Here is a 139,444-nt window from a genome sequence, read left to right on the forward strand (position 1 = left end):
TGCCAAAATGGGGGTGATGTGCTCGCGCTTCCTAGTGCCAGTTAAAAGACGCGCTGCTGCATTTTGTACTAACTGCAGACGTCTAAGTGATGATTGTGGGAGGCCCAAGTAGAGGGAATTTCAATAATCCAGCCGTGATGTAATAAAGGCATGGATAACTATCTCAAGATCGTTAAAAGATAGGAATGACTTCAGGCGGGAAATCATTCTGAGCTGGTAAAAACTATTTTTAACAACAGAACTAATCTGTTTGTCAAGGCAGAGTTCTGAGTCAAGAATGACACCCAAATTTCTAGCATAGGGTTTGATAAATGGAGTGAAGTTACTTAAATGTTGTACGACAGTGCATCTTGCCTTGGGAGGACCAAACACAATCACCTCTGTCTTGTCACTGTTTAACTGGAGAAAGTTATCAACCATCCAAGTTTTAATGTCTTGGAGACAGGCCAGAAGAGATTGTATGGAATCCCTAGATTTTAGAGGCAAGTACAACTGTGAATCATCTGCATAGAGATGAAAAGAGATGTTATGCTTCCTTATGATGTCACCCAGTGGGAGCATATACAGGCTAAAAAGCATAGGACCCAAGATGAATCCTTGAGGGACCCCATATAAAACAGAAGCAGAGGATGAGTTGAGCCTAGCAGTGCTCCCCTCACCTCGGAGGGTTATATTTGAGCAAGCTGCTCCCAATCGAGTGTCTGAGGTTTCCTCTCATCAGGTCATTTGCTAGTGGAGCTCCATTGAGCAGCAGCATCAAGTTGTTGGGTCTCTCTCTGACTCCCTGTCAGGCTGCTCTCCTTGTTGGTTGAGCTTAGCAGTACTCCCCTCACATAGAGGGTCACCTAGGAGCACGCTGCTCTCAGATTGAGCATCTGAGTCCCCCTCCTATTTTTGGAGTTGGGCCTCTGCTCCTTTGAACTGTCGATTAGCAGTCATGACATATTGCTGGGCCATCTTTTGCATCCCTGGCAGGTTGCTTGTTGAGTAACCTTGATGTGCTCCCCTCACCATAGAGAGTCTTTTGCAAGCAAACGGCTCCCTTCTGAGCATGAGAGTCCCTCTCATTTGAGAGTCGAATCCTTTGCTTTGTGAGTGTCGCTGGGTAGTACATCAGGATTCTGCCTTCCTTTTAGGCTGCTCTCTTGGTGAGGTGAGCTCAAAATTGCTTCCCTCACCCTTGAGGGTTATCTACGAGCATGCTGCTTCCCAGGCAGGCACTGGTGTCCCCTTTCAGTCTGAGAGCTGGGTGCTACACCTCTTCTAGTTATGCATTAGCAGATGCTCTGGAGTCTGTTCTGTGACTGCTATCGTCAAGTTGGGGATATTGCCCTCACATGGAGGTTTTTTTTTTTTATGAGATACGCCTTTTCAATCCACATGTTCTGAGCTTTTTTTTTAAGACACCTAGCTGTATCCTCTCAAATAAGGGTTGGGCGATATGGCAAAAAATTTCAAATCTCGATTTTTCCAGAATGTTCGACCAATTCTCAATTATTTTATTTTTATTGGTAAAGAATATTATATTCCAAGTGCAGCACACACAAAGCTGTCAACATTATCCAAATGTTAAAGATCTTTGCAGAAAAGATGCATAAACTACATAATGTACAAACTTGTCTTTTACATATTGTGTTCAGAAATAAGAGAAAACATTTCAAAAGTAAAAAAATTCAAATTCAAAATGGTATAACACCAGTAGACTATTGTTAACTATAAATGTTCTTTAAAAAGAACAGCAGCTTTCATCCTGTCACCATGATGCAAACATGAAATATCAGACGTACAGTAATGATATGGGAAATCGTGGCCTAATGGTTAGAGAGTCGGTCTCCCAATTGAAAGGTTGTGAGTTCGAGTCCCGGGCCGGCAGGAATTGTGGGTGGGGGGAGTGCATGTGCAGTTCTCTCTCCACCTTCAATACCACGACTTAGGTGCCCTTGAGCAAGGCATCGAACCCCCAACTGCTCGTTTTTTATACGATTAAGCATAGTTTTTTCTGTGTAAACATGGATTTGTTTTTACTGTTGCGCTTGCGTCTCATACGAGGTCTCATTCATGAAACGGCATTCAAAAAATACTGAGCTCAAGTTAAAAGAAGTTCCCCATCTTCTTGCATGTTTTACTATTCCACTGCTCGCATCATATTCATGTCAACACAAACCCGCATTCTGTGTGACTGGCGCATAGAGCCAATTTATGGTCCTTCACTCGCGTCACACGTTAGCAGTTAATCTCATGCGTCGACATGTGATTGGATCGTTCTTTTCTCTTTACTGTTATCACCAGCTTATTGTCAAAGTATCTAATTCTAACATTTGGTAATAGTTCTCTATTCAAAATTGCAATTACTCAATTTAAAAAAAAAAAAAAAAAAATCATGGCAAAATGAATTCTAATTAATCAATAAAATCGGTAAAAATCGCCCAGCCCTACTTCAAAGGAATCTCTTTCTTCTGATTCCAAGCCTTTGATCTCTGCCCTAAGGCTTGGCTTCCCAGCCCAGCGCGTATCAGGGAAGTTGTTTCGGATATGCAGCTCAGGTCCTTGGCTGGAGGGGATAATGTCAGTGACAGCCATCAAGGCGTCCTTGGGGAAACTCCCATGGCTATGGAAGAGTTTCTGGCATGCGCTCCCCTGAGCATGGCAGCATGAGTATACCATTCCCCATAGCGACCTCTAGACAACACAATTTGAAGTTCCTTCGTAAAGCAACATATCAGATTATGTATGCAACCATGGTTCCCTGAGAATGGAACGAGACACTGCCACCATTAGTTCCCTTACCATGCTTTGTACGCAAGCTTCAGACGTGTTCTCCCAGAGGCCTTTTATTCTGTGATCACGCTGGGTAATGACATCATAGGCTGTTGCTGACCAATGTTATTGTTCCCATAGCAACCTCTAGAGGACACAGTGTCTCATTCCCTTCTCAGGGTACCATGGTTACATACACAACCAGAGACGTTTTTGTTTCAGCAGAATTCATGAAATCATATCAAAGCACCTGTATAATGTATATAAGGTACAAAGTGTGACTCACTCAGTCCCTTCTTATATAAGTAACTCACTCATCACATAAAGCAAAATCTATTCAGGTGTCTGCACTATATTTAGTAAGTGATTGTATAACTTCCAGAGCTGAAGGTACATGTTTCTATTATACACACACGCTTCATATTCGGGTCAGGCTAGATAGGTTCCTACTATAATGAATCACAGCTCATTTGACATTAATCTCAACCTATGACATGTATGAAAAATTACAGGCCATTTTCATGTAATTAGATGCAACATGGCACTCAGAGAGGAAAACACTGACAGAACACGATTGGGACAGGTTATTAGAGACAGCAAATAATGGATTACAGAGACAGAGACAGATCCAGCGGTAAATGACAAGTAAAGCAGGATGGAAAACATCTGTAAAGAAACATTTAGTCGGGGGAATAAACTCACAACAATAGGGAATTGTATAATTGAAGCACATCATAAATATTCATCAGCTAATATCCGAAATTAACATGCAAAGCCTATTGATGGACTCTCAGCCAATCAATAACTTTTAAAAATCTTGGTTCCCAGGGTGGGTTATGAAAAACCTAAATATATGGGACTTTTAAAGATGTGATTAATGTAAATAAGTCATATAACTTAATTAAATCTTAAAAAGGCACTGGCATTTTGATAAAGTACATACATTTTTCTAGTTTTGTCAATCTCCTAAAATATTATCACATCAAAATTGTGAGTAAAACCATTTTTAAATATCCGTATTCTTAAGAATATTGTAAATGCACTGGATAATGGATTACAGACATAGACCTTTCCAACATTAAGTGACAAGTAGGATGGAAAACTCACAGCAATGGGGGATGGTATAATTGAAGCACATCATCAATATTCATCAGGTAATATGTGAAATTCACAAGCAAAGCCTACTAAAGGAGTCTCAGGAAATCATTCGATCTCTCAAAAGGTCCCCAGGCGGATAGACGTGAACAACATGAGGCAGAAAACAGAAGGGTCCATTCATTTGCATGTCCGTTATTATGAAGGATAGGCAGGAAAATCACAGCCACGCAAGTAAACAGTGAGAGCAAAATGAGGTATCATTTCAAAAGATGCCAATGAGAAAATGCATGGAAAAGGAAGCTTAAAAAACATAGAAGGTGGATTGAAGCACCAATAAACAAATCAACAACAACAAAAAAAAACTATTTCCTGTGTGAGATATGGATATATCTAAATAATTTATGGCTGACAAAAGTACATTTATTACAGCCAGATGCTGCTGCAGAGAACAGCCCTGATCGAGTGAAGAAGCGTCACCGACCTGCTGTCTGCGCCGGGTTGATTCCGATGCCATCTACACAAATATTAATCACAAACAACATCAGCATTACAATGTGAGTACATATGCAAAACAATCATTATTAAAGACAATCAATGAATAAGACAGATGGCCAAGAGCAGAGAAAGCCTTGACGTGCTAAAACGCTGAACAATCACAATTCAAGCAATCTCATTTACAATATCTGTCCTGTGTTGAGTGGGGAGTTATATCTTCATTCTGTTTATGATTTGTTTGATAATACCTCATGACGCAGCATAGCCCCACAGTCTCCCTCTCTAACTATATATTTGCACAACAGCTCATTTTGAGTGAAGGATTCAGCAGATGTTTTGTCTGATTCACGAAAAACGACCAGTTTGTAATTTGAGCTATAGTGTTTTTTTTTTAGTGCAGGTGACAAAAAAACTCAACCCAATGAAGATGCGAAGGTGAGAATCTGCTAGAGCATTAAATTAATTTAAAATAACAACAAAAAAAAGAAAAATGTTCCCATGGTTTTTGAAATACTGATTATTTTAGTTTAATTCGTCAAAAAAGTGAGAACCTCTGGTTTAAGGATTTGACAAAATATGACAATTATGATGATTAGAATAATATCAACAACTTACCGTTTGTAATGATGGCACTGGTGGCTGCTGGCACTTTAAACTTCAAATGCATAAAAAAAAAAAAAAAAAAAACGTTTTATGGTCCAATCCATCAACAACTTATGCTGACAGCTAAATATGTCCTGTAAACATCCTCTCTGTCAGCCAAGGATAAGAAAATATCAACTTGAGTCTGTGTTTGCGTCAGGTGATTTAAAGAGTCTGTCCTACAGAACAGAAGCCTTCAAACGTGTGAGGAAAGAGCTCTCTGGGCTGAGCTTAGTAGAAACTGTCACTGTCACAAAGAGCCACTGAAAGGAATAAAACAGGCAAATTCATTCTTAAGGGGCTTTAAAAAACTTGCAGGGTGACCTGAAGGCATTTCTACACCCTTGAAAAGCATAAAACTTGATGGGGAGCAAGCAGCCAGGTTAGTGCCAGAATTAGTGATCAGAAAATCAAATGTATAACTGTTTATATTGCACAAGAATGCATATTTAATTAATCCACTACAGATTTTTGTGGGAGTTTATTCAGTTTCTAATTCTCCTTTGCCTACCTTTTGTCAGTAGGAAAAGAGAAAACAAAACAATGAAAGATCACATAACCACAACCTGAAGTGGGAATACAAAAATGATTATTGAGAGGGTGAAAAAAAGCTAAAAAATAAGCCTGATGCATTACATCTTCTTATTATGAGGTTGTCAGATTTGGCATTTCATTATGTCAAAAAAGCAGCAGTCACCCAAGCTAATCTGCAGCATCATCCTGTCGTGGGTCTGCATGCCTTGAATACAGCTGTGAAACAGACCAGACAACCCACCACAAATCAAGAGGGTTAGGTCAAATTTGATCCTAATTTCATAAGATACATGGCTAATCACGAACATATCGATATCAGCCATTATTTGTGTTTTTTTATTAATTCATCAGCTTTATATTAGACTTGACTTTTTTTCCAGTTTGCCTATACTCTTCAACAATGCAAGGTTTCAAAAATCAAGTGGCCAACGCTGATACAGCAAAACAGAATAAAATCAAATATATTGTATATATCTAGATATAATTGAATGGCTATTATTGAATATTAAAATACTGATAATGGATTGTTATCTAACAAAAGCAAAAATAATAATGTTTTTTACGATAATTTAAAATCATATAAAATAACATTGGTTAATCAACCTTCATATAATTCTGCATTGATCCTGTTCTGATTTTTACAAGAGAGGCTATGGACACAGAGATAAGCCTGAGTGTGTTTCAGATGAGAATAAATCATTAGCTACTCAAAAAAGACACTCTGTTGTTGCTACAGGATGCAACTGAGCTAAAGTTCACATCATGATCAATGCTATGATGATGATCCATGCCAATTTAATAAATGATTCTTACAGAGAGTTAGTAATGCTCCAACCACTGTAGCAAATTACTGTCATCATATATATATTTTTTAAACTATCGTCAGTCAGTCAGAAGCACAATGGCAAAAGCATTTCCCTACATTTCAGCAACTCTCTCAAAAATACATTTTCAAATGAGGTTGCAATACAAAAAAAGATCAACACACCTCTTCCGCTGCAAACTTCAAAACTGCTGTGAATGGTGTGCTCTCAGGTACACTTAATCTGAAATACAATTATGCCAATGAATCTTGGTGCAACAGTAAACACACATACACACACAAATATTGAGAACTACCCCGTGTAGAAAACCTAAGTGAATGTGTGTTGTCCAGAAACAAAGAACAAAAAAATCGTATTGCCTAATTCTGTTTTAAACCAGAGCACATAAGAAATATTATGCGTTTTCAAATTATTCTCTGATCATCTTAACCAGCCACTCAATGAGATCAAACATGTTAGCTAAAACTTGGCATGTTAAAAATCATCCACAATGGCTGGCAGCCATCAGCACTGCAGGTGTTGGAGAGGAGCAGATAAATCAGCCTGTTTAAATGGCCCTTGACAGGCCACTCTCACCCAAACAACATGTGAATCTGCCCATCCATCAGACACAGTATGACATCCATAGATTACCACTGGCCACAGCACTACTATAGTGATTACAATCAATATAGCAGACACATAAAAGAACACTAACATTTAGAACAATGACATCCAAAACATGTCTTGCTTCTTTCAGACTAGGGAAAGAAAATAAAAAATACAGTTTTAATAGTTTATTTTAACAGTTGATCTATTTGCATCTGTAGATCTCTCTAAAACTGTTTCCTTAAAATAATGCACAGCGGGTAAAATTAGTATTGAACACATCACCATTTTTCTCTGCTTAACCTATTTTATCTAGGTATAAAGTACTGTCATACATTTCTCTGTAGACAGTGGTGCTTAAACGAAATATCAACACAAGAGTGGACGTTTAATGTCTCAGTCAGTCCATTATTTTATCAATTACTTAAAAAATATATATACAAATACTAAATAATAAATGTATAAATAACGATGAGAAAAATATTTAGCTATTCAAACTAAAGAGCTGGGGAACATACTAAAACACGCTTCTGTCATAATGAATATCAGAGCTAATGCATCCGTTGAAACATGAATATTAATGTTTAGCATGTGTCATGTGTTGAATGATGTGTCACTCACACTTTATATGGTAACCGAGGGTCCGACGTCAGCGTGATTTTAAACGTTACTTTCGACCTAAAGCAGAAAGAGACACATATTCACGAAGTTTATTTAGATATACTTTACTTTATATCGCTAAATAAAGTGTTGTTTTATGATAAATGGTTTACTTACATTTTTCTGATTTGTATTACAGGACTGCACACTGTTTACACGGAACCGGAAGAAGCAAGGACCCGCTGTTACACGTCATCTGTTCGATGGACCTCTCTTTTCCATCTTTTGTTATTTTTCCCTTTTAATCTTATAATGTTAGACTTAATCGATTTGATCATATTTATGTATTTTAGAGAATTAAAAAAGTATGATGAGCGAAAAAAAAAAACAGAAAGTGTTGCAGCATGTACATTTCAGTCAGGCAAATTTCAAGCTTACTTGAATTGGGTTACCGTAAAGTGTGCTCTTAATGCATCCAAACTTTTAAGAGCATGTGGATTGAAGGGAAACAGTGATGCATTTTAATATACAGCTGCACAAAAAATATTTTGACAAATAAGTAATACTTAAAATGTGTCAATTCCTATTTCCATTGCTGTAAAAACTATTAAAAGTATATGCTATCTGCAGACAAATTATTCAGAACAGTTTCTCTATCATATGATTGCCTTCAGGCTAGTCTAAATGTAATAATGGATGGGAAATCAGTTCCTCTTATCTTTTAAAATGTACCAAAAAAAAAAACATTATATATATATATATATATATATATATATATATATATATATATATATATATATATATATATATATATATATATATATATATATATATAATATATATATATATATATATATATATATATTATTATTATTATTATTATTATTATTATTATTATTATTTATGTTTTGAGTTTTAAGTATGCTTTTGTTAGATTATTTATTTATACTAAATTATTCCCACAATTAGGAAACAAACAAAACAACAACAAAAATTTTCTTCTTCAGTGAATGGTTCAGATTTTGAGTCGGAGACAAACCTCCAACGTGGTCGTGGCCTAATGGTTAGAGAGTCGGACTCCCAATCGAAAGGTTGTGAGTTCGAGTCCCGGGCCGGCAGGAATTGTGGGTGGGGGGAGTGCATGTGCAGTTCTCTCTCCACCTTCAATACCACGACTTAGGTGCCCTTGAGCAAGGCATCGAACCCCCAACTGCTCCCCGGGCGCCGCAGCATAAATGGCTGCCCACTGCTCCGGGTGTGTGTTCACAGTGTGTGTGTGTACACTGCTCTGTGTGTGTGCACTTCGGATGGGTTAAATGCAGAGCACAAATTCTGAGTATGGGTCACCATACTTGGCTGAATGTCACGTCACTTTTCTTTTCTTTAGGAAGCCTTTAGAAAATATAGTCAATCACCATTTTCTGCTCATTTTAAAGGGCAGGATAGGCAGGATATTTTGGCCATGTGGTGTGATTAAACTTGATTTAAAAAAAAATGTATATAATTGATCAAACATGTCATCTTATCAGTGTTGTTTGATCCTGTAATTTGTGCTTTAGAAAAAAAATATGGAATTTAGAATGCTTTTTAAAAACATATTTAAATGTAATTAAATTAGGTCCATGAACCCTGTTTTAAAATAATTAACATTTGTATTTTGTCTTTCAGAAACATTTAACATCATTTATAAATAACAGAAGCACAAAGCAATAACTGAAACCATTTAAATTCATTTTGTTCACACCAGTAGTCAGTCACAGATTCTTCTTTTTTTCCTACCCTTTCCTGTATATGTTCTGAAAGGTAATTTACAGTCACCCTGGGAGGCTTAGTATTATATTTTACTCTTTTAATTAATTTCTTTTTTTGATCTGGAAAAAAAAACAGCATTATTTCTTTATGCAGAAATTCAGAGGACTCAGTAAGGACATTATTATTATTATTATTATTATTAATATTATTATTTATGTTTTGTGTATGTGTGTGTGTGTGTGTGTGTGTGTGTGTGTGTGTGTGTTTTATATCTCCAATTCAGTCAACTTAACCAATGAGCCACAGGTTCAAAATAAGCTAAAATACCCAGGATCAGTGTAGCAACACAGATGGAAATAGCCCTGCGTGTAATACTCGTATAATTTTTCATATGCAAAAAGCCCACTTGGGCCCAATTAGGAATCAGGGGAGAACTGCTGTTGGAACAATTGATTAATCAAATTTTAAATACACATTTGCCATAATCTGTTTGGCCCAGAGGTCTGTTTCCTGGCTGGTCTCAGAATGCAGCTTATAGCGCCGGCGGCTGCTGTTTTTAAGGAGGGCTGGAAGCTAACTTCAGTCTCATGAGTCATCCTCATAAAGCCAACCCTGCTTGCTGGCACCATAGGGCACACTGCCAGCATCTTCCCTAAAGGGACATGTGGGTGTTGAAGAAAAACAGGCTTCTCAGCGTGCCTCGAAACCCAAATACACCAGACGCTGACAGTTTTGCAGGAGTCCATTACACTTTTGTCACAGGCTCATTGAAACCACTTAGATAAAGTGGAAAAGTTGTTCCTCTGAATAGAAATCAGATAATAGCTGCTCTGCATCTTTATTGACACTGAATAAAGTTGTTTTGTATCAAATGTGAGCTACTGTACTGAGACCTCTAAGAATCTGCAAATATTTTATCTCCAACTCGTGCCCAGAGGCAGGAGCCATGCCATCTTCAAAACACAAACATTCAATTATGTATACTAAGTCTTGAGAAATTAATATTACAGACATCAAAAGACCTTTCAACAAAAGACTGTTCCTTTCTTTGACAAACATCTCCTGAAGGAATTTCCTGACTTTGTTGTCTAAATCCTAATCATGTCCCCTGCTGAAGCTCGTAGTGAGTCATATGTGGTGACAAGCAGCTGTGCGGTTCCCGTGGTGATGAGGATGAGATACAAAATTCATCGCTCATACTGTCAGATGAACTTTTTTATACAGATAATATAATAAATATTTCAGCTGAGACAACTAAAGGTCGAAAATAAATGTGGTGAACACTTTAACCAATGTGAAATTACATCAGGATTGTTTGCAGGATGTTCTGGGATGTGTTTCCTATATTTCAACTAGACTGGTAATAACAGAACTTGCGATCACAGTTGCTTTTGGAAATGCACCAGAGATCTGTTCAACTAGATGCAAACAGCTACTTGTTTATTGGATTTTAACTTACATTTTTGAAGAAACCTGTAAAGTTAGTTTCTGTTAGTAATGTATAATATTATAATGTTTAATAAAAATGTATAATATTTATTAATGTATCTCTTGATGTGTTTTAATTCAACAAATTATTTTTGTAGGTAATGTCATATTTTTTGATTGGTTAATTACAAAATATGATGCAACAATATAATTCAGCAAAAAGCATTTGTACTGACTTGTATCAGTCATTGTGGATTAAAATAATAATATAAAATGGCATTAAATGTCTTTAATCATGTCTTTCATGTGTAAACCTCTTTTTTTTATCTTCCTCTACTTTTTCATTTAGGACAGACTTAATTTAATGTGTGCAATGATAAAACCTTATTCCGACCTAGCAGCATTAATTAATTTATAAAAAAATTGAGTATTTTGGAGAAGTGAAACAAAGCCAGTTTCTAAAGTGTCCTTGTTTGCTGTCCATGGTGCTGAAAACCGAACTGTACCATCTAAAGCAAAAGACCTGAAGAAATCGTGTCAATATTGTAAGAGCAATGCAACCTTACAGGACAAACATAGAAAAGCCACTGTACCTAAAGCAGGTACTGTTCAGGTTTGTAGTATCCCCCCCCCCCCCCCCAAATCATTCAATCGATTTCAATAAGTGAACAAACGTGAGACATCCAAGCAGAGAAATTTGCAATATGCGATTTAAAATGAGTCATATTTTTGGAGGAAAATTAATAAAACCTTTCATACCTACAGATTTGCTCCTTCTGTACCATGATTTCATAGCAACTGTGTTTGCATTCACTGCAAGATTTTTATAGGCAACCATAGGACTTTATCATAGCCCTTTCCTCTTGCATTGTCTTGAGTGTGACACCTCACCTGTGCTATAAATAACACGCAGACTCAGTTTGTCGTTCCTCAGGGCTCGAGAGCAGAATCTGGATGGCTATTTCAGGCAGAATCGGGTTGTTTTCAGGAAGAAGGAGGATTTGGACAGCTTAGAACATCTGCTGGCTCTTGATAAGAGCAAAGGAGTGTGGCATCTTCAGTGCAGTGGAACAGATGAGCGTTAAGGAGGCTACGGACTGCCCTCAGGGATATGAGCTCCTAAATATCTCTACTTGCTCTTGTGCACAAAGTTTCTTGTCTGTTCTTGATATAACCACACAATACAGTGCATGTTTCTATTGTTGGAATTCAGTAGTTCAGTTGTAAAGCTTAAATAACTATATTAAAACTGAATAATACTGGAAAATAGTAACCAGGTCAAAACCAACATTTGTCTTTGTCACATCTAAATCATTTTTTGTTTCTTACTGTGCAATTCTTAGTTCATTCTGGCACTACTTTCTACTATATAAATGTATTTTGACAGTATTTGAAAGGTGAACTTGTTATTTCTAAAGGTTAATGATTCAGTTAAGCCTCCAGGAGAGACAAATGACACCAAAACAGAATATTTCAAAATACTTGACTCTTTAATTTTTTTCAGCGACTGTGACTGTTATCAGTCATAAACTGATTCAACCGTTTTGTTCAAAAACGATTCGTTCAGGAATGAAACAAGTGAGTGTCTAAATGAATGAATCATTGAATCATTTACTGTCAATTCAATCACAATGATTCATTAAAGAGCAAAACACCACTACTGTGAGTTTTACAGACTGTAATAATGCATTTCCACTGTAACAATGTAAATCTTTTAAATGTTAATGTATATTTACAACAATATACTTTGTTTTTCTTACCTTTTCAGTTAATTGCATAAACCTTACATTAAACTACATAAAATCCTGCTAAAAACATATATTCCATTATTTAATTTGTATTTAATTGTATCTTGAAAAAAATTCAAATAAATTTGTCATGTACTGTATAAAAGACGTCCCAATGTTTCCGGTAAAACCATGAGCAATACCAGTGCCAGTCATTTGGACAAATGGGTCTTTTTTTTTGTGATTCTCTCAATTTGCAATGTTTAGAAATGCTAACAACTGGAACATTCCCTTTGAAAAGTACAGGAGAGCGTGTCATTTAACACGTCTGAATGTACCTGTCAGGAATCAGTTGGAGGGCTAAAAAATTAAATGCAGAAAAGGTCAACTAGGTGCTTCAATTGTGTTTATTCTAAAATAAAGAACATGGGCAATCATTTCATAAGATTGAATGCCCTGCTATTACTAATGTTCTATTGTATTTGTTCTGCCACATGTTTTAAGTGCTATTGAAGTACACTCTCTGCTTTAGACCTTCATCAGACATAATTAACTATAATTGTTGAAAATAAGCCTATATAAAACAGTCAGGTTGAAATGACTTTATTGAAAGTTTAGTGTCTAAGGTATTCATATGTTGTGCTTTCACTCTAATTAAACTGCCACTTGGCTGAACACCTACACTCACTTCACTGAAGTTTCCTGCAAGTGAGTTCCCATTATGTTGCGAGGAATATCACATTTTGGTACCAGACTGAAAGGTTGAATGACAAAGGGTACCCAAAGCTAATCCAATTTACTTGGTCACTGTGACATTTTGCTGTGCTGCATATTTGGTCAAGGGTCATACACTGAGCTCTAGATAAAAGCTTTCTTCAGACATTTATTGTTTTTTTATTTTTTTTTTAAATAAGGGTAAGATGTGTCAGATACCATTTAATCTAGCAAACTGTGCACATTTTTTGTCATGTGACAATATATTCAGAAAGTACATTTAACTAACTGCTAACTGTAACAAAACTGAGAATATGATAAAATCTAAATAAATACAATCTAATTCAAAGTGTCAAATAAAGGGTTCAAATGCAAAAGCCTAGTCACCTGAAATGTTATTCTATTAGAAATTAGCATTTTTCTCAGGCTCCTATGTTTATGTTCAGTTATTTCACTTTAATGGCAATGAAAATAACCTACCCATTGCCATTAAAGTGAACTTACTGAACCTACACACAGGAGCCTGAGAAAATGCTAATTCTAGAAGAAAATTTTGAATGGCACTTAGAGGCTTTTGCATCTGAACTCTTCAAATAATGACTTAAATTGAACTTCAGATTTTTATTTTTTTAATATAAAAAGATCTAAATGGACAACCTAAGTACAGTGGCACATCTTACCCCAGTCTCATCTATTTCTCAGCATAATCCCTGAAGTGAGGCTGACCCTGAGTAACTGTGTGTTGAAGGTGAACTTCTGATTGTGTCAACAGCTCTGAACAGATAAAAGTGCCCCATCATGGCTCTCAGTTTTAACTTTAATTAATTTTGCTCTTGTGCATGGTTAATTTTAGATTAAACTATCATGTTTATCTAGTTTTCTTTCCAAGAATAGCTACAGCAGAAATACAAATGAAAGTGACAAAGAATAATTTCCAGAGGAATATTTCACATTTGCATGTTGGTGGAAGTCACTCTTCAAATCCTGAAGTAGTGCACAAAAAGAAGAAAGGTGTCTGGGTGAACAGTTAGTCACCATTTTATCAGATTTACTTTGTTCAGGTCCACCAATTCTATTAGATCTTACAATTCTGGACACAATTCAACCTTATCTGGACAAACAGAGGTTGTGCCAATATGGAAGATTTAATTGATTACATGTATTTTCAATTGGATTACACAATCATTCGTGTCCACTTGATTGGGCTTCAGTGACCCGAAACAACAGGAAATAAATAAGCCAAATGGTTCAGCAGTGACAACATGCAATCAAAGCCAATTATTTGTCTACAGCTGATTTCTTAACATGAAGTGAACTGTGCTAATCTAGGAGGGAGACACAGTTGCTCATCAGGGCTTCCAGCCAGATCTCCAGAGATTTTCTACAGCCTGTTTGTCTTTGAGAAAAATCCATGCACACATTCTGTTGACAGATCATGACATATTCTGTGTTCACAGATTAAAAGGACAGATTCATTATTGTGATGTTTTATCAGCTGTTTGGACTTTCATTCTGACGGCACCCATTCACTGCAGAGGATCCATTGATGAGCAAGTGATGTAAAGCTAAATTTCTCAATACTCATTACATCTTGGATGGCATTAAGGTGTGTGTACATTTTCAGCAAATTTTCATTTTTGGGTGAACTGTTCCTTTAATGTTGAGCAATGGCTCAGAGCTAATTTGCATCATAACTGATTGCATCATGTTATATCTACCATCTTCACATCTACATGATTCTGACAGGTCCCTGCAATCTGTAATCTCCATGTTAAATACAATCAGACATCTAATATACACAAGGCAATAGCAGCAAACAACTTTTCTATACAGGTGGAAAATGTAAATCCCTGTTTATTTGCTGTTTTCTTTGCTGTGTTTCCTCTAGAAATTATTTTAGAAACTGGTTTAGGAAAGCATATTCTAAGATATTCTGCTTCTGGAGCAAAGAATTTCACATTTTTGCATGTTCGATCAATATGCAAATCAGTAATCATAAGCAGCCAAGGATGGCAAATAAATGTCTGTACACCTGAAAGCTGACATGCTGTGAATCATTATGATTAAAATGCGATCATAAGCTCAAATCAAAACCACAGATGCCCCATTTTAATAATTATAAGAAATGACAGTCAATATCTAAACATCATTATCATTAATAGAAATATTTTCATCATGTATTGTGGGTTTGAGAAGAGATATAATTGGATTTGTAGTATGGGCATATTTAGGTGGGTTTTATTTTTAAATAAATGATGGTGGAATTTGTATATAATTGTAATTCAGCTAACAACAGCATGACATTTTGAGCTGATTAATCAAAGTCCAGAGAGCTACCCTTAGGAATAGCTCACCCAAAAATGAAAATTTGCTGAAAATTTACTCATCTCAGTCCATCCAAGATATAGATGAGTTTGTTTCTTGATTGGAGAAATATGGGATTACATCAACTTACCAATGGATGCTCTGCAGTGAATGGGTGCCGTCAGAATGAGAGTCCAAACATCTGAAGAAAAAAAAAACATTACAAAAACACACAAACAATCCGTATGACTCCATTCATCAATTAACAAATGAATTATTAAGATGTTTTTAAATTCAAACCGCAGCTTCCAACTAAAATATGAGTCGTCTAAATAATATTGCTTTCTCCAGTGAAAAAAATGTGTCTCGCCTGAATAAGGAGTAAAATATGCATAGATCAAATTTTATTATTTATATAATAGTTAAGGTGAACTTTTCCTTTAAGGAATATCATGGCAATGTTACAGTTTATGTTCATATGTGTATTTTAATTTTCAAAATTACATTTCTAGCTTTTTATAGCTCTTGTAAATGGAGACTCATGCTGGCATTTATTTATTTATTTTTTATTATAGTTTTTTTTTTCAGTTCTCCTTTTATATCTCCATATTTAGCTTTCATGATCAGGCTCTGTTGACAAGGAGTCAGAGGCCTGAACCGCAATCACAGATCTGCTAATTAGCGCCTTGAGCTTCATTTAGAGCGTGGGCAGCAGAGACTCGCTCTGAAATAACATTGAGAAGGTACAGCTACATTTAAATGATCAATACTCTCATAGTTATTATGGCGCCATAATTTACTGTCCAGCTGTTTTTGTACTCATTATAAAGTCCAGTGTTCAACTTTTAGGATTTGTTCCAGTGAGTTACATTACATTTTGAAATATGAAATAACATGGACATATACCACAACATGTGCATATAAAGAAATTAGTTAATGATTTAAACCGTTTCTATTGAAATATTTAAATAACAATTTGTATTTTGTATAATATAATATACTACTTAAATTATAAAGTTGTACGTCATAAAATATTAAATAGATTATTACTGAAAATAATATTTTATATATATATATATATATATATATATATATATATATATATATATATATTCAGTAGATATATTACATTCAAATAATACATAATACATGTATACAGTACATTCACTGACTGTCAAATCTTGGGGTCAGAAAAGGTTTTGTCTGATTTTATAATTGTATACTGGATTCCTGTATATACAAATACACCCACTGCCATCCTCACATTTTCAGGCATTACCCAGAAACTCTTTAATATAACATACACAGCTGGAAACATGCACCAAATTTTGGATCATGTAATATTGTTACCATCTTCCTCAAACATCCACTTTTCGCTCCTCGTTTATTTGTTATCACTGTCAAATGTGTGAGACACTGGCGCCTGCCCCATTAAAAAATGTCATACAGGCAAAGACATATAGACACACACTGTGAACTCAACCTTCATGAAGAACTAAGCTGTCCTTTCTTTCCTTTTTTTTTACTATTGTTGCCATAACACAAGTAGAACGAAATACATTTCTCATGCCTTGCAGTTATAACAGTAGCTGAACGGTTTATGTCAAGAGTAGAAAGCCTCATTACAGCTGCACATCTCCCCTTTTCCCTTGAAACTGTGCTTCAGGTTGATGCAGACACAGTGCATGGGCGTACTCAGGACATATATCAGACTTTATACATGACTTTGTATGTTTATAGCAGTATATATGAGGGCAAAGGGAGATGAGTGGATGTCTTTACTGGATTTGCTTCAGATTTTATAATGGAAACTAGTGCCAACCCAGCATAACTAAAAAACTATTCATATTTTCTATAAATATAATGGAAATATATATATCTAAATGCTTGTAAATGGTTTCATGTTTTTAAGATACATCTTGCATTCTTTATATGGTGGCATGACATTTGACTTGAAGGTAAGTGACTTTTAGTTTGAGCAAACTGTTCCTTTCATATAATTTATACAAAGCATTATCATTTTTAGGGGATACACATTTTAAGAGCCACACTTGTATTTTTGAAACACAACTATGTTATAGTAAATATATATTCCAAGTAAAGCCAGGCACACACTGCATGATTTAGGACCCAATTTTCAATTGCCGAAATCATAGACAAATACCTGAAAACTCAGAGGCAGATTGGTGCTCGTTCAATGTGAATGAAAATCACGTGGTATGTGCTATCAAAGACATGATCTAAGAGGAGATTTGTGACAATTGCCAATGAGATATTTAACATCATAAATATCTGGAACTGTCTGTGACTCCTGAGAGTCCTGCAGTTTGAAATATATTTTGACTGGAAATGACGTTGCCGATGACCTACAGCCAATGAGAAACTAGGACAGGGCAAGGGGCGGTTCAGGGGGAGGGGTCAGATGAACAGTGTTCTGACGACTTTGAAAATCATGCAGTGTGCCCGATTTAAGGTGTTTAAATCGCATGACCTATTGGATTAACTGGGTTATGGAAAGCGAGCGTTTAGCATGGTTTTATGATCCATACATAATCAGAATCTGACCAAACTCATCAGAATATTCTTTTCCATTTCTGCAACCCTGTCGGTTGAGAATCACTGGATGAGATACTAAAGAAAGGAAAAGTGTCCATCTATGCAGGAAACCAACCCAACAACACCAGTCCTCATGGAGGGGAGATACTGAGAAAGATACGAGGACAGATGCAATATCGTGGTGGAAGTGGGGGGTTCATTTTTCAAACTGCAGTGATGTGCACAAAACCTTGTCTTTTTCCTCACTTCTCGAGCTTAACGTCGGCTAGAAACAGCACCTGTTCCAAATCATTGATCTCTCCCCTGGCAACACCTGTGGGCTCCATTGAGGTCTACAGAGGTTGAGGACAGTGATAATGCATTGCTTTCTTTATTATATAGGATCTGTTCCTACTAGGAATTTCCTGAATCCAAAGTGAACATTTTGTAACACAGAATACCTAAATGTGATAAATGATTTATTTAAAAAACCCACTGGATGATCTCAAATGAAGCCTATCTGTCTGTGTCTGACATAGAGAGAGGATGTCACATACAGAAGCAAAAAGACGGAGACGGAGAGAGAGAAAAAGGTAGCGAGACAGAGAGGTGCTAAAATTAGACCAGCCCCATGTTGAGAGGCAGTTGAATTTCCACTTCACAGAAGGAAAAGTGAAACATCTGGATATTTTTGTACCATTGCAGAGGTAAATAATTTCAGAGCAGTTATTGATTGACAATGTGGCACACCTGTAAACAGGAAATCGATTTTTGGCAGTGGATTCTGAATCCACTTTGAGCTGTTATGGCATTGCTGTTGGTCTGAAAGTGCTCAATTGCTACACATTGCGACATTTCACTGCTTTTCTCCCTTAAGGTGATTTTTTTTCTATGTTAAATAATACTTTTTTTTTTTTAAACTACCGTATATATCTAAGCTATTTGTAATTGATTTTCCTCAAAACGTTGTGTTGCATGACTGCATTTCAATATTACTTTAACTTTTTGCTAAATTAATTTGAATCACAGGAACTTGTGAATGCCCACCTATTCCAAACTATGCAATCCGGTTCCGAGTTCGAGTTGGTTGCACTCATTTTTGCTTTTACTTGAAATCCGTGTGAAACAGAATTTGCATTTCTTGCATGCAATTGTTTAACATTTTACATAAGTATTTCAGTTTTTTATGCATTTACCAATAAATGAGACCCATTTCCAGTGACTGTTGCATATTTGATTATTCTGTTGCCAGCAGCAACACTTGGCACCTGCTGCTGTGTACATTACTGCTAATCAAAAAATCAATTATCCACATGATTCATTTGTGTCTAATCTCGAGGACTCCATTCGAGCTTACATCTCGAATGCTGCTTTTCCAAAGTGATAACAGTTCTCCTTTATGCCCATCGACACACAATGTATGTAGCAACAACAATAAAAGGCTAAAACCAAACCAGAAGAGTGGAGTGTGGGAAATGAATGTATAGGCTACAACTGATTACCAAACCGCAGGCTTTCAAAGGTACGTTATTCAACAGTAAGAGGGTCGTTTATGCGGTTGTTATGCGTGGCACAGCTGCAAACCAGTCATATAAAATTACAGTGCGAGGCTCACGACACAATCCTGCTCTGTGATCTTAATCATTAGTTCTGTAATTTGTATATTTTTCAAGTAATCATGTAGGCGTATAGGACATGAGTGTCAGTGCGTGATAATGAATGTTAGTTCAAAGAAAGTATGTCTGTGGATAGTTTTAACAGGGTTTAGACACTTTTCACACAGGCCTATAAATATCTGAGAAATGTCAGTGTGTTGGACAGTAATTTGAAGCGCAGTTCATGGCCACTTGGGGAATATAATCAAGCCTGCATTTCACTTTGATCCTCTGTTCCATATATGTGTCCCCAATAGCAAAGCTTCTTCTGAGGCTTTCTGAGATCATAAATAGTATATCATTAGAAGAGAAATACAATGGGTCAGAGAGAATCACATCAGATGCTGCAATATGGTCATTGCTTTAATGTTCAGATCAGTTTTTTTATATCAGATATCTCAAATACACTTTTTAATTGTACAGTACATGCTTGCAGAATAATATATATAAAACAGAATCAGCTAAGTGTGCTAAATGCTCCTTTCACCGTTAAAAGGACAGAAAACTCCATTACTGCTCATTTTCATCTTTTCTCTGATGTTTATTGATTATGGTAAACCACACGTAGTTGTACAGCACATAGATGATATTACTCAGGTGACTTTCCAAACATATCAGTGCTTGATTGTTCGTGAGGAAAATGGGTTTGTCTTTGTGGTTTGGGATGGTCTCATGTCTAAACTGATTTGTTTGCTTTTGCATCCAACCACATTAGAGCAAAAACTGTGTCCCTCTATCTCCCGGCCACAATCAAGATGGCAAACAGGAAACCAGTGGCAATAAAAAAAAACAGCTAAAGTGGTCCTAATGTGTTCAGAGAGAAGAACAGGAAGCCATTTCAATGCCATTTGATGTTTCTACTCAAAAAAGGCCAAACCGCAGAGAGAGAAAGAGAGAGAGAGAGAGAGAGAGAGAGAGAGAGAGAGAGAGAGAGCATTAAAATGTAATGTCTTTTAAAGTTACCATTTCTTTTTAAATTTTATTGTACTTTTTAATTTATTTGGCACCATTGATTTATCCAATAGACTTCAGTTTACATTTATTTGTACAGCTTTTTTCATGATACCTATAATTTCAAAGCGCTTTTACAGAAATTTTTACAGTTAAGTGTAACTGTGTCAAAGTAATTGTAGTTCTAAGATTACACAAATCTTCCTGTAAGTTAACCTCAAGTGTACAAGCAGAAATAATGAACACATGAATGCGATGTTTACCTGAACACATTACAGCATGTGATCATCATGACCGCAATAAGGACAGTTTAGCAGTTACGATATATCATTTAATTGATTTGTGTCTGTGCTTGCATATTCTAGACTGTGCAGACAGTTTTTAGTGGTGTTTTTTTTTTTTTTTTATTAAAGGTTGGAGGTTAAATTATTATGCCAGTAGAGGGCAGCGCTCGACTGACTGAGTCGTTGAATAATTCATTCGACTGATTCCTTTAAAACACTGATTAATTCTGGAAAGAAACAAGTGACTGCTTTTATGACCGAGACCCTGAATCATTCACAAAGATTTGTAAAAAAACTGATTTATTCAGGAATGTAACACATGATTCATAAAGATAGTATTGTGTATAAAACCACTGTATAAATGCAGCTGTATACTTGCGCTTGCTTTATTTTATATTGCACGATTTCTCATTGTACTCATCCAAGCTGCAAATGTACAGATTCCATCATGACAATTAAGGTCATTTAAATTAAAATAGAGACATGAAGATGGATTGCTTTATTTGTGGACAGAATTTCTTGTCTCATCTTTTTTATATATTTCTTATTGTACTGTTGATACTTCAGAATAAAGTTTTAAGACATTGTTCACATTATTTGAAACCAATATAATAAAACATTACATTTGTGTCGAAATGAAATGGACCCCTGCTGTTAACAGTACATATCATAAGTGCAGTGATCATTTCTTCAAAATATGTATTCTAAATCTTTTTAAATCAAGCAAGTAGCTCTTAGTCTATAAATGGCACTCATTTTTTTTATTAAACAGCTCAGAGTGGCAGGGTTGATTAAATCTCAGTGATGTCTTATCTTAATTGCTATACTTCTCGAATACATCATTCTTCATTCTGTTTTCAGTCCTTGCTAGTCAATTATGCAGTTGAACCGCATTTTAAGACACTATGAGTCTCTTATGAAGCAAAGCACAATTATACTTTTTTTTTTTTAAAGAAATGTTGTTTGGCTAATCCCAGTAGTACAATACCACAAATATGGAAAACCTTTCCAGAACCTTTACAGATATTTTAGCTGGAGAACAGACTCCAGCACAAAATAAACACAGTTCAGTATATGACCAGCTGAAAACACCTGCTATTCAGATGATCCCTTTAGCTGAAATCTTGCTCTGTGGCATTCATGTCACACTGTCTGGTTGAGCAGCCTTTGAGGAGATCTCTGAGCTGTGTAGAGACTCAACTCGTGTTTTCAGATTATGTAATGTCTTGAGCACCAGTCTTAGTGTGATTCAACAGACTAAATGAACCGTATACATGTTTTAATAAGTTATTACGACCTTTTAAAGACCTTGTAGATAATTACTTTCTTAGTAAGCATCATTAGCACTACACTGGATTCTTCAAAGCATTAAATTGTATTAAAAACAAACTAAATACATTTTATTCAGACCATTAGCACATTTATATTTCCTGAATACCTTATGAGTCTTATGGTTGCTCATTTAAACTGATTAACAGGAGTTTCTTGAAATTTAATTTCATGAAATTGTCTCTTTGTTGTACTGCTTCTTTATTTTACACACAGCTAAAGCAAAGCATTTCCTAAGCCTTGCCTGGCCTACAGTCTCCAGTCCAATAGCCTGGGAGGTTCTCCTTCAGTTGGTTTGAGTGGTTTTTCAGCCTGAGCGGGCAGATGGGGCGGCAGCAGAGGTTACAGTCATTACCTCACTCTCAGAAAAACACTCTCCAGCCCTCAGGGCTCTATTAGGGTTTCCTTTCCGCTCTTACCAGCACAACACGCACTTCATTGTTAGTCTGTTTGACAGGAGTGAAGTGTTGGCTTTCATTTGAGCCACAAGCGTTACTCGATTATGAATCTATTCACCCTAAAGATGTCAGAGAGGGTCAGAGAGGGTCTGCCTTCCTATTTGGCTTGTTACCAGATAATTGCACAATAAATCTCTACTCAGAGCCATTCTTTATTCTGAGAAATATGGTTTAATGGGTTCACTTTCAATATGAATCAGTTTATGACCGATGTGAAACATTTGCTATTGATTTCATCGATATGAAATATGACCCGTTTTTTTTATACACTGTTATTTACTCAGCCTTGTGTTATTCCAAATTTACAGGGTTTTTGTTCTGTGAAACCCAAAACTAGAAATCATGTGGTCTTGCTATATACATTTATAGCGAATGAATGAATGAATGAACAAGGAAAAAAAGTATCTTGCATTCCAAGTACTTTGAAGCTGACAAATTGTTTCTATTGTCAAAATGAAAAATAAATAAATGTTAAATATTTCTTGCCAGTGGTGGATACATGCAATTGAGATCAACTGTAGCCTTTTGTTATAGATAAAGTCAACAAAACAATAGTAAACAACAACAACAACAAAAAACTAAAAGGCAAAGTAAACAAAACTAAATTCAAAATACAGCAGTGATCATAACTCACCTAAACAAACACTTAAATTGCCTAAGATTTTATGCTTTTTATTAGTAGTTGTGTTTGATTCACTAAAAAGAACTCACTCATTATGTTTGAGTCACTAAAAATAAGTGACTCATTAGAGTCAGGAATCGTTCTGATTCGTGTGCTGGTAGTTGTGTGTAAAAACTCTGTCAGACCCTTTTAGTAGGCTAAAACACATGAGCAGTAGAACGAAGGTGCAAAACCAAATTAAACATACTGCTATTTTAAAAAATAAAACACATGAATAAAAAATTTGTTCCGATTTGCAACCCCAATCAATAAAGATACATTACACAGACCTATCAAATTACATCATCAATGTACTATAGTCCTGTCAGACCCTGTTTCATGTTGTGTTTGTGTTTTTCTCCCTGTGACCAGGTGTCTCCTATGTTTAATTTCCATTGATCCTAGATCAACGTCGAGCATTTATAGTGATTCAAATTCGAAGTTTCTTTGTCTACTGCTAAACGTCTGTTCTCCCTGCTACGTGTGTGTGTGTCTTGCTCCTTTGTTCCCTGATTTGGATAAATAAAGATGATTCCATAATGCTCTACTACAACATCTCCTCGATACCTCGTTCCCCCAAAGTAGGAGTAACCGAATTGTGACAAGTCTGATGCCACATCACAAATTGTGATGTCAACACAATGTAGATTTTAAAAACGAAAATAGTGCATATGAGAATATGAGAATACAATGAGAATACAATGTCAATCATCGCAGATTTTAGAACAGTAAAGTGAATTGGGGATTACCTTAAATCTCCATTGCTTTTTATATCTTCTGTGGACATTAATTTCTACATTAACCATGAACAGATCACTTTCAGATGCACACCTCAACGAGTGGGGTCGGTTTGCAACTGGCATTCCACAGTTGTTCACAGTTTTAAGTAGAGGTGAACCCATCCCTTACGAAAGGAAAATATATTTACCAATATATTTCTTAAAATATATTGTGATATATTGTAATATATTATTTTCCCTTTTTGTTTTCTAATATTTTATATGTTTGAATACATTTAATAATATATTGAGGATACATATATTATATAATATATTGCAAAATGTACAAATGATTGCCGCTTTCAATATATTGAAATATATTGGAAAAAATAAATATATATAAGAATATATGGCTAATATATTACATGATATTTTCCAATATACTGCAATATATTTTTGTTTCATAATGGATATAACTGTGCCGCATTGCAATGCACTTCAGAAGAGGGAGAGTTCGTTCTTAAAGTGGCCACATTTCACGCTTTACCTTGGTTCAGCGATATTGAAGAGTTTATTATGAAAGTCATGTTAAATGATAGTCAATTTAGAAAATTAATCATAAATTACTTCAAAATATAAAGATACTACTAATAATAAATAATTTCCAATCATGTAGCTAATAGTAGGACACTCTTAAACTGGAATTTACTATTTGTGTATTCAGTTGGGCTTACAGCAATTATAGTACTTTCATGGAGTGTAGCAGCAGTATAGAATTCAGACTGCGTTATTTAACTAATTATTAATTGCAGTATGCAGAGCAAATTAAGTCAAATTACTACTGTTGTTTATAGCAGCGGCAGCAGGAAGTATATGGTTGCATTAAATTACAGTGATAACATGGGATCAGTAACTCTAAAAAACTGAAATAGTCTTTAATTACTTTGTTTATTTAACAGAGTACACAGGGCGTTTGTGAATTAGGCCTTATTTGTTTGTGTTTCATTGTATAATAAAGATGCTTATAGTAATTCTAAGTACTTTGGTGCTGCTGTAGCAGCTATGCATAGCTATTCATATTGCAATTTTTAGTGAATTTAATAGCAGCAGAATGGCATTGCAAATCCCGATGCAATTTTAGAAACAATATTAGCATCAGTCTGCATAGCAACCAATTATTTTTGTTGCTAATACAGCAGAGGTGGCAGAAAGTACTTTAGTTGCATGAAATTTCAATGATAATGCATGGATGGGTTACAGTAATTCTAGTACTTTCATGGAGTGTAGCAGCAGCATCCATAGAATTGCAAATAGGGTTATTAGTGAATTATTAATTGCAGTATGCATATCAAATAAAATTATGCATTTAGTTGCGGCAGCAGTAGTAGACCATAGTTTACATTTACATTTTGCAGACTCTTAATCAAAGCGACTTACAATTACTGAAGTTTCAGTGTCTAAAAATCGATGGTATGGGACCTCTTCAAGCGAATAGGCATCATTAGCATTTTGTTTATTTAAAAGGGGCTTATAGCGATTCTAAGTACCTTTGTGCAGCTGTAGCAGCAGTCTGCATAGTTATTTAGATTGTAGTGAATTTAATAGCAGCAGCATGCATAGAAAATTCATATGCAATGTTAGAAATAATTTTAGCAGCAGGAAGTCAAATTATTGTTGCTAATATAGCAGCGGCAGCGGGAAGTACTTTAGTTACTTGAAATTTCAGTGATAGTGCATGGGGTAAGTAACTCTTTAAAGTGAAATAGGCATTTTATTTATTTGCTCATTTTACAGGGCTAGTAGATTTTGTGAACTCTTCAATGCGAAAAAGGCATCATCTAATTGCGTTTGACACTTATAGCAATTCTAAGTACTTTTGTGCAGCTGTAGCAGCAGTATTCATAGCTATTCTGATCGCTTAGTGAGTAGTTTAGTAGCAGCAGCACAAATAGCAAAATTCAGATGCAGTGTTAGAAATATTAGCAGCAGTCTCGCAATCCAATTTTCATTGTTGCTAATTTAGCAGTGGCAGAACAAAGTAAATTTAGTAGCATGAAATTTCAGTAATAAGATAACACTTGGATGGTAGTGTACGTTTTAGGTGAAATAGGCATTTTATTACTTTACTATTCAGTTCAACATGGTTTATAGAATGCTTCAAAGCGAAATAAACATTCATTGGTTGTGTTTGGTTATTTAATAAAGGGACAGTAGCAATTCTAAGTACATTTGTGCAGCAGTATGCATAGCTATTCATATTATTATTGTTGCTAATATAGCTGTGGCAGCAGAAAATACTTTAGTTGCATGAAAGTTTGGAGATAAATCATGGAGGGTAAATTCATTCTTTAAAGTGCAATAGGCATTTATTACTTTGCTTATTTAACAGGGCTTACAGGTTTCGTGCAGCAGCAGTAGATTAAGCTTTGCAAATTCTGATCAAATATCACAACTGCAGCAGCTCTCACAGTAAATTCCTACTTCAACATTGTGAATATCATTATGCGTGCAGATGAGGAGTTAATGCGCCTGCTTTCTTGATGGTGGAACAGTGAACCATGTCTACACCGGATGCTAAACCACCACGGAGTCAAAAAGGATGATGTAGTTTACCGTCTGGGATTTGTCATGTCATGTCTCGCCATATTCAGTGTAGACAGCATTGCTGATAATAATGAGTTCTATTTTTTTTGTTGTGCCTCGCCACTCATGTCAGGTAAACAGCGGGTAACTTTCTTTTTTAGGAAACTTTCTTATTAACCTCTTTATTTATTTGATATTTATTATATTGTTTTGTAGTTTGCGTTTTCACATCACAGAAGTGCTACAATAAATAGCACGTTCGTCAATAGATGATGGTGCATCTTTTATTTATTGTGTTTCAAATTATATATATATATATATATATATATATATATATATATATATATATCAACACCACGCCACCGACAGTAGTTGATCCGTTACAACTGCGGTGGTAAAAATCTGCCACCGACACAGCCCTAGATGCAAAATGAGCTAATCAGCTTGTGCCAAGTAGTTAAATGCTGTGAATATCATTAATTTGCATTAACATCCCATCAGCCTGCATCATCTAGAGTTTCATGACAGAACTTGGCATTTTCTATAATAACTACATGTACTGTACATGTGGAACAGGACTGTACAATAAAGTGCTACAGACTATTATTGTGGCGTTTTATTTGTTAGTGAGCTGTTGTTTATGGAAAAACCTGTCTAACAATTTTACTTTTGTGTTTGTGTTTGTCTGAATAAAGACAGAAATAACAGTAAGTTTATGAGGGTGAAAAATAATGACTGAATCCTCATTTAGGGAACCCTTGAATCCCTTGATGCCAAATCAGCAGCGATTGATAACCAGAGTGCATTCTGTTTTAAATGTTCACACTGTTAATGGTGTTCTCAGCTCTTGTAGATTGTGTTCTGTAATAACTTTTTTTCTGACACTTTGAGTGCACAGTCAAGAACTAAGACACAACCTTGATCTCTAAAAAGCTGTTCCAATTTCATCCTGTTTAGACTGAAATAACACAAGGGGAAATAAGGCTGATACATTATATTGCGATAACCTTATGCCTTAAAACTTTTCTCGGCATGAAATGAGGTTTGATTTTTCATTGCTATTCAAAATCCATCTGCTCATGGTGAGAAAATGGAACAAATCCAACTTTTTTGTTGACTTAACTTGACTTGTCAATCATGTGAATTGAACCCCAGAAACAGATGAACTATCTGAAAACCCACAAGATTCCCCTTCCTTATCTGTCACAAGCAAATCGACCCTTTATTTGTTAAAACATATGTGAGTAAATCCATTCTTTTCTGGTTTTGCCCTCATTTTTTTAAATGCATCACAAAATTGCTATTTCCTCATAAGCGGAGTGGTTATTTTATATTATGAATTTTAAAATACTGTTTGGCTTTTGTGTGTTTGGAGTGAAAATTCTGCAGATGCATTTGTGGCATCAGAATTGTATTAAAGTAGCTGGTCACTCCCCTGTCTGTGCTTGGAGGGAATTTTATTAGCTGCTCACTCGTGTCTCATATTGAGCTCTAGACAGTGGGAAATATGTTTCATCTCCTGTCTCCACCCACTCGCCTTACGAGAATCCAAACATTGGAAATAAAACCACCTCCAGAATACAGCCACTTCATATCATCCCGGCTCATGACAAAGGCTTATTTTGCCATCTCACCAGAATTTCCCATCCATTTAATGGGGAAGCGTATCAAAGGATTTATTAATATGATTTTTTTTCCTTTTGGTTTTAGTGCTTGCAAATTGTAGTTTTTAAAAACCAATTTGGTAGTAAATTATGCCATACACAGACATTGTTGGCATTGTTTGTATGATCTTTGACCTGTGATGTACTGGAAGTCTCTTCCTGATGAAAACATCTTGAACTAACAAACATGGATACTTATTTCAGGAACTGTTTTAACTTTTTTTAAAGACATATTAAATCACATCTTTGAAATCAAATGTCTTTGTTTTATTTATTTATTTATTTATTTATTTTTCTATGTAAAGTACCTATTTCCTTTTGACATTTCCAGTTATCCATTCTGCATGTCATTAAGCCACCCTCCTGACTTTGTCTGTGATGGATCAATCTTTAATTAATAAAACCCCCTCACATACGCTAGCTGAGATGGGGCATGCACACTTGTAAAGTGAGTGAGTGACACTAATAGCATTCATGTTTTTATCCTGATTCCTGAGGCATCTGATAAACTTTATCTGAAATTAGAGCTCAATTCAGCTGCTGTTTGCTATTATATAAAAGGGCATTTGACTCAGTTACCCGGTTCTCTAGTTAACACTCAGAGGCCCACTGCAGCAGTTGTTTTAAACAATGCTTTTTTATTATTTATTTTATTTTTTGTCTTCAAAAACACGGGTTAAGGGCAGTTCACAAAATACCAATTTTGGTAGGAACAGTTTGAATCTTTAGTCTTCAATTTGAATCATATCATTTAAAAAAGTCTCTGGTGCTCTGCTTTATTTGATCAAAATTCAGTACAGCATAAATATTGTAAAATATTATAACTAATTTAAAAGAACTGTTTTCTATTTTAATATATTTTAACATGACATTTATTAATATATTATTAATTTATTTCATATAAAAAAACTGCATTAATGTTACTTAAAATAAATGTAATTTATTGTTGCTGAATAAAAGTATTAATTCCTGCAACTCCAAACTTTTCCATGGCAGTGTGTGTGTGTCATATCTCCCAAAAAATAATTAAATATGAAGAATTCTCTAATTCAAACAAAAGTAAAACATAATAACATAAACCATAAACATCAAGGATTAGTTCACCCAAAAATTCATTACTCACCATCATTTAAAAAAAAAAGAAAAAAAAAGAAAAAAGGAATTAAAAAATGGTATAGATATGGAAACATTTTATCTCTACTCAAACACATTTGTTGAACTAAACTGAACTGAGTAAAATTGCATGTGGTTGAAAATAATTGTGTTAGGTTAACTTGATTTTAGTAAACTAAACAAGCACCACATGCTCTTTTGTTAAATATTCATTCAAACTGAAAACATTTAGTTGAACCAAAGCATAACCGTTTCAAATCAGTTTACCACAATGCAACTGTTTGAACAAGAACCCAAATTGAATGGGGTTCAATTAAAATTATTTTTTTTAATAAAGTGAACAGTATCTTAAAATCATTTTTAGAATGTGTCGTTCCATTTTCAGAACACAAATGATTATATAAATTTGAGAGCTTTCTGACCCTGCATAGACAGCATCATAACTACTACATTCAATGCCCAGACAAATAGTAAGCACATCCATGTGAGATCAGTGGTTTAACAAAAGCAACTTTTTTTTTTTTTTGGAGTCATGAGGGTGAGTAATTAATGAAATAATTTTTATTTATTGAATGAACTATCCCTTTACTTTAATTTATGTAATAAATCTTTTGTATAATATTGTTGGAGGGATGCTCTGAAGTGAACTTGAAGATTCAGCCTTCTACTCTCTCTGTAAATGTCATAACAACTGTGCTGCAAGCTTTTAACATGCTATTTTGGGTATTTTACCAGGGGGTCAGTGTGGTGTAGGAATATCCCAGGTATATGAAACTTTGTACTAAGACATGCTGTGACATGAACATGCTGATATTCCAGGTATAAAGGTCAAAGCAACTACTAAGGTCAGGTATTTTACAAGGGGGTCAGTGATGTATCTCACAATTACAAAACTATAGAAAGTCTAAGAGAGCATGTTTTGACAAAATCCAACCCTTACAGCTTATTTGGAAGACTTTGCAAGAAATTAATGCGTTCATGCTCAGCATTACGCATGCGTTGGTGAGTCTCGTGAAAACCAGCATTTATTTTCAGGAGCAAAGGAAGCAAAGTTTCCTTACTTTACCAAAGGAATATCAGTCTCTTCTTGCCTTATATCAAAATCATTCAACATTCTTCTTTACAAATCCTCGTTTCGTACTTCTAATTAGTGACCATTGTTTTGTTTTGATCTGTCCACTGCATTTCTGCATATGTCCATTCTGAGCGGTGCATGCACAAAGCCGACCTCACACGTCATCCGCCCGGAACTGCTTCCATTTACAACAGTGAGCACAAGCTACGTAGATTAAAGTGATTATTACATTTTGAATATGGATATTTTTCTTACAAAAACACATTGATTTTCTATAGGAAGCCTTTGTTCACCCCCTGGAGCTGTGTGGATTACTTTTATTATTAAGAATGGGGGCTTTTTATTTAACTTCTTTTGTACTGATGCATGCAACACCCGCTGAGTGGCATCAAACAGCTTGAAAGATCTAAGACCATTTTTAAAATAACTCCAAGTGGATTTGTCTGAAAGAATAAAGTCATATACACCTAGGATGACTTGAGGGTGACTAATTTATGGGCTAATTTTAATTTTATGGTTTCACTTTATTCTAACCCTGTAAGGAATTACTAAAGTTTTGCGCTCCAGAAAATCTGCTTGTGTCTGGCAGTGTATGTTCTGCATTCTATGTCAAATGCTGACAAGAGAAAACAAGCATGGCTTGCAGAGCCTAAGTTAAAATACTGTGTGTAAAATAGGGCTGCACGATAAATCACATACAATATTTAATGCGCTATTGTGCCCTAATGTAAAATTATAAAATAACTTTGCCCCCTTCAGGGCTGTGTGTAGGAAATGTCTACTCAGTGTGTTTTCAAGCCAGATAACCACAGGTCACTTCATGTCATCTACCCACTCATTAAGCAATGGGTTCCTCCAAGATGACAGTCATTGCGACAGAGTAAAGTGATGAAACTATGATGCCATATGCTTTTTAAAACCATTTTCATAGGTTTACAGTTATATCATCAGTTTGGAATATAGTTAATTTGCCTAGACTGGAAATGTAAAGCATCGTTCCAGTCAGGTGAGACACAAGACTTCTGCGTTCAGGTGAAAGGTAGATAGCAGAGGTGAAATTGCGTTATCTTGAAAATGTATTGTTTAATGAAATTCAACCGATAATAACATCATTATTTATTTATAGTAAAAAAAAAATGTCAGAAGAGGAGGAAATAAATAGGCTATTTACAGGTCTCTAACGATTAATTTGTGCAAACACCACAACCAACAACAAAACAACATGTGTACCACTCTTGGGTTCAATAATGTTTACCTCAAAGTGTGTATTTCAAAGTCAAGTAGACTATACTGTATGTTTCAGTTCAGCGCTTGTGTTTGTTGTTGCTAGGGTTTTGAAAACACATTACCACACACACACACACAAACACAAAGGTTTCAAAGTATTTCGACTTTTTACATGGACGTAAAGCATCATTTGCAATCTCGGATTTGGATAAGTGTATAATTTGCTAATTATTTTCATTACCACAGCTCTGAACCCACAGATCTAATCCTTCTCAGTAAGGCTTCCTAAAGCCATCAAAGACTATCAAGCAGCTCCTGAGGTGATTTAGTTTTATCCCGCTCCAGTGTTGCCAACAACCTTCCAAAGAATCTGTCCAGCATTCAGCGGGAATCTTTCTGCTTTCAATTGCCCCCTCAGATGCTTCATTAGTCCACTCACATTCCTATTACAAACAAACACAACAAGCCAATCTGTGACTGACAGAGTTTCAAAATGCTTCTCTGAGTTTTATCATTTCATTCGACTTCCTGTGGCAGCGAGGTCAGAAGGGGAGTACATTTTGAATGATAACCATTGCTGATGGAAACGCTGAACTCTAATCAGTTTCTAGATGTATTTCTATGGCATTTGGTCAGTCTGAAACATCAAATGTGTCCAAAATGTGGGGTCACTGATGGGAAGCAACTGAGATGCCACCCAATCCACAAGCTAATGGCGTATTTATTCACAGGACTACGGTGTGACGGTCACTCATCACACCATCTCCAGAGACCCGTAGCCTAGGTAACAGGAGGTGTTTTTTCCCTCCCATCCACCTTTTCTCATATATTTTCCTCATTTATTCGGTTCTGGACGCTTTGGATTTGAGTCCCCATTGTTCAAGTGACAGTTCGCCGTCAAGCCCTCTCACATTTCTTCATTTAAAATAAGCAAACTGGTGTCCTGAGCGATGACAGCTTAGATCTCCAAGAGAGTTTTTCCACTGTTGTGGCTTCTGTGTGAAAGATCAAGTTCGGCAGTGTGAAGTCAACACGGAGAAAAGCCTGGCTTACCATCCATTCAAACTGAAAGAGCCAGACAAATTCAAGCTACCACAGAGAGAACATATTCTGCTGCCATACAGAGACATGCTGCATTTATTAACCATATGCTGATGATAAAAGCCTGGAAATCGCAGGAAACTTTATGAAATAAGCTTGTTGAGATGTTGCTAATATGAAAAATAACTCTGTCAATCTATCTATCAATCTATCTATCTATCTATCTATCTATCTATCTATCTATCTATCTATCTATCTATCTATCTATAATACTCTTATTCAAATGTAGTGGTATGTTGAAGTCAATTTAATAAAAAGTTATTAATAAAGATAAATCTTACACATTTATATTTATCTATATATATACTTTGTGTGCACCTTTAAAAAAAGCCACTGAAATGATTTTGAGACAAGAAGCATTGCATAAAAGAAAATGGTGAGTAACAATGTGCATGTGCTAGAACAATATTGTCTATTTTTCTAATTGCACTATATTAAAAGGAGGTTTGCTGTCTTGCCGTCTGTACAGATACTATAGGGTCCATGAATGTTGATCACTGGAATAAGCAGTGTCATGGCCTTGGCTTCCAATCCAAATCCAATCCATTTTTATTAGCAGGTCTCTTTGTGGAAACACTAATATGGTTTTAAACAGCTGCCGTGAATATAGAGGCCTGATAAAGCTTTTCTTTTCATTTTACTACAAGGAGGCTATACACAAATTCTCCTACCTGCACTAACAAAGAACAGGAGACATTTAATTTATTGTGTCTGGCCCAGTAAATCGATACTGACATTCTGCAAGATTATCCCATTTTATTATAATTCACTGTGTCATTATCTGCTCACAGGCTTTAATAGTCTAAATGGAGAACCGAAGGTCAGAATACACACTGAAAATCTTGGTATTTGTTTAGAAAGATTGGAATCAAAAAGGTGATATTGGATTTGTTTTCCATTCTCATTTTGATTACCCTGTTCTTTTTCTTTATGTAGGTTGTGAGTATTTATATTGAGATGAATTGAGAATTGAGTGTGAATACCAAGGTATGTATGTGATTGCCTGGAGGAAGCACTATGCCCAGCTTTTGTAGGGGCTCATTTAGAAACATGAACACCTAAAAGCTAATTTAGCTGTTTGTTTGTTTCCACATCATCCGACCTCTCACTGCTATATTTATTTCCCATGCAAGGAATCTACAGGGTGTAGCACAGTATAGACATTATATGATATGTTATTCTAAACAATTATAGCCACGGGAAAGGTTGCAATAGGATAGTAACAGCAACACTTGAAGGAAAAACGTACTATTTCTGAACTGAAAAAACAAGTTTTTTTCTTTTTAAATGGATTAATTTGCTTTAAATGGCATCTGGGATAAAAGCTAATACAAATTTGAATTTGTTTAACTTTGGTGAACTTTTTTAAAATAGTTTTTTAAAAAGTTTATTGTGCAACACTCTAACAAGCATATAATATTTAATGAAATACAATATGTTTAATTAATTTATTAATAAATGTATTAATAATAATAATAATAATTATTATTATTATTATTATTATTATATAATTATTTATTTATTCTTCATTTATTAATTTTTTATTTTATCAATGCATTTAATGTATTGAAGCACATTTCCACCAAGGGATTAAAAAAAAGCTTACTGACTTTTTTTTTATTCTTTTTTTTATAGACATAAACTTGCAGTTATGAGGGGAAATAAAAGTCAGAATTGCGAAATATAAACTTAATTCGAGAATTTATTTTCCTCGCAATGCCTAGTTTACATCTTGCAATTCAAATAATTTTCTCCCCACCATAAAAAAAAAGAAAAGTAATTGCGACTTTTGATTTCACAATTAATATTGCAATTTTGATCAAATATCTCACAATTTTATATTTATTTTAATCTCGATTCAGAATTTGTGAATCGATTGTAAGACAAAAAGTTGGAATTACATTTTTTTCATCCTGTGGCGGGAACATTCTGGGATTGGTTTCACCATAAAGGATGCTTGTAAACGTCTTCTACATCATTGAGAAACAGATGACGGATATTATGCAAACAACTGTGAAAGAGAAAGATTTTTAAAAAATTAATAAAAAAAAGGAAAAGGAAAAAGGATAAACAGAAGCAGATTATCAGTTTAGGCAGAAGACCTACACATTCTCAGAGGAGTTTGAATATGACAGGTGGTGAACATTTTGCAATAGCTGCTGATGAATTATGCGAAATTTGCTTTATGGCTCCACATCTTTCATTTGTCTGTCCTTCAGATCTCTGAGATGACATGAAATTCTCAGAGAGAAATGTCTTTGACTGCTGCAGCAGTTTGATTTGTCTTGCTCTGTGATGTTTGAACCTCTTAATCTGACAAATTGCAGGAAGGATTTGAAATTTTAAAGTTGGCTTCTTCGCACCTAAAACTTCAAACCCAGATCAATGACTCAGTTTCACAGGTTTGAACAGGAGAGACCAACATCATCTCAGTGTCTGGACTCACTTCATTTGTACTGCTTTGACAGTGAAGTGTACATGTGAATAAATGGCACAGGTGCTCACTGGTTTACAGACAAGACTGTCCAAAACATTCATATGTTCTAACAGTCATTTGATTACAAACATTGCAGTCAGAAGGAGCCAGTTTTTTCTAGGTATAGGCTATTATATGTCTGTTTTTTGTTAAATTATATTTTTCAAAACTGCTTTTCAATCCATAATGTGCAAACCTTATAAATTAGCATTTAAAATCTTAGTGCACCTTTAAAGACTGTCCGTGATACTAGACGTCGAGTGTTGACCCTATAAACATGTACTAGCACTCTCTCAGGAGAGAAAGAGAGAGAGAGAGAGAGAGAGAGAGAGAGTATGCAGACAGGACATCTGGTAGCCTTTGCGATCCAAGTCTCTTCAATTATCAAAAGAACTCGTAACGAAAGATGCGAACGCGTCACACCGACGTGCGATGAAACCTACTTGGAAAAGCGAGTAGACTATGCAAGATGATAAACCATCAAAGATCTCGCACGTGCACTTTCCGGAGACAGACAACAAATATGTTGCTTTGGGAAACTCTGCAGATTAGCTCCATCTTGAATACGAAATGAGAGGATCGCCGAGTCTCGCTGCGCGTACACATGGATACGATTTTCCCGCGTTCTATTTCTGTCGTTGCGCATTTTCGCGCTTTTTCCTCTGTGGAGGCGGTTGGAGTGTAACGGGTTTTCTTCTCGTTGGGCACCTGTTGTACGTTAGTTAGACGGAATCAGTCACGAGTCGGTGCAACATCCAAAACCAACAGGTGAGGTGATATTCTGTTATTTCATAAAAGGGCAGTTCATCGAAAAAAAAGCAAATTCTTTGCTCACCCACAGGTTGTTCTAAATCTGTGTGACTTTCTAATGTTAAACACAAATGGAGGTCTTCGGCAGATTGACAGCCTCAGTCAGCATTTACTTTTTTTCCCACCATACACTGGATACTGAAGCTATAACGATACTTGTTGTTTCGTGTAACACAGTGAAAAAAGTAAATCACAGATTTAGAATAAAACAGGGGTGAGTAGGCTATTAACATAATTAGCATTTTGGTTGTAAAGTGACAACGAGTTCCGTTTTATAAACGCGCTTTTCCAGAGAATTACTGTGGTATTTGAAAATCAATAATACATTAAATCTCAAGTAAGTCTCTCTAAAGACTGCTTTAAACTAGCATATAACACCACATAAAATGTAACCTGCTTTTCATACACGTTGCCTACCTTTACATAATGTGCATCATGTTTGGGTGCGCGTGGATTGTGACATTTTGCTAACTCTAAACGAGTCAAAAACATCTATGGTCAGAAATGCTGCTGAGGTAGGCAGCTCACTATATTTCGAGACACAGCCTGCGGCAGTCAGGAGTGGAGACTGAAGAGCGCACTGCGCAGTGATCTGTCTGTGTTCATCCACCACTTCTGTGCACATTATGAAAATGCCCTCGTAAATTATAGTAAAACCACTTCAATGGGTAAAAGGTTCATAAATAGACCAAATAATGCCAGAATTCAAATCTACGGGGTGCGAATGTGTCTAAAACGGCGTTAAAATTCGAAATAAACACTTATTTGGTTGAAGTAGCCTGCATCACATTTCTTTTCCTGAAGCCTATCAAGGTTATCCTATGAAAATGTGAACTGAACCATTTTATTGAACTCAGTTTTTTTGAGGGTTTGCCTAATTAAAAAAAAAAATATCAAACATTTTAGCAAATAGTGTAAAAGGAATTATGAGTGAGTGTAGTAATTTAATATAAATTGATTATCTAAACACACACAGACAAAAAAATAATAAAAAAAATAAAATAAAAACACATTCTAAGAAATAACTTCAACAAAGGTCCCAGTTTACTAGAAGCAAAAATCATCATATGGTGGACTTACTAAATGCAACATACACAACATAAGACAAAAGAGCTTAAATCTATATACATTTTTGTATTAATTATTAGGCCTGTAACATGTTCTCATATGTTCAAAAGCTTTGACTATAGCGACATTTCTACAGTATAAGCAATATTTTGAATCAAAAGTTGTTTAAGGAATTTATGTAATTTGGTAAAAAAAAAAAAAAAAAAAAAGTAAAAATTGCAAACCATTAAGCTTATCCTTTACAATTTTGTTTAATCTGACACAATGAGTGTAACAGTATAAAAGCCTGGAAGTTCCTCATTAGTCTAGAAGTTTGTATGAGGACACTGAGAAGACTGAGGACCATAATGTTTTAGCATTTGTCAGTGCCAGTCACAAGTGTAAGTGTTTGTTTAACTTGATATATATTTGGACCTGTAAAACACAATGAGGTTTTAGAATAGTAACTGCTAAGTCTGTTGGAGAACAAAATGTTTTAACAGGATGTTCCTGTAACGCACACACCAGAAAGCACTTTCCATAAAACATCAGCATCATCTACAAGCTGAATCAATTGTGGATGGTTAGATACTGATTTTCAGTCCCTGATGCTATGAATCTATTATGACAAATATCTATCCCATATCTAGCGGACACGTATGCAGATTTCAGTGACTACAGAAAATGTAACCATTTTTCTTGCAGTGATGACATATTTTTGTTGGCCAACCAGGAAGTTAGCATCACCCTGTTTCCCTCAACTAAAACCTAACAGGATTTTTCCATTGGCTTTTGGATTATTGCAAAACATAAGCTTTGTGACCAACAAAAGTTTATGATTCTTTTATATTTTGATGGGTATGGTAGTCTTTATAAATGAACTCAACTTTTATGAAAATTAAAGCCCAAATACAACTGACAAAAGTAAAAAACAAAAAAACAAACATAGGATATAAACAAACTATACCATGGTGATGAAGAAACTCTCTGCACATCTCTGTACAAATTGGATTGACTGTAATAATTTTATAACTTTAATGTACTTGAAGTTTGCACCAAGCAATAGGAAAATACAAGTATTGGATTGGGACTCACTATTAACAGATATTCGATATTCAGTGACTCAGATCTGGGGCACAAAAAAATCCTGATTGGGACATGTTAACCACAGACCTTATTTAGGGTGTTTAAAGTACCCCTATAGTACAGTGGCCTGGGAGTACACAACACAATGCAATTTAAAAAAGCAAACATAAGCTCACAACACAATTTAAAAAGCAAACATAAGCTCACAAGGGAATTAAAAAAGCAGACATAAGCTCATGACACAATGACATTAAGCCACAACACAATGGAAATGCTCCTGACCACTAGAGGACAGTGTTGACAGTTAAACAGCGATATTTACTTGAGATGCCACTAGAAATTCTCAAAGTGATTAATATGTGTTACTTAATATGTGCAATCGATTTTTTAATTTTTACTGAATGATTTGATATCCTGGTAATCTTAATGTATCAATTCATGATTCGAGCAGAAAATAAATCAATATTATTTCTTAGGGCTGTCTTCGACTAAAGATTTTTCTCGGCGACCATAGTCATTTATGTTAAGCAGTTCGTCGACTAATCGTACATTTATATGATTAAACCAAAAATCATAGTAATGAGCGTTTATAAATAAGGTTTGCCACACAGCACACCGGCATAAGTACAGTAATGATTAGGAATGCATCATGAAAAAAAAATCAAGGAGCCTTAACATTTGAATAATTCGTTGATAAACCAGTGTTTGCTGTATTTTCGGCTGCAGTGATGAATTGACGATCTCTTCAGAGAATGCGCCTATATTAATGTTTCATACAGATCACATCACCTGAGAATAGTTGTTTTCCATCTGAATTGGTTCATTTTAATGAAGACATTTTGCTTTCTATAGATAGGCCTATTTCTCTTATGTCTGAGTTTCTTTTATTATTTGACGCGCTCAAGTTCAAAGACCGTGATGGGACAGCAGCAGCGACTAAAAAAAAGCGACTAAAAAAATAATGTGGTCAATTAAGCCTTTTCTCTTCAACTAATGATTAGTCGACTATAATATTGTGTTGTGAGCTTATGTTTGCTTTTTTAATTGCGTTGGTTTGTGCACTACTGGGCCACCATACTATTGTGCCATTTTTAAGGTATATTGTTTTGGGACTCTCCTACAATAGGTCAAACAATGTTTTCTCGTCTTTCGAAAAGAGTAGAGGTGTGACCTCAGCATCCTGGCTAAATTCGCCCAATGGCCTCCGACCATCATGGCCTCCTAACAATCCCCATATCTGCTGATTGGCTTCATCACTCCGTCTCCTCTCTACCAGTAAGCTGGTGTGTGGTGGGCGTTCTGGCGCAATATGGCTGCCGTCGCATCATCCAGGTGGATGCTGCACACTGGTGGTGGATGAGGAGATACCCCCTGTCTATGTAAGCGCTTTGAGTGCCTAGAAAAGCGCTATATAAATTTAATGAATTATTATTATTATTATTATTATTATTAAATAATTTGTTCAAAGCAGTTCTAAGATTAAGTCTCTCTAAACCCCTCCTTTCTGTGATCGTACTGTGCTCTGATTGGTAAGATGGCCCAGTCTGTTTTGATTGGTCTACCCCATACAGTGCATGTCAGAAATATGCACATTGCCATAGTACCATATTGGTGGAACCGTTAGTGATAAATTGTTAACTCATTTCTGGGTTTTGGTCTACAAATATACAATATCCCCATAGTGGTCTTAGTGATTTACATCAATCCAAATGACTACAAGAGGGCATTTTCAGAGTTTATTTGTGTGGTGAGGGAAAGCAAAATTGATCCATTTTATTTAATCATTTCATTGATAAAGTTAATGATGACTTTTGAATGTACCACGTTGCTTTGCCCTTAGACAAGTAACAAAAATCCAGTCCATGGTATACATTTATGACTCCACCAACATCAAGTGAACTCTTGACTCCATTAAGATCTTGTCCCATTAGAAGGATCTGAGGTTTTCATTGTGGCCTTCAACATAACGCCCAAATCTAATAACCTCCTCATAACCTCGAAGTTCTACAGAAAACCAAGCAAATAAGGGTTAAGTGACATGCTAATGGGATGTTGGGTGTGGAGATGATGGTTTGCAATGCTTCGAGCCATTTCCTCTGTAATGCATGATTCTTACCCTCATTTACCAGCATCCTTTCATTGTCTGTACTTGGTCTCTCTATTTCCATCTCTCTTCTTGCCCAGTTGTCTCACACGAAGGCATAGCAGCAATGTCACAGCTCTACTTTCGCAGAACGGATAACTTCTCATACAGGGACAGGATCCCTCTGCGGATAGTTCGAGCCGAGTCTGAACTGTCACCGCTGGAAAAGGCCTACCTGTTTGCTGTGGAGAAAGGTGACTACGCCAGCGTCAAACAAGCTCTGATAGAAGCCGAGATCTACTTCAAAATCAACATCAACTGCATCGACCCTTTGGGACGGACAGCTCTGTTGATTGCCATTGAGAATGAGAACCTGGAAATTATTGAGTTGCTGCTCAGCTTTAACGTGTACGTGGGGGATGCGCTTTTACATGCCATACGAAAGGAAGTGGTGGGGGCTGTGGAGCTGCTTTTGAATCATAAAAAGCCCAGTGGGGGCATGCAGGTAAGATGGCAATCACAGACAAATTTACTTCCGAATTTCCTGTATACCTAAAACAATTCAATGTCTCACCTACTGTACCATCTCTTGGGTCCTCTTTTCAATTCAACTTACACATGCAGGAATTCCCAGTTGCCTTGGTAATCCCTTCTTTTGTGAAGCGACTGTAAATGTGCAGATTACATCCAAACTGTTTCAGAGCATTTCAAATAGTTTTTCTGACCGTGTCGCAGAGGTACCTGGAACCCGAGAAAGCACTAATCCTATTGAAAGTGATTTGTTCCCTGTAGACCTGGATGTTTAATTAAAAGTTTTGGAAGTAGTGCTCTTCTTAATAGTTAGTGCTTTCTTGCTTTTTCGTGAAGATGACTTGTATTATCCTTTTCACTGTCTTGCAGCTGAAGATTAAGTAATTTTCCACTTTGTTTGAAGGGCTGTGACCCAGATAAAGTTGTAATGACTTCAGTGGCACACCGTGTAGCAAACTGATTGTCATGCCACCATGTCTCACAGAAAAAGAAGGTGAATTTATAATAATACCTGGTTGAGCAAATTAAATACTTTTTTTTTTTTTTTTTGTGGGATAGCACAAAATAATTGAATCATGCTTTGAGCAGCTTAAAGGGTTTGTACAGACAGACAGCAAAAGTGTTATTTATTGTTGTATACCACAGAAAATGCAGTAACTATGTAACTATGTAGCAATGAAACATTAAATTGATCAAAAGTTACAACATTTCTATGAACTTGGAACTTTCTAATCAGCAAAGAATCTTGAAAAGAAAAAATTCACAGTTTCCACAAAAATAAAATACAAATATTAATAATAAATTATATATATATATATATATATATATATATATATATATATATATATATATATATATATATATATATATATATATTAATTTATTAAGAAGCACTGCTGTTTTTAACGTTCATAATAGACCAAATCAGCATATTAGAATAATTTCTGAAAGATAATGTTACACCGAAGGCAGAAGTAATGATGTTGAAAAATCAGCTTCCACATTACAGGAATACATTAAATTTCAAATTGTTATATATATTTTTATATATTTTTAGTCACTTTCTTGTCCACAAGTGCATTAAATAAATGCAGTCTTGGTGAGCATGAGAGACATCTTACCAACTCCTAAATTTTGAACAGTAGTGTATATACAGTAATTTAGCAACACTTTTAACTGCTTGTAGACAACTGAATGTGAGAATATGGGGGTGTTTAATATGGGGGCAATAGGAACGGATCACTCATTGCCAATCAGCTGTTTGATGAATTGGTTCACTCACGTAGAACTGACTGAACTGACTTGCCTTGAATGGACTTTAATGTACTGTAGAGATGGACTCCATGAAACATCCTGGGGTTAAAGGTCACAATGATAGCTTGTGGCTTTTTTAACAACAAATCAATTTCTTCCTCCGTATCCTTGTCTTGTCTTCCAATGAAAACATCATTAAAATAAGGTACTACTGGGAAAGGTATTGTTTTTTTTTTTTTGTTGAGAAATCAACCATTAATGAGGTTCATGCTTGAAATATTTTCCGACAGGATTAAACCATTATGTTTTTTTATTATTATTATTATTTTAATAACTACATTGAATTAAAATTTCTCTAAGAACAAGACTTGAAAATCATAATTCAGCTTTTTCAAGCAGATGTGTCTTGTTTTAAGCACATTTATACTAGAAAACAAGACAAAAATACAAAAAGAGAAATTGATTGTGAACTTTATCAACCCTGATTTCTCTCTTTTCTAGGTGCCTCCTATCCTGTTGGATAAACAGTTCTCCGATTTTACCCCTGACATAACACCCATCATCTTGGCCGCTCACACCAACAACTATGAGATCATCAAGATGCTGGTTCAGAAGGGTGTGTCCATGCCCCAGCCCCACCAGGTGCGCTGCAACTGCATGGAATGCGTGTCCAGCTCAGACGTGGACAGCCTGCGACATTCCCGATCCCGTCTCAACATCTACCGGGCCCTGGCCAGTCCCTCGCTCATCGCCCTCTCCAGCGAAGACCCCTTCCTGACTGCATTCCAGCTCAGCTGGGAGCTCCAGGAGCTCAGCGAAGTGGAGAATGAATTCAAGTCCGAGTATGAAGAGCTTTCCCAGCAGTGCAAGCAGTTCGCCAAAGATCTGCTTGACCAAACGCGCAGCTCCAGAGAGCTGGAACTGATTCTGAACTATAGGGATGATATGAATCTCCTGGAGGATGAAGGGAATAATGATCTCGCCAGGTTGAAACTGGCTATCAAGTACCACCAGAAAGAGGTGAGTTGTGTGCTCTTCAGACATCCACATTGGACAATAAGAGCTTGGAAAAGCAATCTACAACTACTTCAAGATCATTAGCAGTAGCACAAAATAATCACTCCAGATAGAAACAGCACTTGAGCTTATTACAAAGGTTCATTCAGGGACTGTACTTGGATGATTGTTGATTTGGCAATTTGATGTATTTTACATATTGTGGATAATATATTTCAGGTGGTGTTGTTTTTCTGTTTGGCAAATTTTGGGTTTTAAAACTGAGTTGAATATTTTCACCACCAGAAGGTAGGTTGTTGTTTATTCTCTCTAGAGGAATGGTTCCCAAGCATGTCCATGGATGCCCATTTCAGGTCTTGAGTCTCTACTACTGGGCTGAAGAGTTGATCAGATGTGTCAAACAAAGAAGACATGCCAAATGTGCAGTGTTGAGGACATCCAGGAACATAATTGGGATCCACTGCTCTAGAGGGATGCTGCAGTGGCTGCAACATATGAATCTATGTTGCCCCCTTCTGTTCACATTAAACATTACAAGCTCTTTCTGTTTGAAAGGTAGAAGGACATTTCTTCTTTTGCAAGAGAGGCTTCTATGTGATATACATAAACTTAGAGGTTTTTACTTTGCTATGCATATGTACGTATGGAACTGTATTGCCTTGCACTTGCTTAAACATAACTGAAAATGTAGAAAGAATGGATGCTTACAAGCTGTGGAAGCTGAAACCTTTTATTTACCTGAAGCATCTGTATGTAAATTAACAGAAGCCCACCGGGATCTTATTATTCCATAGCTGAGTCATTGAAATTCCTCTGGAAGATCTTCCACATCACAGCATGATGATAGCAAATTAGGCTGAACAGCCAAAGCATTCGATCTCATTATTTGTCTTTCATAAATTAGAGAAAAAAATAGAGAAAATAAACCTAACAGGAAATTCAAATGGTGGTCAAGATATTTTCATTTCATAGTTTTTTGTTGTTGTTATTTTTTTAAAGTAAATAATTTTATATAGAAACAATATATTGTAATAAAAAATTATATATATATATTGGGCTGGTACCTTTTAAATACCTTAAAAGTGCATATTAGTATGCAAATATGTACCACCCCAGTGACAGCTTTTGGCTAATTTTCCCTGAGAGTGCAGAAATAAATATATACCTTTTGTGAAAAATTGATTTCACTACTGCAAAGATAAAGATGGGGATTTAAACCAGATATGATTAGAACCAGATAGCAGCCTGAGAGAAAAGAACAATGTGTCACTGTTAGCCCTTCTGTGTCTTATGTGTTTGCTCTTTTTCAAAACAACACTTGTTTCTCATTAGGACATGGCTCCGTTATTTGTGTTCTCCTGCAGAGAGCATTTCTTATGCAACTGCAGAAAGTGATGACAGGCTCCATGCATGATAGAAAGCAGAAAATGGTTTTGCTTTTCTGTACCTTCCAGTGAGAAAATGCAAGCAGATTAATTAAAGTTCAGCAAAATCTCAATAACTCAATGTATACATTACATGTACTGTTTGTCTTTACTCCTGTAGGAGACTCAGTGTCAATTTAATCTCTTTTTATTATTCTGTGCTTAGTTTGTAGCACAGCCAAACTGTCAGCAGCTGCTCGCATCTCGCTGGTATGATGAGTTCTCAGGCTGGAGACGCCGCCATTGGGCCAGCAAGTTCATCACCTGCATGTTCATCGGATTCCTCTCCCCTTTCTTTTCGCTGCTCTACCTGATTGCTCCCAAGAGCCAATATGGCCTCTTCATCCGTAAACCCTTCATTAAGTTTATATGCCACACTGCTTCCTATCTGACTTTCCTCTTTCTCCTGCTGTTGGCCTCCCAACACGTGGACCGCAAGGACAGTCAGTTCACCAAGCAAGGTCCAGAGCCCACCACTGTGGAATGGATGATCCTACCCTGGGTTTTAGGTAATTTTTGTTTATGGCTTAAAAAATTTGATTTGAACAGTTTTTGATTTGAATTTTAAAGAATTTTAAACTTGAATTTGAAATTTGACCTTGCTTTACAGGATTTGTATGGGCTGAGATCAAACAAATGTGGGACGGTGGCTTTCAGGATTACATTCACGACTGGTGGAACCTCATGGACTTTGTAATGAATTCCCTGTATCTGGCCACCATCTCATTGAAGTTCGTCACTTACTTTAAGGTAACAAATCAAAAATAAAGTACTCTTTGACACTTTTTGTATAAAACTGAATTTGACTTAATTTTACCTTTTTATTTTGCATGAACATATGCTTTACGAACTGAAACATTTCCCTGAGATTTTATGTGTGGATTATTATTTGTCAAAAGTATATTCCAGGCATTGGAACAATCCAGCTGGAACATTTATTGAAAAAACTCATATACAGTAATATACAATTCTGTTCAAAATGGGATCGGTAAGATGTTTTTAAAAATCTCTTATCCTCACCAAGACTTCATTTATTTAATAAAAAATAGATTTTGATATTGTCACCAATTACTGGGGCCAAGCACCTATTGTATCCGTTAGTTTCTTCTTTTTCTTTTTCTTCTTCATCTTCAGCATTTAATCTATGGCAGCCCATAGAACCGTATGGTAAAATTTTTAGAAATTTGGCACACTGATAGAAGACAGTCTCAACATTAGCCACTGCAAATTTAGAGTCTCTAATTCAAACCATAATGTCTAAAGTTACACATATGTTTATGCTAATAACTTCTGAACTATAAGGTGCAAACACAAAATCCCAAAGCAAAAACAACTAAACTACATGCAGTATTTTTTGGCACAGTACCTAGTGGTCAGAATATATGAAAAATAGATTTTTTTTGCATTAGCTTCTGAACAGTTTGTCCAAAAAAAAAAAAAAAAAACCTAATACTAGTCTCTTCAGATTTCCACATTTATTACATTCCAAATTACCAAGAGTTTTTTGACAGACCAAATGGTTCTCAAATAATCTATCATCGAAATTGTTGGCATAATTTAGATGTGAATATTGTAATATAGTAACATGAAATCCCTAAATACACTATATCAAAGAAGAAAAAAAAAAAAAATTAATGAAAAGAAATATAGTACATTCATTTTATAAAAATAAAATTATACGATTACCGTCTACAGTCTGTTTTCACCACAAATAATTGCAATTGTACCTACTAAAGGAACAATACCAAACGATTAATAAATGTATTATAAAACAATTAAGTTAAATTTACTAAAAAATGGAATTCAGCAAAAATGTTTGCATGGCATGTGGACACCACTTCAGTTACTCCACTGCACACATCTGATCACTTCCTCATTACTGCTAACCTAGCACTTACTCCTGAAGTGGCACACACTCCAACGCAGGTCACCTTTCGACGGAACCTACGCTCACTCTCTCCATCTCACCTATCTGCTGTGGTTTCATCCTCTCTTCCACCATTCTCTCAGTTTTCTGCTCTGGACATTAACAGTGCTACGGACACTCTTTGCTCCACTTTAACATCTTGCTTGGACAACTTTTGCCCACTGTTGTCTAGACCAGCACGCACTGCCCCATCTGCCCCCTGGCTGTCCGAGGTTCTCCGAGAACATCGCTCTAAACTCAGGGCTGCAGAGAGGAAATGGCAGAAATCAAAAAACTCTATGGACCTCAGTGTGTATCAATCTCTCCTCTCTTCCTTCTCTGCAAATGCCTTCACAGCTAAAACATCCTACTACCACAACAAAATTAACAGCTGCTGTGATGCTCGGACACTCTTCAAGACTTTCTCTTCTCTTCTTAATCCGCCGCCTCCACCTCCTCCATCGACTCTTACAGCGGACGACTTTGCAGCTTTCTTCACAAATAAGACAAGATCCATCAGTGACCAATTCTCCACACCGCAGACTGAGGAAAACTTCACAATGACCGATGCACACTCTTTATCCTCCTTCTCCCCACTCTCAGAGATGGACGTCTCCAAAATTCTCATGTCCAATCATCCTACTACTTGTCCACTTGATCCTATCCCCACTCACCTCCTTCAAGCGATCTCTTCTTCAGTCATACCTTCACTTACTCACATTATCAACTCTTCTCTTCAATCTGGAACATTTCCCTTAGCATTCAAGCAGGCTCGAGTAAGCCCACTGCTCAAGAAACCATCTCTAAATCCAGCGCTTCTTGAAAACTACAGACCGGTATCCCTGCTTCCATTCATTGCAAAGACACTTGAGCGGGCTGTGTTCAACCAGCTTTCTATGTTCCTTGGACAGAACAACCTCCTGGACAGCAACCAATCTGGCTTCAAAAGTGGCCACTCAACTGAGACTGCTCTGCTCTCGGTTACTGAAGCCCTGCGACTAGCAAGAGCAGCTTCAAAATCCTCGGTACTCATCTTACTGGACCTGTCTGCTGCTTTTGACACTGTTAATCACCAGATTCTCCTGTCCACCCTCAGAAAGATGGGAATCTCTGGAACTGCTCTCCTGTGGGTTAAGTCCTACCTCTCTGACAGATCATTCAGTGTGTCTTGGAGGGGTGATGTTTCAAAGTCACACCACCTTGCTACTGGGGTTCCTCAAGGCTCAGTACTTGGACCACTTCTCTTCTCCATCTACATGACATCTTTAGGATCTGTCATTCAGAAGCATGGCTTTTCTTATCACTGCTATGCTGATGACACCCAACTCTACTTCTCATTCCAGCCTGATGACCCGACGGTAGCTGCTCGCATTTCAGCCTGTCTGAGTGACATTTCTAGCTGGATGAATGACCATCACCTTCAGCTTAACCTTACAAAGACTGAACTACTGGTGATTCCAGCTAACCAATTGATTCATCACAACTTCTCTATACAGCTAGGCTCGTCAACCATAACTCCTTCGAGGACAGCCAGAAACCTAGGAGTTGTGATGGATCATCAATTAAGCTTCACTGACCACATTGCTACAACGACCCGGTCCTGCAGGTTTGCCTTATACAACATTAGGAAGATTAGACCCTTCCTGTCAGAGCAAGCAACCCAACTTCTTGTCCAAGCTCTTGTTCTCTCTAGACTGGACTATTGTAATGCTCTCTTGGCGGGCCTTCCTGCATGTACTGTCAAGCCCCTGCAAATGATCCAGAATGCAGCAGCGAGGGTTGTCTTCAATGAGCCAAAAAAAGCTCATGTTACTCCTCTCCTCATCAGGTTACACTGGCTACCAGTAGCTGCTCGCATCAAATTCAAGGTACTGATGCTTGCCTACAAGACGACCACTGGCACGGCACCAACTTACCTAAACTCACTGGTTAAATCCTATGTGCCCTCAAGAAGTTTGCGTTCTGCAAGTGAACAACGCCTTGTGGTGCCATCCCAAAGAAATTCAAAATCACTCTCACTGACCTTTTCCTGGACTGTGCCCAGCTGGTGGAATGACCTCCCAATCTCAATTCGTACAGCTGAGTCTTTACTCATTTTCAAGAAACATCTAAAAACTCATCTTTTTCGCCTGCACCTAACCTACTAACACCAGTACTTTTCCTTTTCTTGTCTCTTTTTTCATTTAATAAAAAAAAAAAAAAAAAAAAAAAAAAAAAAAATTATATATACCTGGCTATGCGTTCTATACTAGACTAACTGAGACTTGTCATGGCACTTGTATTCTGTTGTTGTTCTCTTGTTGACCTGACTGCTTCTATTGTTCTCATTTGTAAGTCGCTTTGGATAAAAGCGTCTGCTAAATGATTAAATGTAAATGTAAATGTAAATGTGGAATCTCATTGGTTCATAATTGTGGCATACCTGTATATTACAGCAGACAAATTTTTCACTGGGTGTGTATTGCATTCAAAACATTTGGACTTTCACTGTGGACAAACAAATTATCACTGGAAAATGTTTTGGGTCATGCCTGGTTAGAACAAGATAGTGAGCTCACGGCGACCCGAGTTCAATCTCGTCTCGAGGTCCTATGCCGGTCCCGCTCCCCTCTCTCTACCCAATAATTTCCTTTCATCTCTCCACTATCCTGTCTTAATGATAAAGGAGTAAAAAGCTAAAAAATATATCAAACTTAAAGAAATAATGATACTTTAATTCTCAACATTTTTCTTCTTCAGTGGTCTGAAGACTACAAGCAGTGGAAGGCATGGCAGATGTGGCACCCCGCCTTGGTGGGCGAGGCTTTGTTCGCCATTGCTAACATATTTAGCTCCCTGCGACTGATTTCACTCTTCACAGCCAACTCGCACCTGGGCCCCCTTCAGATCTCCCTTGGCCGAATGCTGCTGGACATCCTCAAATTCCTCTTCATTTACTGCCTGGTGCTACTCGCATTTGCAAATGGACTCAATCAACTGTATTTCTATTATGAAACTGATGGCAAAGTGACTAATAACAATGTCACATGCAAGGGTATCCGCTGCTCAGAGCAGAACAATGCATTCACCACGTAAGCAAACTCATAAATATAGATTTGATCTTAACTTTGCTTGTTTTGCAGTAAAATAGTGTTATTATGTTTTTGGATTGTTTTTTCCAGAATGTTTGAGACATTGCAGTCTTTGTTCTGGTCTATATTTGGTCTTGTTGCCCTGTATGTGACCAATGTTGACGCCGACCACAAATTCACTGAATTTGTTGGAGCCACAATGTTTGGGACCTACAACATCATCTCTCTGGTGGTGCTTCTTAATATGCTCATTGCCATGATGAATAATTCCTACCAACATATTGCTGTAAGTGCTGTGAATTATGTCTTTTTTTTTTTATCTTTTGGTCACAATAAAAATAATTGTACATTTATTTATTTAAATATTTTATCACTTTTTGCCTCGTTTGGTGTGACAAATGAATTACAAATAATAACTGGCATATTCAGCTGTTCTCTTTGATTGTTCCACAGGACCATGCTGATATTGAGTGGAAGTTTGCCAGAACGAAACTTTGGATGAGCTACTTTGAGGAGGGCGGGACTCTGCCTCCTCCCTTCAACATCATTCCAAGTCCAAAATCAGGATGGTACTTCATCAGATGGATCAAGACCCACTGCTTCAATATTAAACACAGAAAAAGAACAGAGACGTTTGGATCACTCGGGGTAATAAGCCATTTGCTGCTAAAAACAAAAGATGATTTTTATCAGAATGTTTACGCTGCTCTTTTCCAGACAGATGGTGATTTATATTATCAATATACAGAAAGAACCAAACGTCACCCCGAAAGAGTACATGTCTTACAAAGTCATACGATTGCTCTGTATGACGAGTAATCTTCAAAATGTTCAAATGAAGCTAAATGATTCAGTGAACAAAATGATTGGAGCTGCTGAGGTTTTCACTACTGTACCTTGTAATATAGCAAAGTAGGTGTCATGAAAAATCAATACAATCGATCTGTTCTCTTTTTTTTCTCAGATGCGTGCTGCTGAAAACGTCCGCACAAACCGCCAGTACCAGGTAATGGTGTCTCTTTCAAAGCAACCGATCATTAAATGTCTACAAAGTGCACTTTGCATCAAATCGACAGATGAAAGGTTCCAGCTCACCACAATCTCTGATTAAATACAGAATAAATCAACTCAAGTCCTTCTGATTTTCGACATTAATCTACTGTTCAAATACACGTTGACTCTCCTGAAAGACTCTATGGGCTTCTTGTTTGGTCTAATCTTTTCCCGGCTCATAATCAAATGAATTATTTTTTTTAGGAGGTGCTTAGAAATCTGGTTAAGCGGTATGTGGCAGCAATGATTAGGGATGCCAAAAAAGAAGCCGGATTAACTGAGGAGAACTTTAAGGTAAAGTGTACTTGTTTTATATATATTAATTGTGATTAATCACATTCAAAGTGAAAAAAATGTAATATGTGTATGTACTGTGTATACTTATGTATACATAAAGACACACATACAGTATATATTTTTAACACATTTACATGTATATATTTATATAGAATTTATATTATATATTTAATGTGTAAACATAACATATTTTTCCTAAATATATAAATGTACAGTATATGTGTGTATTTATATCTACTATATTATGTACACAAAAACTTTTATTTTGGATGCGATTCATTATATTTGTCCTTTCTTGAATTGTTTTATATCAACTGTGCATTATAGTTTACTGAGCAATGTGTGGTTATTATTACTATAGGAACTTAAACAGGATATCTCAAGCTTCCGTTACGAGGTGATGGGAATGGTGAAGGGCACTAAGAGTGGTGTATCAAACTCAAAAGGGCACACAAGAGCTTCAAACCTAGTGTATCCTGATAAGCCTCTAAAGTGCAATTCTACTTCAGATGGAAGACAACTAAAAGGCAAAATGAGACTGCAGAACATCGCCACCTCTGTGATCCAGGAGGGTGGACCCAAAGCCAACCCCTGGAAGCCTGGCAGCTTAAGTGGCTTAGCAGATGGTCTCATCTCAAAAGATACTGTTAAGAATCAAATACACTGCAAAGGGCCAAGCAACCCAGGAGAGATTTACTCCGTGTCAGAAGAAGCTGGAGAATCTGAAAGTGAAGAACAGGATGACGTCGAACAGGGAGAAAACGAGAACCAAAACAATGAAACAGAGAAGGACGGAAGGAATGAGGCTTTGCAAGAGGATGATGAAATGTCATATATGCGTTATATGTGTAATGAAGAGATGGAGGAAAACTAATATGAAGGAAGCAGATTACAATGGCATTCACTCTCTGAAAAAGCAACAATCAGATTCCGAATGCTGCGAAACAAAGAGAAAGATGCTGTTCTCCTGAACTCTCTCTTTATCCCAGAAGCAGCTGTGGCGAAGGTCCAGTGCAGGGCGCTGCGTCTGGATGATCTGAACATCAAGTGTTGTTCTGGAGTCTCAGGGATGAATGCCACTTTTAGGAGAATATGGGGTCCAACATTGTCATTCACAGTGATTTACACTCTCAACTGTGTAAATGCTCCTGTAGTTTATCACTGCTCTGCTCCCCTTTCTGCTGAATCATATATGAAGGAGCAATAGCTGACCCCTCGCTATTCTAGACTTTTCATTCTGCCTTACTCTGTTAGATTTAGCATTTTATGCTGTCTGTGGTTCCAATGTTAAGAGATGTCATTACCGTCATGCAACCTAATATCTTTAATGAAGGTTACTATGCAAATATTTACAACTTTTTACCTTTTTAGTCACGTTTTGCATTGAGCAAGAGACTGTTGTATAAAAGATAGAACTGGATGAAGGGTGTCTTTTTATAAACATGGATTAAAACCCAAAGTAAACACTACATATCATAAAGTCAGTATGGTACAATGTACTGTGTAATCATGTCTGTTTCCTCCTCCTCTCATTTGTATTCATCGTAAAGAACAAGGAGAACATAGTATTATAGAGTTTGCACAGTACATAGTCCTTTATGCTTCTAAATGTCTTATTCCGTCTATCCTTGTTGTCTCCATAACAGATTACTCCTCTTATTACAGATCATGAATTAATGCACAAATATAAATAAAGAAATGCTATACTATGATGCAGTGTTATTGTGAGTGACTTTTTTTTTTCTTTCATAACCTGAGGGAAAAAAGAAACCCTTACACTCCATTCAAACGGCACAGTGAGAGAGAGCTTAAAGCAATAAATATTATATTAGATTTAATGTAAATTCTTACGTGATTCATTTTATTTTGACCGATGGCATGCCATATTTTAACCAGCATCAGTTTATCTACTATACTAATGTAAATGGAGGATCTGTAATGGTTTTACTGTAAATAGGCTCAGACTCCTGCAGTGCTGCAGGGTTTGATGGGGTGGGAACGTTAAACTGTGGGCACATTTCACCATCTAATTTGATTCACATTCTCCGTCCTTCACCAGGATACAAAGGCTTATCTATAATTTATTTGAATTAGTACCCTAGAGAGTCCAGTGTGCAGCCCAAGGGCACATGAATGAAGCTTAAAAGAGCAGCGAGTCATTTGCACTGCAGTAAGGGGCAATGCGCTGACACGCTATGCTTTGTGAATGCTAAAATTGAGAACTACTGAGCTGACCTCACAGGGATCACTGCAGAGGGATAGAAAAATACTGAAAATGTGATCATTGTGTATTCCAGACAGGCTGCCAGGCTGTATCGTTCAGGAACAAAAACAACCTTCTTTATGAGTGAGTCACTGAATCATTCACTTGACCAATTTGTTAAAAAACAGAATTATTGCTAAACCGTTGCTAAACGTCTGATGTAAATGAGCCCCAAATTCAAAACACTTCAGGAGTGTCAAAGTGGACATTGGATTGGTTGAATTCTACAGGATTTCCAGGAGACGTGTGTGTCAAGTTCTTTAATAACATTCTGCCTGGAAAAAAGATGCCATGCTGCCAAACCCCCTCACTAAAGAAGAAAGTATTCATGTTTACAACTGTAATGATGGGTGCTTATCAGGATCAACTAAACTCTGGAGTTCAAAAGTATGTGAAATATTTAAAGTTCATGGCATAGAATCTTTCAAATACGTCCAAGAGTTTAACACACAGGTCTGTTATTGTGGCGACATTTCCACGCCCGAAACGTGACGCTGAATGAAACAAACTGTGATTTGTTGTTTGACATGTCAGTTAAACAGCCTCATGGGCGGGCCTTGGCCACTGAAAGTTGCCATGAATTCCAGACCATCAGCCGTCAGTCTGAAGGTCTGGCTACGCGAGACTAATATTTAAGTAACTATGTGTTTTTGACTAAAAAATCCCATTTCATAAACTTCTCTTTTGATTTTACCAACCTACAATAAAAATGTATCCACAATTTTATACCATGTAGGAGTTGCTACATTAGGTTTGCGTTATGGCCATTGCTATTTGCCGTTCTTGCCATTGGCCTTAAATGGAGCCTCGTGGAGATGGGTACTGTGTTCTGCTAGTGAACACAAAGTTGGTGAATATAAATATTGAAAAACTATATTTAAATGTTTTTAGCAAGCGAACACAAAGGTTCTCAGGGGAATGCAAGACTTTTGTGAGCAAATACAACATTTTGTGTGGGAATTTTTTTTTGCTCTTATCACAATATTTTTCATCACCATGCCCACTTGGAACACAAAACCTCAATTAATTCATGTCTCAGCATTTTGTTACCCAAATTTGGCAATGATGAATCTCATTTATAAAATTTCAGTGCTACAATTCCCTGGAATCAATGAGTCCATTCTTTTTGTTTTCTGTGGATGTTGCACATTGTAAATAGCTATTCTTGTACTAGTATTTTAGACTAATGAACGTGACTACTAGATCAGTATCTTCTAGAACACAATCTAAATGACTCTGTGTAGACCTTTGTTCAGCTAGTCACTTCTCGTCAAACTCAAGAATCTTTTTTACCAGTGCATTTCTCAGAAATGTTGTACAATCTAAAGTTCCTGTAAAATAAATCTGCTTAGTGACCCTAGTGGACTTTTTATAGGACTCTGTTAATGTTAAATACCATCACGTCGTACAGTCACACCTGTTCTGCTGCCGTCTCTTAAACAGAATCAGGAAACTAGTGTGGTGTTTAGCTGTCTTCATCTACATGTTTTCAAATGGCAGAAGCTAGACTTTATGTGAGTAGGGAACAGTTCAGCTGTTCGATCTGTCTGGAAATACTGAATGATCCAGTGACCATCCCCTGTGGACACAGTTACTGTATGGACTGTATCAGACGCCACTGGGATGAAAATGCTCTCGGGAGACAGTACAACTGTCCCCAGTGCAGACAGACCTTCACTCCAAGACCTGTTTTAGGGAAAAATGTGGTGGTTGCTGAAATGGTGGAGAAACTGAAGAGAACAGAACTCCAGCCTGCTCCCCGGCCTGCTCAAGTTTCTCAAACTGAAGCTGGACCTGGAAACGTGGAGTGTGATGTCTGTACTGACAGAAAATATAAAGCCATCAAATCCTGTCTGGTGTGTCTGAACTCTCTCTGTCAAAGCCACTTTCAACAACATGAGAAAGTCTTCAAAGGTGAGAGACACTGTATGATCGATGCTACTGCGCAACTAGAGGACATGATCTGTCCAATACACAATGAGCTTTTGGAGATTTTCTGTCATACTGACCAGATGAGTATTTGTAAGCGGTGTACGATGGATATCCACAAAAATCATGATGTGACATCAGGAGCAGGGAGAATGAATCAGGTATGAATTAGAAACAATAATACAACCGAGCAAATGCTTGGCCTTCACATACATTCTATGTACTTGCTTTCATTTTTGAATTGCTTGCCAACTCATTTCAACAAAGTTAATCATCCACTGAAGAACATAATAACCAAATTAAATCCTTCTGACCAAGCACTAATGCGTAAAGCATAATTATGCCTTGCAAAGAGTATATTACAATTGTTTTGCCTTGTGTAATAGTATGCAGTTTTAAATTAACACAAATCCAAAATATGCAGTTAAAGGGTTAGTTCACCCAAAAATGAAAATTATGTCATTAATTACTCACCCTTGTGTCGTTCCGGCCCTATAATATATTTGTTAATCTTCGAAACACAAATTAAGATATTTTTTAAGAAATCTGAGAGCTTTCCGACCCTGCATAGACAGCAATAACCACCATGTTAAAACATCATTAAAATAGTTCATGTGACATCAGTGGTTTAACTGTAATTTTATGTAGCTAAGAGAATATTTGTGTGTGTGTGTGCAAAGAAAACAAAAATAACTACTTTATTCAGCAATTTCTTCTCTTCTATGTCAGTCTCTGATGCGCGTTCATGAGAGTATCATAACACATATATGAGATGCTGCTGATGCAGGAGCCGGCTTTCTGACACAGAATGTACAATATATTTCTTAGTTCATAGTCTGTATAGTCTGGTTCAAATAAATTAGATTTGAATCTAAAACAGGTTTGAAAGAAAGGATGTAAGGGACTGATAAACTCTTTTCATTTTGGTCTGTCAATTTAAACAAACTAACAAACATACATGCCTTTTTTTTGTGCATACATCATACCCAGTTAAAAAAAAAATAATAATAATTATGCACAGTGCAATAAGAAACATAATGTGTTACATTGAAGTTGGAAACTTGGGAACATTTTATGGAAAATAAGAATTCTATATTAAACCCTGAACAAATATCAAATCTACCAAAATGTTAGAAAAGGATACAGTGATTGGAATACAATGCAACACGGTCACTGTAATAACTCAGGTATACAAGAGAGTTTTGAAAAATAGTGTGGATTTAAATTTAGATCTTCTTCTTTTTTTCAGAGTTCTTCATCTTATTTGGTTCCTCCTGAACCTTTCAGCTTTGATGTTGTTTCTCGTTCTGATCAGGGGAGAAAATCTTTCGCCAAAAGACTAAAGAAAAAAATGGACAATTTCCTTAATTCGGAGGTAATGGTTGTATCTGGTTGGGGTAGGTTGCATTCATTCAAGCTGAAACATCTAAATAAATACTACTTTATATTAAATACAAAGAATTACATTATATATGATATTTCTTTCAATAGTAATGTGCTGCAAATTTCCTACTGATGGACCCAAAAACAGGAATCAGATCCTACAATGTACGTACACATATGACATGACTTTCCACTAACTTTTATGGTTTTAATAGTACATTTAAAGGCATGATAAAGAAGTTGTGATAGTGTTTTCTTCCTATTGTTATGTATATGCAAAAAAAATGTAATTGTCCATTTTTAAATATTGTGTTTAATATTGTATTTTATCTCCCTTAGATTCACACGAGCTCTCAATGGATTCAAACACAATCAATGAAACCCTTCTACTGTCTGGAGGGAACAGAGTGGCTACAAACACTGGCAAAGTCCAGCTATATCCCGAACATCCAGACAGATTTGACTGTTGGCCTCAGGTCCTGTGTGAAGAGAGTGTATGTGGACGAGCCTACTGGGAGTTTGAGTGGACTGGAAGAGCTGGTGTGGGAGTATCTTTGGCCTATAAGAGCATTTGCAGGAAGGGAAATGGTGACGAGAGTAAATTTGGATGTAATGATCATTCTATAAATCTGTACTGTTCTCATTCCAAATACACATTCTGGGAGAGTAACAAAAAGACTAAACTATATGTAAACATTTCTAAATTAAAGACTTCTAGATTGGCAGTGTATGTGGATTACAGTGCTGGAATTGTGTGCTTCTTCAGCATCTCTGACAAAATGAAGCTCATCTACATAGTCCAGACCACATTCACTCAGCCCATCTATCCTGGGTTTAGGGTTTATTGTGGATCATCAGTGCAACTGTGTGATCCAGCAATGAACTGTACATGATTTTGAGAGAGACGTGAGATTCAAATTGACGATGGTATTATTTTTCAGTCATTAAATCTGTTAACAAAAGAAAAAGAAAAATGAATATCAAACAAAGAGAAAAAATTTGATTACATTTACATATACTGCTATTAAAAAGTTTGGGATCAGTAAAAATTGTAATGCTTTTTTTAAATATGTTTATTTTGCTCATCAAAGCAAAAGTGTTTATTTAATCAAAAATACAGAAAAATACCTTAATATTGGATATCTTTGCAATTTAAAATAGCTGTTTTCCATGTGAATATATGTTAAAATGTGATTTATTCCAGAGATACATAGATTAATTTTCATCAGCCAATACTCCAGTCTTGTCACATGATCCTTCAGAAAATAATGATTTATTTTTTATATGTTTTGGAACCTGTGATACTTTCTTCAGGATTCTTGGATGAATAAAAAGTTAAAAAGAACAGCATTTATTTAAAATAGAAATATTTTGTAATAATATACACTACCGTTCAAACATTTGACAGTCATTTTACTCTTCCATTTTTTGCAAGAAATCAGTGCTTTTTTCAGCAAGAACATATTTACTGATAAAAAATGATAGTAAAGACATATGATTAGAAAATATTTCTATTTTGAATAAACACTGTTTTTAAAATTTTTATTCATCAAAGAATCTTGCAAAAAATATCTCAGTATCACAGGTTCCAAAATAAATAAATAAATAAAAATAAAAATAATACTTTTTTTTAAAGCACCTCAACTGTTTGATAATAACATTCCGACATTGATAATAAATTCGCATATTAGAATGATTTCTGAAGGATCATGTGACATGGAAGACTAAATTAATGGCTGATGAAAATCCAGCTTTGCCGCACAATATAATATAATATGTGTGTGTGTGAACTGAAAAGTGTAAAGAGTTAGAAGACACTTTTTTAAAAAAAATTCTAGAATTGCAACTGTATCACTGTGTTAGCAGCATGATGAACACTATTTGTTTGATGCACATGGTATGTTCCAAATCAGATTTGAGGTTTCATTTCAGGGAAGGCAGAAGTGCCTTAGAATTAGAATAATTGTGTAAATAATATGTAGAGTAAAAATACTCATTACAGGCAATCTGTACACAGACTGGACTGGGGCAAAATGTAAGTAACCTAGTGAACTCAAATGTATCTCAAATGTTACATTAAAGAATAATAAAAATTCTGGTCAATACATTGTTCAGTTTGTGAGTCTTACTGTCTTTCTATAACTTAAATTTATCCCAAGTCCCTTCTATCTGACCTCAATACTCACAGCTAAGTTACTTTTTACTCTTTAGTTTTAGAAATTATTATTTTTATATTGAAAGTGGAAACAAGTAAGTCTTTATGAATCATACACTGAACTGATTCACAGAGATCATCAATCGTGATGCATTTAATCCAGCTTTGGCCTCATTTGGAACTAACTGGCAAATAGAAACAAGCGATATAAATTTTTACAATTGTAAGTTACAACATCAAACTTCCTGTTTGTATAATAAATACAAAATTTAGCTCATGACAGCGGTAGTTTTAAGTCTTATTAGGCTACGTTCACACTGCAGGCTGAAACGACCCAATTGCGACCTGTATCTGATCTTTTCATGACAGTCTGAACGACACAGATCCGATCTTTTCAAATGTGACCCAGGCCACTTGGGTATGTAATTTTTAGCACTTCCGTTTCTGACGCGCAGACTCAAACGAAGCTTGACGACGTCAGCAACCTGTCTGACAGATGTATATCTTCTAGTAGCTGTGCGTGCAAACTGCCATCGTTAATCTTGCAGAGACGGCGAGCTTGAGCAGGGAGTTCTTTGGCGTGAGTGAGCAGGAGTACGTATTCTGATTAATTATTTTGTATGGTATTTAAAATGTAACACCAGTACGCCATATTAAGTTAATTGCCTGCGAGTTTCTCATTCTGTCTGTACAGTAATGCGGCAGAGAGTTGAGTGGTTATGACGCAATCGTTAGCCTATTTTTTACAAAAACTGTTTCTACGGGGCCATAATGTAACATAGAAGGTCACATCAGTATCCAGGCGGCAAGGAAGTCGACCGGAAGTTGAAGTCGGCCGGGTGCCGCCATCTTGTAGCAGAACTTCACTTGCGTTAGCTTGATACACGACAATGTATAAAGGGCTCCATTACCTTCTATGTAGCATTATGGCCCTGTAGAAACAGTTTTTGTAAAAATAGGCTAACGATTGCATCATAACTGAGCGGAAACCTCGCGCTCTCTCTCGTGAAGCCAATAAGGAAGTGACAAAAACTGCTATTCATCGACTGGCCGCTTGAGGCTGGCTGCAAAAGGGAGTCAGTCCCATAGACTCCCCATGTTAAAATGCCCAACTTTACAGCAGAAAAAAACATGTTTACAGCCTGGTTAATAAAATGATTTTGGTCTATATTGCTAATTTTGCCCTTCATGACAACTGTGTGGGGGTGAATTTTTTTTTTAACTCATCCGTTTAAATTATATTAAGACTTAAAGTTCTGCATAATTAAGGGCGTGGCCTCTTGACTGACAGGTGGATTGCTGCTGCTGACAATGCCGTCGCGCTAGGTGGGCGTGGCTTCAACAATCAGCTCCCGCCTTTTTGCCCATTTTCGATTATCCGGCGTACTGGCATTACATTTTAAAATACTATACAAAATAACTAATCAGAATACTTACTCCTGCTCACTCACGCCAAAGAACTCCCCGCTCAAGCTCGCCGTCTCTGCAAGATTAACGATGGCAGTTTGCACGCACAGCTACTAGAACATTTACATCTGTCAGACAGGTTGCTGACGTCGTCAAGCTTCGTTTGAGTCTGCGCGTCAGAAACGGAAGTGCTAAAAAACGCTAGAAATGGGCTTCAATTGTCTCAGTTGAGTTCCAATGGGGTCGCTGTGTCCATTTCTTTTACTGTCTATGTTGTTGACATCCATGTTTAACGTTAGCTATTTACGCAAACAACGAGTGACGTCGTTCACCGTTGAGTATTCTTCTGCGCATGCGGGTCACTTCTGGGTAATTTCACGTTCACACAGGAGATCACAAAATTAAGCATTAAGCCCTGTAGTGTGAACGTAGCCTTACATTCTGATACAATACCATTGGCAAATTAAAGCTACAAGAGGCCGTTTCTATGCTACTAGCATCAGCGGATCTACAAAAATAGAAACCTTTGCAAAAACACCCCAAACAAGCTCGTACATGTAAAAGTATGCTACTTTCAACAAAAGGTCCAAAATAATACTTTCAACTTAATGCTTGGCTTACCTGTCAGAACAACCCATCATTTGCAACCCAACTTTCTATCAAATTCCTCCATCTTGTTAAACACTGTTTGGCATTGTTGTACCTCACTGTCTTGTCTCTGTGTATTTTAGTGAGTCTTCAAATTTTGCATGCGATTTTTTTTAAAGAAAAATTAATCCACACCATGTAAACACCATCCGGAACAGCCTGCTGCAGTAGCCACGCCCCCAACTCTCTCGCTATTGGCTGCGCGAAGAATGCAAATACACATGTTGACAGACAGGTGGAACATCCTATCATTGCATTCGATCCTAAAAGACTTCCACAGAGGAAATATATTTATATTTATATATTTAGACCACTTGAAGAGTATTAAGGGACTATCTTTATGATGATTCTCGTTATAAAAAAAAAAACAACTATTATAAAAGCTCTCCTTACTACTACAGGACGCTGCTCTGCAGCAAAAGGGGATTTAATTGTTGTCATTTGTGTACTGCTAGGACTCCACCACTAGAGGTAGATGCACACACAGGGTTAAAGCAGACATAAATTAATGATTATAGTTCTTAAACCAGCGTTTTCTGACACGAATTCAAATCCCTTCCCACTATTATTCCCATCATCTGTTCACTTTTTCCCCGACTTACCTTTCCATGCCAGACAGCATGAGATAAATGCAGATGAGATTCTTGGAAGCTTTTAAAATAGTCCCATCTGGCTTTGACTTGTCCAAAGGACTGCCTGAGGCCTGAACAACTAGCTCCAGCTTAAAACCGTCAGAATCCAGATATGGACAGCAGCCCAATGATAAGAAATTGGCAAGAGATTGAACAGTTAGTTATCCATCATCTGATTCCCACAGTAGCTTTCTACAGATAATGAACATCCTGTTTCTGAGGACAAACTAACAGAGCACCTGAGAAATGATGGTGTAATTTAATGATTAAGCTTTGTTCTGTCACTTATAAAGATTTATACTGAGCTGTAGTGATAAAAAAAAGTGTAATGTTTGCAGAATGTGTGCATATATGCATCGTAAACATTCGGCATACAATCTGGATATTTTATATGTAATGCACCTAAACATTTCCAGATGTCTTAGCATTGTAAGGGCCTTCAATTCTCTCCTCTCTTCTGTCTCTGTAAATGTAGAGGGTCCTTCTTAGGCGTGCAGGGTTCTCACGGAGGGGGCGGATCCATAGGAAGCAGGTTGATTCTCTCTCTGTATTAATCTCCATCAGTGTGTCATTGTGTGTGTTTGAGACAGAAAGAGAAGGGGAGGGCTCCTATAAAGGCCGGTTCCCTGTTGCTTGCTCCCATTCCTTCTGTTATTTCAGTGGGTTTGATCTGCAGGGGATACACCAGAATGATACTCCTGTTTACGGTCACCTTCACCATCCTGGCGCTGTCCTCCCTGGACCAGGTGGAGTCTTCAGCCTATGACAAGATAGTCGCACACAGTCGCATCAGGGCTAAAAAAGAAGGGTAAGGGTTGATTGTTTTGAGGGTTTACCTTACCAGCTGGGAAAAGGTGGTCAGATTTGTTAATACTGTTAATGACAAATGTAAAATGAAAAATTATTTTTTGGGGCGGAGGGGTGGGGTTGGTGCTATTTATAACTTTAACATTCACTCTAATTATGTAGATATGTGATTATTTTAATGGACAATTGTGTGAAATTGCCAGATTTGATTAAATTGTATATAAAAAAAAAATATACAAATAATACAAAAAAATACAAAACTGGCATTTTCACATAGAAGTCTCACACTGCCACTGTATTTCATATTAAGTCTTATATTTATTGTATACACAGTATAAATCTATGTTCAAGTAATATCTACATAAAAGTATTTTATTGAATAAAAAGCATAATGTGCATGTACTTGAAGCTGAAGCTGAAAAATTAAATTTCTTATTATTTCTTTTATATATATATATATATATATATATATATATATATATATATATATATATATATTATAACATTAGAAATATGTGTCATCAGTATAATTTAACAATGCTAAATATTTGAATCTTTTTAATCTTTAAAATAAATCTTTACATTTCTAAAACATAAATGGACTAAAAAGCCACTTTGACTTTGTTTAAAGCAATTTGTCAGGACTTCTATATAATCACCTGCCTAACTGAACACCCTGTGGCCTGTAAGTCTGTCATGTATGCAATTATCAACCATCCCCAGAGGGTTTTTTTCTAACGCATATGCTCCCTCCACTCTCTTTTCCAGGCCCAATGTGTGTGCTTTACAGCAGGTCATGGGGACCAAGAAAAAATACTTCAGCACATGCAGGAACTGGTATAACAAATCCATCTGTGGTAAAAAGGCGTAAGTTATCCATCGCTTTTCCTTCTGACCCTGTCTGCCTTTACGAGGTTTCTGCCCACTGACTTATTAGAGGTCAGGGGTCACCGGGACACAGCACCTGTAGTTCTCAAGGTGACGGTGGGTCGTACTGGTGATGGATTACATTGGTTAGGCTTGTTCAGTGCTGTAGGGTGTGTTCAGGGAAAGTGAATGAAGCAGAAGTATTTGAAGCTGTTTTGTAGTCTTCATACAGAAGACTGTTCTTTGTTTTGTATTAAGACAGTTGGATTTTTGCCAAGACAAGCTGGTCCAGAGCATAAATACTCCCTAGAGCAATATGATTTATGATACAAAAACATATTACACTTTGGAGCTCTTCTCCTAGCTCGCAGCAGGCTGAAACAACAGTTGTCAGCCGAGTGTATCTGTACTGTACTTGTTTATGGCAGATAAACCGCAGCTCATGTGCGCTGACTATGACATGTTTATTGTCGCTCCACTGGCTTCTCTCTCTGTTTTCTTCACATATGCCACACTAATTTACTGCATGTTCACTGAGAGGATGATGTAAGCGTGTTTCTGGCCTCTGTGAGACTGTGATGGAGGCCTCAGGGACTGGTGACTAGTAATTGGCAGGCAACACTTTTCAGGCTCAACTCAGCCTTTCCACTGGCAGAGATCTGTTGAGTGTAAAAGAAAAGAGAAAAACCTTTGGCCTCAGGAAATGGCTGTGTTGGGCTGTGCAGGTTTTTTTTTTTCTTTTTGTCATTCTTTTTTTTTTATCTTAGGTATCTCCATGTGTTCGGTTTCCAGGACATTCGATAGATGTAATAGTTTTTATACTGTACAAATTATATTTTCCCTTTAACCTAACACTACCGCCAAAACATCTCCTCACACAAAACTTTCTGTATTTTTAGACCATTTTAGAACATTTTGGACCAAAAATGTCCGCATGGCGTCAAAATTTACTGTTATTACTGTCCTTGTAAACTACATTTGGTCCCCATAATGAAGGGAACACCAGGTACACACACACACACACACACACACACACCCACACACATCATTGTATGCAAATTGTATCATTATTGGTGCTCAATAATTAATAATGGATATTATAATCTATGTTGAAATAAGTTTTTTGCTGCTTAGTATTTTTGTGTAAACAATGATATATTTTTTTAAATTTGAAATAGAACAATTTGTAATATTATAAATATCTGTCACTTTTAATTAATTTAATGCTTCCTAGCGGAAAAAAATAATCCTTTTTTTTTTTATTAAATTTTTTTTATTAAATGTTTTTCTTATCCCAAACTTTTGAATGGTAGTGTGTCATGGTTTATACATATTAAGCATCAAAAAGGTGAAAAAAAACAGATATAAATTTATAATACCTTTTGCATATATATACAAAATAATGTTTTATATTTTATCTAATGTAATGCATTCATATATTTTAGATGTGTTTTAATTGTCCAATTGTACTATTGTACAATTAACTGTTCTTTTTGTGGCCAGCGTACAATTGTACAATTGTATGGATGTTATAATCATGCAGCAGCAGGTCCAGAAACCTAAAGGCCCGAGTCTTCTTCACTCCTGTAGTCTTCAGACATACATTGATTTTGGAAGAGAGAAATTAAACAAAATATTCTCAGCTTCTTTTTTTAAGCTGTAAATTTTCATAACTGATATCCTCAGCCTTCTCATGAGAGACGTATAGAGAATTACTGAATAAAGAATTACAATGAGTCTCCTGCAAACTTAATCAATCTCCTGTGTTGTGATACAGCTCAACTGTCATCCTTTTTCTCCTGGATTTCTTCCAGCGTATACGACTGCAGCCCCTCTGGTCACTGTAGGAAACATATGAAAGAAATTTAAGATGTGTCTCCTGGGAGGTCAATAATAAAAGCACTAAACACTGGCGTCTCCCCCCCCGTTCCCCCTGACTAAACTCTGGGCAGCAGTAGGTCCGGAGCTGCCCAGCTTGCTGTCTCTCCTCTGGGGAAGTTTGAGTGAGGCCTTTCTCATGGGTCCCGCTGGCTTCCTTTTTCCTTCCTTCACCGACACTGGGATCATTGTTCAGTGTCAGGGGATGAACTCCTCCACAGCTGCAATGTCTTTGCCTCCAGATGCTATCGTGATGATAAAAAAGAGAAACAGAGCAATTGAATCTGTGTGGTGTCAGGTATGGGCTTCCAACCGTATCGCTGTCTGACAAACAGCAGGCCTACAAGGCAAGATAATTCTCAAACCCACAGACCTCTCGCTAAAACCAGTGAGGAACAACATTAGTCATGGGAGAATTTTATGCACGGCATCTGCAGACAGCTGTTAGAAAGCTTCTTTGCTCATTTTTATACATTAGAACAGCTTTTAGGCTACTACCCAACATTCAAATAATTGTGTTTACTCGTAAAAAAAATCTTAAACTAGATTTCAATGTAAATAAAATAAAAAAAATAGTTTACACAAATTAAAATATTTATCATGGAAAGGTGATTTGGTTTTCTTTACCAGCTTTTCCCCACATAATAGATTTTTGGAAGTAATACTTTATTTCAACATCTAGGCATCATTCAGATCAAATGAAGTGCAAATTGAGAAATTTTGAAAGTATCTGGCTTCTATTTTTAATCTAATTTTAATTTTAATTTTAATTGACTTGAGATCTCTCCTGGGCTCATATTTGCCAAAAGTTAAGATATTTCAGTTTAAACTTTGCTTAAAAAATAACTTACACTTAAAATCCATTACCTACAGTATAGGATTTAATGAGCAACATCTAAAACAAAGTTGATACTTGCATAAATGTAACTGAGACCACCTGAGCCGCATTTTGAGCAATACAATTTTCCTCTGAGAGCACATATCAACTTCTATGCTCATGATGTGTTCAATAAACCGCTGGAACAATTCAAATTTTTCCCCACCGCATGCCAGATACACTATAGAGATATCAGTTGAAATTACTGCTAAAAAATAAACATCAATCATACTGTCAAAACAGCCCAGAGGCATGTGCCCTCACACGTTTCAGAGAGTACACGTTCTGTGTCAGGGATGGCTCAGATTTGGATTGTTGCCCTCTTATTATGTCAAATTTTCAAGGATTTGGAGATGAGGTGATACTTTGGAACCTGAGGTTTACATTTACTGTCAACATTCCAAGAATAAATTATCTTACTCTAATTTATTAGAATTTTTTTTTTTTTTTTTTGGTCATTGAAAGAGATGGTCTTTTGGAGTCTTTTCTAATTCATTAAATTGTGTTTTCTAAGTATTAATATAATGGTGGTGGATTATGTAAATGCTTTTTTGGTAGACGCTGATTCCAGACGTTCGTGAGGCAATTCAGTTTTTAAAAAAACTGCAGAAATGTTAGATTAAAAGCACTAAATCAATAACAAATCCGGATAAAAGTCCAGATGGTTGACCAAACATGTGTTATATGAAAAAGACACATCTGAATACATTTAAAAACGAACAAGACATGCTTAAATAATTTATCACATGAGTGATAATATGTACAAAATGCAAATTCCTTCCATTTTATATCACTTGAACAAATTTGGTAGGAATATTTTACAAGCTATAGCCACCATCTCAGCAACATCCTTTGAATATGATGTACATCAGTTTGATATTTTGACTCTTTCTATGCAGAACGGTCTTATATGAGTGCTGTCCGGGTTATATGAAGTTAGAAGGGATGCGAGGGTGCCCTGCAGGTCAGTATTCATTCATTTCACCAATAGAAATGTATTTTCTTAAGAGGTTTCTAGTCTGAGTGGTTGTTAGAATATTGCTATATGGTTATTGCAGCATTCTGCATGGTATATATAAGTTAACTATAGATATAGGTGTGATCATGTCTGTAGCGCACATCCCAAAAGTAAATTTTCTGTTAAATTGTTAAGTACCAACAATTATCACACATTTGACTTCAGTTTATAAGGTCATGCTTAGATTAAATGTCAGGTTATTCATTGGCTATGAGTTTAGTGTAGCTTTGTTCTCTAAACAAAATCCAGACCCAGCTGGCTGTATAATGCATGAGGTAAATGAGCCACAGCCAGTCTTGAATGAGGATTCGAGGTTCGCATCATGTGAAAGGATACTCTTTACAGTACTCTGTCCTGTGCATGAGACTCTTTTGTTTATTTCCTTTAAATTTCGCTCCACCTCGCAGTGGCTCCTATTGACACTGTGTTTGGCACCCTGGATCTGGTGCAAGCCAAGCTCACCCAGCAATACTCCGATCAATCCAAACTGATGGAAGAACTCACTGGAGCCGGATCTTACACAATGTTTGCACCAAGTGACGATGCCTGGATAGAGTTAGATCCTGTGAGTCAAATTCCCTGCCACATTTGATTTCATTCGCGCCGCAGTATTTGCATGCCATGTTTTAATCTGTGATCAAATGTGCATGTTATTAAGAAGTGAAGCATTGACTGGAACTTATTCAAATGAAATAAATCGAGGAATATGCCGTCATGCTGTCTTTTTTTTTTTTTTTTTTTTTTTTTTGAAGTGCTGACAGCATTGTTTCTCTGTTTCCAGGCATTGAGAGATGCCATGGTCAGCAGTGGAAACACTGAGCTTTACAATGCACTCCACTATCACATGGTCAACAAACGTCTTCTCACTAAGGACCTGAAGAATGATATGACCCTGGAGTCCATGCATAACAAACAAGGCCTCTATATCAATCACTACTCAAATGGAGTATGTTTCTCTTTCCTTCAAATTCATTGTGTGCATGAAACCATGCTATTTAAGTATTATTTATATGTTGTTGTAGCATTTATAAATGTTTTGATTTAGCTCGTTTTAAAACATATTTTCCATTTTATTTCATTTTAAGTCTTTTTTTTCATTTTTATTTACTTAGTAAATCAGAAAACCTGACTTTCTTTCACCTGTCGATCACAAAATATATGTTGAAGAACCTTTTAACTGTTTTGTGTGCACAGAGATCAATAGATTTTAAAACAACATTTGAAAAACTTTAGATATTTTCCTAAACATTTTCTATATTCATTTCTGTATGAACAATCCACAACTTCAGTTTTAAAGGCACTAAACTCTTTTTCAACAATTTTGCAGGTTGTCACTGTGAACTGTGCCAGGATCATTCACGGCAACCAGGTGGCGACTAATGGAGTTGTGCACGTCATTGATCGGGTCATCAGCGTCGTAAGCCAAACGATCAAGGAAGTGATCGAATCCAACGATGATCTGGCTTCACTGAACGTATGTGTTATCATACCCGTGGTTTTGTAAACAAATATGATGAAAACTCTTTGGAAGCTTTCTGATCATTACTCAGCATGGGCATATGATTTCAGAGAGTGATCTTGGAAAACATTTTGTTTTTGATGTCTTTTATAGACAGTTGCTTTGAGATCAGGTCTCCAGGATCAACTGGGAGAGCCCGGACATTACACACTTTTTGCTCCAACCAACGAGGCCTTTGACAAAGTTGGCGGAGAAGTCCTTGAGAGACTTATGAGTGACACAACTGTACTTCAAGGTAAACATAGAGCACAACCACAGTAATATATTTTATACAGCATAAAGCAAAGGGTTCGTGTTGAGGTGGATGGAGTCTTGATGCACTACAAAGATAGTAACACTACTGTTATTGTGGTTTCATCATAATAAACTTCCGTGCAAAATTTTGAGTCTCTAAGATAGTTTTAGAGTTATGATTCAGCTTTGCTGTCACAGGAATACAGTATAAATATTAAATATATATTTTTTAAATTTAAAAGGGAAAGAAGTTATTATATAGTAATAAGAATATTTCTAATATTATTAAACTAATTAATAATATTTCACAATTGTACTGTATTTTCGATCAGATAAATGCAGCCTTGGTGTGGTTAGCATAAAAGACTTTATTCAGAAACATTCAACAACCAGCCACAAACTTCTGAACGGCAGTGTATGTGCAGACAAAACCTGCACTTGATGAATAATCACCTTCAAAGATTTGAAAGACTAGCAGCCTCGTGTTTTGAGTAAACTGCACAAATGCAGTCCAATCCAAGCAGTGGCACATTCTCAGACGGCGGGCAAACAGCGGATCTGGCCAGAGCCGTACAAAGATCCAAAACCAAGTTTGGTCAAGACCTCTAACGCTTCCTGACGGGAAATGCTTAGATGCTGAATAATACTTCATCTGATTCTGGGGAAAAAAAGATGGTCAGACAATGGTAAGTGTTGTACCAGACCAAATCTGTTTTCCCCATGTAAAATAAAGAGGGTCTCATTACAGATCTAATCTGTGTGACCTTTTAGATGACTGAGATCATCATTATAGAAAACGCATTAAAAGAAAATAATGTTAAGACCTGTATTCAAAAGCAAAGAATAGCTTTTAAGTAAACATTCAGTTCTTCTGAGGGCAATTATCTCAAGACCTCGCTTATGTAAATGCTGTGTGAAAAAAGCAAATCATTAGAGCAGATCAGGCATCGTAGGCCATTCTGGTTTAAAGGCCTACGGCACACCGACTGATTTTCTAGTGTATTTTTTCTACTTAAATTAGATTTTGGTAGCATGCCTCATTTTAGGCTAGAAGGGAAAGACCACACAGATGTATAAAGTCAGCATTACATCACTTCTGGCTCTTAATGGATCTGTGGCCCTGTCCAAATGGCTCACTGGATGTGGACCTGTGGTCTTGTGGACTTTGCTCGCATGTGTACATGATGTCCACAGGACCCTAGCAATGGTTTATCAACCTTTTTGACTCCAAGGCCTGACTTGTCCAAGACAACAATCAAAAGCCCTCCATTAAGGCCAGGGTACTTCTGGCATTTCTGCTGTAGTGAAAAAACTTGTTTCCGAACTTTATTTCTTTGTTTGCAGAGACTAGGAGTGGCAATGTCTTAATAATGAAATAAATTCCAGAAGTTTTAAGTTTCAAGAAGGGTTCATTGCACTTCACATTTGAGATTACAGGATAAGTTTTTGTTTTAGAATTATTCTTTTTTTTTTTTTTTTACTCACAAACATTACTTCCAATAAAATATTTTAGAGCTTGACAAAATAATATATTGTCAGTTTAGAAATAGTCTCTTAAGATTTTATTAAATGTATTAATTTCCATCACTTTTCCATGTGTTGAAATCATGCTTTTAAAATTCTCGCATAAATCCAAGATTTATCATGTAAATATAAATACACACATATGCATGTACATGAATAAATTATATGAATATAAATATATACATGTTAATATTTTCAAAATATGTACTGTGTCTGTAACATTATATGTGCATATTAAATGTACACATTTCACACATATATATGTATATATATATATATGTATACATATATACATATACATATATATACGTATATATATACATATACATATTGTCACGGGAGGAGCACAAGACAGACACAGTGGGCGTGGCGTCAGGCCTCGGAGAGGCTTTTATTAACAGAAATCATAAAACAAAGGGAATAAAAGTGGCCAAAAGGGGGAAAGTGTCCAAAATAACAGGGAATCTGGTGTCCTCGTTGTGCTGCGGGATTTGTGTAGGTCGGGCAGTGTTCATCAAGGAAGGGTCCAGGCAAGGGGCGGAGTCCGGCGGCCGCACGCGCTCCCCTCCTTGGTCCGGGGCGCGAGGGGCGGCGGCTTCTCCTAGCGGCCGCGTCTCTCTCGTTGGCCGCGGCGCTGGTAGGGGATGGACGGCCCGGCATCCTGGCCCGTCGGCCGTGTATACGGGTGCGGTTCCCATCCGGATCGCGGGTCCGGCAGCTCACGTCTTGGTGGCGCGGGAGTCCCTCAACGCACCCTTCCTGGACCCACGAGGACACCAGTGTGCATGCACGGGGAAGAGACCGGTCTCCTGAGGAGAGGCGCGTTGGGCTTTTAAACAGCGGCGGTAATGAGGCTCCACTTCCTTCAGGTGTGCCCCATCACACGCCGCCAGCCCTGACTCGTCCAGCGCCCCTCCTCTCACACACCCACTCCAGTCGGGAGCCTGGTGAAGGGCGGCGATTTAGGACGGGGTGCCGGTGACAATCAGGGAGGAGGCAGCTGACTCGTCACATTCCCCCTCCCAAGCGACATCCCCGTCCCCAGGGCGCCACCCACACGGGAGTGCTACCATCCTCAACCAGGCTCCAAACGGTCGGAGTGGGCGGGGCTTCCTCTCCGGGCGGTCCTCCCTCTCGCAGCGCACCAGAACAGGGACAGAGAAACCGGGTTTTAGTGACAGCCTCAACCAACCACAGGGTAAAATGACAATGGAAAAGTCACTTACCCCTTGTGTGGCCGGGAGGCTGTCCCCAGTTTTCCTCCGTCCCAGTCTGGGTTCTCACGAACGTTTGCAAGCGAGAGGGGGTGACGTCACCAGACGTTTCCCAACTGCGCTGTCTAGGCTCCGCCTGCCCGCATTCTCCACCAGTGTCACGGGAGGAGCACAAGACAGACACAGTGGGCGTGGCGTCAGGCCTCGGAGAGGCTTTTATTAACAGAAATCATAAAACAAAGGGAATAAAAGTGGCCAAAAGGGGGAAAGTGTCCAAAATAACAGGGAATCTGGTGTCCTCGTTGTGCTGCGGGATTTGTGTAGGTCGGGCAGTGTTCATCAAGGAAGGGTCCAGGCAAGGGGCGGAGTCCGGCGGCCGCACGCGCTCCCCTCCTTGGTCCGGGGCGCGAGGGGCGGCGGCTTCTCCTAGCGGCCGCGTCTCTCTCGTTGGCCGCGGCGCTGGTAGGGGATGGACGGCCCGGCATCCTGGCCCGTCGGCCGTGTATACGGGTGCGGTTCCCATCCGGATCGCGGGTCCGGCAGCTCACGTCTTGGTGGCGCGGGAGTCCCTCAACGCACCCTTCCTGGACCCACGAGGACACCAGTGTGCATGCACGGGGAAGAGACCGGTCTCCTGAGGAGAGGCGCGTTGGGCTTTTAAACAGCGGCGGTAATGAGGCTCCACTTCCTTCAGGTGTGCCCCATCACACGCCGCCAGCCCTGACTCGTCCAGCGCCCCTCCTCTCACACACCCACTCCAGTCGGGAGCCTGGTGAAGGGCGGCGATTTAGGACGGGGTGCCGGTGACAATCAGGGAGGAGGCAGCTGACTCGTCACAATATATACATATACATATACATATACATATACATATACATATACATATATATATATATATATATATATATATATATATATATATATATATTAAAACTTTTATTTTGGATGCTATTAATCACAATTAATTGTTGCCTATAGTACTAATAATGATAAATGCGCTTGAATTTAAGAGTTTTTTTGTCTATACAGATGTTTAATAAATTGTTTAGGAATATTTTGGAAACTGCATTTAGGATCATTATATGCACATCTATATTAATAAGGGGAGATATACAATCTCAATTTCAGGGACAGTTCACCCAAAAATGACAATTCTTTCATTAATTACTCACCCTCATATCGTTTCAAACCCGTAAGATCTTTGTTCATCTTCGGAACACAAATTAAGATATTTTTGATAAATCTGAGACCTTTCAGATCCTCCATAGACGGCAATGCAGCTGACCTGTTGAAGGCCCAGAAAGGTAATAAGGACTCCGTTTAAATAGTCCATGTGACATCAGTGGTTCAACCATAATGTTATAAAGCTACAAGAATATTTTTTGTGCGCAAATAAAACAAATATAATGACTTTATTCAATCATTTCGGCCCTTCCATGTCAGTCTTCAACACACGTTCATGAGAGTACCATGATGCATGCCACAGCTGACTGTTACCCAATAGCCCATGTGGTAAAGTTTAGAAGTGTCGATGAATAGGACCTGTCTTAAAAAGCTTGTTTTGATTTGGATTTAAGTTTGGCAAAGCAATTAAAGTTGTCAGACTGCGAATACATGTACAGCTTAAACAGATGCAGGAAACTGTCGAAATAAGCTCAGCTGTTGGGAAAGTGATTTAAGAGTCTCAGCTCTCCACCACATTGCCTCCGCACAGGAAGAACTGGGCGGGTGTCCCATTGGACAACATGAGCTTCTGTGTTTTTAATTCTCTTTAGTGGTCTATATCTTGACGCTTACTGGACTGTGCCGATAAAGACATCTCAACAGTTCAGGTCAGCACATTGTCACTTAAACTTTCTCCTTCTCTCTATATCTGTTTCTTTTTCAAGCCCTTCTAAAGTACCACCTCCTGAACTCGGTGCAGTGCTCTGAGGCCATTATGGTGGGTTCTGTCTATGGGACTCTTGAGGGCAGCAATATTGAGATCGGATGTGATGGCGAGAGCCTTACAGTCAATGGTATCAAGATGGTGCTGAAGAAAGACATTGTCACCAGCAATGGGGTCATTCATCTGATCAGCCAGGTGCTCATGCCTGACTCGGGTGAGACTCTGTACCTGACCGCTGACTTTATTTTTACATCCTTATGCCGTACATTTGTATATACTGTAATATACACATTTGTTGTCACTGATATAACAAGTTTTCTGAAGTTGTGATAGGTGTGTGTCTTGTCTTGCAGCCAAGCAGGTGACGGAGCTTATAGGCAAATCTCAGAGCGTCTTCAGTGACCTGGTGTCTCAGCTCGGCCTGTCTGCCGCCATGCAGCCTGAAACTGAGTACACTATTCTTGCCCCACTGAATGGAGCCTTCTCTGGTGAGTTGATCTCATGGCTCTATGAGAAAAATACAGGATCTTTCTGCAGAGATAACTGTGAGCGCTCACCAGGGGTCTGTCATTTCTAAACACGTGAACACAATTATAATGTAATACAATATAGACATTTATAGAGAGAGAGAGAGAGAGAGAGAGAGAGAGAGAGCACTCACTCACACACACACACACACACACACACATTTGTTTTTGTGAAAAGTGGGAACATCACATAGGTGTAATGGTTTTTATTCTGTACAAACTATTTTTCTTTGGCCCTAAACCAACCCTACACCTAACCCTAACCCTCACAGGAAACTTTGTGCATTTTTACTTTCTCAAAAAAACTCATTCTGTATGATTTATAAGCGTTTTGAAAAATGGAGACATGGGTTATGTCCTCATAAGTCACCCTTTCCTTGTAATACCTGTGTCATACCATGTCATTATACAGAGTTGTGTCCTGATATGTCACAAAAACACGCCCACACACACAGAGATAGATAAATTGGTAAGATAGATAAGGCTGCAAAAGATGAAAAAATATATGATTTGTATCTTCAGCTTATAGTTAATATGCGTACATTTCTAAATGCCCCAAAGTCCGGTTAAAATGTCCCAATAACTTAAAGTGTCTTCACCTGTCATGCAGACGGGGTAATGTCCATGGATCAGCGTTTCCTGAAGACGATTCTAGAAAACCACATTGTGAAACTCAAGATCTCTCTGAGTGACCTCTACAGCGGCCAGCTTCTGGAAACCCTGGGAGGAAAACTCCTCCGAGTCTTCATTTATCGCACGGTGAGAGGGAAAGATTGAGGACCTGCAAACAATTATTGTGTAAACACCATGAGTGAAAACAAGCACTTGTTAAGTGTGCAGGCGGTTAAACTTTATGCTATTTTTCTGCAGTTCATTCTCTTTTTTTATGTGTGTGTTTTAGGCTGTGTGTATTGAGAACGCATGTATGGTCCGAGGCAGCAGAGAGGGCAGTAACGGAGTCCTTCATCTCATGCGATCACTGATCCAGCCTCCCGAGACAACCATCTATGAGCTGCTCTTAAAAGACGGACGCTTCAAGTGAGATTATCATCATGACTCCTTATGGTTACTATTATCAAGTGTTTTATTACCTAAACTGTAAAAAAAGTATTTGTAACAAGATAAGTTAATTATTTAAATACAATGAAAAAATAATTATAATTTAACAGGACACTTTCTGCATGTAATTAAAAAAAATATTAGTTTATAAAAAGTTTTTCTAAAAGCATTTTAAAATACTATATTGTAAAATCTAATTACGGTATATCAAAATATAAAAATATTTTTTCTTTATTACAAGCATACATAATTCATAGACTGGCTGAATTATTGCAGAATCTTCCTGTCTCTGATGGAGAGTGCTGGACTGACAGATCTACTGAAGCAGGAGGGATCGTACACACTCTTTGCTCCTGAAGATGCTGCCTTTGGCACCCTGACAGAGGAAGACATCACTCTTCTGAAAAGTAAACCTTTCATTCTCTGTTTTTTTTTTTTTTTTTTAAGATGATGTCCAACTTTTGCTAGGTCTGTTTCCTCACAGTGACGTTATGACTATTCTGTCATCCAGGCGACATCAACACCCTCAGGGTGATCCTGCTCTACCACTTTAGCAATGGCGTCTTTATTAATGGAGGCTTGGAGGGTGGAGTGACTAATCTTCTCAAGACCATTCAGGGCAACAACCTTCAAGTGCTGTCTGTAAGTACACTGGGGTTGTTATTTTAAAATAGGATTTTTTTTATCTGTCGAAATTTCCTCAAATGTGGGCTTTATCAATAAAGGTTGACATATAAAGTCCTTTCCAAACTCCGTAATATAACTATACTCTGACAGAATGACTTTTAAATTTGAGCCAGCACTAATATTTTGGTAGGACAAGAGAGGAAGGACCTGACCTGCTGTTATCGTCAGACAATGCAATTAGACGCAACACAAATTTCCTGTGTCTGTCCTCAAAAATTTCCATGAAAAAAATCCAGACAATTTTCACAAATCCTGCAGGAAATGTACCAGTAGGTCAACATTGCGCATGAAGCAGAGTTGATTATAAAAAACCTACATCATCTCATCCTAATTAATGCTAAGAACATATCTCTTTTTGTGTTTGTGTAAGACTGAAAGTCTAGGACATAGGACATTTTTATGGGAGCATTGCTACAGCGGTAACATCATAACTTCCTGACAGTTTACTGCATCAATCAAAGACAGCAGAAACATCATTTAATGATCAACACCATCTTATTCTCAGGTTAACAACTCCATCCGTGTAAATTCAGTGGAGGTTCCAGATTTTGATCTTATGGCATCCAACGGAGTGGTTCATGTAGTGAAGACCATATTATATCCTCAAGGTGAATTATTTATGGCTATGAGCATGCACTATATGTGAATATAAGTTTAAAATGTCATATTTTGACGGGACGTTTACCAACAAAATCAATTGCATGATGGTCTAAGTCTTCAATATACATGGTTTCCCCCCTTTTATATAACTGTACAATTGCTGAGCCATAAGACAAAGTCCCTTGAGCTTAATAAAGAATTTGACTGCATTTGACAGATCTGCCAGTTGGCCGTGAAGACATATTGATTCTGCTGAGGAGACTCATCAAATACATGCAGCTGAAGGTACAGCAGAACACACATCATATCTGAACACTGACTCTCATTATATTACAGACCCATCACAGTTCAGTACATCACTGAACAAACACACATACCAGTTTGTTCAATTTTTTATTTGCTTTGGTTTGTGTGTAGTTTGTATCTGGATACACCTATCGTGAGATTCCACTTACATTCATCAGTAAGTTCAGTTTCATCCCTCATTACTCTTCTAATGTTCCACATAACATAATAACATTATCAACGGCTTACGGATTACGCTGGACATGCTTTTTATTAATGAATATTGTGTTTCACCTTGCAGAGAGGACTATAACCACACATGTCATTGAGAAAGGTAGAACATTATTTCATGACTTCAGTTTTTATTTGATTTTAGACCTCTAAATGCTAACTCTTTTCCTCACCCATTTACCACTTTTACACATCTATAAGCATTTATTCCTCAAGCACGTCCTTCTCTGCTAGCCGCTTATTCCCAGCAGCACTTTTTGGTAGCCTGTTTGTAAAATTGTGTATTTACGTGATCATTATCCAATGCTAAATGCCTGAACTTTGCCTCAGCTGCATTTCAAGAAAACCGATTCTTCACAGAGCCCCAGAGGAGAGCGAGAACGTTATTCTGTTGGCTGGAACCAGCACTGGCATCTCCTCTGGCTTTCATCTAATTAAACTCCTACAATTATGTAGAGCTAATATGTGTAATTGTCAGAGCCCAACATTGGTTCATCCAATACTTTAAATTTATAGTATGGAATATCAATATACTGACAAAAGCTAAATTGATTGTAATGCAACTTTACAATCGTAGTTCTTGATAAATCAGATCTAGAATTGCCAGAAGCTTTGTGAGGGTATGATGTAAAAGACCCAATCCCATAGTGGGACTCTTATTTATTGGTAAATGATAGACAAACTTTTTCCATGAAAGATCTTTTTAATGACAAAGTTCGTTCTAAATGAAAGACAGATGGGACAAATGAATCAGGCAAATCATCTGGAGTCTTTGTACAGCTAAATTTAATAAGTCGATGTTACAGTCTAACATTTGCATGTGTCATTCGTTTTCTGATCTGTGCGTCACAATGGTTCCAATCTGTCTTTAAAACCACTCGAGAGTAGAATCAATATCATGTCAAAGTAAATGGGTCAACAGTTGATTAAATGCTGATTGTGTCAAACGTGTATATTATACTATATGTACGAACATTCAAAAGTTTGGGGATATTTTTTTAAAAGAAATTAATACTTATTATTCAGCAGGAATACAAATTAAATTGATTAAAAAACAGCAATGACATTAATAATGTTAGAAAAGGATAGTATTTCAGATAAATGCTACTCTTTTGAGCTTTCTTTCGAAATCAGAGAAAATCACAGTTTCCACAAAAATATGAAGCAGCACAACTGTTTTAATTATTAGCATTTTCAGCACCTATGAACTAAATAAAAATCTTTGAATTGTGATTGCTTACTTCCTCGATCCCTAATTTGGGTTCTTTTCTGTAATGTAGTTTTATTTTGTACTGTTGGTTCTTATGTACATCTGTTCACACTTTGAATTCCAGTGTAAAACACAAAGTACCATTTGAGCTGAGCTTGCAATCAAAAACCTTATGAGCCTGACCCACCGCCAGTTTTTCCATCTGCACTATGTCTTAGCTCATCTTTGGCAAATTATCCAAATTTGTGTTTTATGAATCCAGCAGTAGCACGAAACATGACCCCCATTGCAAAGTCTAGAAAGAAAGTCCTGTCTGGTGTACATTAACAGCTCTGACAGCGCCAGTGATTATTAATGATTGGCTTAAACTTCCTTTCTCATCTATGATTTACTTGTGATTTATATCAGTAAAAGCAGCAAGGAGCAATGGCACAATGGACTCAAAACCATTGGAAATCAGCATAATAGTACTTAAAAAAAAAGACTAAAAGAAAAATGTCCCTAAATAATTGGTTTTTCATAAGTACTGAGAAGTTTTTTTTGGAAATGTCATGGTCTTGACATGCCACCTGATGGGATCTCTACCTTTCCCTCAGGTCCCAAATACAAGGTGGTGATTGAAGAACCAAGTGTCACCAAGGTTACACGAGTAATCAAAGGAGAACCAATCATCACAGAAGTTACACAAGAGATCGAAGAAGATCCGAGCATCACCAAAGTAACACGAGTGATTGAAGGAGATCCGAGCATCACCAAAGTTACACGACTGATTGAAGGAGAGCCGAGCATCACCAAAGTTACACGAGTGATAGAAGAAGATCCAAATGTCACCAAAGTAACACGAGTGATAGAAGAAGATCCAAATGTCACCAAAGTAACAAGAGTAATTGAAGAAGATCCGAACATCACCAAAGTTAGACGAGTGATTGAAGGAGATCCAAACGTCACCAAAGTTACACGACTGATTGAAGAAGATCCGAGCATCACCAAAGTTAGACGAGTGATTGAAAAAGATTCAAACATCAAAATTACGCGAGTGACTAACGGAGACCCAAGCATCACCATAATGAAAGGAGTGGTTGAAGGAGATGCAGGCGTCACCAAAGTTAGACGAGTTAATGAAGGAAAGCCGTCGATTACAAAAGTCACAAGGCTCATTGAAAGTATGTCCAATCTTCATTAGATTAAAATAAAAGTTCACTCAAATATTAAAATTTGCTGAAAACTCATTTGCTTCATGGATGGCCTGAGGGTGTTTCTTCACTTGAAAAGATTTGGAGAAATTTAACATTAGATCACTTGTTCAACAATGGATCTTCTACATGTATGTGGATGCCATCAGAATGAGACTCAAAACAGTATTGTGATAAAAACATCACACGTGTGCTGCATGTTTGTAACAAATTCATCATTAAGTCTCTGTGCATAATATTGCTTTGTCTGAATCAGGAGAGAAATCTGCACAGAAATATCCAATATTTGCAAGTAATAACAGTCCAAAACAGTTTCACAACACTTCACAAGACATTCATTGATGAACTGGCATCATGTGGATTATTGTGATGTTTATATCAGCTGTTTGAACTCTCATTCTGACGGCACCCATTCACTGCAGAGGATTCATTGGTGAGCATGTGATTTTTTAATTGTTGGATGAACTTTTTATTTTAAGTAGCAAGGTTAATTTTAAAGTGACAGACCTCTGTTTTTGTGTTCCCTTTTCTTTTTGTGCCTATTTTGCTCAGCTCACAGTGCCTCATCTGATGGAGATATTGACACTGAGGGAGATATCAAGAGAATCATGGGTGAAGGTCATTCCTTTTAACAGCTTTATTTGGTTATATGTTGTATAGTACTTCATTATGTAAATTATATGTTTTGGGTAAGAATGTCCAGTTGGTTTTATCAAACATTTGAAAACCGATTCATGCGTAGTAAGGACTGGATTAGAAAGAGACACTCATGTTCAAGTCTATTCTATAAGTTACCAATACTTTAACAGTTTAGTTTGTTTCAGAATGGCTGTAAAAAACTGAAAAAACACTAAAACATTGTGTGTCCATGTGTTGTAGATGTAACCAAGGTGCAGAAGTTTCATGGTGGTGATGTACACATCCTCCGGGAGGAAGATATCAAACAAATCACTGATGCGATTACCCAGGGAGGTTAGTCCAAGAGAGTTTCGAATGAGTTGACATGTTAATAATAAATTACTATATTTAATCCTCAGTGTTGATGTAATGATAAAAGTTGCCCTTTCTCTGACATTAACTTCATTGTAGACTATTTATTTGTTATTGTTATTTTATATATGTGACCCTGGACCACAAAACTCTTAAGTCACTCTGGTATATTTTTAACAATAACCAAAAAAACATTGTCTGGGTCAAAATTATAAATGTTTCTTTTAGGCCAAAAATCATTAGAAAATCAATATTAAGCAAAGATCACTGTCATGATTCTGCCTTCATGTCCCGACTTTTCTCTAGTCTTGAGGCAGGATCATGACAGACCCGTGTTTTGTGTACAAGCACATGGCCTTGTCTTTGGGCCATGTGCTTGTGTTGTCTCATTCCCTTGCCCCGCCCCCCTTGTTATCCTAGTCGTGTCGTGATTGTCCTATCTGTAACACCTGCCGTGTCTTGATTAGTTCCCCTATTTAGATCTCCTAGTGTGCTCTGTCTTTCGTCGGTTCATTGTTCTACTTATGTGTTCCTACATGTCATTGTCCTGAGATACCTTGTCCTAGAAACCCCTCGAAGAAGTCTTTGTCCTGCAGTGAGTGTTTGTTAGTATTTAGTGTTCAGAGTCTTTGTTTACCTTGTTTATTGTGTTTTGTGGAATTCTTTAGTGTTCACCCTAGCCCTTGTTTTCCCCCTCGTGGGTTTTGTTTTTCCCCTTTTTGTATAATAAATCTTGTGTTCAGTACATCCTGTCTGCATCTGAGTTCGTCCCAAACCCGTCCTCACAACAGAATGAACCGACCTAATAGGAACTCAGCAGACAGGATGTCCCCCACTCCTCAATCCCAATTGGAGTTCCGCCAACAGTGTTGGATATCGTCCCCCGCCGAGAAGAGAAGGGTTGCCCTGCCATACTCGCCTGAGAACGAGTGGGTTCTCTACAATTATGCCCGGCTGTGGGAGAGGTTCTCCCAGGAGGCACCGCAGGGTACCCCCCAGAGGTCCCCACCTACCCAGCTGCCGGCGATCCCGGAGGGTCGTGTCCTGGCCGTGGCAACCCTGGGGGATCAGTTACGTCCCTCCCAAGATCCTGAGGTACCTCCCACTACCTTAAGTCTCCCCAACAAGCGAGGGAGACGGCTTTCATGGGAGTCAGCTTCAGAGTCTTCGGCGTCCGAGGCTGCCCTGCCCGAGACCAAACTCCCCCAACCCGCCTCTGACCCAGCTGTAGCCTCTGCACCGCGCCCGAGGAGGAAGAGGAGGAAGAAGGGGCCTGCCGGTCCTGTGACCCTGTCTCCTCCCGTGCCAGCAGCGGAGAGAGCTGGCGCGCCCGAGCCAGCAGCGGTGAGCGCTGGCGTGCCCGAGCCAGCAGCGGTGAGCGCTGGCGTGCCCGAGCCAGCAGCGGTGAGCGCTGGCGTGCCCGAGCCAGCAGCGGTGAGCGCTGGCGTGCCCGAGCCAGCAGCGGTGAGCGCTGGCGTGCCCGAGCCAGCAGCGGTGAGCGCTGGCGTGCCCGAGCCAGCAGCGGTGAGCGCTGGCGTGCCCGAGCCAGCAGCGGTGAGCGCTGGCGTGCCCGAGCCAGCAGCGGTGAGCGCTGGCGTGCCCGAGCCAGCAGCGGTGAGCGCTGGCGTGCCCGAGCCAGCAGCGGTGAGCGCTGGCGTGCCCGAGCCAGCAGCGGTGAGCGCTGGCGTGCCCGAGCCAGCAGCGGTGAGCGCTGGCGTGCCCGAGCCAGCAGCGGTGAGCGCTGGCGTGCCCGAGCCAGCAGCGGTGAGCGCTGGCGTGCCCGAGCCAGCAGCGGTGAGCGCTGGCGTGCCCGAGCCAGCAGCGGTGAGCGCTGGCGTGCCCGAGCCAGCAGCGGTGAGCGCTGGCGTGCCCGAGCCAGCAGCGGTGAGCGCTGGCGTGCCCGAGCCAGCAGCGGTGAGCGCTGGCGTGCCCGAGCCAGCAGCGGTGAGCGCTGGCGTGCCCGAGCCAGCAGCGGTGAGCGCTGGCGTGCCCGAGCCAGCAGCGGTGAGCGCTGGCGTGCCCGAGCCAGCAGCGGTGAGCGCTGGCGTGCCCGAGCCAGCAGCGGTGAGCGCTGGCGTGCCCGAGCCAGCAGCGGTGAGCGCTGGCGTGCCCGAGCCAGCAGCGCTGGCGTGCCCGAGCCAGCAGCGGTGAGCGTGCCCGAGCCAGCAGCGGTGAGCGTGCCCGAGCCAGCAGCGGTGAGCGTGCCCGAGCCAGCAGCGGTGAGCGTGCCCGAGCCAGCAGCGGTGAGCGTGCCCGAGCCAGCAGCGGTGAGCGTGCCCGAGCCAGCAGCGGTGAGCGTGCCCGAGCCAGCAGCGGTGAGCGCTGGCGTGCCCGAGCCAGCAGTCACGAGGGCGGAGGAGAGAGCCGCGGCCGACTCTGCAGCCAAGGCTTTACTACAATCGGTCTCATCTCGCAAGGAGATGCCCATTGTAATAGCTGTAAAGTCTTTTTCTGATTATTTGTCCCGTCTTGTTCAGATTTTAGAAGTCCCCGTCAGTCCTGTCTCGTCCCCGGACCCTGTCCCCAGAAATCCCGAGTGTCCTGTCATTGCCTCCCCGTGTCCCGTAGATGTCGTCTCCCCGTGTCCCGTAGATGTCGTCTCCCCGTGTCCCGTAGATGTCGTCCCCCCGTGTCCAGTAGATGTTGTCCCCCCGTGTCCAGTAGATGTTGTCCCCCCGTGTCCAGTAGATGTTGTCCCCCCGTGTCCAGTAGATGTTGTCCCCCCGTGTCCAGTAGATGTTGTCCCCCCGCGTCCCGTGTCTGCTCCTGTCATGTCCCCTGTCAGTTGTCCCGAGACCCCTCCCCGTCCCTCACCACCCAGACCTGCCCGTACCCCCCGTCGTCAGCCTTCGTCCTGTCCTCCTAAGATTCCTACCCCACCCACCCACCCTGGTCTGTCCCCCATGAACTTTGTGGTCCCGCCCCCTCCCCTTCCCTGTTTGTTTTTTTTGATTTGTCACCCTAACCCCGTCATTGTCTATTCATGTTTGCCTTTGTTATTATTTGTCATGTCTTGTTGGTTTTTGTCTCTGTCCCAGTCAGTCTTGTCCCGCGTTTGATGTTCCCTTGGGGAGCGTCTGGAAGCCGCTCCTTAAGGGAGGGGTTCTGTCATGATTCTGCCTTCATGTCCCGACTTTTCTCTAGTCTTGAGGCAGGATCATGACAGACCCGTGTTTTGTGTACAAGCACATGGCCTTGTCTTTGGGCCATGTGCTTGTGTTGTCTCATTCCCTTGCCCCGCCCCCCTTGTTATCCTAGTCGTGTCGTGATTGTCCTATCTGTAACACCTGCCGTGTCTTGATTAGTTCCCCTATTTAGATCTCCTAGTGTGCTCTGTCTTTCGTCGGTTCATTGTTCTACTTATGTGTTCCTACATGTCATTGTCCTGAGATACCTTGTCCTAGAAACCCCTCGAAGAAGTCTTTGTCCTGCAGTGAGTGTTTGTTAGTATTTAGTGTTCAGAGTCTTTGTTTACCTTGTTTATTGTGTTTTGTGGAATTCTTTAGTGTTCACCCTAGCCCTTGTTTTCCCCCTCGTGGGTTTTGTTTTTCCCCTTTTTGTATAATAAATCTTGTGTTCAGTACATCCTGTCTGCATCTGAGTTCGTCCCAAACCCGTCCTCACAACAATCACGTTCCATAAAGATATTTTGTACATTTCCTACCGTAAATATATCAAAACGTAATTGTTGATTAGTAATAAGCATTGCTAAGAATTCTTAAATTCTTCTCTCCCTCTTAAGACTTAAGGTTTTGTTGTCCAGTGTCACATATAGTGTTATATAGTATATATATTAGTAAAGTATTTTTAAATGTTAAATTCATTTCAGTTTAGGTTAAGTTTAGAGATTTTTGTTATGTGCTTTTCTATTTTAGTTTAGCTTTCCTAATTTAAGTTTCACCTAATTCATTTGTACTTTATTTTATTTCAGCTTTATTTCAGTTAATGAAAAAAAAAAAAAACATTTTCAACTGGATACAATTTGAATGTGTATAATTGTATGTAAAGGGTGACCAAACTCATTGACACTAAACTGGTGAGCCATTTACATTTGAAAAAACAGAGACTGTTCTTTAATCTTCCCCTTTGGCATCAATTCTTCACATATGTCTTTCTCTCCTGCCAAAAATGTACCCATAATCTTTGGCATGTGCAATAATCATGTTCTTTCCCGTATTGTTTTTTTTTTTTTTTTTTTTTATGCCATTGATTCAAACATTAATGTTATTTATGGGCTTTGGGATCTGTAAGCTTCTTTTGTAGCTTCTTAAAGAGCTTGACATTTTTATTGAGAGCATCTGTGAACGCGGTGATTCGTCCTCGTTTAGTATTGTTTAATGTTTGTTTGTCTGTATTATTTTATGCCCATGGATTACAATCTCTAGTTACGGAACAGAATAAAGCCCTGTTGGTTTCCCATAGCTCATACACATGGCTCTACTCCAGATGTTCTTGATTTAACTCCATACCCTATGGTTTTGATTAATTCCTGGCAAGATCACACTTATGATTCAGCTAAAAGAAAGAATCCGTTTAAGAACCTTTAAGCAGTACAGCTAAAGATAGATTAAGGCTTTCATTATTGACTATTACTCACCGATTTGGCTCATGGTTGGTTTTTACTTTCACCGAGAGGTTTGTTCATCCATTGTTCTCATCTCTCCTTGTTCTCAAAGGTGGACCAGGGATCACCACCATCAGTAAAGTAATCAAACCAGAGGTCCAGGTTGTTGAAAGTAAGGCCTTATAAATCAAACGATGATATGCTGTGAGTTAAGCTTTGCTCAGATGTTTGTGTCATTGAATTCTGTTTTTGCTTGAAGCTGAACCAGGGCTCACCACGTTTACTAGAGTAATTAAGAAAGGCCCTCAGATCATTAAAGGTGAGACACAGTACATCAAACAGTGATAAGATGCAGTTAAATCAAATATTCATCTTTTTGTATTCAAATGCACCAGAAGGGGAAACCACTGTTACCAGAGAAGTTCGACCAGAACCACAGATAATTGAAGGTAAGAAATTATTTTACACTTCCGATATTCAGATTTTAGTGTTTCATTTTAGTGTTTAATATATATATATACTGTTGAAGACATCAACCCAACATGGGTTATTTGGCAACCTCATGAACTCATGCTGGATTATTATAATTAATGTTTATACCCAATATGCTGGGTTGTTTTATTTAAGTCAACTATTATTTAAAATTTATATTCCTGCCTTAAAATGGGCTGGAAATTAAACAAAATAAAAAAGTTCTCTATTATAACTTTTTACCAAAATAGTGATAATTCTCGGAGCTGGTGAAGGGCTGCTGATTCACGAGTGAACTTCAGACTGCAGCCTCGCGTTTCACTCGTAGCTGACAAATGCCATGAGTGACTCCATAACCTGCCCATAACCAAACAGTACTGACATTAGAGAACATGTTTTAACATCAAATTAAATTAAAAACAATATTAAAAAATGAATAAAATCAATTTATATTATGCAAGGCAAAAGGTGTTTCCATTGTTCCATCATTTAAAATAATATAATTTACAGGACTCTATAAAGATTTTATAATTTAAATTGTAAACTGTATACTATCCTTTATTCCGCTTGTGCTTGTTCTCTGACTGTAACTCCAGGTTGTTTCTTCGGAGACTGAAGTTACAGTAAAACTACCCAGTACATGGGTAAAAAGATATTTTAAATAACCCAATAAAATGACCAAACAAGCTGAACCCATCATTTGGGTTAAAAAATATAACTCAGCACCTGAGTAAAAAAATTAAAAACAGCCCAATAAATTGACACAACATGCTGAACCCACCATTGTTTAGAATGTAGTAACTGGCTTCAGTTACATTAATTATAATTATAAAAATCATAGTATCTGATTTGATATTTATATATGCATACATGATGAATTATTACTATTATTATTATTATTATTATTATTATTATTATTATTATTATTATTCTTTTAGGACCAGACTTTTCTAAGATTGTATCTTTCAAGGACAGTCCAGACCTCCTTGAAACAGAATCGGAGAGAATCACCAGAATCATCAAGGGTTAGTGCTTTCACGACTGTGGGAATAATATGAAGAGGGATTTAATGCCCAAGATTTAATTGAATTATTTTTCTCCTCAGGGGGTCGTTCTAAAAAACGAGCTGCCATCAGACATCCACAAGGTATGTGTTTCAGCTCATTAGCATCAGTTGTGTTTTGCTGTTTTTATATCAATTAAGACACATACAGTACACATTTAAGTATAGCATTTTTTTGTTCTAATATCCAATTTTACCATAATCCAGACCTTCATAATACACAGAGGAAAATGAACTATAAATGTCTAGAACTGCTGTTTATATACAGTATGTGTGTTTGTGCAGGATCAAGGCGGAGAGTGAGAATGGTCAGGCATCACTCCAGACGCAGACAGTGAGATGAATGAGGCTCACTCTGAAGATCCAGCTAAAGAGAGAGACAGTGTTGTAGGACAGTGTGTTTCTCCTGCAAATACACTGTTACTTCAAACCGCATTGAATGTTTACACATTACAAACCAATGCAGTCATATCTTGGATCTATGTGGCACACACCCCAATTCAACTCAGATAAGGGGTACTTGAAATGGTGGTGGTTATAAAGAGAGACATTGGTCATTTTTGTTTGTTTGTTTATTTTTTAAGCTGTTTATATTGTTTCTTTGAATATATATATACTGTATGAGCCTGTCATTGAGCTTGTCGTGCACATGAGATTTTGTGGTGCTTGCATTCAGGGATATGAATGCATTTTTATCTGTAAGGATCAGCAAAGCTTTGGCTGTTGAGTTTACTTTAAATCACACAGCTTGCAACTTTTCATCTGTTTCTAATTTCTGTTCATTTTTCATGAATTTCTTCATGAGATCTACATTTTTTACTTGCTTTTTTTTTTTTTTAAATATAGAAATTCAAATCATCACATTGAAATTAAGCCTCAATGGAGTTAAAAAAATGAAATAAAATATTTTCTGTTTATAGCACCTCTGCTTGTGATTTTATGTCCAAAAATGAACAGACCTGTCTGTTCATTTTTTTAATGTGTGGTACACCTATTTCAGTTGATGAATCTGATATAAATACTTAACAACGGTATGAACTGTCCCATTGCACAGTGACTTTTAGTGTCATCATATACTTCATGAATATGATGGCAGTGACTGCTAATAATGAGTTTAATGATAATAGGCATCACCAACCATTTATATCCAAGTACAAAGTCACTTTTGAAGTGACTGATTCTCAGTCTCCACACATTCTGCTGTCAGTTTGCTATTCATCTTGACTTTAGTACGGGCTAACAGAGTTAATCCCTTTGTGTTCTTGTTTCCAGATAAATAGCATGTCAAAAATGGCATGAAGTCAATGCAAAAACTAACAGTGTAGAGTTAAAGAAACACATATGTTGACAGGGGATTATGTAGCAGCATGCATGCCTTTACATAAAGACATATGGATGTCTTTATGCCTGAAAAAATAAAGCTTTGCTCCTTAATACAGACAATCTGAAGCCCCAGACTTCATTGGGGGGATAACCTTGTCAAGTTTGATTTAGATAGTGAATACACTCTTTAAACTGAATGTGACAGTTTAAAGCTGCCCATTATTTGCACTGGTATGAAAACTGCTAAATTCAGACTAAATACTGATTCAATTTATCCACTTAAAGTAAAATCAAAAATAAACATTTCTGTTACTAGAAATAAATGTTAGTGGAAATGAAATAAAAAACCTCAAAATACTTTTACAGTTTACTAAACCCGAAATATCTAAAAAATGAATGTAAAAACTATACAAATGACAAAAACACAACAACATTTCTAAACCTTTAACTAAAATCAAAATGGAAAATATGTAAAAAATGAAAAAGAATTCAAAATATTCATAAAAACTACACGTATCTTAAGGATACTAAAATAACACTTGTAAATAAAATCATTTAATTACAGCTATTAATCCTCACTTTTTTCTCATACATTTTGAGAACACGCAGAGAATCTTTTCATTCTACAGCAATATCTGTGAGGAATGAACATCACTGTGACTTTAATCTACTTATGTAGCATTAATATTATAAGTTAATATTTACATTATGGAACAGCAAGTAAATCAGCAAGAATACCTTGCATTCAAAGACCGATATTTTTCAAAGATCATACAATCACAACACCTCACAACCAATTTGTACGTGTTTTACATGGTGGCTAATTCATACAAATTCGTATGACCTCACTTTTGTATGATTTGTGTAGACCCCGGTGATGGGTAGGTTTTGGGGCGGGGTTAGGTGTAGGTCATTCATACAAAAAAATGTGTAAATTCTTGCAAAATACGTATGATTTATGAATTTGCATGACTGAAGTAAGACCAATTCATACAAATTAGCCACCTCGTAAAATATGTACGAATTGCTGTGAGATCCTCATCAATTGTGACATTAAAACACATTTTAGACTTAATTTTAAGAAATGTGTATTGTGCACAAGTAAAGTTGTTTATATCAGTAAGTCTCGAGACATATGTCAGCAAATATGTTTATAGAATATATTGCTGTTTTACTTGGGTACATTGTTTTTGCCGTTTATGTTAAGTTACTGATTCCTATATTAACCTTATGCCAGCTTTCAGTACAACTCCTTTTGCAGTTTATTTTGTAAGTGTCATGCTTTTGGATCCCAGTTTGGATCCCTCTTTAGTGAGCTAACAACAACTGACCTGCACTTACAGTATAAGGACAAAAGTACCGGCCATTTCTTTCTCCACACATCTGCTACAGAAAACATCTTGGGTATTGTGGCTGAACTTGCAGGTTCACATATGTGTTCTATTATTCTCCGCGTGTGCTCTTGCATGGGGACATTTCTGCACAGCGAACATAATTCCTCATGTTTGGAGAGACAACCAAGGGAAAACTTGCTTGAGTATCTACACAATACAAGAGTTACAGTCCAGAATACAATCTGATTTGGAAAATCTTATAAAACAGTCCGTTACGAATGGAACTGCAAAAAAGAACGATGATTTTTCAAAGCCACTCCCCCTGCTTGTCCTTGGTCTAAAAACATATAGCCCCACCCCTGACTCACACCATTGTGTTTCTGTGCCAGACTGGTCAGAATATATATATATATAAAAAAAATATATATATATATATATATTAAAATATTTATTTTATATTTATTATTATTATTTACTATAAAGAAAATAAAACGTAAAATTATTTAAAAATATTATTACACTATTAAAAAAAAGCATTTACACTAGCAATAATGAGTAGCCTATTACTTTTCTGTTTATTACAAAATCCTATAATTGAGTGTAATTTCTATTAATATTCTGAAAGAAACACAAAGACCACATATTATCAACAGACTTTAACTGGGAAGTAACACCAATAAAGGGAATCATAATACTGAGAGGAACCTCCTTCTGTGTAGCAAGATGCTGTCCCTGATATCAGAGTGTTGGCATGTCTTTGACTCCAGTCATATATCTGACATAAAGTCGTCAGTGGGGTGATGAGTGATATGCCTGCAGGGTTCAGGAGCTGCTTCGTTAGACAGCTTTAGTATTGAGAGATGGGCTCCAACAGAGAAAGTCAAAAGTACATCTGCTGTGCCAGAAAAAAACACTTTTTTATGGCTTTGCTGTTTGAATATAGGAATTAAAGTAATAAAACAGCAGACATGATCATTAAAAATATAATTTTATTTGAGTTTCTCACGTTGTGTGTATGTTATTTTGTCATATTTTTCAGTTTACTTCTGTCGTATCTATCTATCTATCTATCTATCTATCTATCTATCTATCTATCTATCTATCTATCTATCTATCTATCTATCTATCTATCTATCTATTCATCCATCAAAAATAATCCTCAATCGATCACAAAAATAATATTTTCAAAAAATCCTGCCCCCAAATATATATATATATATATATATATATATATAGCTTATTATTAGCATTCACTGGCATCATTAATAATAATAATAATAATAATAATAATATATTTTATTTATAGGCGCCTTTCAAGACACTCAAGGACACTGCACAATAAAACAAAACATAAAATGCAAACATTATAACACCAGTTTAAACAAGCAAATCTAAACAAATTAAAAGGAATTCTAAACAAATAAGTTTTTATCTGAATTTTAAAATTGGAAACAGAATTCAGTTGGTGAATGTGCAAAGGTACAGAGTTCCATAGCTTCGGCGCTGCACAACTAAAAGCCCTACCATCAAAGGAACTCATCTTGAAGTTTGGAACAGACAATAAATGTGCAGAAGATGATCTCAAAGAGCCAAAGGAGTATACAGATGGAGAAGATCTGAAAGATAATGAGGTGCCAAATTATGAAGAGCTTTGTAGGTAAGAAGTAAAAATCTGTAATGTACACAATAATGAACAGGAAGCCAATGCAACTTAGAAAGAATAGGAGTTATGTGATCGACAGTACATGAACGGGTCTAGCTGCTGAATTCTGAATTAACTGTAATCGATGAAGTTGCTTTTCAGGAACGCCAAATAAAAGAGAATTACAATCAATCCGAGATATAACCAATGCATTAATAACAGTACTATGTTAAGAGAGTGAAAAACAAAGTTTAGCAATATCGTGTAAATGAAAAAATGCAGAACATGAAATACTACTAATATGAGAACCAAATGAAAACAAACCATCATTATACAAAAACATAAACAGAACACAGTGAACACACTATTACAGTGACTATTGAGTTTTGGACTTGAATAAGTTGTGACAGATCAACTGGAAGAACAGGCTGTGTGTGATAAGTTAAAGATCGGATGAAAGGCTCTCAAGTGGTGCACAAAAGTCTCTGCCAAAACATCCCTGCACGTGGGGATCATTGCAATGATTAGGAGATTTACTAGAGCCATAAAACATACTGAAGCGGCTGTGGTCTGTTTCATCATGACTCTTCAGGCCTTTCAAACAAAAGCAAATAACTGTACTTCTGCTTCTTACTGTCACTGAACGTTATGGCCTTGAACTTTTTACTTGCTTGGGAAAAAATGCACATTATAGCCCTCACAGAGTTAGCACAAAGTGTATGGGTGAATATGGTTGTTTCTGTGTGTTTCTGAGTCTTACACAAAGCTGTGATAAATAACTGATGGAGTGCAGCTTGCTGGCACATGGCAGCCTTGCTGTATGTACACTGGAGGCCAAATGCCCCAAATTCAGAAGAATATGTGCTCTCTTGTGACTTTCATGTCAAGAAATGTTCTTGTTGATTTGACAGCCAATGAACACTGGATGGACGCTGGCTAACAGCCATACTTCACAGAAAGCTATGTGCAAGTTCTTAGAGATTGAATTTAACAAGAAAAGTTGTGAAGAGGGACTTGTAACATACAACACTACATCTATGACTATCCCTGCGCTACACATGATGGATCAGGTTCCCCATCTAGGTGTTTATTGGAGAAACAGTTGAATCAATTAATATAATGTATTTTATTTCACATTATAAAACACATTTATTCATTTTAAAGGGTTACATGTTTAAAAAATCATGATAAAATCTTGTAATTTCGGACCCACTTTATATTAAGTGGCCTTAACCACTATGTGCTTACATTTTAATTAATAATTTAGTACAATGTCCTTATTGTGTACATACATGTTTTTACATTGTACTTATATTTAAAAAAAAAAACTACATGTAATTACATCTGTATTTAATTTCTGTAATTACATTTATAATTACACTGTTGACCCATACTTTACACCTTAACCCACCCTTAAACTTACCCATACCTCCAACCCTCTCCCTAACCTTACCCCTATCCCACCTCAATAGCAGCAAAAGTGTTTTACAATACAATATGAACACAATAAGTACATTGTACTTATTTTGTATGTAAGTACATAGTAGTTAAGGCCACCTAATATAAAGTGGGACCGTAATTTCAATCCTGTGAATTTCACCAGTTGGACTATAGTTGTACTCTAACATTTAAAAGTTGTGTGAGTTGCGCCCGCTTAGACGAATCGACAAATAGTTCTCACACATTAAACTCTACCGCTTTGACAATACACCAGAGCCAATGAGGTTTATGTGGAACTTCTTATGCTCCGCCTTCTTTCTCCTTATATGGTGTTCACAAGAACCAAAAGTGTGTAAAAAAAAAAGATTCTCTTGGTTGCACACCAGTTTCCAACTTTTTGTTTTATTTATTGTCATAAACAACTGAAATTTCCCACAATGCTGTTGAATGGCTTCTGGAGACTTGAAATAATGGGACGAGACAAAATGTGCTTTTTGGACACAAATTTAATTGTTATTTTGTTGTGATTTTAACCTATTATGACTTTTTGTTCATTAGTAATTGTACTGTGTGTCTTTTGTGGGTTTGTGTTTTGTATGGAATTTTCTATAAAGCTCTTTAAGAGGCATTTTAGAAGCAGAAGGATTCCAACGCAGCGGACATGAAGTTCAGCTTCACGGCTCTTAACTCATTATTTTACAGGTCATATCTGGAATTCCTCAGCTGTGTGCCATACTGAGAGAATAAATGAACTGATTTGAACTTCATTTCCAACACATTTCATATTCAAACACCACAGCTATAACATTTTTGTTTGACGTTCATATTGAGATCTATGAAATTCCAAACGGATCGGCGAACGTTTTGTTTGATGAACTAAAACAATGTTTGTGTGTGTAAGAGGCTGCAGTTTTTAATGAAGCTGAATAAATGAGTGAACAGGGTTGACCTTGAGTTTAGAGCAAGCCTGCAGCTGTGCTTTTATACTTTTCTTCTGAAACAGAGAGGTAGAGTAAAATAACACACGCGTCAAAGAAATAGGTTTTATATTACTGCCAGTGTAATCTCTCTCTAAACCAAAAGGTGTTTCATGCCATGTTAAATTTAATCCTTAACTCACTCAATTGTTCCAAAACTTTTCAAAACAAGATATTTTAAATGTCATTTTTAAAGTGCTTTATTGTCCATACAATTGAAGTCAGTAAGGTCCAAAATTATTTTGAACCCCATTGACTTTTATTGCATGACAAAAGTATTCTTCAAAATATCTTCTTTTGTTGTGTTCCACAGAAGACAACGTCATACAGGTTTAAAATTGTGTTAGGGTGAATTTTGAAGCAACTTTCCCTTTAAAATGACTCACAACAATAGAGTGCCATAATGATCTCATTCCTTTTCATGACATTTGTAGAGAAGAATCATTTGCTAGATTGCCTTTTCAAAAATGGAGCCATACAGAAATGAGTCCTTAAAATGTTATGTCTAGGTTTTCGATTATAATCACTGCTCATGTTCTGAAAGGCTGTACTAGTCCCAGCAAAGTCAATTTTTAAGATTTCAACTGCAGTTTCACCCTGGCATGTTAAAAGATTATTTGTATAAACATGCTTGACGTGTTTTAAAACTGTACATCCGTGCGCTTACAAACACGCAAGTATACGTGACCTTGTCATCTCACAAAGGAAAAAAAAAACAGATGACATGCATGTATCTTCAGGGTGCTTTTTCAGGACATATGATAAACTGTCAAGAACGTCACACCCAATGAATAAATCTTTTATGTGAGGCGAAAAGAAAAAAGCACATGCTTTGATTTGCAAAACTAGTCCCAGGCAGCTGTGTTTACGATGCTCGCATCCTTCATAAGGTTATAGAATAAAACATAACACATAAAAGTAAATCTATAAACATGTACAGACTTATTTATTGCCTATTAACCAGAGAATGCTTTGGCTTCAGTGTTTTTGTGCATTTAATAGCAAGGATAATGGATGACAAACAATAGTAACCCTTGTTTTAAAATGTATCCATGTTGTCCATTATGTAGTACTTTTGGGATGAAACAGAATCGGAATTGCACAGGAAGTGACAGTGTCTCCAAACAATCACAACACAAACTGTGATGTAAACACATATGGATTCGTAATTTAACCTGGGCACAGTCCGTATTTTGGTGACCGTTTGGCAGCAAAACCATGTGTATTTAAGTGTAATTCACTGAAACTTCTGGTCATAATTACCTTAAGCAAAGGGCCAAAAATCACTCTTAGGACTTTAGGATTTTTTTATGGCACAAAACGCAAATGAAACAGCAGGAGACAGTTCAATTACCTAACAAGCTTATGCTTCCAAAAGGGTCCATTTTAATAAATGCACATGAATATGCAGGCCCTGGAAGTCTGACTAGATTTGAACATCTAAAGGGTTTGCCAAACCTCTGGGTATAGTACAGTTTAAAGTGAATTGGAGAACAGATGTTCAGAGATGCTTTATGTACATGTATATAAAATAGTACCTTTATTTATTATTTGTCTTGTCTGCAACCCAACTGTATAAATGGCTCAGATGTAAGTATTTTAACATTAAATTCATACAGCTGGGATTAAAATGTTTTGATTTAGCATGTTTAACACCATTTAGCATGTGTAACATGGTGCCATTGGCGCAGTGGATTAGACACATGCCTTTGGTCTGAGAGACCTGGGTTCGAATCAACTTTGAGACACCAATGTGTCCCTGAGCAAGACACTTAACCCCTAGTTGTTCCAGAGGCATGTGACCTCTGACATATATTGTAAATTGCTTTGGATAAAAGCGTCAGGTAAATGTAGCACCATAAAGTGAGTGAAACATTCCAGAATTGTTTGTGTTTTGCTTAAATGACAGCTGAACTCAAGCTTCAGGACCTTTTTTCTTGTGTTTGCGTGCTTTGTCTGATTTGGAGCATCGTTGTTATCCTGTATGGGTCAGTTTTCAATGGAAAAATGTGTTCCCCTGCCAACTGCTGACATAATGACTTATGGTAAGCAAATTATGCCTTTTATTAAATCGCAATTCTGCCAATTTTCTCAAGATTAACAGCCTTGCCGAAAGGCAACATTGCATGTATACGTCATTGATAAAGCAATCCCATAAGGATTAAGAAACTCAGATTTATCTACTGTATAATTTTGCTCATATATGTTTCTTAAGTCCTAAGTCTGATTGAGGCTGGTGCACATTTGTCTATGAAGAACATTTCAAGTTAGTAAACAGTCTTTTTTAAAGTTTGCCATTGAATTCTGTTACCACAGATCTAACTTCTCTAGAAATACTTCACAGCCACCAAAATATGAAGATAAAAACAACACAGATGGGCTGATGTTAACATTTGTTGTGATATGCTTGGACCATATTTTGTTGTCAACCTCCAAAACAACATAAAAGTGTTTCAGATGTGGTGTGGAAACCAATGTTGCTTTTGGCCTGGCTGCCTCTTCATTTGGCATAAATGCACCTGATGGAATCGCCTTCTTTTTTTTTATTGACTTGCAGCTACTTTTTACGATATTGTAAGTGGAGTTAGTGGGAACTTCATGGAGGCACCGCTGGGTCCCGTTCATCCAAACTCGAAGACAGAGATTATTCTCAGCTCCACCTCAGTCCAGAGTGAGTCACCATCTGACGGCTGTCCCAAACTGACTCAGGCCAGGTCATCAAACAAGTGTTTACCTTGCCCACAGTGTTGTGTAATGCTAACGCCCTTCAAATATTGCAGGACTTATTTACTTGAGAAGAAATAGAGAGTTTGAGATGCTTGAAAACCCTGCACACCTGAAGAAGAAACAATTATGCGCACATGCATAATGCTTTCTTGATTTATTCACTAAATACGAGGTTCAAAGAGTGCATTCTTTAAGACTGTTACTCGACAGTGTCAAGATTAATGACTCAATATAGCCATCTTGTCCCCTAAGGGACTTTTTCCAAAGGATATAAAAAACCTGGACTTCCTGAACTGTTTCAGTGTGATTAAAGTTCATTGGCTAATTAGACAGATGGGACACTGTATGTGTTTAGGAGCTCAGAGGTTTGGAGCGTGTTTTATGCTGCTCTTTTAACTGAAGCCATTGTGGTTACCGTATCTCTTGGATCGGATTGATTAATCTGGATGGGACTCAAGTTGGATCCTCGTTTCTGGCATGGCTGCTTTCTCATGAAAGATCAGCATCTGAATGAGAAGGAGTGATGGATGGGTTATATGTCTGTGGGTTTGTACATGCTTAGCCGTGGTTTAGGGACAAATCTGTCCCAGAAGTGAGCTGAATCTAACCTTTGGGGGAAATCTGAAATTGTAAAATGTATTAATAAATAAGACAAATAAAGATTTTTTTTTTCGTTTTTCTTTTTTTCTTTAAAATAAAACACAGATTCATGAGAATGTTTAACTTGTACAATATGGTGAAATTGTGATTATGGCTTGTACAAAAACACACCACCTGAAAAGAAGTACTAGCTTTTTGTACATTAGATATACAGTATATTATTCCATTTTATACGAATTATTACTTACCACATTATTTTTAAAAGCAATATGTTAAGGTATGAGTATTTAGATAACCAAGTAAACCTAGAATTAGACTAATTTATTAAAATACTTAGAATAAGACTAAAATATTTGTCTAAAGTCAGAGAACAATAATACTGTATTTGTTAAATAATATATATCATGAATTAATATAATCAATAATTTACTATTTTTTCACACACTGTTGGTGATGGTTTAATGTCAAACTTATTTTTTTCTACTGGTTTACATAACAGTTTTTTTTTTATTTATTTGTTTTTTTTAATCAAAACATGAACTTACTAATGGAAATGTTATGATGACACCTTTATTCCACTGGAAAAGCTCTACTTTCAAAACCACACAATATTGGCAAATACAATAGAAGTGTCTGGATAAGGTGTTTCATTTACATATTTGGCTTTTGATACTCTCCGTTCTCTAATTTCCATTGGTCATAAAAGATCATCACGGTGTGATTTTTAATGCACTGACAGCTCTTATTGAAGTGGCTTTAGAGAGCCATTACTCTGATGTTCTTGAGTTGATGTACAATATGAACGAGAATAATAACAGACCTGCTTGTTCTCCACCATCTGCTGTGGAAAACCACTCCAATTGGCTCGTCTTATCAGACTAGTTCTAAGAATAAACGCATTTCCTCACTGTTTCATCACTGTTCAGCGCTTCACTGACCTTCTGGTGTTGTGTCCGTCTTCACTTCTTCACTCCTGAGGACAGCCAGTTATAAGGCATTGCCAAGTGTAACATCCCCTGTACTCGTAATATGTCTAGTCAGTGCGTAAAATAAAACAATGCCTGTGTTTCTAAACGGTCTTTCTCTAGACATTGACATATCCTATGGATGACAACTTAAATCAACACTGTTGATGTTCCCCGCAGAACTAAATCTTGAGTGATGATTAGTCTCATGTACAAAAATAAATAAATCAAAAATATGCGAAGAGGTTTTTAAGGTTAAAACAGCAACATGTCTTCATGAATCATATTGGAGATGCCATCGGCTCCATGAATCTGAGGGGGGCAGAAAACAAACACAATATTATTCCGAACACCTTAAATACATTATACAGAAAATAACATCCTTTTTGGCCAGTGGAGTCTTTTATTCTATCACATTTATTTGTCAGCAGGGCTTTGTTTGTTATTTGTTTGTTGATCAGTTGCCATAACTCTCTTTCATTCGCTGGAGAAGAACATGGCAGAACATCTGTACCGCACCAGAACATTTACTTCAGTTACCACAGCGTTTTGGAAGATCTTATGAAAATGTGAATCACACTTGTATTTCTTAGTATTGCTGTGTTTGTATGAAGGAAATGAACGCCTACATTATGTCACTGTATGAGATACGAAAGAAACTTTTTCTTTCTGATTTATCCCATCATTTGTGTAAACACAGCTACATTTTTCTATATTTTATATTTTACGGGAAAAGGATAATATTGAAAATACTGTATATAAGTATCTATCTATCTATCTAAAATTACAACTGAAGCATGGTGGTATGATCTCAGAGAATTTTACCAAAATAATAATAATAATAATAACATGATATAAATCTCTAAAAAAGAAAGATGTCCAGGTCATAAATTCTTATGAATGATGGATACATCTTCAAAGCGTGCCTCATTTCAGCTCAAACTTGTTGAGGCGTCTCATGTTGGACAGTGACATGAAGCCCAAGGTAATGTCTGAGCTTGTTTGAGTCCCATTACATGTGCTTCCTCAGTGACTCACAGTTTCCATTTCCCAAAGGGTGTGAGAGCTGGTCAAAAATGGTCACAGCATTGAGAGGAAAAAGGATAGTCATTTAAGAAGTGGGCAAAAGCTAAAACATTTTACAGTAGGAAATGTTTTTAAGGAAATTCAAAGTTAGAAAGTGTGCAGCACACCTGAATTTGCTATAGCTAGCAATGTAAGGTAGCAAGGTAGCTATGCGCTCATTTGTTAATCTTGTCAAGTATTGTTCTCTTTGACATTAGTCTTAAAGCAGACGCCGTCTCTCTCATAACTCAAAAAATCAAGCAAAATAAAAAAATAGCTCCGGGCGATCTCCTTTCTGAACAGTCTACAGCACACAAGTAAATAATCCATCAAATAATCACACACACAGCTGTTCTTTGCCATTCCGGCATCAGTCAAATAAATACAACACACCCTTTAGTATAAAAAAAGCTTTGTCAGTAAGCCTAAAATTTGGCCTGTATTGGCATTGTCTTTGTGTGACATTTGTACTTTTGTGTTTGTAAGTCTTTTATGCCAGTCATGGTTTTAGATATAATTGATATTATAAAGGTCTCGTTTCCTGTCATTAGCTTCCTGTTTTCCTTGTTTAGTGTTTCCAGACATGTCTTTTACTTGGGTGCGTCTCAATCCACTCCTTGGTGAGTTTCTAAAGATATCAAAATATGTCTAATTTAGTAAGTAAAAATGTGTTCACAGTTTCCTTACTTTTGACAAGATTCTGAAGCACCTTTACTATCCCATAAGGCCACAGGAGTGGATCGGTAAATGGTGGATAAGTTGGCAATTTAATTGACAGTGCTAACATGGTACTGTAGATGTAGTATGTTCAGAGTAAACATATTCTTACTAAATATACTTTTACAATGGTCACAAAATAATACTGTATCTACTAAATGAATATGCGATTTCAGGGTGCTTCAAAATAGCTGCCAATAGCAAACAAAGAATAAACAATATACAAAGTCAGTAAGGATGCATTTATTTACGTTTTTTTATTTGAATATATTTTTGTAAAAGTAGATTATTCCTGTGATTCCTGAGTTTTCTCCATCATTACTTCAGTCATTCAGTGTCACATGATCCTTCAGAAATAATTCTGATGTATAGGGATTTTCTGCTTATTTTATTACTTTTATCAGTGTTGAAAATAGTTAACCTGCTTAATATTTTCATGGAAATACGCTTTCTTTGATTATTTTTGTTGTTGTTGCTGTTGAAAGTTTGAATAAACAGCATCTGAGTGATCATTGTCTCAATGGCCCTTTAGTAAACAAGTTCATTGTGCTATACTGATTCATAACACAGGGAACAACTGAGTTGAAGAAGATATTATTATTAATGTCATCAGGAACATCTGTGCAGCTTGATGAGATTAAAACCTGGATTTTAACAACCTTTACATGAAGAGGAAGCAAGATATACAGGCACCATGTCAGCTTTCCACTAATGTTCTCTATTGTGCACTTTGTTTTGAGATGTATTATATCAGATCTATAAAGATTCCCTTGAACACACAATAGGCCTATGAGCACCGTCTTCCATTCTGTAATCCCCCTTTTTGAGCCATCTGTGCACAGGATGCCAAACCTGTAATGGCTGAGATTTGACATTAAAATAATATTTTTTTTTTTTGAAAACAACATGCATTTTCAAATGCAGCTGTTGGAGGGAGCAAAGGTTTGCAGCTCAATTTACAGAGGAAAGCTTTAGTAAGACTTAGACAGCAAGTTAATCATCCTGCCACAGGTTGTTCTAAAGGTAGACCCCAAAGGTAGACAAAATAAATAGGTTCAGGTAATAATATAGTAGGACAGTTTAAAACAAAAGTGATTCAGGGAATCTACTGTACACCACGAATGGAAAAATCCTATGCGCTTGAGCATCATGAGCATCATTTTGTTTCATACAAACAGAAGGCAGTTACCTGGATTCTTAGCAGCTCTGTTTTTTCCATGTCTTTAAGACTTGTAATTTCGTCCGTACTGAATACATCTCTTTAGCTATCACATCTGTAAAGTCTAGTGCAGAAAACAAATGATATTCTGTTGCTTCATGACTTGAAAACTTGTGCATTAATTATGGCATTGGTGGATGAAAAGGGAAAATCTTGGGCAAGTCCCTCCAGTATAAGAGTTTTCATGTTTATAAATATAAAATAAAAAATTAAACATAAAATATAAATTAGCTAAATCAATCCCAAACTGTTCTAAATAATAATAATTGAATTATATAATTACTACTATTAATAAAACAAATACAATTCATATATATATATATATATATATATATATATATATATATATATTAAAATGTATATGTGTGTGATATTATAATTATATATATTTTATTAATTTAATAATTATTAATAATATATTAATTAATATATGTATATACACATGTATATATAAATTTATTTTCAACCCCTCTTAGATGTTACTTGATCTATTTAAAGTCAGCTTGAAATGCTGAAAACCATTCAAATATATTTGTTTTACAGTCTTGTCAAGAAATCTTAGTGTTCAGTCTAAGAAGTTGAACTACAGGCAAAAGCAAATAAAAAGGATGGAGTTAAGAAAACAGATTCCAGTCTATAAGCATGAAACCATGACTCAATCAGTGAGTGTCTGGCCAGGTTCTAGGCAGGAGATGTGGGCTGCGTGGATGGATGGATGGATGGGGCTTGGGTCCAAGGCTGGGCTTTCACAGCATTAAATAACATCTGTCAGTCATATTACTTCCACTTCCAGAATCATCCATTGTTAATGGCTCTCAGAGGGTGTTAGGCCTGTTGTTTCCTGTTCAGAATTCACTCAAGCACACAATACTAATATACATCTGCGTGCTCACACCTGCCATGATACAAAAATAAAGCTTTAACTGTTACAGAACATGTTTGACATGCCATAATGATAAATAAATTCGATTTATATTTCCATATAATTTAACAGGTTCCACTGCTGTGTGAATGCAGTCATTGTTTCAAACAGAAGATTCGCGTGTGCCATTATTTACCTCAGGTACATAATTTTTTTTCTGCATGTCATACTCCATAAGGTCCCCTGAAATTATTTTGATAACATTCAACATTTTCATGTCAAATTTGAATGTTGTTCCACCTGAAGTCAGCTCTAATCTTCATGTCGGACAAATTGCACCTTGCCTCAGGTTGTTAGGCCTCTTGCTGCCTCTCTGTTGAGGGTCTCCTTTTGGGTCGAGTTTAACACCTCCCATTGGGGATTTCATATGAGCATGCCCCTCTCGATCTGAGAGTCCCCCTTCTATTTTTGAAGTCTGGCCTGCGCTCTTTTGAGCTCCGGATAGCCTTATGCCAGGTGGCTGGACCATCTCCTGCCTCCCTGGTGGGTTGCTTGTTAAGTGAGCTAGCTGTGCTCCCCTCACCATGAAGGGCTTCGTGTAAGTGTGCTGCTCCCTTCTGGGCATCTGTGAGCAGATGCTTCGGAGTCTGTTCTGTGAGTGTGCCACTGTCAGGTAGGGCTCCTAGGCTGGTTTAATACAGCTTTGGTTACCCCTTAAGCAACGGTGTTTCTAAATCCTGCTATGGTAAGTGTACACACTAAGCATTCTGTGCACTTTCTAAAATCCTGAATGGTAAGGGTTATGCGCTGTCGGCCTCGTACCCTTTCTCTGAGTTAGTTTAGGCCCCGATTGTCACCAAGGGCTCCACTCAACTTATGCATCTTTGTTGATACATTTCTGAGCAAGGTGTTGCTACTAAAGATCTGTCAAGTCAGTTCTTTGAGCAGGTTTATTCAGAACCGGCGGTAGACCCACTGCATCCTTTAGTTCCCTTGGCATGCTTCGGATGCAAGCTTCAGATGAAGAAGCAGATGACGTGTTCTCCCAGCACCCTTTTATACTGCGATCACGCCAGATAATGATGTCATAGGCTGTCGCCAGCCAATGTTATTGTCGTGTTTAGATGAATGCTTCAGACACTGGACACGCTGAAGGTGTTCCCCAAAATGACCTCTAGAGGACACAGTGTCTCGTTCCCTTCTCAGGGAACCATGGTTACATGCGTTACCTGATATGCTTTATTGCCACTGATTTTAAGCTACAGATGCCTCCACTGTTTCTGAAGGCATAAGGCAGATTTCTTTGATCCTGGCAACACAATTGGATTAAAGCTCTGAAGACATACACTACTGGAAGCAAATGAGGAGAATACACTATTGGAAAAACTGTAATACACATAAATGGAAACAATATATGAAAACTATGCAAGTGATTCTAATAGTGTTTAGCTTTCTCAGCTGGCCCGTAGGCCCACAACTGACTGCTACATGGCAGATAATATTTTTGCAAACACTTATGTGAAATAATGTTATCTGAGACATTTGGGTTTGTTTTATTAATTTATATTAAAACGCTTGTGCAGTGCATCCCGTGAAATGAGTATAGTAGCAGTACCAGCTTTGACCACATCAAAGGCAGAAATACAGCTGCCAAAAACAAGGAATCACTGAATGAAATTAGTCCAAATTAGACTTGCTGCAGTTGTGAAATGTAACCGACAAATGGAAAATAACAGACATTTTAATTGAACATTTTCACTTTTTCAGGCCTCAAAAACATTTAAATACCTTCTTCCTTTATTGGGAGACAATAATATTTTCTAGATATATTTTCTTTGTACAATAATATCATAATTTATCTCAGCAGGTTTCTCAACACACAGTGAAATGTCAATTTGTGTTTGTGCATCACTTTGAGTCAGATCACTTGTTTGTAGTACAATAGGCTCGAGCTGTAAACTTTTTGATCAAGACAAAATGCACATTTATTTTTAGCTGTCTTTTATGACAAATGATTTACTCTCGTCAGATGCAGAGCTGTGTGAATGAAACCTCGAGTTCAAACAGTACTGTGAACAAAGATGATTGCTGCAACACTCATTTAAATTCTTCCCGCTGGCTGACCATTTTCTCACACACAAGGCTGAAGGCTCTCCAGAGCACATGTAAAGGTAAATAGACTGTTTCTCTGAACATTTTTTGGTAAGCTCATTACAATTCCCCTTGGTGTTTTGTTCTGTTCAGCCATTGTTTGTTTGCATTACCTGAAACCAATTAGTGGATTTTCTTGGTTGTAAAGGTTTGTGTCAAAAGGAGCTTTTACTGGAAATGTATCATAGCAAACATGATCAGTACTGACTGTTGAACTTATTCTAAAAATGTCACACAAACTGAAACAATACATGTGTAGATCTTCCAGTGAGATGGAAATATATAATAACACCATCATGCATTTTCAATGTGGTAAATCAAGCCGCTACATCATAAAGTCCAACAAGTAATTATCCTCAATCATTCTGGAACCCTGTTTGAATACATAATGGTAAATCTGTTTAAAGTGCCTGTGGTTTAGGTTAATTAGCAATGAGTTAGGCAAATGTATTGCAGCACTTCTGTAATAGATTGTGGTTTCAGGGTTCAGCAGCCTCTGACCCACAGATGTCAGTTAAATAGCTACTCTTATGTGCAAGAACCCAGATATGAAGGAATTCTGGTTGTGTTCATGGTCTGTTAACATCTTGAGTCATTGGTATGGATTTAAAACTCCTTTAAATTTTTATAAAGCCACATAACACAACCACAAGGTCATCTGCAAACATTTCCAACAACAGCTGGAAGAGACCAGTGATCCACACTGTGCTTTTGGGAATTATGGTAAATGTTTACATGTATTATTTTGTTATTTTAAATGCATTTTTGACAGTTATGGCATGTAATTTCTTTCAAACATGAAAAGACCACAGCTGGGTGCAATCAGAGGGACAACTGCTCTGAAGGTTCACTGTAATTGTGCGTAAAAGGGGTAATGTCTTCACACCGTTATGCCTATCAGAGTCTCCTTGTAAAAAGCAAGCATGTTAGTGCATGAAATTACCCTCTGCGGTGACCTCCATGAGCTCAGGTTGCTCCAAAGCATCAGAGAGAATGCTAACAATGACACATTTCTCATCCTCCCCATCTCTTCTGTCAACAAGAGTTTGAAAAGGCACTCTAACATGAACACAGAGAGCAGCTATAGCCTCAAACAGGAAACATTAGCCCAGGGCTGAATTTTTCAAATATGGCTCAACTGCTTTCATGTAATATTATACCACAAAGCTTACAATGAAGCAGTTTATTTATTATTGTAGGGTTGGAATCCGAGAATTGTTTCTTATTCAGAACTGTTTCTATCATACACTTTTCAGTGACTGACAATGAATCTGCAGTGTTTGTGAAATTCAATGACTTATTCTTTTTAGTAAATCATTAACATACATCGTGAACAACTTTCTGATTCCCAAACCACTGACTCTTATGAACCAGTTTTCTTTATTAAATAATAAACCCCACATCCTGAAAAGTGAAACCAAAACAGTTCGATTGCCCCCTGCTGGCTGGCTGCACTATAGGTCATAATCCACCCTCTTCAGGTAAACAGATGGGACTCGAGCCCAACTAAAATAAATAAATGACCACTTCAAATACATTTCCCCCAAAGCTATTTTCTCTAATTTTATGTAGTTCTTATAACGCTGATGTATGTCCAAGTGTTTGTTTTTCTAATTGGTTTGGTTTTAGTTACTTGATGCTGTAAAAATGGGGTCTGATATAATGATTGACAGCTTTGATTGACAGATAGCTTTGAGATCCTCAGGAGGAGATTAAAGCTCTACTTTAACCTATTAGTCTGCCATTTAGCTCCAAAATTAGTTGTTCTACAGTAAATTGTACAAATCAACAGAATCTGAGGGATTTTTGAAGTTTGTTCAGTTAAATTTGTGCTTCATAAGTGAATTAGTAAATAAAAGTGATTGCCTAGCTAGCTAAGACAACAAGCTTAGTGTTAGCCTTGCAGGGGGAAAAAACGGTTTCTGTAAGCTAGCAGTTTTTTATGAATTATATGTCGTGATCACTACTGTGCAGACTCTGGCTCCAAATGACATTATCAACATAAGATGGCAGCGGCCATCTTAGGAACATTTTTGCTTCACTTCATCTTTTTTTTTATATATATATCTATGACAGACAGCACGACCAGCGTAGTCCATTTCCCAAACAAATGACTCATGAGCCGGTACTTTTTAGGAAATCATAAACATACAGAGCGACCAATTTAGTCAAATTCTCAAATGAAAAGTTTTGAGCCGACTCTTTTAAGTGAATCACAAACATACAGCATTTCCAATTAAGTCGGATTCCAGAACAAATGACGCCAGTTCTTTTTAGTGAATCATAAAAATGCAGGGCGATCAGTGTAGTCTGATTCCAGAACAAATGAGTTTTGAGTAATTATTTTTAGGGATTTAAACACATACAGCATACAGTGAAGTTTCGTTACTAGTTGTTCATATAACAAGGTTGGGGGTTCGATTTCCCGGGAACACATGATAGGTAAAAATTGTTAGCCTGAATGCACTGTAAGTCGCTTTGGATAAAAGCGTCTGCTAAATGCATAAATATAACAACTTTTAGTTTAAAATTAACACATTAAGCAGTTTGTCAGTAATATTTTATAAATATTAATGTATTAAATATGTTTCCAAATTTTTTGTATTAGTTGTTGTTTAATTTATAATTAAAGCCAGTTATTAATAAAAAGAAAACACACCTTTTAAAAAAGAAAAGTATTTATTGTTGAAATTATCAAAGCATTTGAGTAAATTATTTACCTATTCCCCAGTTATTTTGTTTTTGCATGCAAATCTGAGCATAAAAATCTGGATAGCATCATTCATTTTTTATTTTTCGCTTACAGCATGTTTTATAACATACATATCGGATTATTGCAACCGCAGAAAACACAAACACAACAACAACAGTGAAGAGAACCAACAACACATCCACAGAATGGTATGAGTACCACGGCATCTTGTAGAACTCCGAGCGCAGGTGAGTCGCTCCTTTATTCCTCATCACAAACTCGATCCAGAAAACAGCCGAGTCCAAAGGCCTCATCGGCTGGTCCCTGTGAAGACTAGAGAGTCTCTGCATGTTCGTCCTGTAAGAGGTGTTACTGAGCAATTCCCGTAGGGCTTTTCCAAAATTATGACCGCTGAACTCTGACAACTTAAGTATCTTCCCCGCTCCTTTCTCCTGGATGCGTATTAAGTTGTCAAACTGGTCGAAGAACAAAGGGACGCCCAGGATCGGGACCCCGTGGTATATGGCTTCCTGCACTCCATTGGTTCCTCCGTGGGCTACAAACGCTTTGATCTTGGAATGTCCCAGGAGGTCGTTCTGTGGTATCCAGTCCACGATAAGGGTGTTGTTGCCCACAGTGGATGGCCGATCTCCAAGATGTCTCCAGATGACTTTCTGAGGTAAACTAGCAAAAGCGGCTGCAATACCGTTAGCCATGTCGGCAGGGATACTTTTAACAAGTGTTCCCAATGACATAATAATAAAGCCGTGGTCTCCTGAGCTCTGCACAAATGCTTCCAGATCTGCAGGAAGAGGCTTGGAGGGTTTGCATTGAAACCCACCCATGTAAACAACATTTGGCATGGTTGGTCTTGGGAACTCAAAGACAAAATCAGTCCTCATGAGCCAAATATCAGCAGCTTGAATGAGGCTAACAATGTCCGTTTGGTAATCCAAATACTTATCTATTAGCGCATCATAGTGTGGACCAACCACGAATCTGTCCTGGAAGAAAGTAAAGCTCTGAAATAAAACATTTTTAACCCTTTGGGTGAAACTCATTTTATCTGTATGGCCAGAGCCTGGTAAAGGTACATAAGACACTGGAGATGGTGCTATAGCAAAATGTCCTTCACCGGCTGTGATCCAGCGTACATTGAGAACAAGAGGGAGTTTTAGATAATGCGCTACAATCACCCCACCTGCTAATGCAGGATCGGTGAGAACCAGGTCGTACCGCTCATCCTGAAGTCTTTTCACAAGCATCTTATCCTCTAAAACAGCCGATACCATTTTACACATAATATAGTGTGCTTTTGATAACATGGAGAACAAATCAACCTGGAGCTTCAAGAATGACAGTCCAGAAGCATCGCCTCTTTCTATCTCTATCACTTTAGATAAATACTCATCAAAAAAGTTATCAGATTCGCTTATTTCATCTGCGATTGTGATGGAAGTGTAGAGAGGGGACTTTTCTGTGATGTACCAGCTGGATTTGGGTCGGATCACGGTGATGCTGTGGCCCCTGGAGTGCAGCTCTTCTATCAGGACCTTCATATTGACCCAGTGGCTTCCATCGACAGGGTACAGTAAAATTTTACCTCCGCTGCAGCTCAGAGTGAAAACAGAAAATGCCAAAAATAACCCAACAATGAAGTGTGCCTGGTTGGAAAGTGACTTCATTGTATCTGAGCAAAAAAAAAAAGAAAAATACAAATAAATATTAATATATAATATTTAATTATACCTCCTTTGCACTCACAAAAAATATTTTTTACACTGAAATCATCTGTACATGAATTTCATATACTGCTTTATACTACACTGAAATGATTAATGTACTAAACTAACACAACTAAATTGTTACTGACTGACTCTTACCTTAATTGTTCATGCATGAGTGAAAGACCAACTCTTGCTCATTCCAGAGCTCTATTCATCTGAACCACCAAGTTCAAACTCTGATTTACAAAGTCCACTTGAATTATTAACATTCAAATCAATAATTAACAGCCAGAAACTGCATATGGTTCAAGGTGTACTCACATATGTTTTTGTGACCCTTTTGGACTGTTGCATGTCATTTTGGTCCTATAACTTTGACCCATTGTAGACATGCATAAATATACACTACCACTATATATATATGTGTGTGTGTGTGTGTGTGTGTGTTAGGTTTATGTCCTATACTAAAAAGTAGTTTATGTAATTTTGCTACTTTTTTCTTTTGTCTTTTTTTAAGGATGTTTAGATATTTTGCTGGAATATCAGGCAACATTAAGTATGATTAAAGTCTATCTTTGGTATGATCCAATTATACAGATCTTTCCTTCATTAATATTATGTGTTAAATATGATTCATGATTTATTTTTTTCAGACAGCTAGGTTTGCCAGTGGTTGTTTTCTTAATTGTGTTTTGCCTTCAGGTGTCACCCAGCACTTAGGCTCTGGGGTTTTATGGGCTCTCACTGTCAGTGTGTATCAGCATATACTCAGATATACTATATAATATCAATGCATGCAGGGATCCAGACATACATATGCGTTACCTGACACAATGAATAATAGTAAGAAATAACTATAGTTCGTTAGAGAAGTGGCACGTGGGAGTTGCAATTGCTCGGGCGATGGAAGTTCAAGTCAAGCTCATTTAGGACCACCCTTTACAGTCTCTGTCATCAAAAAATGCCAAATGAAAACATTATATAAGAGTCGGGTGCAGTGTCAGCGCATACCTAATGCGGAATCAAATACACTTTTCTATGCATTATCTTCTAATAATTTAGCAGCCTGTCGTCAGTTGCTTAGCTTATATTACACCATCTTAAAACATTGCTCAGATGTTTTATTTTTAGACATTTGTCAGGTTTTTTCCTTAAAACTCTCGTTCTCAGGATTAATTTCTTAGGCATCTCATCTATTCTCTCTGTCGCTCATTCCAAAACGTCGTTTTAGGGCTCTGCGAGGCTTGAGCCATTGCAGTTATTAATGCAGTCTGAAGTTAAGAGAGAGAGCGAATAAAAAAACGAGAAAGAGAGATAGCTTGTGTAAATTACCTGCGTCTGTGCGTCGACAGCGTTCGGCGGCACCGCCTCTCTCGAAAGTGTGAGTGTTAACCTAAACAGGATACGGTATTAACACGTTAAGAAGTATAGTTACCACTTTTCTACAGAGAAAAGTCATGTAGCTTTTCAGTTGCTAAACTTTAATGCTAAAGACGCTGGGCAGCGCTGACATCACCTTTTGTGCGCGTGCGAGTGTGTTTCTGTAATGTAGTTACAGTATGTGTGTGGATTTGTACAGTGTGACACAGTGAGAGATGTGTCCATAGATAATAACATTTTCGTTGGAAATTTCGTTGGAAAAATAGTCCAACGACTATTTTTTTTCATTGTGACAATATGCCCCTTGTGTTCAAAAACTGTAGCCTATCTTTTTTCCTGAACAACAATAGTGCATTTGCTCAGTGTTTTTTATTTTTTTTTATTTTATTTTATTCTGAATTTGGCCTGTCATAAACTGACTGTAACTAATTTTGAAATCAAATATATATACTTCAAGTTTTTGAGGAACATGTTTTTGCCCATCTCTTAATCATCATTGTATTGCATAATGTTTTTGGTCATTAAACTAAGAATTTAAATAAGATCTTGCGGCATATTATTGGGAGATAGCCTAGAGTGGAAACTGATATTGCATTTTAAAGATCTCAGTGATTTACTTTAAAATAAGAATTACTTTTTGACCATAAAAATATCAGCATCAGCACCAAATTGCATGTTTTTTTTGTTTGTTTGTTTTTTTCAGTTTTCAGTTTCAGCTCCGTATCATATTGTCCATGAAAATCTTCATGTTTAAAATATGATACTTATAGGCTACATTTCTGTGACTGTTATTTCAGGATTTACAGGGTTAAAGGGTTATTAATTTCAGTGTAGACTATTTTATGAAGGTCATGAACCCTATTACTGAAGAATAAGTAATCACAGAGCCCACAAATCTCAAGAAAGTAAAGCATCCCTCACAAAGGAGCGACAAAATACATGTAGGAGTAACCGATGTGGACTATTGCAAGGCTGTTTTATAGCAGCCTCTTCTCATCCCAACCTGGAAATTGTGTTTTCACCCATTCCCCAAGCTGTCAACACAATTAGACATTTGAGGGGATATTATAAACCAAATCAAGGTAGTGCAACAGGATAGCAAGCTTACACATATCATGGCAACTTGGAGGTGCATACTGAGCAATGTTTAGTCCCTGTAGATTGTTTCCACTTACACTGTGAGCATTTTGGTTTCAGAACCCCTTTTTCTTCTCCAAATCAGATTTAATGTCATCTTTAAAAAGTTTGAAGCAAAACACAATGCCAACAGTGTGATGCCAAACATCATGGTTTAAATTACAAGGCGTTACACAATATCTCTCAGTTCACTGGTCACTTAGGCGTGCAAAATAAACCATAGTAAAGCTGGACACTTTCTCTGGATCTCACCATTTCCTTCCAACATTAAGACAATGACAGTGAGCAGTCCAAGCAGTCAGAGGCAGGGTTACGTAATCTGTTTTAGATCATGATTTCACTCTTGGATTAAAGCCATTTGTTTTAGAGTACCATGGCATGTCAATCAAACATTAACACTAGGCTTATGCACATGAATAAGGGTGGTTAATACTGAAATGAAGGGAGGAGCTTTATAATCCAATCATAATAATATGCTCATCAAACACTGACACTGAGCTAATTGGAAAAGTGTGTGAAATTTTAACAAATCATATAAATCAACTGTTTGCCATTATATTATGATTTTTTTTTTTTTACTTTTCCCAGAATCATTTTATGAATGATAAGCTGCATTTGGACAATTTGACCATATTTCAAATTACTGAGTTGTTTTTAACTAAATGACGCCCTCTGTTGGAGTTACAGTTTTATGAACTTGTGCAAGACTGCACTATATTTTTCAAAAGTCTGGGGTCAGTAGGATTTGTTTTTGAAAGTATTAGGCTAATAATTTTAATAAGAATAAATGTATTGTATCTGATTACAAGTAAAAATAAAATATTAACTTGAGACTTTATAGTTCAAATAAATGCAATTTTTTAAATGTTCAATTCCTCAAGGAATCGTTAAAAAGTATCACAGTCTCTGAAAACATAAGCAGCACAACAGTTTTGATCATTAATAATAATAATAATAATAATAATAAGCATTAATAAAAATGAGTAATAATGTTACAATTCCGTTTTGGTGTCATATAAATATATATTTTTAAATGTATTAAAATATAAACAAATGTTATATTACATAAATTAATATAAATTAATATTTCAATATTACATTTACTGTATTTACTGTAACTGCAGCATAAGAGACTTTTAAAAACATCTTACTGACCCCAAGCTTTTGAATGTTAGTTCCTTTGCTTCATTTCTGAAGTGAACTTGAATAAACAAAGAACTTCAGTGGAACATTTTTTTATTACAAGAGCCGAAGGTCAGTGAAGGCCTCTGAGCGTGCAATGCTTTGTCATGAACGTATTCAAGGCGTCTTAATCTTTTCATCCTTTCAATTTGAAAGGATCTTCATCTCACAAAGCCTTTGAAAATCAGCTGTTTCTTGTTACAGACCTACAGCAAGTTTTAAGTGAATGCAGTTGCTCATGAATGAGGGTGGATGGGGAACGTAATTTCACCAAGAACATCATGTTCCTGGAACAACGTTCCAATCAGCCAATTAGAATTGAGATATAACTTTTCAGGAAATGTCTGTTTCAGGTTTACAATCAGGACTAGGCGCTTCTAAACCCTTGTTAATCAGCTAATATTTCCTTCTGATTTTAGGAATAAATTATGGGTTAGGTTAGGTTTAGGGTTGGGGACTGGGTTAAGTCTTTATTTTTGGACAGTAAAGTTGATCCAGGAACATTTCTTACTTGGCAAAATCACGGCGACCTGAACATCAGGCAGCCTCCAGCATCTGGAATAATAATGAGCAGAATTGAACCCCGAAGGATTTGATAAACCATATGTAGTGTAGTTAAACCTATTTTCATGTTTTATAATACAGGAACACATAATTTATAATCACTATAATGTTTGTACCTACACAAAATATCAGACTTTTTAATGTGTGTGTGTTTTTTTTAATTGTAAGTAAAATACGATCGTTTTGGAGAATATTCCTCTATAATTCATTTTCTTTTATAGTAAAAGCGCTTGTTTAAAATACATTTGAAATAGGCCTAGTGTCCGCATTTACCATGACAATGATTGACAATATTATATGCTTCAATTTGTTTGGTTTCAAATGCATTTGTTTTTGTTATCAACTAAACGTTAACTTTTTCTTGTAAACTTGGAAGATGGCCTTTGTATTGTTGTAAAATCCACTCATTAATAAGAATGTGATTCTGTGATGTTCTTCTAGCGCCATCTAGGGGCCTTTTGACACACTAGCAGCCTCTCAATCCCATCCTGCACCGCGAGCACCGCGCCGACTCCGACTCCGAGTCCGAGCTGTCTGTCTGCTGCCAGGGGCGGCCTGCTGGAGACGGCACCACACATATTTCTGATTTTACCGGAAAAAACTGACTGCAAAGCAGGGACGGGACACCATGGATGCCGTCAACGCTTTTAATCATGAGGTGTGTGTGTTCTGTAAAATGAAACGGCTGTAAAATGGCGGTTTGTTGAGGACAAGCGTTCAATGTGTTGCAACGGACCAAGCCAGATGAAGGCCTCAGTGTTTAAAATGCGCAGTTGCATGCTGCCAGGTTGAATCTAGCTGATCATACGAAAATGCCCTTTCGTAAATGTTACTGTAAATGCTTAGATCTATGTATTATGGTACCTTAAACGCCATAATAACTGGCCTTATCGTGATAATAGACAGCATGGTCTGCAATTGGTCACTGTTGGTTTCGGCTTTTTTTCTACGCCTGATCTAACATGTATGAATACACTTCTGTGCTAAAGTTATAAGATGACGTACAAACTAGTGCCCGTGTTGTTTACAGTCTGCGATCTGAGTGTGTAGCTCCTCCAGCGTAAAGGTTCATTTTAAAGGAACATCCATAACCTGTCACAGTTAATTCCTTCAGGAACTTTATTGTTTGCTAGTTGAGATAAACTATCGTGGCCGCAAATGGCTCACTCAAATGTCCAAAATTATGATATAATTATTGTAATGATACCGTATTCAAAAAGAAACATAATTTTCTTAATGCCCATGAAGTTTTGCGCATAAAACAGTGGAAATATAGTTGCGAACGACCATTTTCTATCTTTTCTCTGGCTCTTTAAAATTATGTTTTTGTTGCCTGTGCCTTTAAGAAATGCAAATGGGTTCTCTTCATCTAACCTCCGCCTACTGTAGTTCAGTGTTTATCACTAGTCTTGCTGGATGCGAGTTTATGTTAATGTGGGCGGTTGTTTATTTGCAAAGTGTTAAAGTTAAAAAGTGTTCATTATTCCAAACTTTCAGGTGAAGTGTGTAATTTCTGCACCAAAAGCCTAATTAAAGCAGATACAAAACTAATGATTGTTTTCAATCACGTTTTTGCACACGCTCACTCTTGTGTTATTGGTCAGCCAAATTGATAGTCCTTCCCCCAAATTCTTGCCATTGGTTTAGCGAGTGTCTGTATGTCAGGACTGGTCAGTGTTCTTAAAGGGATAGTTCACCCAAAAATGAAAATTATGTTATTAATTACTCACCCTCAAGTTGTTCCAAACCTGCAAGACCTTGAGTCATCGAATAACCTTATTTGTCAACAATGTTCTGGTCCATCTGTGTTTGCGAATGGTGTCTTAAATTATAAAGGCCTTTTGTTAATGCCGTTTTGCTGGAGAAGAAGCACAATATGGTTAATTTTTTAACATAAATATCTTTTTTTAAATATAGTGTTTATAAGTTACATTTCAAAGCATATTACTTACAAAAACAGAGATGGGATGAGTTGCTAATAGCATGCTACTTTGAGATATACTGCTGTATTGAATTCTTAACGCATTTCATCTGTCATGAGATTTACATGGTAAGTATGTCCATAAACCATGGTTTAATACCAAACTGCAACATCATGATACTTTTAGTAAAAATAATATCTCAACAAAACCTTAAGGATGCTTTCACTCTAAAAAGCATTGCCAGCATTTTTTAGCTTTCAGTGTGATGTTACCCATCTATCTCACTTGCATTATATGCCTTAACAATATTGGATGGCTTCATTGCAGTTGTTCTCCTTGATGGACACCAAGCCTCCCATCTCGAGGGCCAAGATGATCTCAATCACCAAATCTGCCATAAAAGCCATTAAAGTAAGTTGAGGTTGAAGCGCAGTAAGCGCACCCATCACCCATCTGATAGCTGATGCTGTTGGGTTAAAATATGATACAGTGTGTGTTTTAGCAGAGTGACACATTTAAAAGCCTTATATTTAATCCTTTTTTCCTTTTTGTGTTTTCCAGTTATACAAGCATGTTGTCCAAATCGTAGAAAAGTTCATAAAGAAGGTAGGTGCATATCTGGTCTGAATTTTAAATGGTTATGTTCATTTACTGAATGCTATTTTGTGCACAGTGCAAACCTGAGTACAAAGTACCAGGGCTATACGTGGTGGATTCCATCGTGAGACAGTCACGGCATCAGTTTGGAGCAGATAAAGATGTGTTTGGACCTAGGTTCACCAAAAACATCACAGGAACATTTGAGAATCTTTGCTTGTGTCCCACAGAAGATAGGGTGAGAATATCCGGCGATACAGCTATTTTTATTTTTTTACAGCTTATTATTCACTGCTCTTGCATGATTTAAATTATTTTGCTTGATAATGTTTCTCTTCCTTCTTCAGAGTAAGATCGTGAGAGTGCTGAACCTGTGGCAGAAGAACGGAGTGTTTAAGATTGACGTAATCCAGCCTCTGTTGGACATGGCTGCTGGATCCAGCAGCTCAACAGGCTTGGACAACGGCCCTGATGGGGGTAAGACACTAATGTGTAACATTGGGAATATCGTATTTTTATGCCCTTTCGTCTCTGTTACGAGATTTGTTTTGTGATACAAAACTTGTCTTTCTGGTCGGAAGTATGAGCAGCAAGACAGTAGCAAATGTTTGGGGTAAGTAAGATTTGTTTTGAGAGAAATTAATGCTTTTATTCAGCTGTGAAACCATAAATCGGTCAAAACTAACAGTATAGATAGAAATGCTGTTATTTTGAACATTTTATTAATCAAATAATTTTATAATATATCAGGGCTTTGACAAACAAAAGCAGCAGAACTTTTTTGTCTGATGTTTCTTGAGCACAATAAGCATAGTAGAATGATTTCTGCTGTTAATTCACCTTCACAGGAATATATATATATATATATATATATATATATATATATATATATATATATATATATATATATATACATATATATATATATACAATCAAAAACAGTTATTTTAAAATGTAATAATATTTCACAAGCTTACTGTTTTGCTGTTTGTTTGATTAAATAAATGCAGCCTTGGTAAGCATAAGAGTCTTCATTCAGAAACATAAGAAAAACTTACAGACTCCAAACATTTTAATTATAGTGTTAGATGTCTCCAAGCCTCAGTATTAAAATTGTGTTTTTTGTTTTTTATTATTAGTTCATACTGTTCATTGTATTGTATCGACTTTTGTGACTGTGATTTGCAAGCATCATCAATCAAATACCTTGTGGGGCATTTGTCTTGTTTCAAAAGGTTTTCCTTTTTACGTTTAATTTTAGAGTTTCCCACTGTCTTATAATAAGTTGATTATCAATGTGTTATTGCAGCAGCATCTCCTCAGTCTCCGGTGAGGGAACAGGAGGCTCTTCCTGTGGTGATGCCAAACTCGCTCGCAGCAGCTGTGCCTCAGCTTCAGAACACAGATGCCTTTGCGGCTGTTGCTCAGTTTATTCAGTCTTCTCAAGGACAGCAGGTTAGTCGAGTGAATGCACTGGGTTTCCTGCATATTAGTTGTTTGGAAAGGACAAAGCATTGAGAACCTTGGGTGTTTTTAACATGAACAAATAAGAAAGAAATCATGAAATAATTGTATGCCATTCAGGATATTCATGTTCACTGTTTTCTAAAGCTTCAGCAGATGCTTCAGAACTTTCAGCCACCAGAGAAACCTCAGTCTCCAGCTGTGGACAATAACCGGAGTCACCTCCACCTACAGGCCCAGGCTATGACCGCCTCCTCCACCCTCACACATCAGCACAGCCATCACGCACCACAGCCTGTGGAGAAGAAAGCCACCTTCGACAAGGTGAAAGAAACCGAGATCAGTTGTTATTTTCAACACTGACAATGTCAGATACATCAGGAACAGGGGACCCCGGAACCAACCCAATATACCAACCAACTCATTTATTTTGTTAAATGTAGGTTAACACATCCCTAGTTGGCCTAAAGTCACTAACATTCTCTTTCCTCTTTATTCTTCAGACCATTCTGGACCGCTTTGACTACGACGATGAGCCAGAAGCAGGTGAGGAGGCAAAGAAAGATGAAACGCCATCTGTCCAACCTGCTATGTAAGTAGCATTTCCTTTACCATATTTTGAACGCTGATATACAGTGCATCACCTGCCGAGCTTTCAATTTGTTATTCCTCCACAGAGGATTTCCAGAGCAGACCGTCCCAGGATTTCCTCCAGCCAATCAGATGCAGCACTTTCAACAACATATGATGGCCGCATCACAGCGGCAACAGGTAGATTACTACAGCGCTCTTATATTGAGACATTGAAATCTGGTTTTAATGACCTTTCCTGTAATTTAATATATCGACAGTCACGTTTAGGTTTTTTATTGTTATTGTACGCTCAGGTTGTTCTACCTTCAAATGGACAGGTCCAAGGCTTTGGTGTTATGACCTCTCAGCCCTATACAGACATGATGCCTCAGATGGGGCAGCCACATGCTGCTTATCCCCCTCAGAATGACACCTTCAGTCAACACATGGCGGGAAATCAGCATCCGGTAAAATCATTTTGGAAATGAACAATTAACTGATTCTTAACTGTTAAGCTGCTGTAGAATTGATTGTTAATCCGACAACTTGTGGCACAGGAAATGATGAATTCAGATGCATCGGCTAGGCCTTACCCCGATGGCAAGAGGTCACGGTCACGTTCAGGGTCGAGGTGCGTACAATAAATCACTGTCCTTATGAACAAGAACACTAGTCCTCGTGACAAGGTTAAGTGTTGTTTTTGTTTCAGATCTCCTAAAAGAAGAAGGTCTCGGTCCAATTCCCGTACCAGACGAATGCGGCATCGGCGATCACGCTCTCGTTCTCGAGAGCGATGGCGTCAGTCGCCCCGCTCACGGTCTCAGGAAAGAAGAGACCGAGAAAAGGAAAGAGAACGAAGACAAAAAGGCCTTCCTCCTATAAAGAATAACACTCTCAGTGGTAAGCAAGGCCACTTTCACTACTGCAACCACTAGTCTTTGATTATGCTTAATTGCTCACTATAAAGTACACATAACACAGTAAGAAACCTTCTTTCTGATGCCAGTGTGGAATATCTCTCTCTTTCAGTGTGCAGTACTACTCTATGGGTGGGACAGCTGGATAAAAGGACACAGCAACAGGACGTGGCCTGTTTACTAGAGGAGTTTGGGCAGATAGATTCAATTAATGTATGTTCTTGAGAATTAGGGGAACATAAGATGATGTTGGATTTTTCACCTAAGTCTCATTTGATCTTGTCTGATTTTGATAGATGATTCCTCCTCGTGGTTGTGCCTACATTGTCATGATTCATCGTCAAGATGCCTATCGAGCCCTGCAGAAACTAAGCAGAGGTCCTTACAAAGTCAACCAGAAAGCCATTAAGGTATCAGAGGATTATTTAAGCACAGACTGATAAAAATAAAACAACATAAAAAAGAAATGAAAATTTTTAACTTTTAAAAGTTGTCATATCGTAATATGGCAAGACCGTAAAACAGTATTATTGTGAAATATCAAAAATTAAAAAAAAATTAAAATGTAATTTATTCTTGTGATGTCACATGACCCTTCAATAAATCATTCTAATATGCTGATTTGCTGCTTAATTTGGGCATTTGGTGTTCTGATTTTATTATTATCAGATTTATAATCCGTTGTGCTGCTTAATATTCTTTGTATGTTTTTCAGGGATCTTTGATTAATAGAAAATTCAAAACAATGTAAATAGACCTTATAAATACCTTATCTTTACCGTCATACAGTATGAATATCTTTTTACAATCTTAATGATTTAAATCTTTTGAACAGTATCATTGGTATTTTTTCACATTTGTTATTGAACTGTATTTTCCAGATTGCCTGGGCTCTGAATAAGGGCATCAAGGCTGAATTCAAGCAGCATTGGGATGTGGAGTTGGGTGTAACATATATACCATGGTCCACAGTAAAGATGGAGGACCTCGATGTGTTTAGAGAAGGAGGGATGCTTGACCCTGATACTCTTGCACCAGGTAACTATTGCAGCCAGTTGTTAATAATTTGTCCAGGCTTTGAGCTCACATTGTAACGTATTGTTTGCGTGTCCGTGCACAGAATGGAGAAGCTCTCAGATTGAGCTGGAGAAGGCTGAAGAATCTCAGAACGGCAGGCCTGAGGTGGGAAAAGTGGAGGAGAGCCCAGCTGTATTACCTCTGCAGGTAAATTCTAATACCTTGGTTCCTCTTCCTAAAGTTTTTAGATTTGATCCCATTTATTAATTTTTCCTACTTTTGTTCTTGTTTAGGTTCCTCCTGTCCAGCCAATGGGAGTGGTCAGTGTCCCACCTCCAGGATACCCAGGACCCATGAACATCCCACCCCTCTCATTTCCACCTGGGGTTCCCCCACCCCCAGGTCCCTTCATACGGCCAGGGTTTAACCCCATGCAGATGCCACCAGGTACAGCAATACTAGCGCACAAAGTTTTTAAGTGTGTTCTCAGGATAGATGTTTTGTTTTCAGAGAAGTATTGTACCAGTTTCTAACACTTTATTCTTTGTTTCAGGATTCCTCCCCCCGGGTGCCATGCCTCCTCTGGGTGCCACTGGGCCTCCTCCACCTGCAGCAGGGATCAGGATGCCTCCAGGTGGGCGGGCTTTATTATATAAACCCTACCTATTTTTGTTTTTATAGGCTTGACCAGTAAGCCAGTGTTTAGTTTCTTCAGATTTCCCATCTGACCATTCTTTCAGGTGTAGTTGGCAGCTCAGTTGAAGACCTGTCGAACGATCCAGCAGTTATGGGTCCAAGAATCAACCCCGATGGAACCGAGGGATTCAACTCAGGTGGGAATTTGTGTCTATGTGTCATTAATCACAAAATATGATGAATATTATTTTAATAGGGTCATGCTGTTTTTTTTTCTTTATATGTCTTTTGAAGTAATTTATTTGTTATTTCATTAACTCTGCAGGAAACCAGGTGCCTCCTGGAGGCCCACCAGGGATGGGCATGCAGTCTCCACCAGGTCTTTTAGGTTCAAGGCCGGGAATGATGCCTCTCCAGCGGCCCCCAGGGATGCCGCTCCCACACATGCAGCGCTTCCCCATGCCACCTCCTCGACCTGGCATGTCACCCATCCCACCACAGATGATGCCACCCAGGGGTCCACATCAGATGATGCACCGTGAGCCACCACCCGGGGGCTTTGGCATGCCGCCCCCTCCACATGGCATCAGGGGCCCCTTTCCCCCTCCTGGACCTCCCTTCATGAGGCCGAGTGGACCCAGACCAGACGGGCCAAATGATCACGAGGCCAGGCCGTTCAGAGGCGAGCACCCTGGGTTAGGGCGGGGCAGAGATCAAGATCAGGACTGGTACGGTGGGCGGCGCCCTTTTGGTGAGGGTCGTGGCGGCGAGAGGCCGGATGCTCGTGCGCGATTTGGAGGCTGGCACGAAGAGCCGGAAAAACAAGGTGGATGGGACCGAGAGAGAGAACATAGGGACTGGAGGAGAAGTCCGGATGGAGAGAGGGATCGGGATCGGGAAAGAGATAGAGGACGGGACGGTGAAGAACGGACGAGGCGCCCTGCAGGAAGCAGAGAGAGGAGCACACGCTGGGATCGAGATGATAGACTCGATCGACTGGGTCACACCAGGGAGGAACCCAACGAGAGACTTGCAGCAAATACCAACGAGCCCGGTGCAAACGCTACTAAAGAACTTCCTAAAGCCAAGCCAGATGTTCCAGCATCTTCCCGCCACAGCAGACTCTAAAGCCTCAGAACCTATAGCAGAGAACAAATCTGCTGAGCAAACACATAAAGAAGAGTCATAGAGGTCTCTTTATATGTCAAGACCATATGAGCTTCTCACGTGTCAGCGCTAATCTTGAATACTGCTGGCTAGAGATCAAAGTCCAACTGTTGTGGGATGCTTTATGCATATGATGCTGGGTTCTTCATCCCAAACCAGACTTTATAAAGCATCTTCTGGCAGACGTGGAGCGTTGCCTTGTGATTTTATTGTCCCACCTCAATGAAGCTTGAATGTTGTATTAAAACTGAAGATAAGGAAAAGAAACAATTGATTTTGCTGTAAATATGCTAACATTACTCGAATAATGTTTGTAGATTTTGACTGGCCGTTTTTGGTTTTTACTTTACAATGATATCCCTGTTGAGATTCAGTAATGGAAACATTGACTAAAATAAGATATTAAGACCCTTTTGCTGTAATGTTTTTAACTTAATGTTTACAACATACGAAAAAAGAAAAAAAAAACACAAGATGTTTTTATAATTTTTACGTTTTTGGAGATAGGAACTCCAAATATTTCAGCGATAGGAATTTGGTTTTAATAAAATATTTTCATAACAAAGGAATGAACTGACTAATATGCAAGATCTTTCACTCTTTTTAACATTTACCCTAGTATTTTATAAGTATTTGTGCCAACTAGTCATAAGGTTATCAAGTTTAAGGCTTAACATTAATAAACATTAATGTTTACTGGGCCTTATGGCATATCCATCCATATTGTGGTATTTATCCTATGACTCTACTTCCTAAACATTCGTCATGGTTTGAATAGGACATCTATCTATATGAATGGGTCCTGACTGTGGAATTAGAGGACAGCATGTGACTGTATGTTAAGTTCAAAATGACAAACGCTTTCGTTGATTTATCAATTACAATATATTTTCTATATGAGCATAATACATTAGAAATATGAAGAGGTTTGTATATATTAAAGTAATTATTACCTTATTAATAATTACCTGTAAATATTGATTTGCCTTTACTGTAGATGTTGTGCTGTAATGCATATAGAAGACGTTTTTCTCCTTTCTTTGAAACATTTTTAAATCTAAATTTTTTTTTAACAAATACAGAGAGAAACAAATACCCCCCCCCCCCCCCCCAAAAAAAAAAGATAATTAAAAGCCATGGATTAGATAAAGATATTTTTGAAACAGATACTTTTAAAGCTTTTCATTATTAGACCATTTAAACAATTTAAATATGAGATATTTAATTTCCATTTAAATATGAGATATTTAACTTCCTTCAAAAAAAAAAAAACATTCTTGAATTTGTCATAGACAGTAAAATAAATTTGTGCATAATCTAACATAGACCTAAGGACAATTACGTCGCTTCCGTATGACGGCGTGACACGCCAGACTTTGACCCAATCACCGTCGACGAGTCTCTTCTGCCACCTGATTGGACAGCTCGGCTCACGCGCCTCCTCTCTCTTATCAAACACTGTCCATTTTTTTCACTCTCAGTCACAACGTTACAGTTTGATTAAGTTCAAAGGCAGCATGGCGAAGAAGGCCGTTTGTGTTCTTAAAGGCACTGGAGAAGTGAACGGCACTGTTAATTTCGAGCAAGAGGTAAAAAAAAGGATATTTTTGTGGCGTTTGTTATGACGTTCTTTTAGTGAGAGAGCAGCGAGCTAGCCTGCAGCTACGGCGCGCAGCGTGCTATATTATGGACTTCATAATTTAGGAGTCCACGCATTAGCTTGATATGCAGTTGCGTGGGATTAGCTATGCTAATGTCATGCAGACTTTGATGACCACATTTGACATTAACTACAGTGGCTTGTAATACATGATTTCACTTTTTGACTGACTTCTGTACAATGTTACATTGCATGCATGCGTTAGAACCATAGACTGTATAAAAATCGTTAAAAGCTGTTCAGCAATGACCTTTGATAAGATGAAAGGTCTGCGTTTAGTATGCGCCCCCGTGTACGCCCATGTTAATTATTTCACGCACGCATGTATGCAAATTATGAACCTTTTATGCGTTTGCACTCGAGATTGTGAGTTTGCGGCGTTCTGAAGCGTTTGGTGGCATACTGGTGTCATTGACTTCCATTGAAATTCTTATGAAATTATAACTAGAAGGCAAAAGTTTGCTGAGTCATGCTCCTCTGTCTTTTTCTCTTCGTTTGTTGTCATAATTTTGCCAAATAGGGCAAAGTTCAAGACGCACATTAATGCTGGCAAAGCCTCAAACTGGACTGGTGTAAAAGCATTTCATTGCTCTTCAGACACAATTTGTAGTTTTATTTTTATTTATTATATATATGATAAATCTGATATGTATGTAACTGGGCGATTACATTTTTTTTTTTTTTTTTAATGTCCTCCCTTCAATTTTTTCCTGACTTATTCTTGATCTTCAAGTTTTGAATGTACCTTTATAAAACCTGCTGAAACCCTGTCAAAGTGACTTCGTAGTTGTTTGCACCATGTCAAACAGTAAATGCTTCTGTTTTTTTTTTTTTATTAAATGATTGATCTGTTTGTTTTAGGATGACAAGTCTTCAGTGAAGCTCTCGGGTAAAATCACTGGCCTTACTCCTGGAAAGCATGGTTTCCATGTCCATGCTTTTGGAGACAACACAAACGGTAAGCATCATTACTCCTGTATCTGACGTAATCCCATTACGACTGAAGACTTTTACCTTAAACCCCTAGATATGTCTTTATTTTGAACACACAGACATAAACCATCTTTTTCTTCACAGGCTGCACCAGTGCAGGTCCGCACTACAACCCTCATAATCAAACTCACGGTGGACCAACTGATAGTGTCAGGTTAGTTTAGCATTGTGCTGTATGGCACGACCCATTACCTGCCCTCAAAGTTGTCATATTTGCATAAATCTCCACAAGTCAAATGGGTTTATATCTAAAGAGCAGCACTTCTTAAATGGTGTTCTATTACTTTTGTATTGAGTAAGATATTGCAACGTTCAAAGAGCACAGAGGACTATAATAATTTGTTTGTTAGCAGTTCTGTTCATCTCATTTGTGGTTACTCCGTTATTCACAGCAGTATATGAGGTAAACAGCTGAGCTATAAATGTGGTGATTATTTTGAAATCCAGAGTAAATGACAACTTAAATGTCCTTGATATAGTTTGATAGGAGTCAAATCGCAAGCTTGTGAATCAGAATTTGAGTCAAAACCCAGCCCAAAATGTCTTGCTTTGATTAAAAAAAAAATTTATTTAATGATATTCACAATAAAACAAAAATCATAATTGTTTTATAGTCACCGAATAGATCAAATACAGTAAGAATGTATTATGTCAAAATTCAAGTTGAATGGTTTGAGTTTGTTTTTATAAAGAGCATATTCTAGTATTGAACCCTCAAATATGTCCAGTTTTACATAACCAAGGATGGTTTACCTGCTGAGTTTTTCAGCTTTTTTAGAAATGATTACGGTAACATATTCTATGCAGATGAGTCACCCCAGTCATTTTAGATTAATTTATTTGTTTTACAATTATAACTAAAATCTTTAGACAAGTGTCTGTTTTCCAGTAAATATCACAAAAACTGCCATGCCAAATATTTTCTAGGATCATGCAGACTTCTAAATGTAAACGGTGTACCTGTAAGAGGTCACCTTTTCAGTGTAATTTCAAGCAGCAAATGTTTTTATTTCTGTAATGTACTGTGTCCCACAGACACGTCGGAGACCTTGGTAATGTGATAGCTGATAAAGATGGTGTTGCAGATATTGACATTGTGGATAAAATGGTGACCCTGTTTGGGGAATACTCCGTCATTGGGAGGACCATGGTGGTAAGGAAACAACTCTGGATTTCTAAGCAGCTGCATATCTAATACCAGCTGACCTCATGGTGTATATTCTGCCTTAGATCCACGAGAAAGAGGATGACTTGGGTAAAGGAGGCAATGAAGAAAGTCTTAAAACCGGCAACGCTGGAGGTCGTCTGGCCTGTGGTGTTATAGGCATCACTCAGTGAAGTCCAGCTTTAATCAGAATGGTGACCAATCTGGATTCCCTTCCCGTTAGCACTTGGCCCACTGATGATTATGATCTCTATTTTTGCAAGTTAATGTTTAAGTAATTATACTTTAACCATGTAAAGCTGTTTTTCCACACACCTCTATTTGGGCACTATTTAGCTACAAAGTGATGTTCGTTTCCTCTGATCTCTGCTTTATTCAATAAAGACTGAGCAGACTGGATATGTGTGTGTGTCTTTATGAATACATCTTAAAGAGTATAGCATTAAACCTGATTCTATTCAAAGTTGTTGTTGTTGTAATCAAAAAATAAGAATCAATGATGGTAACTGAAAACTAAACTTAGATTTTAGTTTAACAAAAAAATATTTTAAAGGTAATAAAAATGCCAGAAACACACAAAATGATTAAAACATCTCAAAACAAAAAATAAGTTAATTGAAAATATTGTATGTGTGTGTGTGTATATGTATGTATATATATGTATGTATGTATATATATATATATATATATATATATATATATATATAAAGTGATACTGTAATAACTACTGTTTATGGGATGAAATATAATCTCTGTAGTCTCAAAAAGCCTGAAAGTTAGTTTTATATTTACTACAATAAAACTTTCCTCTGTCATTAAAAAGTTTGAAAGCTGCTTACACTGTTGGAAGAAGATCCTGAAGAAGCTTGATATATACACGTTGATGCCTCATTATCATAGACAGTAAAAGCTCATTAGTGGCTGTTTCAATGGGCCGTTATTCGAAAGGCGTCCGCCATATTGTAACGGTCCACTTGACGTCATTCACCAAAGTATTCACTGACTATTCGAAAAATATCACAATCCTGCACAGAACCCACAGAACGGCTCTAAATTAACCTTTCCAAGATGGCGGCCGCATATACGTGCCTGGAGCCGTTTTGGAAACCTAATAAATGTAAGGGAAGTTAAACTGGTTTGACTGGTCCAGAGTTAAGAGAAGTCGTTGCTGAGAATACACCACTAGATGGCAGACTTTTCTTGCGCTAGGACTAAAAGCACCTTAAAGAAAGCAAGCTTAGGAAGTTTGCAATACTTTGAAATAAGGAGTGCGAACTTAATTATGACATCGCTTCCTTTAATTATTACTTTATTACACTTTATGCGTTTGCTTTTTAAGATATATCATTTTTAGACACTCTTTAACTAGTCAGTCTCTATAGCCTACCTAGTTTGGCCAGGCTCAGAGACCAGCATAACCAACCTTAGCCTTTCAAGACATTTTTCAGATCACTGATATATCAGTATAATCCCTCAGAGGTGGGAGTCATTGTTGTTCTATGAATATGATTTTAGAATGGGTGGTCTCGCCCTTGACATCTGACTCTATATCTGAAACTGCTATTAACCAGCTGCGCCCGGTGCAGGCCAGCTTTCGCAGATGGCCAGCGGACTGCTGCTGAAATTACATGCTCCAAAACCTCTTTCTCTTTTTAATGGGGCAGCCTCCCATGTGAAGAAACTTGGCATTTCCAGTTTCCTCTCCAGAGAAAATGAGATTCCCCAGAGACCCAAGACCTGCAAAGACCCACAGATGAGTTTCACAGTTCAAAAACCAACCAAATTTGCACCCAAAATACAAGTGTTTTTGATGGTAAAATGTAGAAACTTGGTCTTGTGATTATTTCACAGTTTGTTCATTTCCTACCATAGGCACATTATTACGCCGATGCATTCAATCCAGACAGGAATAAAAATAGGACAGTTATGTAATACATTTTTTTCCGTTTGTAATTTATTGTGAGTAATGCGTTACTCTGCCCTCTTTTATTACAGGTGCAACAGCACAAAGGCCTTAAAATGCATTGAGGAAGTACAATCATGATCCTCACATGGACAAATTTCCAGAAGCAGACAGAATCACTGGAGCGTGATGAGTCAAAATGCTGGTATAAATAGCATCAGCAAGGCGAATCATGAATAATGAAGGAGCCGCCCGTCCCACCGGAGCACAAGTCATAGGCCTCAAATAATGTCAGCACACACTAACAAGGTCTTGTGTCTTACAAAAAGCATCCCCACTCGAATGAATGCTTCAAAACCTTTCCTCATCTGGGTGGGCTGGATGGCCAGACTTTACAGTGGCACCTACAAAGACTGACTGTGTGGAGACTGTACACATGAATAGGCTACTGTGACTTTGCCCATCTTGTGTATTAGGCACAGATGGCAAGCGTGCATGAAAACCACATATATTTTCCTCCTTGGACTTGCTCAAGCACGTGCTTGGGGATATAATTATTGTTTTGGTTGTATAAAAGCTTAGCTTGAAGCGTAGTAGTAGAAATTTAGTCTAAACCCAAAAAGATCCCTCTTAAAATCTTAAAGCATACTTGCTTCAACAAGAATACGATGTTTGCAATAAGAAAAGCAAAGCTTTTTTGTAAAACAGACAAATATAATTTTCTGCATCATAACTCTGGTCTTTTGTCACATGATCAGAATTTATCTGATACAGATATAATTTATAATATCATCTACCTGATTTTTCAACGCGGACGTAAGCGGTGAATGTGCGAGACTCCCAGTTCATCAGCTGCTGAAGGGAAATAATGATAAGAATAACAGTAAGTTATGTTAAAAGTTATGTTTACTGTTACTTTGGTTAATGCATCATCCTTATTAAATCAAAGTATTACATTTCTTTAAAAAAATATTACTGAGCCCAATTAAAATTCAACAACTGAGGAAACATTTGGATCTGTTTTTAAAGTTTATCGGATGGTGTTTGTGTCTTTTAAATCATTTATAAATGAATTGTGTCCACCTGAGCGGTTGTTCGGACCTCTGTTTCCTAGCAACAAGGCCAGATGTCCTGGATCACTGTGGGAGGCGAGTGCGAATCTAAGCGGATGTTTTGGTTCGATCATGTTAATGTTACATAAGTGCTTTTTACACCTCAAAGAACTTAAGCTGATTTTATTGGCTTTTTAACCCTTGTTTCTGGTTTTAGCTGTACAGTTTTCCCACTTTTTATCTTGTCCCATCCCTTTGAAGCTTCATAGTTTGTAAGAATCAAAATGCTTTCCTTTGGTTAAATCTGACTGTGTTAATCTTAGGTTCTGTCTGGACCATTATTGAATTATTATATATTTATTTAATCTCTTGTGGAATGTATTGATATGTTCAAAACCTTTTAGCTGTCCTCTCAGAATGGTCGTTTTCTGAGGAACTTACGAGATGAAGTTCCTCCAATGATGTCAAAATTCCAGGAAATCTGTTACAACTAAAGTATTTGAGGAACTTGATTTGCATAGAGAGGTTTCTTTAGCACACAATAGGATATTTGACCGCTTCAAAAGTTAAGTTCTCCAGAGGGCTCCTCCAGCTCAACCTGAGGAACCCCAAATGTACAAGTATCTTCTCATTTTTACAGTATAATGTAATGGCCATCTTTAGTCTGGGGATATTTTTAAACCAATGCTAGAGGTCAGATGCCATTCATACTACAAGCCAGTGGTCACTGAATGCTCTCTCATGTCTTCAGAATCCTCCTGACCAGACCTTTGGCCCCCAGGTATTTGTGTTATTCAGCAGAACCTTGAAATAATCTGCGCCTGTGATGTCTGAGGATGGAGGATCGCTGTGTGGTCCACTTTTACTGGAGTTCAGTCACTTTTTACTGCCTGAGAAAGTTTCCTCTCTGCTCCGCTATCAGGTTATGGCAAAAGAAAAGTGAAGGACACATAAAACAGATGGACTTTTATTGCACCCTTTGGAGTTCAACGACTCTTCTTGAGTGAGTTGACTCAGATCACATTCATTCCATCACACATTATGATCTTTTTGTGTGTGTGTGTGTGTGTTGCGTGTTTCTGAACATCAGGGCCTGAGAATCTATTTGAATGAACATGCCTTAACCCATATTTAAGTGTGTGTTTGACCTCTTTGCTCCACAGATCAAGTGGAATCACTAACATCTGCTCTTAATTTTATGACCTTGTTAGATCAGTGTGCTGAAAGGAAAATATTTTGTAAAAATATATTACTAGGACAAATTAAATGGAATTAATATTTATAAAGCAGTGGACTCCCAATGTCTGAGACCACACAAATCCAGTTACAAATCTGATTTGAAGCTAAAATATTTTTTTAAAAAAGATTGAAGATTAAAACATGAATATTGAAAATAAAACAAAGTGCAAAGCTTAAAAATCTTAACTATTGGGCTTGCATATATATATATATATATATATATATATATATATATATATATATATATATATATATATAGTTTTATGAGAAATTAGAAAATTAAGAGAAATTAAAATGATTTTGACTGGTGGCCTCAGATATGTGTGCACCTGTGTGTTATCATATTTTGAAGTATAAATCTATTATTTCAAAGTGTTTTAATGTAGCTTTTTGTGTTTTACTTTGGTGATAATGTTTGTCAGTGTGTGTATATATAGTCTTTAACTAGTTTTATGACCTCAAAATGTTACAATGTTTAATTTGGCAAGCCATCAAAGGAATCTGCTTATTTGTAGCTACTTATTATCTTATTGAAATCTTGCTCTAGGCCAGTTCTCACAGCGGCAACTATAAAGCTTGACCTTTGACCCTGTAGTGATGGGACAAACATGCAGACGGGAACTGATCCCTGTTGTAAACGATATCAATCAGTCAATAAAATAGCCAGGCCGATCAATACATTGCTAGATTTATATGATAAAGACCCCTCCAAGATTTTAAACTGAACTTAGAATGAATATAATCCACATTTTTACCTCTCTGACGATGAAACACTGTCCAGCTTGCTCATTCGTAAATTGCAGCCACAATAGGAGTGTGAACATTGTCAGTTTGTGGGACATTCCCACCATAAAGTTTAAACAGGAAGTGGAATATAAAGGCTTCTCAGGGTTATTACTCCAAATAATAAGCTCCGAATGTACTTGGCAAAGCTTACATCAATGTTGCTACACAAATCACTTTCCCATTTTCTTATTAGTGTCCTGTAGGGTTTAGGATTAGCTCCTGTAAACAGCAGTTATTTAAATGTTTTAGTCAAATGCTAACGCACATGCAAATGACCGTTACAGGTGTGGCTGCAGGGGGATCAGACTGAGGAAGAACACCTGGATATGTCGCGGTGAGTTGAGCTCCTTCTTTTATTCTTTGTGTAGTTTTCAACAACTTCAGGTAAAAAAAACATTAATTGGACCTGATTCATTTTTATTTTTTCAATTGATATCTAATGTTTTTTTTTTTGTGCTCCTTTGAAATATTTTCACATGAAACAGTAAACTTTTTTATACTGTACATATAACATGTAATTTTAGTTAAAATAAAAGACATATTTTAAAAGTTAAATTTACCACTTAGTTAAAAATAAATGAAATATATTAAAGTATATAATAAAATAATAATGAAAATAAAAAACAAGTAAATATATATACATATGTGTGTGTGTGTGTAAAAAAATAGATTTAGAGTTTAATACTATATATGCAACATATTACAATGTAAATGAATCAAATACAGTACAGCACATTCAGATGTTAAATAAAATTACATTTACATTACATTTATGCATTTAGCAGACACTTTTATCCAAAGCAACTTACAGTGAATTCAGGCTATACATTTTTGACCAATATGTTTTTTCCCTGGGAATTGAACCCATTACCTTAAGTGCTGCTAACGCTCTTCCACTGAGCCACAGGAACAAATGTTTATGCTAATATGCCATTAAATTATAAAATATATATTTTTAATTTAATTTATTTTGTGTTGTATTGCTTTTGTTTACGTTTCTAAAAAAAATCCATATATTTTATTATTTAATTTGTAACATTTGAATTATTTTTATTTTTTATATTATTTATTTCAGGGGCAATTATCTTAATTGTCACAAATTACTGCAACAACAAAAAAAGTCAAAATAGAGACCAAATGTAGGCTTTATTTAAATGATAAATTAATGATAATTACAACAACAACAAAAAAATAAATAAATAAATAATAAAAAAAATAAAAAAAAAAAATAATAATAATATATTATTATTATTATTGTTATGTAAATAATAATGCTTAGTATTATTGTGTTTTCGATAACCTTTGTGAGATATCCAAATATTTTCTGTGTCAATATCTAACCTGTACAAGCAATCACTGACTTGCCATTCTCTTACTAAGTGCAATTGCTTTAGGGTTGCGTGTTTTTTTATTATCAGGTTGGTGTCGTGGAGCGTCATACCAGAGGCAGTTTTCATTCCTGACCTCTGCTTTTAGGTTAAGGTTATTTCAGAGTTGGTAAAAACAGTCCTTTCTCTATTTCTGAGCTCGTTAGACAGAGGATGCAATTAGAGTCATTAATTGGAATGGGGGGCGTACTGAGAAAGAAATGAACACCTGGAGGCAAACGGGAGAGTGGGTGGGATTTTCGAGAGTGCAGGGGTGATTGGAAAAAGCCACGTTTGTGTGTGTATATGTATGTGTCTGTGTGTGTGTGTATTTGTGTGGATGTCTGCATCTCTGATAACTTTCAGCATCTTAATGAAGCATGCAAACGCAGCTTTGTTTAACTGCATAATACAGCTGCTAGTCTTCTTTATTGGATTTGTCCTCATTTGCACTTGCAGACTGTCTGTCTGTGGATTTTTGTGCATGAAATGTGTAAATTATTCTCCGGTATACTCGGGTCAGATCTCAAGGGGCAGAGGTTATTCTTCATGATTTGTGCCAACTGTATCACTAGTTATTTAAAGATATTCATGTCTCTTGAAGTGTCCTCAGCTGACCTTTCAGCAGTGTCTGCTGTTGAAGTAGAGGGAGTTACTACTTTTATAGCTCTCTGTGTGTGGCGGGCAGGATTTGCTATCTTTGTAGAGAACAAATGTCCCCACAAGGGTAGTAAAACCTGAAATCATAGATGATTGTTGAGTCTGGCCTAGGTCATATCCCTGATCAAATAAAAGAAAATCTATTGAAATATAATAAATACAAAGTGAAATAAATAAAAAAGAAATAAAATAAAACAAAATGAAATAAAAAAGTGTAAAGTATTAAATGAATTAAAATATAAAATACAAATAAAACAACATAAAATAACACAGCAAAACAATAGCAAACATATCCTATAAAATAGCAAAGAAATTAAATATTGAATGAAATAAGAATAAAATGTAATGAAACAAAATCTAAAATAAAGCAACATGAAATAACAATAAAAAACACTTGAAATTTATTTATTTCTGAAAACATTAAAAGTTCATTGTAATGATTTGGGATAGGCTAACAGTTAGATGTTTTTTATCAGTTTAGGTGTAATAATTATTATTATACTAATAATAATTAAATAATTATGAAATGCTGTTTTTATGAAATTCTGAAATTACATAATAAATTAAATAATTCAATATCTGAATTATGTATTTAAATAAAATAAAATAAAATAAATCAGATAACTTAAAATGAAATAAAATACAAAATTAAAATAGGAAATAGAAAATTAAATGTTAATAAAAATATCACACAACAAAATGTAAAATACAGATATTTTATTCAAAATATCTAAATAAAATACTGAAATATTCTGGTATAGAATTTTAAAATAATATAAAATTAAATACATGTTTGTAAACTTAGATCTCAGAATAATGGTGTGGTTAGTCTATAAAAACTGTCGTTCTGGCTTTATTTATTGAAGTCTGGGCCTAGATCAGCACCTTTAGGAATCTTAAGGACAAACTAACTGGGAAGAGTAAGACCATTTGCTTACTCAGCTACTGTGTGTGTGTGTGTGTGTGTGTGTGTGTAGCACTCTGTGGGTGGTAAAAGTGCAGACTGCCCGTTTAAGGGAGGGATTATTCTTTTTCTTTCCTTTGGGACAGGACATCAGTCTGGGAGGAATTTTTACCTTCTGATGTTTTAATCCCCCACTTTTTCTCCATCTCTCCCTCCTCATGTCCCTTTTCTGCTGTCCTCATCAAAATGATGCTTGAGCATCTATAAGTAGTTTTGATGGGATTTCAGTCGCTTTGTATTATGTGGGTTTGTGTGCCTGTGAGAGTGTTTATCTCTGTTCGCTATTACAGACAATGTTCTGACATGTAAAAGTGTTGTGAAAAAAAGAAATAAATAAAAGCACCATTAATTTGGACTCAAGACATTAAGATCAAGACATTTATAATTCAGTACTGATTGCTGCTCAACCATGAAATGTGTGTGTGATTGAGCTTGAATTGAACACACATTTCAAATCCAGATACCAATAATACAAAGACAACTAGAACTATATGAGAAGAACTACCCACATGGAAAGAACCTATATTAGGATATATGCGCATATATAAAACCTATATGCAGTTTATATGCACATGTTTGCTGCATGTATACAGTATATATGCACATATATGATAATATATATGGTGCATATATGCGTATATATGCCACATAATGGCGTCAGTCAGAGCAAGAAGTACCAATCAGGTAAGAAAATCTAAAGTTTTCCTTGTGTTAAGTCAAAGTCTTTGATTTTTCTTTGAGTTTCTGTTTTGGGGTGCTTTTGTTTTGCATTGTAGTATTGTGTAATCGGTTTATTGCGCCGTTAATAGATGATTTTTTTGAGTGTTTGGGAGATGTGAAAGCACATGACTCTCTGTAACGTATTGACTTTAGTATATATATACTAGGGCTGAAACAATTAGTCGACATTATCAACAACGTCGACGATAAAACAAATTGTCGGCAAATGTTTTTGAGTAGTGGTTTGATCTCGTATCTATCTAATGTGAGACCCTGCAATAATGCGGTTTGACAAGTGTGGCGCTGTAGCGCAAGACTGTATTACAGCTTTCCTGATTCAGTTCAAAAGAAGAAGACAGAGCTTCAGTTAACCTGAGAGCCTGAGGCTGCTGAGCGGCGTTTGGATAAATATGCAAATTTATACTGCATGCCTTCCTCTCAATAACTAAATAAACACAACAAAAACATAACGCGAAGTAACAGCAGCACTTAAGAACACATTTGATTACAGTGATGTGGATGTTTGCACGAACTCTGAGGTTCGGTACTCCAGTAAAGAAAAGTCCACCCAGATGGAAATAACCTATATAAACATATCAAAACCTATATTAAAACATATATATTTATATAGGTTATTTCCATGTGGGTAGAGACAGATCTCATCCTTTCTGCCTGACCTGGTAATAAGAGATTCACAGTATGGAATAAAAGAAGGAGAGAGTGAGGACAGCAGAGAAAAAGGAAGTTAGAGAGACGCCAGGGGCTGACTGCTCTAACACTGCTGCATCGCTTTTGATTTGCATGCTCTATATCTCTGAGCACTTGTATTTGTGTTTTGTGTTGTACAGGCATGAAACTAGAGCAGAGCTATTGTGCCGTGTTCCAGTAACAATGATGAAAGGCGATGAGAAAGATATTTGGATTAATGTACAGTCTTAGCAGGCTAGACTCTTGGATAGATTCTACTTAAGTTACAAGTGCTCTGTTTCATCACCAGCCTGATTTCAAAGGCAGATCAGATAAATCTGCAAAAGCAACTGTAGATAAGGCTTGTGGGTCCAAAAGTTTATTTTGTATGCTTGTTTTGGGGCTAGCTATAATTCTGGGGACAGAATTACTCAAAAGTAAAAGTCAATCATCATTTATCATTTAGACAGCTAGACATTGTCGTACACTGCTCATATCACATTCATAACACCAGCAGCCCCAAATTTATTGCTTATCCTGGTAAATGACACCACTTTTAATTCACCACCTGATTCAGCTGTTAAACTTCATTTTAATACAGAGTGTACTCTCTATGACTGCCCAGCCACACTGAGATTTTGTCACTGGAAGATTCTGTATACTCTCAGATGAACTTTTTGTGTTATCATCTCTCAGAGTGATTCAGGAGTGAAGAAGCGTTTATATTGTGCAGCAGCAGATATGTGACTATTATTAATATAATGTCTTGGGCCCTTAGTTATCCAGTTACAGAATTCACTGATATTCTGTGACTAACCAAAATTCTATATATCTGAAGCAGTGTTGGCTGTCAATGCTGTTTTGAAGATTGATTCAGCCTCTATGAATCACAGACTGAATTTACATGTTTATGTATTCATTCAAGTTCGCTTTATTTACTGCTTGGTCTGACTTATCACCTGTTACGTTGGTCTTCATTTATGAATATGTACATGGAAATGGTACTGTATTTAAGACCATGGTTTATTTTATTCATTACACTTCAAAAGTTTTGGTCAAAGATGTTTTAAATGTTTTTTAAAAGAAGTCTTTTATACTCGCCAAGGCAGCATTTATTTAATTGAAAATACAGTAAAAATTGTAATATCGGAATTATTATTATAATTTAAAATAGCTGTTTTCTATTTTAAAATGTTATTAATTCTTGTGATTGCGAAGCTGAATTTTCAGCATCGTTACTGCAGTCTTCAGTGATGCATGATCCTAAAATGCTGATTTGCAGGTTTTTTTGTAACATTAGAAATGCCTTAATTGTCACTTTTCACCACTATTTTGTATAACTATTATTTAATAGTAACGGAAAAAGTACTGTTTATTTTCATCCAGGACATTTTTTTCTTTTTTACAGTATACAGAACCCTCTGATTACAGAATATTCCATAAAAAATTCCATAATCCATCCGTCAGGCAGTGAGCTGTCAGCGTGCAAATTACAAGACTCCTACATCAAGCAGACAGGGAGCGTACACACAACATTTCCCACAGATTAACAGACGTCACACCGAAGACCTCATTCAAAGTCGACCGGGCCCTCATATTCATTTTGATTAGATTTGCATTTTTCAATTTTAGAACAGAAATTGCTCTGTGATGTTGTTTGGTCAAGTCCCACAAGCCCATCTTGGCGTGTGTGTTTTCGTAATGAATTTTTTCCCAACCCCATTTGGCCAGACCTCACTTTTTCTGCATCACTTGAACGTTTGACTCCGTTTGGTGTCTGGACTTGTGTCCCAGGGGCTTTGATGTAAATTGGAGAGAATCTCAGCACTTGGACACTCCGTCTGGGCATCCAGCCTAATGAGTGCAGCCCGGGTCACCTCCGCACCTCTCTCTCCTTTTTTGTCTCTTTCTCTCCGCCTGCCCTCCCTTCCCTTCTTCTCCATTATCCACCTCTATGTCTGTCCTCTCCGTGAATTACATTTTTCATCCTCCACAGTCTTTCTGTTTTCCTTCTTTCACATCTAAACACACTTTCCATCTGTCCCTTTGTTGGTTGTCGCACTCATCCTGTTCATAATACATCTCCCAGAGAAAGAAGACCCATGAAACCAGTAGTTTCCTGCTCTCAATAGACTTGGCCCACTTTTTTAGCTTACTGTCAGATGTAATAATGTAGCAGTGTTCTTGCATTAGCATGTCTGGCTAGAAGATGCCCATCAGCTTTGCTGAGCTTAACTGGAGCTTGTGTAATTCATGAGAAATCACTCTGCCTATAAAGTTGCAACTAATATGCGGTGATGTGAGGGAATGTACAATTTGCTTATGAATATTATTCTCGCTTTTTCAGCTACACTCCTTAATTATGCACAATCATATATAAGAAAGTTAATAATAATATATATATTTTTTTTTATGGTTGTCGTCTCGTCTTTTTGTTGCCAGATTTAAACACAATTAATTCAATATTTCTATTTTAGAATTAGTTTTTCTGATGATCTTAAAACATTTTGATCTAAAGGCTTACATGGTTTAATTTAATTTAACCTTAATTTAACCTCCCTTAATTTATTATTATTATTATTATTTTTTTTTTATTTTTTTAAAGAAATCAGTTATATTATTTAGCAAGAATGCATTAAATTGATCAAAAGTGACAGTTAAAATGCTGTTTTTGCATCAAAATATTACATTTAAAAATATATTCAATAGAAAACTGTTGTTTTTACATTGTGATAATATTTCACAATATTACTGGTTTTACTGATGACAAATTTGAATAAATTTATATGGAAAAAAGCATCCCATATATATGAGATATGGTCTGACACAGAACAACATAAAAAGCTGCTATTGAAATATGAATAGTAATTTTAAGTAAAAATAAATAAATAAATAAATACCATTTCTGTGATTAGATGTTCCTGTTTGGAATTTAAACTTAACAAAATGTTGATATATATACATCACAGAGGGTTTGTTTGTACAAAAATCGTCATAGACGAGATAAAAAGTCTTTATTCTTCTCTCTGTGTGTTCTTATATCATAGATCATTTTCCCTTGATGTTCTGAGGGACTTTGTTTGCACAGATCATTTTTATCACTTGATAAGTCACATCCTGGGACGTCACACTCTGTCTTTTATCAGAGAATGAAACATTCATTTGCGTTTGTATATTTTTCTCTCATCCTTACTGTCTAAAAAGGAACCAAAAACTGATTTCAGGTTCCCTTTTCACTGGCCACTGAAAATAAAATACATACAGGCCTATATTACGTAATATAACAGCGTCATACCCATAAATAAAGAGGGGGAAATGCCAAATGGCACATCTTTCTGTCATGTTTCATGTTCTCCATGATGATAAACTCTTTTAATAAGTTGTTTCTGTTTTTAGAATTTGTGCTGTGAATCAGACTCGCCGTAGCCGCTCTGTGGCTGTAGTCACAGGTGTTCTTGAGATGATTTATTCATTTGTTTATCCAGGTGGCCTCTGTAGCTTCAGGCTGACCATGCCAACCTTGCTGCGGGCAGAGCAATGGAGTTTATCGCACAAATGACGACGTGATCTATCCTTGTGTGTGGTCTGTGTAAGAGGGTACTGACAGGTTTGGAGGGTCCACAGGCAGTTTAGTTGAGACATTTAGTCCAGAAAACCTTCAGCTTTTGTGTATGTGTGTGGATTATCAGGGAGTTGTTTCATGGTAAGATGCTTGATAAAATATACATATGTCCTGTATTTAAGTGTGACCTCACTTCCACGCTGCAGAGTCACAGATAAGAGAGCTGATATTGTCAGCAGGTGTGTGGCTTACGGGAAAGAAGGTGAAAGTGGAACTAGATATAGAATAAGATGGTTCTTATTCTAAGATCTCACACACTGATGTTTTACAAAAGTCTGAGATCACATCTATCAAATGTAAATTCTGAAAGCAGTTTTATATTATATATAACTTTTTATATAAAAAATAAAAAAAGAAACATTATTTTGTATAATTTAAGTTAAAATTAAATATTAATAGTATTAATAAAATATGAAACAAAAAACAAGATATACTAATAAAAATGAGAAGAAACACTTTAAAATAATAAAAAAAACATGATGCAAAATGTTGTTTCTTATAATTGTTATTATTTGTAAATATTGTTATTATCTTTTTAATATTAAATTAAAATTCAGTTGTTATTCCTTCAACTTTCCTCCAATTTTTGATGGGAATGTCCTCAAATTAAAGCTCAGAGTGTGCACTTTAACTGTAACTGTTTTGGTCAGGTGCTAAAAAAAAAAAAAAAGGTGCCTATATCCAAATATATATGGACCTAACTGTGTGTGTATACAGTATAAGAACCATTAAAGATGAATAATAATTGCACAACTGTACAAAGGGACAGACAGGTGGGGGTGATTCTTCTATCATTCCCTCTTTCCTTTCACCATTTTTCTCTTTTACTCTCTCAATCTCCCCCTGTCATCTTAAACTGATTCTTAATGTAATTTTTTTCTATCCCCTTCAGCCGCCTGCACCTTTTATCAGAGTTTGAGTCAGTGAAGATCAGAGAATGGCAGTTTTACCTGCTCTATTGTGTATAACATTTTCTTATAGCAGCTTCTTTTCTCTCCGTTTGTGAATTCTGATTAAAACCGTCTGACGGGAAGCTCCGGCTTACTTGTCTGTGAAAACACAATGAGATTTGTTATCAGCCGTGAGTCTCATGTTGGAAATATATAGAGCAGAAGCAATAGACTGTAGTCAAGAGTACACACATATTTAATGTGATATGAACAAAAGCAAGACTACTGGGTCTATAGACTTCAATTGGGATCTACAGAAATCATTCTGATATGCTGATTTGGTATAAAAAAAACAAAACATATATAGCATCTTATTTCATAATGTATATCATGTTGTTCCTTGATCAGGAATAACTTTGTACTGATGTTGTGACAGTAGTTACATAGGTGTATTTGAGAATGTGAGTGTGAGGGTTGGAGAATAATAGACCTATGATCTGACTGACAATGTGCGAGACACTGGAGAACAGCATACAGGTGGAGCATCTCACACATTATTCTGTGTGCTTGTCTAAACACGCTCTTGGCTTCTGTTATCGTATTACTGTAGTGTGGCAGTCAGCCAGTAAGCAGTGACTGATATTCAGCCAATGGATTAGGAGAATTAATTTGTTCTTAGGAAAGAACTTGTGCTTATGGGTAACTCATCACCAAACTTGAAAATTTTTCACTTCTTGTGTGTCAGATACAAATGTCATTGTGATTCCTTAGAGCCTGTTTGTTGTGTGATGTCACCAGCAGCCCAAGGAATGAAGGTGTGTCAGCTTTGTTCTGAGGGGACGTTTAGGTGATGAAAAGCAGTACGGGACATCATCTAATCCTCCACGCCCTTCTCCTTGCACAAACTTGTTTGTCTCTCACGGTCGGTGAAGTACTGAAGCGGTATGAGATAAATTTCAGCAGAATCCACACCTTCAGGTGTCTTGCAATGCAAAGATGCATGTTCATTTAAAATCTTTAAATTCTTATGTATATTGTAATGCCCATTATTATATATTAGTCACTCTTCTCCATGCATTATCAATAAATCGGGACTGTAGAGTTCAATCATCGAGTCTGGGTAAAGCTTATGTAAGTCTAAAAATGTAGCTGATTTTAAATATAGTTCTTTCTTACTCTCTTTCTCCTCCCCTTCATCCAGCACGTCACTATAGACGTAGGTTTTGTCATACTCACTGATCTGTGTGAAATGCTCTAAATCTGTCCCTCCCAATCCTGGCCACACCGCCGCCCACATCTTAAGCCTGACCCAGAGACACTTTACCAGAGTTACAACCAGTTTGTAACTTAAATATGCTTTTTCAATAGCATTTTTAACTTTAAACTCTCACTGTACTGTGACACGACAGCATGAAGGGGTTGGTTCTGTGGCAACCTGTAGAGGAAAAATTTAAGGAATGTACATGCATGCATACACCTATGCCTTCTATTCAGTAGGTTTGTAAGCACTAGTTACTCATTGACCAGTGTTTACGGTGGGGTATCTGAAATAATACTACTACTTCTTTGTAATGTGGAGGCTACCAGCAGCTTGCTGTGGTTTAAATCCCTGATCTCCACAACTAGGATCAGTGTATCAGTTTCCCACGCCCCCCTCTCCCACTGATATACTAGCTAGAGGCAGATATGTCCCACAACATTGCACAACATCTCTGTTTTCAGCCATAAATCTACAGAAAAACA

General features: G+C 37.1%; 7 protein-coding genes across 12 annotated transcripts in view; 5 read left to right on the top strand and 2 right to left on the bottom strand.

The window, feature by feature from the left end:
• Window positions 1-7,801, bottom strand: part of ufm1 (ubiquitin-fold modifier 1) — a 10,335-nt gene extending 2,534 nt beyond the window's left edge. The window contains exons 1-5 of the mRNA XM_026273644.1: window positions 7,716-7,801; window positions 7,560-7,616; window positions 6,515-6,572; window positions 4,966-5,005; window positions 4,337-4,369 (exon numbers count right to left, since the gene is read on the bottom strand). Of these exons, the coding sequence (XP_026129429.1) occupies window positions 4,337-4,369; window positions 4,966-5,005; window positions 6,515-6,572; window positions 7,560-7,616; window positions 7,716-7,717 (190 nt within the window). The 5' untranslated portion in view covers window positions 7,718-7,801. The remainder of the gene's footprint in view (window positions 1-4,336; window positions 4,370-4,965; window positions 5,006-6,514; window positions 6,573-7,559; window positions 7,617-7,715) is intronic.
• Window positions 7,802-35,629: 27,828 nt separating this feature from the next.
• Window positions 35,630-52,572, top strand: LOC113109848 (short transient receptor potential channel 4-like). Its single transcript, XM_026273645.1, has 11 exons — window positions 35,630-36,062; window positions 40,422-40,825; window positions 42,607-43,125; window positions 44,713-45,055; window positions 45,157-45,296; window positions 49,192-49,523; window positions 49,614-49,809; window positions 49,977-50,171; window positions 50,488-50,529; window positions 50,781-50,870; window positions 51,235-52,572. The coding sequence occupies exons 2-11, from the start codon at window positions 40,448-40,450 to the stop codon at window positions 51,745-51,747; spliced, it is 2,748 nt and encodes a 915-aa protein (XP_026129430.1). The 5' UTR covers window positions 35,630-36,062; window positions 40,422-40,447; the 3' UTR covers window positions 51,748-52,572.
• Window positions 52,573-54,575: 2,003 nt separating this feature from the next.
• Window positions 54,576-57,474, top strand: LOC113110463 (E3 ubiquitin-protein ligase RNF135-like). The gene is made up of 4 exons (XM_026274644.1): window positions 54,576-55,226; window positions 56,315-56,462; window positions 56,557-56,613; window positions 56,788-57,474. The coding sequence occupies exons 1-4, from the start codon at window positions 54,630-54,632 to the stop codon at window positions 57,339-57,341; spliced, it is 1,356 nt and encodes a 451-aa protein (XP_026130429.1). The 5' UTR covers window positions 54,576-54,629; the 3' UTR covers window positions 57,342-57,474.
• A 4,403-nt stretch (window positions 57,475-61,877) lies between these two features.
• On the top strand, window positions 61,878-86,915 carry LOC113109849 (periostin). 3 transcript variants are annotated; one of them, XM_026273647.1, is made up of 26 exons: window positions 61,878-62,098; window positions 62,866-62,964; window positions 66,619-66,683; window positions 67,145-67,302; window positions 67,519-67,683; window positions 68,065-68,211; window positions 68,350-68,491; window positions 73,118-73,330; window positions 73,470-73,604; window positions 74,254-74,402; window positions 74,545-74,681; window positions 74,979-75,109; window positions 75,214-75,344; window positions 75,895-75,997; window positions 76,207-76,274; window positions 76,407-76,452; window positions 76,576-76,608; window positions 78,312-78,878; window positions 79,461-79,520; window positions 79,788-79,880; window positions 84,575-84,634; window positions 84,722-84,781; window positions 84,858-84,911; window positions 85,872-85,958; window positions 86,039-86,080; window positions 86,282-86,915. In XM_026273647.1, exons 1-26 carry the CDS (start codon window positions 61,980-61,982, stop codon window positions 86,332-86,334), a joined length of 3,117 nt encoding a protein of 1,038 aa, XP_026129432.1. In that variant the 5' UTR covers window positions 61,878-61,979; the 3' UTR covers window positions 86,335-86,915. The 3 variants fall into 3 exon arrangements, with proteins under 3 accessions (XP_026129432.1, XP_026129433.1, XP_026129431.1); XM_026273646.1 differs by having other exon boundaries at window positions 61,879-62,098; window positions 79,461-79,526; XM_026273648.1 differs by lacking the exon at window positions 84,722-84,781 and having other exon boundaries at window positions 79,461-79,526.
• An 18,877-nt stretch (window positions 86,916-105,792) lies between these two features.
• Window positions 105,793-108,970, bottom strand: ugt5d1 (UDP glucuronosyltransferase 5 family, polypeptide D1). 2 transcript variants are annotated; one of them, XM_026273655.1, is made up of 3 exons: window positions 108,954-108,970; window positions 108,770-108,830; window positions 105,793-107,400 (listed from the first exon to the last, which is right to left on the bottom strand). In XM_026273655.1, the coding sequence occupies exon 3, from the start codon at window positions 107,393-107,395 to the stop codon at window positions 105,797-105,799; it is 1,599 nt and encodes a 532-aa protein (XP_026129440.1). In that variant the 5' UTR covers window positions 107,396-107,400; window positions 108,770-108,830; window positions 108,954-108,970; the 3' UTR covers window positions 105,793-105,796. The 2 variants fall into 2 exon arrangements, with proteins under 2 accessions (XP_026129440.1, XP_026129439.1); XM_026273654.1 differs by lacking the exons at window positions 108,770-108,830; window positions 108,954-108,970 and adding an exon at window positions 107,594-107,694.
• Window positions 108,971-112,150: 3,180 nt separating this feature from the next.
• LOC113109850 (splicing factor, arginine/serine-rich 15-like) lies at window positions 112,151-120,562 on the top strand. 3 transcript variants are annotated; one of them, XM_026273652.1, is made up of 20 exons: window positions 112,151-112,358; window positions 113,950-114,033; window positions 114,184-114,228; window positions 114,296-114,457; window positions 114,567-114,696; window positions 115,532-115,674; window positions 115,831-116,007; window positions 116,187-116,275; window positions 116,361-116,454; window positions 116,571-116,723; window positions 116,814-116,887; window positions 116,966-117,156; window positions 117,286-117,386; window positions 117,470-117,583; window positions 118,055-118,211; window positions 118,294-118,397; window positions 118,484-118,637; window positions 118,744-118,824; window positions 118,931-119,023; window positions 119,152-120,562. In XM_026273652.1, exons 1-20 carry the CDS (start codon window positions 112,329-112,331, stop codon window positions 119,952-119,954), a joined length of 2,979 nt encoding a protein of 992 aa, XP_026129437.1. In that variant the 5' UTR covers window positions 112,151-112,328; the 3' UTR covers window positions 119,955-120,562. The 3 variants fall into 3 exon arrangements, with proteins under 3 accessions (XP_026129437.1, XP_026129438.1, XP_026129434.1); XM_026273653.1 differs by having other exon boundaries at window positions 112,152-112,358; window positions 115,529-115,674; window positions 116,595-116,723; XM_026273649.1 differs by having other exon boundaries at window positions 112,156-112,358; window positions 115,529-115,674.
• Window positions 120,563-121,401: 839 nt separating this feature from the next.
• On the top strand, window positions 121,402-124,210 carry sod1 (superoxide dismutase 1, soluble). The gene is made up of 5 exons (XM_026273656.1): window positions 121,402-121,582; window positions 122,515-122,611; window positions 122,731-122,800; window positions 123,682-123,799; window positions 123,877-124,210. The coding sequence occupies exons 1-5, from the start codon at window positions 121,511-121,513 to the stop codon at window positions 123,982-123,984; spliced, it is 465 nt and encodes a 154-aa protein (XP_026129441.1). The 5' UTR covers window positions 121,402-121,510; the 3' UTR covers window positions 123,985-124,210.
• Window positions 124,211-139,444: the final 15,234 nt, after the last annotated feature.

This window comes from Carassius auratus, chromosome 10 (genome assembly GCF_003368295.1).
Source record: "Carassius auratus strain Wakin chromosome 10, ASM336829v1, whole genome shotgun sequence".
Taxonomy (NCBI): domain Eukaryota; kingdom Metazoa; phylum Chordata; class Actinopteri; order Cypriniformes; family Cyprinidae; genus Carassius; species Carassius auratus.

Coding starts and splice junctions, on each gene's coding strand:
- sod1 (XM_026273656.1), top strand. CDS start 121,511: ATGGCGAAGAAGGCCGTTTGTGTTCTTAAAGGCACTGGAGAAGTGAAC. Junction 121,583..122,514: donor CTGTTAATTTCGAGCAAGAG/GTAAAAAAAAGG, acceptor TGTTTGTTTTAG/GATGACAAGTCTTCAGTGAA. Junction 122,801..123,681: donor GGACCAACTGATAGTGTCAG/GTTAGTTTAGCA, acceptor TGTGTCCCACAG/ACACGTCGGAGACCTTGGTA.
- ugt5d1 (XM_026273655.1), bottom strand. CDS start 107,395: ATGAAGTCACTTTCCAACCAGGCACACTTCATTGTTGGGTTATTTTTG.
- LOC113110463 (XM_026274644.1), top strand. CDS start 54,630: ATGGCAGAAGCTAGACTTTATGTGAGTAGGGAACAGTTCAGCTGTTCG. Junction 56,463..56,556: donor AATGGTTGTATCTGGTTGGG/GTAGGTTGCATT, acceptor TTCTTTCAATAG/TAATGTGCTGCAAATTTCCT. Junction 56,614..56,787: donor CAGGAATCAGATCCTACAAT/GTACGTACACAT, acceptor TATCTCCCTTAG/ATTCACACGAGCTCTCAATG.
- LOC113109849 (XM_026273646.1), top strand. CDS start 61,980: ATGATACTCCTGTTTACGGTCACCTTCACCATCCTGGCGCTGTCCTCC. Junction 73,331..73,469: donor GGTGCTCATGCCTGACTCGG/GTGAGACTCTGT, acceptor CTTGTCTTGCAG/CCAAGCAGGTGACGGAGCTT. Junction 75,110..75,213: donor AGACATCACTCTTCTGAAAA/GTAAACCTTTCA, acceptor TCTGTCATCCAG/GCGACATCAACACCCTCAGG.
- LOC113109850 (XM_026273649.1), top strand. CDS start 112,329: ATGGATGCCGTCAACGCTTTTAATCATGAG. Junction 114,034..114,183: donor CTGCCATAAAAGCCATTAAA/GTAAGTTGAGGT, acceptor TGTGTTTTCCAG/TTATACAAGCATGTTGTCCA. Junction 116,008..116,186: donor AGAAAGCCACCTTCGACAAG/GTGAAAGAAACC, acceptor TTTATTCTTCAG/ACCATTCTGGACCGCTTTGA.
- LOC113109848 (XM_026273645.1), top strand. CDS start 40,448: ATGTCACAGCTCTACTTTCGCAGAACGGATAACTTCTCATACAGGGAC. Junction 40,826..42,606: donor AGCCCAGTGGGGGCATGCAG/GTAAGATGGCAA, acceptor TCTCTTTTCTAG/GTGCCTCCTATCCTGTTGGA. Junction 50,871..51,234: donor TAACTGAGGAGAACTTTAAG/GTAAAGTGTACT, acceptor TTATTACTATAG/GAACTTAAACAGGATATCTC.